This window comes from Podarcis gaigeae (assembly GCF_964106915.1).
Source record: "Podarcis gaigeae genome assembly, chromosome: 6".
Lineage (NCBI taxonomy): Eukaryota > Metazoa > Chordata > Lepidosauria > Squamata > Lacertidae > Podarcis > Podarcis gaigeae.
Genome location: NC_139682.1, coordinates 1,973,269 through 2,109,582, shown reverse-complemented (window position 1 = coordinate 2,109,582; position 136,314 = coordinate 1,973,269). Strand labels below are relative to the sequence as shown.

Genomic DNA, 136,314 nt, shown 5'->3' with positions numbered 1-136,314 from the left:
GCCAGACAGGAGATAAACCACGACAGGAGATAAACAAGGCACTCAGATTTCTGTTGTAGACCGCCCCTTCTGTGATGTATGTATGATGTTTCTGGGGGTGGTCTTGGACTCCAGGGCGGGCAATTTAAAATGTCTATATAAGGGCGGACACACCTTTGTTTGGGGTCCTCCTCCTTTTCTGCGTGTGAAGGGGGCACCCCGTTGCAACTGTTCAATAAAGATCAGGCTTACTAGCTGCTTTGCATCTCAGTATTCTCTGGTTGGCCTCTGTTATTTTCTCCGACAGATGGAGAACCTGCAAAGGACTCTATAAGGGTTCTTGTGTCCCTCATAAGGGCAGATTTTCATTTATTACACAGGAGAAGGATTGGGGCTTCCTCAGCTGGGGAGTGGGAGCAGATTAACGGAGTCCCCACCCTGCCCATGGCTCTATGAGCTGGTGGCGGGTTGGGGGCTCCGTAAAACATCTTGGCTGGGGCAAGGGCAGCCATACGCTCCTCAGCTAAGCAGTTTAAAGAAAAGGAGGGAGGAACAAGCTGTATCGGCGACTGGCAAATGCAGCTTGATTCTCCCTCTGCCAGGGCAGAGTGCAATGGCGGTTTTGCCCAGTGGTATATCCCTGCTGAAACCACAGTGGCTCTGAGTCCCTCTGCCTCCTGCTTCGTTGTTCCTCACTGCACCAGGTACTGGAGGGACTCAGGAGCGGCAGAGGTTTCACCAGTGATATAGCGTTTTTTCGCTCCATAAGACGCACCTTTTTCCTCCTAAAAAGTAAGGGGAAATGTCTGTGCCTCTTATGGAGCGAAGGCGTGGTCCCTGGAGCTGAATTGCCCAGGGGTGAAAAGCAGATCGTGCTTTTTTTTTTGAGAAAGAGGGAAGGGGGTGTTGAAACAAAGCCGCTAAGCAGCTGCTTGGCAAGCGATCGGGAGGGAGATAAAGGACTCTAGCGATAAAGAAGGCTGCCTGGAAGGGGGGAGGTAAAAGCACATGGATCCTCAGGATTTTTGCATTGGGTCACCCCAAATTCACCATCAGATCACATAGCATGTCTGTGGCCACAGCATGAACCACAAAAATCATACATCCACTGTTTCATTCAGAATATTTTTTTTTACTTGTTTTCCTCCTCTTAAAACTAGGTGTGTCTTATGGAGCAAAAAATACTGTACCACTGGGCGAAACCACCATTGCACTCTGCCCCGGCAGATATACCATTGAGTGAAAACAGCAACACGGTCTGCCCCTTGATATATCAATATATCGATATATCGCGCAGGCCTACCTAGCCCCTAAAAGGTTTGGCGCCCATAGGCTGTTGCCCACCCTGTCTATTTGGTGATCTGGCCTTGATTCTGAAGGACAGCTGCTGTGTCTCAGTCCATGTACTGTTTCATAAAGAGCAAATGTGGTCTGAATTTCTCCAGTGCCCGTCCCTGTGGTTTCGATGCCTTGGGTTTTACAGTGAATTATAATTGAGGTTTTGGAAGAAGCCCTCTGCTTCTCACACATGTCACAAGCTCCCCGTTCCCAGCCTCTGCATCAATATTAGCTGCACATCAGAGGGTGGTGCGCATCAGCCAGCAGCGATTGTGCACACAGAATTGTCTGCGAGCCCAGATGTCCCCGTGTTTACGTACAGAGTGTGTGGGTGGGTGTTTGTGTCACTGCAAAGCCCCCCACCCGGGGATTCCCACGCTAGCTCAAAGCTGCTCTCAGCTCTGGGAGAGCTTCCAAAATCTCCCTGGGTTTGCACCACGGATTTCAATCATAAATGATTATTTAACAGTTCGTCGACAGCTCTGAAAAGGCTTGGCTTCCATAGATGGCAATGGCAACTGCAGACGGGACTCTGGGAGTGCAGCCACCTCTTGGAGGAAGGAGGAGGAATCATGGGATCATAGAGCTGGAAGGGATCCCGAGGGTCATCTAGACCAACCCCCTGCAATGGAGGAGATGAAAGAGAAAGCAACAACCCCAGGCAACAGAAGTAAGGTGACAGGAGAAATGGGGGCGAGGGGTGATCCCAAGAGCATCTGGGCCATATTGCACCAAACTCTTGGAGCTGTAAAAGGGATTTACTGAGAACCAGTGTGGTATAGAAGTTAGAGTGCTGGACTAGCACCTGGGAGAGACCAGGGTTCAAATCCCCACTCGGACATGAATCATAGAATCGTAGAATTATAGAGTTGGGAGGGATCCCAAGGGTCATTTAGTCCAACCCGCTGAAGTTCCCCGGGTGTCCTTGCCTCACAGCATAACCTACATCACAGGGTTGTTGTAGGGATTAAATGAGAGGGGGTGGGGAGAACCATTTTTGCCACCTTTTGCTTTGAGGGTGGGGGACGAAAGATGGGATACCGGTGCAAGAAATATATAATTAAATTGCAATAAGTTTTGAAAGACTGCTTTTAGATGCATTGGGCACCAGACAGCTGTAGAGTCCTTTTCTGTTTTTGGACTCTGGTTAAACAGAACCCCTGCTTCTCTCAGCCTGGGGCAAGCTGACCTGCGTGAAGGACCCTCTGTTGTTGTTTTTTGTTCTGATGTCTCAGTATTAGCCCAGTGGGATCCCGGAGAATTTCCCCTCCATCCCAGGGCCGCAGGGAGTTGGCTCCGAAGAGTGCATGAATGCAGAAGCAGCCAGATCGTTTCATCAGGCAAGCATAAACGCTTGTGAGGATGGAGCAGTCTGGTTGGCACTACATGGAAGCCCTCCCTGTGAGTTTGTGGGAGCAACAAGGCTCCAATTAGCCACGATCCCTGCATTGCAGAGGGCTGGACTAGATGACATTTTCTGCAGGGCCTACAAGACAGAACCTTTGGTTTGGACTCAGTCGGACCCTTATGTTTCCCTCCCCTTACAGTTTTGATCTAAGGGCTACTTTTAAAATGAGGCTGCATTTTAAATTGCATTTTAACCTGTATTTTAAATTGGGTCCCGTCCCCCCCGTCCCCCGTTATGTTTTTATTTTAATTTTACTGGTGTTAGCCACCCTGAGCCCAGTTCTCTATATAAAATTTATTATTATTCTCCTGCGACTCTTGCCTCCCTAATATTCATCTTCAGAACACCCACCCCCCACCTTGTTAATCTCTGGTGAGCTAATGAGAAGCAGAAGACCGCTGGGGGGCGGGACATGCTTGTCAGGAATGTTCCCTGTTCCTTTTCCCCACAGATCATTTCCCTTCCAGACAACCCAGAGTTCCCAGAAGTCTGACTCCCACCAGGACACATGCTTCATCTTTGTCCCATGTTCTGGGCTGTCGGTTGCCAACTCCTCTCCGTGATGAATGAGGAAGACGCTATCCTCATCCAAACACTGCCCCCCGGGGGCTCTTTCTCTCTCTCTGCCTGCTCATTCCGCATCTGCCTTCCCACCTCCTTCCTAGTAAGCACCAGTTCCTGCCACAACTTCTCCCAATCCAGGCTGGATTTTCTCCTTCCTCCTCTTGGCCATGCAGCTTGCGGGCAGAGGAGGACACTGCCTGTTTTATGTGTAATGTGTGCCTGAATCTGATTTTAGATTATGGCTCAGTTTATCTTTTGTATTGCTACAGAAAATCCTGGGGTGCGGATTTGCTCTGCTGCCCAGCTCGTTGGGGTGCTACTCCCCACAGGTCCCTTCGGTCAGCAGAAGAAAGGAGTCTACAGCCAAGAAAAGAAGCAAATCAGCGGTCAGTAGACCTGATTCTTTTTGTTGCAACAAGGTTCACACACACAAAGAGTAAGAACTCCCAGCATGGGTTTGCACCTGCCTTTAAGTCCTCTCTTCCCTTTCCCATGATGCATTTCCAACAGCATCAGCATCACATCACAAATATGTCACAAAGAGGGAGCGGTCCTCAGGAGGTCACCTGAATCAACCACTGACCACTGTTAATATAATAATAATAATAATAAATTTTATTTATACCCCACCCTCCCCTGCCAGAGCTGGGCTCAGGGCGGCTAACACCAATAAAATCACAGTAGAAACATAATAGGGGGGAAAGAGGGGGGGGGACACAATTTAAAATACAGGTCAAAATGCAATTTAAAAAACCATAAGGGGAGGGAAACCTAAGGGTCAGACCGAGTCCAGACCAAAGGCCAGGCAGAACAGCTCTGTCTTGCAGGCCCTGTGGAAAGATGTCAAGTCCCGCAGGGCCCTGGTCTCTTGGGACAGTGTTCCACCAAGTCGGGGCCAGTGCTGAAAAGGCCCTGGCCCTAGTTGAGACCAATCTAACCTCCTTGAGGCTCGGGACCTCCAAAGTGTTGTCATTTGTGGACCTTAAGGTCCTCTGCAGGGCATACCAGGAGAGGCAGTCCCGTAGGTACGAGGGTCCTGCATAGGGCTCTGAAGGTCAAATCCAGCACCTTAACCTTACCCTGTACTCCACTGGGAGCCAGTGCAGCTGGTAAAGCACTGGATGAATGTGATCCCGCTGCAAGGGCCCCGTAAGGAGCCTCGCCGCGGCATTCTGCACCCACTGGAGTATTTGGGTCAGCCTCAAGGGCAGCCCCGTGTAGAGCGAGCTACAATAATCAAGCCTGGAGGTGACCGTCGCATGGATCACGGTGGCCAGATCAGGGCGAGAAAGGTTATCTACCGTGCTTCCTGTCACCTCCCAAGTACCTGCTTCTCAAAGCACAAAGGAAACTATAGTTTAAAGTGCTGTCTCTACGGACAATTTTACCATTTCATTCTCTATGTAAACCACTCTGAAGTTTATTTTGCAATCAAGCGCTGCATAAATTAGACCAATTCAGGGGTGTGGGGGCTCTCGGTGGCTCCTGGCCAGGACGGTTCTTCCCTGTCTCCATGGTCAAGGCAGGGATGCTTCTGAATACCAGAACACTGCAGGAGGGGAGAGGGCTCCCATTGTTTGCTTGCAGGCTCCCCTTTGGGCCACTGTGAGAACAGGATACTGGACTGGACGGGCCATTGGCCTCATCCAGGAGACTTATGTTCTGCCCCTTCTCTCTGCAGGGTTTTAAATATCCACTAGATGTTGGAAAAAGAACATTTCTGTGGGAGAACAGAGAAACAAAAAGGAGGAGAAGGATTGACAAGAACAAGGAAACAACAAGAACTGGACAGAACTGGGAGAGGGAACATTTGGGATATCCAGGTTTGACAAGCTTATGGAAACAAAATTGGAGTTTTTACTCCTGGATATAAAAACCTGGATAGAAGAAATGGGCCCCTTTTTTGATAGACTCCTTCTATGATTGGACACTCATAATTAAAGACTGGCAAAGAACCTGAGGGACATAGTGTAATGTGGGAACTCCAGGAAGATATTAGAAGTAGAGGGATAGGTGAAACGCAAAGGGGAAAGAGGGGAGGGAAAGTTGGAATCCAAAGGCTGTAAAATTACTACTCATATTTATTTTATTTCCATCTGTACTATGTTTGAAAGGGGGGAACTCGTGGAAGGGAATAGATCGATCTTAGGGGATGGGAATTTGGATAAATTGGGTTATTGATGATGAGTGTAAATTTGGGGATAAGAACTTGTTGAATTTAATTGCTTATTTGGAAGATTTGGAACACAAGAGGGGGTAGGGAGGGGAAGTCCTGGTTATTGGCAAAAAGTTTATAAATTGGATTTAATTTGTTTTAATTTGTTTTAATTTGGAAAACCTTAATAAAAATTATTATAAAAAAAAAAAATTTAAATATCCACTAGATGGTGCCACAGGCACGCTGGTGGCGCTGTGGGTTAAACCACAGAGCCTAGGACTTGACGATCAGAGGGTTGGCGGTTCAAATCCCCAGTGAGCTCCCGTTGCTCGGTCCCAGCTCCTGCCAACCTAGCAGTTCGAAAGCACACCAGTAAAAGTAGATAAATAGGTACCGCTCCGGCGAGAAGGTAAACGGCGTTTCCGTGCGCTGCTCTGGTTCGCCAGAAGCGGCTTAGTCCTGCTGTACGCCGGCTCCCTTGGCCAATAAAGCGAGATGAGTCCGCAACCCCAGAGTCAGTCACGACTGGACCTAATGGTCAGGGGTCCCTTTACCTTTACCTTTACATTGAAACCATGCTGTTGGAAATGGGCTGCTGACTGAAGCCTGAATGTTTTCTGTCTTGATGAAGAAGGAAAGCAGCAACACTTCACAGATAAAGACAAAAAATCAGTGAAATAAAGAATCACCTAGACAATCTGAATTATTTTAACTCAGCAGAGTTAAGACAGCATTTTATCCAAGGAATTCCAGAGGCAGAGGATTCTACACCCATTAAGGGTTGCAGACTCATCTCTGTTATAAGGAGCAACCTATGGGGAAGCTATCCTGTACAAGCCCTACTGAAATGAAATATTAGGTTGTATCCAATTAAGCTATACCAAGAGCAGACTCAGGGATGCGGGTGGCCCTGTGGGTTAAACCACAGAGCCTAGGACTTGCCGATCCCTGCGACAGAGTGAGCTCGGTCCCTGCTCCTGCCAACCTAGAAGTTTGAAAGCACGTCAAAGTGCAAGTAGATAAATAGGTACCGCTCCGGCAGGAAGGTAAACGGCATTTCCGTGCGCTGCTCTGGTTCGCCAGAAGCGGCTTAGTCCTGCTGGCCAAGTGACCCCGAAGCTGTACGCCGGCTCCCTCAGCCAGTAAAGCGAGATGAGCGCCGCAACCTCAGAGTCGGTCACGACTGGACTAACTGTCAGGGGTCCCTTTACCTTTACCTAGATGGTGCCACACATAGTACTCAAACAGGTGTGTGTTTAACACACCTTGTACAGGACTCCCTGCCTTGCTGCACACTCCGAGAGAGAAGCCACTGCCAGAAGGTAACCAGGACTGCTAAGAGCTTGTCTGCTGCATGTCTTGGTAACTGGCTTTCCTTTTTAAATAAATAAATAAATAATCTTTATTAATTTAGATTACACACTTATACAAAAAAATTGCAATCTCATAATACAAAAAGAAAATTAAAGAAAAAAGAATTAAGAAAAAAAAGAAAAGAAAATGCAGAAAAAAGAAAGAAGAAAAAGCAAATTTACGTACATAAAATAACAATCTTCCTAATTAATACTTAATTAAACACTTAAATAAAAAAGGCTTCTGACAAAACGAGTCTTCCAATCATTCTCATTGTACTGTTTATACTGTCGTTTTTTTTGCACAGTTTTATATTCTTTAATATTGTTCCCATCTACTCCACAAACGTTATTTGTTGTGTTTACAAGTATCATATAATAATAATAATAATAATAATAATAATAATAATAATAATAATAATAATTTATTATTTATACCCCGCCCATCTGGCTGAGTTTCCCCAGCCACTCTGGGCGGCTCGCAATCAGTGTTAAAAACAGTACAGCATTACATATTAAAAACTTCCCTATCAGTCAAGTTCTGCTAATATGGTGTGATTGGAGATCTCCATTCTCCAAATATTTTCTGGTTCAATCCTCCTCTAACTCTTCCCATCAGTTTTGCTAGTTGTAAATATTCTCACCTGAGTACCTGGCTTTCCATGTGCTTTTCTTATGTTTGCACCTGCTACCTTCTATCGCATCCCTTCCCAGGCAGGCCTGGAGGAGACCCTGATATCTTGGAGGGAGCATCTGCCAGGAAGTGTAGACGATGCGAGTTGCACTCCATACAAGGCAGCTTCCCGTGTTCCTATTCAAATCCTCATATCCCCAGAAAAAATGTTTCAAATGCACATTTCAGTACGTTTCAAAGCTGCCAAAAACATTGTCACAGCCTTTATAGAAGTGCAATCGAGACTGAAATATACTCGGAGTCGAGAGTGGATTTCATGTTTTTTATTCAGCTCATAGTGGTGAGGAGGAATGGAAGTTCCCCCAGAATGTCTGCTTTATATACATTTACACAATGGGCCCCACGTGATTGGCTAATTCTGGGATTCTCCTGTAGGCCAATCAGGTTGCGGATTCACTTCCACCGGAGCTGGATTGGGTGGCTCCTGGGGACCAATCATACTGCTGCATTCTGGATCCTATTGTTCTAGGACCAATCATACTGCTGCATTCTGGATCCTATTGTTCTAGGACCAATCAGACTGCTGCATTCTGGATCCTATTGTTCTAGGACCAATCAGACTGCTCCATTCTGAATCCTATTGTTCTAGGACCAATCAGACTGCTGCCTTTTGGATCCAATTCAACTCAGTACATAACAAGGACGTTCCTCCAAAAGTTCTGAATTTAGATTATTTCGTATCTTCATTCTCAAAAAGGGAATAATAATAATAATAATAATAATAATAATAATAATAATTTATTTGTACAACGCCCATCTGGCTGGGTTTCCCCAGCCACTCTGGGCGGCTTCCATAAAAACCAAAAATACATTAAAATCCCTGGAGGATCCTCACTTTTACTTTCCGTGTTGTGTTAATAACTTTCAGGAGTGACTTGTCAGAAGAGACAAAAATGTTTTCTTCACCCCCATTTCCACAATGACATAAAACTGCATTTGGCTGCCTAACGAGAGTTGTGCAAATTGAAATAAATGAGGAAGGAGACAGTTTCTGGAAAGTCAGGATAGCTGTTGCAGCTGCCCAGATTAGGAGGGGGGGGGACATATAGGATAACCTCCTTTCTCCCCAGAAGTGATGGATTGTCCTGTGCTTGATTTAGGGTTCCTCCTTATGTGAAACTGCCAGGCATAGATTTGCTTCGTCCAGAGGAGATGGGATGTCAAAGGCAGAGCATAATAATTGTGGCTGTGGGGGCAGCGGGGGTCCCATTACCCAAATGACTTTCCTAAACGGCTGCTTCCTCCTCTTTCAAAGCCTTCACATTAGTGACCAATTACCTGTGACTTGTAAATGGATTTGTTCCTTGCTGGGATAATATGGAGGAACATAATTCAAGAAGGCAGAAATGGATCCAAATCGAGGACACACCAGTCAGTCCCTCAGTTTTATTGCACATGGCCAAAGGCTGCCGCAATGTATAGTACACAGAACCATCCAGCAATTAAAAGAAAATATACTGGATTGATACAAAAAACTTAAAACATTTATATTATCAAGACATTACCTACTCTAAACAGACCTATAAAAGTACCTTAATATACAAGTTAAGACATTCAACAATAAAATTTATAAGCTAAAATTATCACATGGCCACTAATATATTAAAAAAATAATGTTAATTAATACAATGTGCAATTATATTCAGAGTTTGATGATAAAGATAGAATATAGCTTGCTGTAATGTAACGGTAAAGAAGAAGAAGAGTTTGGATTTAATATCCTGCCTTTCACTCCCCTTAAGGAGTCTCAAAGCGGCTCACACTCTCCTTCCCCTTCCTCCCCCACAACAAACACTCTGTGAGGCGAGTGGGGCTGAGAGACTTCAGAGAAGTGGGACTGGCCCAAGGTCACCCAGCAGCTGCATGTGGAGGAGCGGAGACGCGAACCCGGTTCCTCAGATTACGAGTCCACCGCTCTTAACCACTACACCACACTGGGACCCGTGACCATTTGGTCCAGTTGTGACCGACTCTGGGGTTGCGGCGCTCATCTCGCTTAACTGGCTGAGGGAGCCGGCGTACAGCTTCCGGGTCATGTGGCCAGCATGACTAAGCCGCTGGCAAGAGCTGGGACCGAGCAACGGGAGCTCACCCTGTCACAGGGATTCGAACCACTGACCTTCTGATTGGCAAGCCCTTGAGGAGATTTCACCCCTCCCATATCCAAGAATCTGCTGATGTTCTCTGCTGATTCTCCAGAGAGGAGGGGCGGTTTTCTGCTCTCTACTTATTTCACTCCAGCCTCACATCAAAGAGAGAGAGACTGAGTGTTAGAGAGAGATCGTGTATATAGATAAGGTTGCTGCTAAGAGCAGCTGCAGACACTCAGTGCAGTTCAGCATTTTCGTTTAGACCTCATTTAGCTCTGTATATAGTTGTGTATTATAGTTACAGATAGGTAGCTGTGTTGGTCTGCCATAGTCAAAACAAAAAAAATTCCTTCCAGTAGCACCTTAAAGACCAACTAAGTTAATTCTTGGTATGAGCTTTCGTGTGCATGCACACTTCTTCAGTTGTGTATTATAGTTGTAGATAGAATAAAAGAACATATTCTACAGAGCTGCTCTCCGAGTCGTTTATGCTCTGCTATACTCTGCTGTGTGACGACTGTCTTCTTGTTGGAGTGAATCCGGTACTCAGAACTCTAAGCTGTGAGTCCACGGCACTTTGACCTGTTCCTGTGCAGAAGGTGGTCTCTGGAAGTGCTACCCAGCTCGCCTAGCCCAGTCGGGGCTGAAGTGTATGAGTCCAGTTGGTGGCACTGGCTCAAGGGCGATGCTGGCAGCCCTAGGTTCTGTGGTTTAACCCACAGCGCCACCCGCTTCCCACTTTGGCTATATAATTTGCTCTAATTTTCCTAGCACCATTTGCAAAGAGTGCTGGGTGCCAGGTCACATACTTATCTGTGTCTGCGAGGAGATATAAAATCATGTCAGAGGAGTTCTGGCCAGAGAGTTTGCAGAGTAGCTTTTCCTTAGCATTAAGTAACCACAATTCACCCCCCTCCCTCTGGGATTAGGGACTGTGGATTGTAGGCCAAAGGATGTGGCTCAAATCTCTCCCAAAAAGAATTGTGGAGTCCTAGAGCTGGAAGGGGCTTCAATTGGGGCTTCTAGTGCAGCTCCCTGCAATGCATGACCCCATAATGCAGTGTGCCTGTACAAGGAAGTCTGCAGACAGACAATGGCTTTGTTTTCAGAAAGATTTCATTTGCCTCGGAAGAGGGATTTGCACAGCTTGGGTTGTGCCCACTCTACGCTTCACCTCTCAGAAACAGGCTTTTACACGCTGGAGGCATTTCTCTTTCTGCTTCTCAGCTGGGGCAGCAGAACCAAGTGGACCACAGATCTTCCTTTCCATGGAGAGGGGGGCCTTTCTGCAGTTCACCTCAGCCCCCGTCCTCCACCCCAGGCAACCTTCAGCATTCTAATGAAATATGAAATAAAACATTTTGAAATGGTAGACTGCCTTGAGTGACTTGGCAGAAGGGTGGCTACACGTGGAATAATAATAATAATAATAATAATAATAATAATAATAATAATAATAATAATAATTATATTATTATTATTATTATTATTATTATTATTATTATTTATTATTTATACTCCACCCATCTGGCTGGGTTTCCCCAGCCACTCTGGGCGGCTTCCAACAAAGTATCAAAATTCAGTGGTCTGTTAAACATTAAAAGCTTCCCTGAGCAGGGCTGCCTTCAGACGTCTTCTAAAAGTCTGGTAGTTGTTCTTCTCTTTGACATCTGGTGGAAGGGTGTTCCACAGGGCGGGTGCCACTACCAAGAAGGCCCTTGTCTGGTTCCCTGTAACTTGGCTTCTCGCAGCAAGGGAACCGACAGGAGGCCCTCGGAACTGGACCTCAGTGTCCGGGCTGGACGATGGAGGTGGAGACGCTCCTTCAGGTATACTGGGCCGAGGCCGTTTAGGGCTTTAAAGGTCAGCACCAACACTTTGAATTGTGCTCAGAAACATACTCCGAGCCAGTGTAGATCTTTCGATACCCACTGAAAATGTATTTTTACACACTAGCCCCATCTTCAAGCCATGAGAGACTCCAGATGTTCCAGGCAGTTACCCAGGTTCTGTTTCCTTGGGCTGAAGAGCAGAGTAGACTGTAGTGTATATATACACATATATTCTTATTAGATACTTTTTTCCATTTCAGATCCCAACCATTCTGAGCACAGTTGGCTCACAGCACCAACACCCCGGCAAATCTTGCTTCTCGGTTAATCGCAGCTTTGGATCCAGTACAGAGCAAGCTGGCCTCTGTCTCTCCAGCTTCCAGCTCAGCTCCAACAAAGTGTCTCCTACCTAGCAGCCAGGAGAGGGTCGGTGGGTGGAAGAAGGCAGCCCCCCACTAGCCTGCAGGGCCCAATCCCTTAGCTGTAGCTCTTGCAACCTGACACATTGTGATGGCCTGGGAATTGGATTCAGATGCTGAACCTGAGGGATCCCAGCCTGCACAGGATTCCCCACCTCCAGAACCAGCTGAGCCAGGGCTGGGGCTTGAGCCTGAAGGGTCCTCACCTGTGCTGGATCCTCAGGTGCTGGCACCCGCTGAGCCTGCTCTGGCTCCTGAGGTGATGGAGGACCCATTGCCTGCAGGTGCTCCACTCTCAGCCCCGTCAGAGGAAGGTGAGGTTGCCTCTGGGTCCGGTAACCCTCCAGCCTCTCCTGAGCTGCAGAGGCTCAGGGCAAAGAGGCAGAGGGAACTGAGTTCCTGCAGGAGGAGTGCTCGCCTCCAGGCCAGGAGAGGTGAGTCACCAGAGGATCGGGGCCGCCCTAGGCCTCAGAGGAGATAAAGGCCAGTCAGCCCAGTCCCAGGTTGAGGGAGCAACATTGTTGGTTGCTAGTTCCTGCCTGAACCATGTCCTGCCCTTCTGCCAGAGTTCCTGACCTCTCCCGACTCCCTGCCTTGGACTCCGCTTCAGCTTTGATGGACAGCCTCCATACCACACCCTCAACCTCAGACTGGACTTGGAACATGCCGCACAGTAACCCCCTGGGACCAGCACACTCATTCTTTTGGGATGCTGATCAGGACACTTAAGTGGGCGGCTAAGGTTTAACCACAGAGCCTAGGACTTGCCGATCAGAAGGTCGGCAGTTCGAATCCCCACGACGGGGTGAGCTCCTGTTGCTCGGTCCCTGCTCCTGCCAACCTAGCAGTTCGAAAGCATGTCAAAGTGCAAGTAGATAAATAGGTACCACTCCGGCAAGAAGGTAAATGGCATTTCCGTGCGCTGCTCTGGTTAGCCAGAAGCAGCTTAGTCCTGCTGTACGCCGGCTCCCTCGGCCAGTAAAGCGAGATGAGCGCCGCAACCCCAGAGTCGGCCACGACTGGACCTAATGGTCAGGGGTCCCTTTACCTTTAAGGTCTTACAAAAAAGCGACAACACCCTTATCTGTCCAGTTCAGCAAATTCCTGTTGGATTCTCACCCTGCCTATGTGCAGGACCCCAAGAATTGGAAAAGACTTGGGGCATCATCTGGATTGAACCCCCCACACTTGGAAAAATATGCACACACAAACACACTTCAGTGGCATCTGCCAAGGTGAACAGGACCAGACTGGAACTCTCACCATCGCCGCACTAAGGACCAGTTTACCTTCTCATTCCATCTTCCTGGGTGGAATAGCATCCCTCCTGCAGATGTTGCGAAGGGACCTATCCCTGCCTTGCGTTGACCTCGCGTCTTGGGGCAGAGCCCATCTCTATTGACAGAAGTGGGGCTTTGCCAAAAGCGTCCAGGAGCAGCTTTTCTGCTGCTTCCAAAAACTGCCTGGAAAGTGGAAGGAATGAGAAGACGGATCATCTTTTTAAGAAGCGCTTGTTTCTTCTTCGGGGGAAGAGGCCGGAAGTTGGGGGGAGAGGGAGAGCAGGATCAGAGGGTTCCTTGCTCCATCCAGCAAGCCTCCAGAGAGCCCCTGTCCACCCCAAAGCCCTGGCCTGGGCTGCGTGGGAAGAGAACAAACGGATCCATTGCTCAAGAGCTGAGCCGCCGTTGTTTATAGCAGAAGGGTCAGCCATGACACAGGAGACGTCTCCTCTGAGCCATAAATTGCAAATGTGATCTGGGTGGGTGGGAATCATTCTCTGTTTGCAATCCCTGATTTAAAACAAATAATCCACTGAAAACTCTTGCAAAATGTGCATTTTGCACACCTCCCATGTCGTCCACAAATTCTCTGTATTGCAGTAGGAGGGGCACCTTCTTGCCATCACTCCAGAAAGTTTTTAATTTGTGGGGTTTTAATTTTTGGTTCCTCTGTTGTTGTTTTTTATTGGGTTGGGGTTGGTTAAATGTTTAGTTGGGGTTGGCAGTTTTTAAAATTTGGGTATAACTGTAAACTGGTTGTTGTGGCTGTTTTCTATTGATTTATTGCTTTATTTATAGTCTGTATAAGATATTCTGTTCTTTAATGTTCAGTGTTTTATTACGTTTTTAACACTGTAAGCTACCCAGAGTAGCTGGGGAAACCCAGCCAGATGGGCGGGATGTAAAGAATAAAATTATCATCATCATCATGGAACAATCACTCCCCACACATCATCATCATCATCATTTTATTTGCACCCCACCCATCTGACTGGTTTGCCCCAGCCACATAGCTAAGGAGACAGGGTTTTTTTCCCCTATGCAACATTGATTTTCTCTAGCTAAACTTCCCTTCGGTTTGCTCTGCAAAAATATGACAGACTGTTGGAGGCTGGACGTTTGGTGTATGGGAATCTATGTGAATCCCTTTCAGCTCTTGGGATCCTGTACCCTGGGACCCTACATTTCCCATGCCAATTAACTTGGGGGAAAAGGTGGCATGTTGGGCCGCTCTAGGACAAAATATGGTCTCTTTGAAGAAGCCCCTGCGCATGGCTGCCATACAGAGCCCCAAGGAGAGCAAGGCCTCAGTGGGGGGGGGGGGGAGAGAACAGCCCCCTTCCCTCATTTATGCCAAGGTCCGATGGACCCCCAGCTGTGCCCAGCTGCTGCCAGCTGTCCTTCTGCTGTCTGTATGAAAACACCAGGCCATGGACTATGCAGAATTGGATAAATTAACAGTAAGGATTCGAAACCTGCGGGATCAGAGATCAGAGAGCCAGTGTGGAGTAGTGGTTAAGAGCGGTAGTCTCGTAATCTGGTGAACCAGGTTTGATTCCCCGCTCCTCCCCATGCAGCTGCTGGGTGACCTTGGGCCAGTGACACTTCTTTGAAGTCTCTCAGCCCCGCTCACCTCACAGAGTGTTTCTTGTGGGTGAAGAAGGAAAAAGGAGATTGTTAGCCGCTTTGAGACTCCTTCAGGTAGTGATAAAGCGGGATATCAAATCCAAACTCTTCTTCTTATTCTTCTTAGAAGACTGGAGTAAATATACGAACTATTTGAAAAGCAATTGTAATGAACAGATTACGTTAGTAGGACTGCAAGAGGTTTTGTAAGGTGGATTATTTGAAATATTGCAAGAAAGACTATGAGGAGAACTATTAGTTAATGATAATTAAGAGTAATAGAGAAATTAAGAAATGCAGAGTAAGGGATAAAGAACGGAAAATCGTCAGAGGCGTTGATGGAAGACTAAAATATTGTATAAGATGAGAAGATATGTTATATGATTGTTGGAGATGATATGTTTAAAAAAACTAATAAAAATGTATATGCATAAAAAAGAAGACACAGCAGGCCAAGTGGAGGCCAAGGATGGTTTGGGAGGAGGTCAGCAGCACCTGCCTTGTTTCTGTTTTCCCAGCTGCAGCTTTGGGCTCTCCTCCCGCCAAGGCCAGCCTGACCCCAGAGCTCCGAGGGATGCCTGGGATGGCGTCCATGTGTCTGAAGGCGGAGCAAGCGTCAGCAGGCAGCTGGAACACGGAGAACAGGAAGCCCAAGCTGGACGGAGGGGGAAACATGCCCAAATGAAGGCAGAGAGTGCAGGAGGGCAAGGAGAAGACCATCCTTTGCAGAGCAGCCTTCATCCAGACTTGCTGCTGGACCACAGTGTCAGGTTTGCGTGCAGGAGCCAGGCCCTGTGACCAATAGGACTTTGCAGGACTGGGGCCTTCCTGAGTTTGTTCTGAAGAGGCAAGGTGTGGCTTCACAGGTGAGGCCGCTTGATAACTCACAGCACCTGATGGTAAGAGCTGGGAAGGGATAGAAGGTCAGCATTTCCCTTTGGCTCTTTGCCACAGCAACATGTCTCCTGCCTTGCTGCGTTTGGCTTCTTGCTTCCTGATCCTTGAACCTCGGCTTCTTGACTCCTTGCTTCTTGATCCTTAGACCCTTGACTTCATGACTCCCATATCTCTGACCCTCGGACTCTTGGCTTCCTGACTCCTGGACCCCTGTTCCTGCTCCCACCCCGCCATCTTGCCCCCGGTCCCAACGTCCCCAGCTGGGACTTCGATCGCCCGTGAACCAGACCATGGCACACAGAGACAGAATCAGGGAGTTGGATGGGGCCCAGGGGTCATCTAGTCCAACCCCCTGCACTTGAGGCATGAGAAGAAGAGCTTGCTGGATCGGGCCAAGGGCCCATTTAGTCCAGCATCCTATCCTCACAGTCATGGGAAGCCCACAATCAGGATTCAAACACAAGACCCCTCTCGCCTCTTGCGGTTTCCAGCAACTGGGATTCAGAAGCCATCAATAGCCCTCTCTTCCATGAATTTTCCTAATCCTCTTTCAAAACCATTTGGGGTGGTGTCCATTGCTGCCTCTTATAGGAGGAGTTCCATAGATTAATTATGGCATGTATTCAGCGTCCTATAGAATTTGCACAATGAAGGCACAAGATGAAGAACCTCTCCCGCTGGGCGCCCACCCCTGAGCCTCTGGAGGTGGAGGAACAACCAAGAGCGTCCCTTCTGCCCATCTCGGCACCCAAGAGGGTCTACAACAGGGATGTGTACTGGTCGATCCTGGTCAATCGTGTGACCCTGATTGATCCTCCTAAAAAACGACAGCTCAACAACTCTGATCAATGCTCTGATCGATAACTATGATCAATACAATGGTAGATTCCTGGTCTATAGGGAAAGAAGTGGTATTCTGGGTATTTGAGACCTGAGTCATTTAGGGCTTTAAAAATGGTAGGGTTAAGTAATGCATGAAGGGGTTAAGGCCATAGAGTAAGCTGTCTTGCCGGGCTTAGCTGTGTCCCCTTCAAATTGCAGGGAACTAGGTAATCAAGCCTATTGTTGTATCCCTAGTCTACCAGAGAAGCTCAGCATGTGAGGAGCTCTGAGCTACTCCTTCCAGCCTCTTTTGTGTTCCTATACCAATAGTTCTAGGAATGTTTGTCATTTTGTAACTAAGCTATGTTACTGCCCATGCAGCTTTTCTGACTGATGTATGGAAAAGCATATGAATCTGACCTTTGGAGAGTTTGTAAGTAAACCAAATCTGCCCTCTTTTCCTATGCTGTGGGAAGAGGGAAACTTTGGAAGGAACTTTTAAAGGGGGCGATTTTGGAACTCACTTGAAAGGGCACTTCTTAAAGGTTTTACAGCCTAGATTTTCACGCTTCATTTTGCTGGTTTTAAATCTCTGCTGGGGTTCTGTCACCAAAGAGTACTTGCCCCAGACTTGGATCTTGGCATCTGCAGAAATTCTCCTTTCATGGATCTTTCTCCTTGAACCAACACAAATACCGATGTGAGTACCTTGAATTGGTCCCAGAAACAAACTGGCTACCAATGCAGCTCCTTTTAAAAAGGGATATATCATACTGCTCAGCCGTCCTGATTTAAGTGGGACATCCCAGAATTACAGAAGTCATTCCTGGCTTCCCAGTGGATCTTGGAACGTCCTGTTCTTTTGGTCTGGTGCTCTGGAGCAAGTCAGTTGGCTCCTGAGAGAGCTCGGGACCCAAAAAACGAGTGTCCCGATTTGGACCACCCAGATGTTGGAGGGTATGGTTATATGCGATCTAAATGGAACCCCATCTGGTAATTTGGCTGGTGCATTTTGGAACAACAAAAGTTTCCTGGTCATCTTCAAGGGCAGCTCCATGTAGACCATATTGCGGTAAACCAGTTTGGAAGCTACCAGAGCATGGAGTTCAGCGCCCAAGTCATGCCTGCAGTGGGATTCAGCAAGGCTCAGCTTATGTGCTTAGTAAGGTAAAGGTAAAGGGACCCCTGACCATTAGGTCCAGTCGTGGCCGACTCTGGGGTTGCGGTGCTCATCTCGCTGTACTGGCCGAGGGAGCCGGCGTACAGCTTCCGGGTCATGAGACCAGCATGACTAAGCCGCTTCTGGCGAACCAGAGCAGTGCATGGAAACGCCGTTTACCTTCCCGCCAGAGTGGTACCTATTTATCTACTTGCACTTTGACGTGCTTTTGAACAGCTAGGTGGGCAGGGGCAGGGACCGAGTAACAGGGGCTCACCCCATCGCGGAGATTCGAACTGCTAACCTTCTGATCGGCAAGCCCTAGGCTCTGTGGTTTAACCCACAGTGCCACCCGCGTCCCACATGTGCTTAGTAGTATGAGGTAAATCACTATTTTCAACAGAATGCAAGGTCCAAATCATCTCAGAACAGAGGGCACAGCTTAGGAACCCCCCACCTGTGTTTCAGAAATATCTTCCCCACTGAAAGGCATATTCAGAGGCTCTCCCCTTTCTCCGCGTCACACGCCCTGATGTCAGCCTCTCCCATAAAAACCTCCCTGTTCCCTCCTTGCTCACCAGCTCATCCCGAGACCCTCCTCTCCCCCTTGACCCCACCCAGCGCTTCCGCTCAGTGACATGATGTCTGGAGAGGCAACCTGAGATACAATGGATGCCCAGAGCACAGGGGCAGGGGCGACTGGCAAAAAAATAAGTAGAATAAGATATAAGAAAGGGGGTTGGTGACTTCTGAGGAGGCTCTCGGGACGGGGCCTCACAAGCTCCTCTGCATCTGTGAATGGGGACTCTGTGCCTCTCCAAAGAAGCTGAAAAGCCATGCAGAGGGTTGCCCTAGGCAGCTGTGCGGAGCAGCAGGGGTGGGGGATGAGCAGAGTGAGTGGGAGATGAGGGAGGGGTGGGCAGCAGAGACCCTCATCTCAACTCTGGGTGTTGGTGGCTCAAGATTTGGCTTGCAAGCCAGGCACCAGCTCTGGAGACTGTGGGGTTCCTGCACATGCACAGAGTGGGAATGTATCCCATGCACTAATAATTAGAATGACAAGGAGTGTGGAATAGTGGCAAGAGTGCTGGAATATGGCCTGGTAGACCAGGGTTCGATTCTCTACTCAGCCACGAAGCTCGCTGAGTTGGGCCAGTTGCTGATGCTTTCAGCCTGACCTGCCCTCTAGGATTATTGTGGGGACAAAACAAGGAGCGGAGAATAATATAAAGCATCTTGCAATTGAATTGAAATTGAAATACTTTATTGTCACTTGTACAACTTGTATACAGTGAGATTACACAGTGAGATTACATTATCTTGAGTTCCTTGGAAGTAAAGGTGGTATGTAAATGCAATCAACAAACAAATAATTATGCTTGAGGGTCTTATTCTGGCCACACTTTCTAGGTAACAAACTTAACCTGCACCTTCTGAAGTAATAAGTACTGAAATATACATGAGCAGCTTCCAACATATATAAAAACATAATAAAACATTAAACAAAAAACCCTTCCCTATACAAGATTGCCTTCAGACAGCTCCATGGTCAGATAACTCCACACTCTCCAACGTTTCTCCAGTGAAAACTGGGATATTCTAAGGAAAAGCGGGACATTCCGGGATCAGATCAGAAACCGGGATGCTTCTCTAAATCAGGGACGTCCCTGGGAAATAGGGGCACTTGGAGGGTCTGATGAAGTTAGGAATGAACATAAGAAGGACTTGCTGGATGAGGCCAATGGCTTGTCTGGTCCAGCATCCTGTTCTCACAGAGGCCAGCCAGATGCGTGTCGGAAACCTGCAAACAGGATCCGAGAGCAAGAGCCTCTCCCCGACTCCAGAAGTTTCCAGCAATTGGGACTTGTTCCCTCTGACTGCGGAGTCCTGGCTAGGAGCCACCGACAGCCTCTCCTCCATGAATTCTACACAAGCCCAGTCTTAGAGGCGCAGAAACACCTCTGAGTGGGAAATGTGCATTTGGAAGCAGAAAAATAAAATAATTGGGGTGTTGCGTACGGACCGGTGGAGATCTGCATCCTCCTCGATTCCCCATTTCCCACCCAGCTTATTTTGCTCCCCTGAGTTCTTCTGCATCCAAGAGCTGGGGGAAGGGAATGCCGTCACCTCCTTAGAAAGGAAACGGGGGGGGGGGCCCTTAAGCTTAGCTGCCCCATTGACAGGCCTCTGCGGCTGGCAGGCCCCTTTCAGAGCACAAGGAGAGAAAAGAAAGCGCTGCGAGGATTTGGTGAGTGCGTGCGCGCAAAAGGACGGCTGGACAGAAACGAGCCTGGAAGGAGGGCGATAGTTTCGCTGGCCCGTTGACCTGGAGCCTTTGATCCCAGGTGCAAAGGGCCCGTGTGACATCATGGCTGGATCCTGCAACCCCGAAGCCTTCCTGGGCACCCTGCAGCTGGTTCCAGGCCTGTCTGGCCACGGGGCAGGGCCTCTGCCGCTGGGCACAAAGAGGACCGCTGTTCGCTGGCTCTGGCATTGCTCTGCGAGAGCCTCTCCAGCAACGCCAGCCAGGGAAAGAGAGAGAGAGAGAGGCAGCTTTTTAAAGCTCAGACAGCCTCCCCCCCCCCCCCGTCTTTTCTCCTCCTTTCCACTCCTCCATCCCTCCCCCTCGCAGCTAGAGAGAGCGGGTTCCTTTTTCTTTTGCAAGACGCGAAGGATGGGAGAAGTTTGGAGAGGAGCAACCAGTAGCGCTGGACTCTGGCGGGGTTGAGGCTGGAGGGTTTGCAAGCTGGCCTGAGGCCTCCCCGCTGTCTCCTTGGGGGGTGTGGGGCACACCTGGGGTCCGTCGTGGTGCCCCCACCGCAGAAGACAAGCCCAGATGGCTGGGAAGGAGCTTGACGGGAGACCCAGACGCAGCAGCAAGGAGTTTGCCAACAAGTGATCCAGGAGGGTTCTTCTGGAGGGGGCGGCGGCGGCGCTGGGACTTGGTGCCCCCCTCGTTTCTCTGCCCCCTCCAGCGTCGCTTCCGAGGGAACCATGGTAATCCGAAGGGCTTCGTTTGTGGCTGTTTAGTTTCTCCCTGGCTCGGCCACAACGCGAGACCACCCTCTTTCGGCTCTCTGTCGACCTTGTGGGCCAGCTAAGATGGGGCAGCAGGGAGGGAGGAGGGGGCTTCTGTTCCAGTCTCTGGGTTTGCTTCTTTAAATAAGTGGGAGGGAGGAGGAATTGGGATCAGTGTAGGATACAGATTGTCCTTGTGGCTGTTCGGCCATGGAATGGGCTTCCTGGGAAAGTCTCTCCTTCAGAAAAGGTAAAGGTAAAGGGACCCCTGACCATTAGGTCCAGTCGTGACCGACTCTGGGGTTGTGGCACTCATTTCACTTTACTGGCCGAGGGAGCCAGCGTACAGCTTCTGGGTCATGTGGCCAGCAGGACTAAGCCACTTCTGGCGAACCAGAGCAGCGCACGGAAATGCCGTTTACCTTCCCACCAGAGTGGTATCTATTTATCTATTTGCACTTGGATGTGCTTTCGAACTGCTAGGTTGGCAGGAACAGGGACTGAGCAATGGGAGCTCACCCCGTCGTGGGGATTCGAACCACCACCCTTCTGATCGGCAAGTCCTAGGCTCTGTGGTTTAACCCACAGCGCCACCTGCATCCCTTTTCTCTCCTTCACAGGAGGTGTTTAAACTGGGGTTGGAGGGCCACCTGTCAGGGACTTTTTAGCTGTGATTCCTATATTCCAGGGGGTTGGGCTAGCTGACTCTTGGGACCCCTCCTGTGATTATATGACTCGGCATTTGGAATGATCAAGAGGTCCGCTTTCTCTTGATGACCTTTGACTAGATGACCCTTGGGGTCCCCTCCAACTCTACAGTTCTCCGATTCTATGATTCTCTTCTTGTTCTGAGAGCTTTCCAAAGCTGCAGGTGCCTGTCCTATGGAACGAGGCTGCTCTAAATAAGGTCCCTGCAACCACCTGCTCCTTCAAAAGACAGCCGGTCTGGAGGGGTTGGAGAACCTTCTTAGTCAGACGGGGCATTTCATTGGTTTCCCAGCAGCTGTTGGGTATAGACTTTGCACAGCCTCCGGACCTTCCATGGGAATTGACGGAGATGGGAAGCTGATGGTGAGGGAGTTTTTAAGTGGTTGTGTTCATGCCAGGAATGCCCCTGGTGGTTTGGGTCAAGAGGTGAGGCCAGTAAGGTCACCTCTGCTCTGCTTCAGCAAAGTGGCATCTGAGATGGGACCACAGTCAGCAGGTCTTTGGATCCAACACAATTCCTCATGGTTGCTGGGCTGAGTCAAAGCATCATTCCTGAAGCCGTTGGACATCTTTGGGCTTGGGGAGGGGCTCAGTGGCAGGAGCCCCAGGCTCGCTCCTCACCAGCATCTCTGGAAAAGGTTGGGAGATTTCACTGCCTGAAACCCCGGACAGCTGCTGCCAGTCAGGGTAGACAATACTGAACTGGGTGGAGCAATGGCCTGACTCAGGATAAGGCAGCCACCTGTCTTCCCTTGTACCTGTCAGGGGTGAAGTGTCAGGAATTCAATCAGTGCAGGAGAAAGTGTGTGATTCCTTGGAGAACCTCTAGTTGCTAAGAATGTCACCCTGGGCAAAGGGTTGGAGGTGCAGGGGCTTCTCACGATGTGCAAACTTTTGGGTGCTTTTGGCGGAGGATTGCCTGACCTCACTTGGCCAGGTAAAGAGACACCTTTGCCTGTTGCAGATATTTATGTATTGGTTCAAAAATGTTGATTTGGACCGGGATCTTGCGGACGGAGGGCGTCGGGTATGTTTAGCCTGGACAAGACATGAGAGGTAATGTGACACCCGTCTTCAAATATCTGAAGGTCAGATGGAAGATGGAGCAAGCTTGCTTTCTGCTGCTCCGGGGGGGGGGGGGGCTCCAGCTAATGGATTCAAATGACAAGGAAGGAGATTCTGACTCAACAATTGGAAGAACTTTCTGTTGGTGGGAACAGTTTGAGAGTGAAAAGGACCACCTTGGAAGGGGGTGGAGTTTCCTCCATTGAAGGCTCTTAAAGAGAGGTGGCAGGGCCACTAGGTCAGGGATTCTGTGCCTGTGATCCTTGCATTGCAGGGGGTTGGTCTAGATGGCCCTTGGTGTCCCCTTCCAGCTCTACAATTCTATGATTCTCCTGCCCTCCACACATATTGTCCGGCCTCGGTTTGTACCAGAGGAGGTGCTGATGTAGCATTCCTTTGCTGGAGGTTTTTAAACAGAGTTTTGGTGGTGGCCATGTGTCTGGGATTCCTGCTTTGAAAGGGGTTTGACTAAATGAGGTTCCTTCTAACTACCGTTCTATGAGTCTATGGGCTTATCCACACCTACCTTTCCTCTGTGCTTCCCAGGCAGGTCAGTGCTTCAAAGTTCTCTATCCTAGCTCTCATTTTTTGGAGCTTTCACTTCGAAACCCACTCTTTACCACGGAATCGGAGCAAACGGCAATCCGTGGAGAAATGGAATCATCTTGAGTTGTGCTTCAGCTTTAAAGAGCAGATTTTTGCCCGGGGGTGGGGGAGGCGTGAAGAGCACTCAGACACAGAGCTTTAAAGCACAGGACCTTTGCCTAGAAAGCACGGGGCAAAATATAAGTGTGGATATTGATTTTATGAGTGCTCCAACCCAACTCTGTGGTACTGCATCCTTGCAGACCCTCCAAGTGCCCCTGTTTTCCAGGGTCAGCCCTGGAGTTATAGAAGCTGTCCCAGTTTCTCATTTGATGCTGGAATGTCCCTCTTTCCCTTAAAGGTAAAGGTAAAAGGACCCCTGACCATTACGTCCAGTCGTTGCTGACTCTGGGGTTGCGGTGCTCATCTTGCTTTATTGGCCGAGGGAGCCGGCGTACAGCTTCCGGGTCATGTGGCCAGCATGACTAAGCCACTCCTGGCGAACCAGAGCAGCACAAGGAAATGCCGTTTACCTTCCCACCAGAGTGGTATCTATTTATCTATTTGCACTTGGATGTGCTTTCGAACTGCTAGGTTGGCAGGAGCAGGGCCTGAGCAACGGGAGCTCACCCCGTCACGGGGATTTGAACCGCCGACCTTCTGATCGGCAAGTCTTAGGCTCTGTGGTTTAACCCACAGCGCCACCCGTGTCCCATCTCTTTTCCTTAGGATGTCCCTATTTTCATCAGAGAAATGCTGAAGGGTAGGGAGTTATGCAACCCCCGAGCCAAGGAGATAAATACAAGCTTTAGAAGACATCTGAAGGCAGACCTGTATGGGGAAGTTTTTAAATGTTGGATGTTCTTCTGTATGTTGGAGGCTCCCTATTTTTACTGGAGAAATGCTGGAGGATATGGCATTGTGGGCTGTTTCTTCTTTAACAGTTGCTCAGCTCAGTCACTAAGCACAAAGCTGTAGCCATTGGAGTTGCTGGAATCTGCTGGAGGGAAAGCTGGTTTTGTGCTCCGGTCTTGCTTGTGGGCACTTACAGGAAGTAAGGGGCACTTGGTTGGCCCCTGTGAAAACAGGATTGTGGACTAGATGGGCCATGGGCCTGATCCAGCAGCCCCCTCTCCTTATGTTCTTAGGCCTGCCAGCCAGGGCTCCTGCTTCTCAGTTTGCAAAATGAAGCAGGTTCCCTCTTCCTCCTCCTCCTCCTCCTCCTCCTTCTCTCCCTGCCTGGGAAGAGGATCCCCTTTCTCACGCACAGCTTGCCGCTCGCTCGGAACAAAAGTTTGGCACCGAGAGAGCGACTGAGGGATGCAGAGATCATTAGCAGCTGTTTGGAAAGGGAGTGTGTGGGGCTGGGAAGCCGATGCGGTTAGGAAAACCGCCTGGCTCTGCCTCGTTGCAGACAGAAGGGATCAGGTCCAGAAAACAGAGGAATTAATAGCTCTGCTCCCCCTCGGCGCACCCACCCACCCAGCCAGCCCTTTCCCCTTTCCCCTTTCAGCTCCATTGGCACAAGGCTGCCTCTGAGTGACAGTCTGAACGCTTGGCTCGATCTTTGCAGCTGGAACCCCTCAGGCAGCCTTGCTCCCTCCCTCAGATGTAGAGGATTCTCTCCCCCCCCCCCTTGCAGAAGAGAAGGAGAGAGATTGGTTTTGATAAGTGGCTTCAGAGGCAGAGCGCAAAGAGAGATGAACTGTGATGACCACCAACCTAGATGGCTCTGAAAGAAGTTTGAGACAAATTCATGCAGGAGGGGGCTTTCAAAGGCTCCTAGCCAGGATGGCTCTGCGCTGCCTCCACACTGGAGACAGTAAGTCTTCTGAACCCCAGTTTCTGGAAACCACAGGAGGAGAGAGGACTCTGCCCAGACACTGAGGTCCAGTTCCGAGGGCCTTCTGGCAGTTCCCTCATTGCAAGAAGCCAAGTTACAGGGAACCAGGCAGAAGGCCTTCTCGGTGGTGGCACCCGCCCTGTGGAACGCCCTCCCTTCAGATGTCAAAGTGATAAACAACTACCTGAGATTCAGAAGACATCTTAAGGCAGCCCTGTTCAGGGAAGTTTTTAATGTGTGACATTTTAACGTATTTTTAATCTTTGTTGGAAGCCGCCCAGAGTGCCTGGGAAACCCAGCCGGATGAGCGGGGTACATATAATAATAATAATAATAATAATAATAATAATAATATGCTCAGATCCTGCTTGCAGGCTTCCCTAAGGGGCACCTGGTGGGGCACTGTGAGAACAGGAGGCTGGACTAGATGGGCCCTTGGCCTCATCCAGCAAACTCTTTTTATGCAGAATAAATTTGGGGGAGAAGCAGGAAGGTTACAGGAGGCTTGCGGGGCCCACAAGTCTTTCTGAGGCAGTGGGAAGCCAAAGAAGAGGCAAAGCCTCAAATCTCTGTGAAATCACAACAGTAATCCTCACCAAGCCATAAAATGCCTCAAACCGTGTGTTTGAAGTGATGGGGTGGGATCCGGAGCAGTGTTCTTCTCTGCCCCCCATGTCCCACTGCACCAGAAGGTTCTGGGGTTTTAATGGGAAAGGGAAGAGCTTTCAGGGAAGCCCACCTACCCCCAACCCAAGGTCAAAAGTGAGGAAGCAAAGTCCTCTTCTCAAAGATCTTTTAAAATACCTTGTGAGGAGAGAGCAGAATTTTCATTCCGTGAAATGCATGATTCACATTTTGCTTCAAGCGCAAACCTGATTTGCGAAAATCAGCGAGATTTAGCCATTGAATTCAGTGGGACTCTCTGATTTTTCAGCTGTGGATTTAACGAGACAAAATAATGTCTCTAGGTTTAATTGTGGCCCCAAACTACTCGTCAAGTGTCTAAAATCTGAAACAGTTCTCACAGCAGAGATATATTTCTTCCACTCTCTGGCCCCCGCTCCGTCACCTTCTGAATCACATTCCGTTTACAGGTTTAACAATTTAAACACAATGACCATAATTATAACACATCGCAATGTAACACAACCACAGGGGTTTGGACAGAATGACACTTCGGGTCTCTTCCAGCTCTACAGATTTCTGGGTCCATGAACCTGACCAACTCCACTGAAACCTCTGGTGTTTAGATGAGCGCAAAGCATTCCAGCAGGTCAGCTAACGATATCCAGCCCCGGCAATACTATCCACCGGCACGAAGCATTCCTTCAGCTGCGCAAACGCTTCCCAGAACTTTTCCATAAACAGAACGGGACGGAGAGGAGGTGCCAGTTCCTTCCAATTTAAATCCAGCTCCTCGGCGCAGCTGGGATTTCCATTTGGCCGCCTGATTCCCGAAGCCAGGGCTTTTGGCAGGGAGCGCAGCAAGAGAGCATCACGAGGAGGGTGATAAAATTTCCAGGGCTGGCTGGCAGCGCTGCAGCTTTTGTGGGAGGCAGAGATGTTTTTGGGGAGAGCAACAGGCCCTCTCGCAAGATCTTCCTCTCATCACCCAGGAGCAGCTTCTCCTACTCCTCCTTCTCCTCCTCGGCCATCTGCCAGGAACGCCGAGTCTGGAAAGAGGTCTGGCTTGCAGGATAAATGGGGTGGTCCCTCCAGAGCGTGGGCTGCAGGAACAGAGCTCCGCAAACATCTTTCATGTCGGGCTGAGCGAGAGCAGCTCCCCAGAGGCCACCCCGGGAGCAAGAGGGAGGAGGGAGGGTGCTCTTTGGGACTCAGGTCCCCCAGGCCAGGGGCGTCAGGGCGGGCCAGCGCTCGACTTGCTTACATTGGACGGGTGATCGAGGCACCGCCAAGAGCCCTCTGTGCAAACACAGAGGCCAGGGAGAGATTTCCTGGTCAGAGGTTTCCATCTCAACACAAACAGAGGCTTGCCAGAGGTTGAGATCCAGAAGGGTTGATCTCACGCTGGAGCCAGATGAGAGCTTTTCAGAGTCTTGTGATTGGAGCCCTTGTTACCCAAGCTGTATACAGTGGTACCTCGGGTTACAGACGCTTCAGGTTACGGATGCTTCAGGTTACAGACTCTGCTAACCCAGAAATAGTACTTAGGGTTAAGAACTTTGCTTCAGGATGAGAACAGAAATTGTGCTCCCAAAGCGTGGCGGCAGCGGGAGGCCCATTAGCTAAAGTGGTGCTTCAGGTAAAGAACAGTTTCAGGTGAAGAAAGGACATCTGGAACGAATTAAGTACGTAACCCGAGGTACCACTCTATTGTTGTTGTTGTTTAGTTGTTTAGTCATTTAGTCGTGTCCACCTCTTCATGACCCAATGGACCAGAGCTCACCAGGCCCTCTTGTCTTCCACTGCCTCCCGCAGTTTGGTCAAAGTCATGCTGGTAGCTTCGAGAACACTGTTCAACCATCTCGTCCTCCGTCGTCCCCTTCTCCTTGTGCCCTCCATCTTTCCCAGCATCAGGGCCTTTTCCAGGGAGTCTTCTCTTCTCATGAGGTGGCCAAAGTACTGGAGCCTCAGCTTCAGGATCTGTCCTTCCAGTGAGCACTCAGGGCTGATTTCCTTCAGAATGGAGAGGTTGGATCTTCTTCTCTCAAGAGTCTCCTCCAGCACCAGAATTCAAAAGCATCCATTCTTTGGCGATCAGCCTTCTTTATGGTCCAGCTCTCACTTCCATACATCACTACTGGGAAAACCATAGCTTTAACTATATGGACCTTTGTTGGCAAGGTGATGTCTCTGCTTTTTAAGATGCTGTCTAGGTTTGTCATTGCTCTTCTCCCAATAAGCAGGCATCTTTTAATTTCGTGACTGCTGTCACCATCTGCAGTGATCATGGAGCCCAAGAAAGTAAAATCTCCCACTGCCTCCATTTCTTCCCCTTCTATTTGCCGGGAGGTGATGCTGTATATAGGTCTACTCATTTTGTCTCCCTTGCTATCACAGAATCATAGAGTTGGGACACCCCAGGGTCATCTAATCCAACCCCGTGAAATGCAGGTGGTTAAACAAGTGTAGAGAGCCAGTGGCAGAGCAGTGGTTGCTAGTTAGAGGGTTGGACAAAGATCTGGGAGAGACCAGGGTTCAAATCCTGCCACTCAGCCATGAAGCTCACTGGGTGGCCTTGGGGGCTGGCCACTGCCTTTCAGCCTCACCTACCTCATAGGGCTGTTGTTGCAAGAATAAAACAATGAGGAGAATTATGTACGCCACCCCGAGCTCCATGGAGGAAAAGTGGATATAAAGGTAGTAAATAAGGAAATAAATAGGTGCTGCAGTTTTTTGGAACACAGCAAAATCCTGCTAACCTGTTTGACCAGTGATGATAGTTGGAAATGTGTGTATTAACTGGTTTTTAAAAAAAGTTTTGAAAGCTGTCCAGAGAGTTCCAAGACTCAAGGCCTCTAGGCCAAAATATTTGTCCCATCTTTATATAATATTTATTCCAGATTTTAAAAGTTACCAAAAAAAGCAAGAGCAATACCAAATACAAAGAAGGAAAAAAAATACAACAACAACAACAACAGATGAACAAGAAAGAATAAAGATACATTCTCTTAAAAAAAAAATATTAAACCTTTATATGACTTTTTCCCTTTACTTCTTTCCTTGACCTCCTCACACCTCCCAATTTTGTATTCTAGTTCAAATCATTGTTTCAGCACATCCTTCCAACCTACTTTTCATTTAAGTAATTTAATTTAATATATTAAATTTTAACGTCCTCTCTTTCGTCAATTTCATCAACTCATTTTACTTAATCCATTATATCATTTCTACCAAAACCACCTAACTTTCTTTTTCCAACATCTTCCTAACATTCCTTAATTTTACAATATTTTTGCAGATATACTTTAAATTTTTTCCAATCTTCTTCCACCGACTCTTCCCCTTGGTCCCGGATTCTGCCAGTCATCTCAGCCAATTCCATATAGTCCATCACTTTCGTCTGCCATTCTTCTCAAGTGGGTAATTCTTGTGTCTTCCAATACCTTGCGATAAGTATTCTTGCTGCTGTTGTAGCGTACATAAAAAAAGTTCTATCCTCCCTTCGCACCAATTGGCCGACCATGCTCAGGAGGAAGGCCTCTGGTTTCTTCCGGAAGGTATATTTAAATACCTTTTTCATTTCATTATAAATCATCTCCCAGAAGGCCTTAATCCTTGGGCATGTCCACCAAAGGTGAAAAAATGCACCCTCAATCTCTTTACATTTCCAACATTTATTATCGGGCAAATGGTAGATTTTTGCAAGCTTGACTGGAGTTAAGTACCACCTGTACATCATTTTCATTATATTCTCTCTTAAGGCATTACATGCCGTAAACTTAATACCTGTGGTCCATAACTTTTCCCAGTCAGCCATCATAATGTTGTGTCCAAAGTCTTGTGCCCATTTAATCATAACAGATTTAACCGTTTCATCTTGTGTATTCCATTTCAACAGCAAGTTATACATTCTTGACAAATTCTTAGTTTTAGGATCTAACAGTTCTGTTTCCAATTTTGATTTTTCCACCTGAAAACCAATTTTCTTATCCAAATTGTAAACCTCCCTTATTTGATAATAGTGTAACCAGTCTCGTACTTTAGTTTTTAATCTGTCAAAGCTCTGCAACTTCAATTTATCTCCATCTTGTTCCAAAATTTCCCAATATTTTGTCCAATTTGTCTCCATATTAAGTTTTTTCAGAGCCTTAGCCTCCATTGGTGACAGCCACCTTGGTGTTTTACTTTCAAGCAAGTCCTTATATCTCATCCAAACATTAAACAATGCTTTCCTGACAATATGGTTTTTAAAGGCCTTATGTGCCAGGCCAAAATATTTGTTGACCAGCACCATTGTCCTTCATTGTCGTGGGATGTTGGTGGCCACAAGAGAAGCCTACTGAGACAGCCACCGGTGGCACTGGCTCCTAAGCCAGCCTTCGTCTTTGCTGAGGCCTCTGGCCCCCATCCCTGCCCGTCCGCGTCAAGGAGAGCTAAATACAGACTGTGACCTATGAGGCAAATTGCGTCTGCTGTAGGTCGAAGCTGGCAAGGGCAGAGATAAAGCTCTCTGGCCTGTTTGTGCCCTGAAAGCCTAAAGAGGAGTGAGAAACTCAGAGAACCACAGAACTGGAGGGTAGAAAGGGCCACCCAGAAATCATCCAGTCCAACCCTCTGCAATGCAGGAACCAGCACGCAAATGGTGAGATCTGAACTTGAGACTAGGGGGAAATCAAAACGGAGAGAAACCACAATGGACGAGATCTGGTTCTGAGCCAGATGACCCCAGGGTCTGACTCAAAACAAGGTGAATTCATATGTGTGTGTGTGTATATGCAATTGATTGTGAACTGCTCTGACTGTTTCCTGTCCCCCTTCCCTTAAAGGACCCCCAATCCCTGGATGTTGCTGTGCAGAACACACTCTCGGGTCTCTACCCCCCGTTTGACATCACGGCCCCCACTGTCCTCAGCCAGCTTTTCCGCGTCCTGGAGGCCAAATACCACAGCGATGGGCTGTGCTGCTTGCTGGACTTCCTCATCCCTTCCAAGCGCCTTCTGGAGCACGTGCGGCAGGCGGCCTGCGTAAGTGCAAGAGGAATTGCCCGGGCTTTGGGTAGCTGCCCTTTAGAGCATCCTTCCCCAACCTGGTGCTCCCTCCAGGGGTCTTGGACTGCAGCTGCCATCAGTCTCTGCCATGGGGGCTACAGTCTTAGAATTACAGAGGTGGAAGGGACCCCACGGGTCATCTAGTCCAACCCTTGGCAATCCACCACCGTCCAGTCTTCTGTCAAAGAGCTCTTACTCTCAGAAAGTTCTTCCTAATGTCGAGTCAGAGCCTCCTTCCTTGTCATGTGAACCCACTGGTTCTGAAGCACCAGAAAACAAGCCTGCTCCATCTTCCTTTTTTAAAAAAAGGTTTTTATTTATACTTTTCAAATTTATACATTTCATTCATTTCACAATCATTTTAACCTTTCAGGGTTTGACTTCCTTCCCCCTTTTTCTGCGGTTGTTAATATCTTCTGCATATTCAATTCATTTAATTTGCTACTTTAATTATCTTAAAGTATAATTTAATCTTAAATTAAATTATCATTTAATTTAATTATCTACTTTAAATATAAACTCTTATGAAGCTGCAGGTTATTACAATAATCCTGCAAATGTTTTTATCTGTTTGAAACTTATCTGTAAATATTCACTAAACCATTTCCATTATTTTATAAAAAGTTTGTTATCTTGATTTTTTTATTGAAGCTTGCTCCATCTTCCCTGGGACCCAGACAGCCCTTCTGAAATTTGAAGGTGGTCATTATGTCACCTCTCAGCCTCTTCCTCTCCACAAAAGTCCAAAACATCCGTAGGGCACCAGGTTAGAATGGGAAGGGACCCCCTAAGTCAATCTAGTCCAACCCCCTTCAAATGCAGGAATCTCCATTAAAGCATGCATGGCAGATGGAGGTTGGTTGCATTAGAGACAGCGCAGAGAGGACCACATCCTCCCATCATGATCTTGTCTAATGCAGGCCAATGGAATAATAATAATAATAATAATAATAATAATAATAATAATAATTTCTTATTTATACCCCACCCATCTGGCTGGGTTTCTCCAGCCACTCTGCGTGGCTTCCAACACAATATTAAAATACAATAGCCTATTAAACATTAAAAGCTTCCCTAAAGAGGGCTGCCTTCAGATGCCTCCTAAAAGTCTGGTAGTTGTTGTTCTCTTTGAGATCTGGTGGGAGGGCGTTCCACAGGGCAGGGGCCACTACCGAGAAGGCCCTCCGCCTGGTTCCCTGTAACCTCACTTCTCACAGCGAGGGAAACGCCAGAAGGCCCTCGGAGCTGGACATCAGGTTCTGGGCAGAATGATGGGAGTGGAGATGCTCCTTCAGGTATACTGGACAGCCTGAGGAAGCAAGGAGATGTTGCATCCCATAATTTTAAATAAATAAATATATCCTTTATTAGGCATAGCAAACCACACATTATCAAATAGACACCGTATACAAATTGTGCAAAATATGAGCTCAACCTAACAAGGTTTGTCCCAGTCAGATCTTTAACTCCAGAGAAAATCAATTCGCATAAATAATCCAATACAACATTACCACATCACCAATCAATTAAGAACCACTAAATCTCTTTATAATGGCCCAGCTTTTCTACATGGACAGCACTCAAAAATTCAGCCACTATTAAAGTAATATGATCATTCCTGTCCGAAAGCAGATCCTGAACCGTTGATAGCATAGAATTGAGCCTATTGTGTTGTGAGGCCTCTAATAATTGTCTTCTGGCATAAATGCCAAAATCACAAGAAAAGAAAACATGAAAAGAATATAATATATTCTCCTCCTCTCCCCCTTTTTTGTGCCCATCTGCAGGCTCCTTACTCCGGCTGCGTCTTCCTCCACGAAGGGTGGCCCCTGTGCCTCCGCGAGAAAGTGGTTGTCCACCTCGGACCGCTCAACCCCCTCCTTCTTCGCCCGGGGGACTTCTACCTGCAAGCGGAGCCCTGTGGGGAGCAGTCGGCTTGCCTGGTGGTCAAGTGCCTCTCCAGGGATCTCACCACTGTGGAGAAGATCTCCGTCCCTGAAGCCTCCTGCTCCTTGCTGTTCACCAAAGAGTGGCTGGAGGAGGTCAACCGAGACCTGGACCGGCCAACGCTCCACACCTGCCTGGTGGCCACGGGGAATGGGATCGTCCCCCTCCCGTGGAATAAAATAGCCGTCCCAGAATTTGTTGGGGTGCCCAAAATGGAAGGTTTGGTGGAGCAAGAGTCCTCAACCCACCTAGCAAATCTCCTGCGTCCGGACTGCAGTCCCGACTCAGGGAGCTTGCAGTCCTCTCCAGTTAAGTATCCTGGGCTCATCAAAGTTGTAGAAGGAACCTGGAAGAAATCTGCTCTCTTTGCTTTGCCGAGTCTGTGCGACATCATCGGCGACAACCTGGAAGGCGAATACGTGAATCTCCTGGGGTTTTCCGAAGAAGGGAAGCAGGATAATTCTCCTCCTGTCAAGGCAACAGGGTCAGCCCTTGGGGAGCAGCTGCAGAGAGATGCAGCGTCACCCAAGGTGGAGAAGGACCTCCTTTTGGTGAACGGGGACGATGGGGAGATGGCGGGGGGCTGGAGCTGTGGGAAGGGGCAAAACTCAGAGGAAGGGCCCTGCACGCCTTGCCTGAGGCGGCGGCTGGGCCAAGACGCCAAGGTCCATGAGCCGAGGTGCAGGTACCGCGAGTCGTACGTGGCGGCCCTCAAGAACCCGGTCAGCTTCAGCTCTGGGTTGATGGCAGCTATTTTGGAAGAGATAGATACGTCAAAGCAGGTCTCCTCTTCTGCATCAGAAGGCACAGGCGTGTGGCCTCTGGAGGGATCGGGCCCGGGGGCTCCCCAAATCCTCTCTGAGCAGCCAAACAAGACTGAGAAAGCAGAGGACGACTCTTCCAAGCCAGGCCACTCGAGACTCCTGAAGCCTCCGGCCGCCTGTCCCACTGCCAGCAATAAATTCTCATTCCTGAAAGGCCACCGTCAGCTGGGCTCCTCGGCGGGTGGCCTGCCAGGGGCGGAGAAGGCCGGGAAGGGCCAGGAGGGGCACCGGAAAAGGACGTCGGCCGTGTGCTCTCCTCGCACGGCCAGAGCAAAGGCGGCAGCTGGGAAAGGTGAGAGTGGGAATAAAGGGAAGGGTTGGGAGGAAGCAGAGCAGAAGCGTTCTCAGAGGCCTGCGGGGGAAGGCACACTGAAGTCCGCATGATGTGCTGGCATCGCGGGCTCAGGGTTATGTGCAAAAGCTTGCAGCTTTGGCGGGTTTTCTGCCTGGAGAAAAGGAGAGAAAGAGGGAGCATGACACAGTTATGCACGGCTTGGAGAAAGTGGATGAAGGAAAGTTTTTCTCCTTTCATAAGACTGGTACTTGTGGGCATCCACTGCAGCCACCAATTTGGAATACACACACACACACACACACACACACACACCTGTATATATGCGCACTGCTAATCTGACTGGGTTTCCCAAGCCACTCTGGGAGGCTTTCAACATATTAAAACACAATATGAACAGACTGCTTTCCTCTTCAAATGGTTATTATTATTATTATTACTATTATTTCATTATTTCTGGCTGAGTTTCCCCAGCCACTCTGAGCAGTTTACAACATATCTAAAAACATTTTTTTAAATCAATCCTTTAAAATTTCCTTAAAATGGGCTGCATTCACAAATCTTCTAAAAGTCAGATAGTTGTTTATTTCTTGAATATGATGGGAGGGTGTTCCACAGGGCAGGCGCCACTACCGAGAAGGCCCTCTGCCTGGTTCCCTGTAGCTTTGCTTCTCGCAGCGAGGGAACCGCCAGAAGGCCCTCGGAGCTGGACCTTAGTGTCCGGGCTGAACAATGGGGGAGGAGACACTCCTTCAGGCAGTGGCGTAGCGTGGGTTGTCAGCACCCGGGGCAAGGCAAGTAATTTGCACCCCCTAACCCGTGGATTTGTGCCCCCTAACCCATGGATTTGCGCCCCCTAACCCTAACCCCCAGATGTTGCGCCCGGTGCGGCCGGCCCCCCCTGCACCCCCCACGCTACGCCACTGCCTTCAGGTATACTGGACCGAGGCCATTCAGGGCTTTAAAGGTCAGCACCAACACTTTGAATTGTGCTTGGAAACGTACTGGGAGCCAATGCAGATCCCTCAGAACCAGTGTTATGTGGTCCTGGCGGCCGCTCCCAGTCACCAGTCTAGCTGCTGCATTCTGGATTAATTGCAGTTTCCGGGTCACCTTCAAAGGTAGCCCCACGTAGAGCGCATTGCAGTAGCCCAAGCGGGAGATAACTAGAGCATGCACCACTCTGGCGAGAAAGTCTGCGGGCAGGGAGGGTCTCATTCTGCGTTCCAGCTGGAGCTGGTAGACAGCCGCCCTGGACACGGAATGGACCTGCGCCTCCATGGACAGCTCTGAGTCCAAAATGACTCCCAGGCTGTGCACCTGGTCCTTCAGGGGCACAGTTACCCCATTCAGGACCAGGGAGTCCCCCACACCCACCCACACCCTGTCCCCCCAAAACAGTACTGCTGTCTTGTCAGAATTCAACCTCAATCTATTAGCTGCCATCCATCCTCCAACTGCCTCCAGACACTCATACAGGACCTTCACTGGTTCTGATTTGAAAGAGAGGTAGAGCTGGGTGTCATCCGCATACTGATGAACACCCAGCCCAAACCCCCGATGATCCCCTTAAAAGAGGATCAAACAAATTCATGAAGGAGGAGAGGGCTATTGATGGCTCTTCTCTGCTTACACAGCTGGAGGCAGCGATGCTTCTGAATGCCCGAGAGCCCTCTCCCCAGCCCTCTCCCAGCAGCTGGGATTCAGGAGCACTGCTGCCTCCGACTGCGGACTAGACGGGCCTTTGGTCTGATCCAATATATGTCTCTCCCCTGCTCTGCCTATGGGACAGCTCCTCTCTGCAATTCTCCGGCTCCAGATGGTAGGACTTGAACCAATGGCTTCAAGTTACAAGAAAGGAGATTCCGACTAAACATTTGAAAAAACTTTCTGACAGTTTGACAGTTGAACAGACTCCTTTGGGAAGTGCTGGACTCTCCTTCCTTGGAGGTTTTTAAGCAGAGGTTGGATGGCCATCTGTCTATGGATGCTTTAACTGAGATTCCTGCATTGTAGGGGGTTGGACTAGATGACCCTTAGATCCCTTTCCAGTCTAGATTCTCTGATTTCAGGGCACACTGTGACCTGATTTGTGGGGTCTTCTTAGGTAGTCCTGATTTGTGATGGGTGTGTGGGTGTCAGCATAGATTACAGCGTTTGGGGACAACTCATCTCTGCCACTCTCTAACTTTCACGTCTTTCTCCTGGCCAGGTGATGTTGTGCTTTCAGAACTTCCAGCTTCCAAGAACGCGGAGAGTGTCGCCATTCCTACGTCCCCCACAGATGTCCTGCTCAGAGAATCGCCTCCTCCGGGATCTGGCCCACAGGATCTGGCCCAGTGGGAGACGCTCAGTCCGGAGCTTTTATCTTCTGGGATTGTATGTCTGCCAGGTACTGCAATAGTGCCATCACCGTCTTCGCACGCAGCTGACCTCTTGCATAGCTCCCATTTGCACCAAAGACTGCAATGTGCCACTTTAAAAACTAACACATCTCATGGTGATCTGGGCTTTGGGGGAACCACAGCACACTTTGTGCTGCAGCAGACTAATGCACCCCCCTTCAGGAAACTGTTGCATTGGTCTGGAAAGCCTTGCACCTGAGAACTTTCTGGCGGCTCCTGCCCCGAGGCTGCAACCTTTCTAGCTATCCCAAAAGAAAGCGGACCATAATGAATAAATCCACTTTTATGTTTTTCTTCTGTTGAATAAAATAATGGGTGCCATTAGACCGGGAGGGTTTTGAAAAGCAGGTGTGGAAATGCGAGAGCCAGTGGGGGTTGCAGTGTTGGGAGAGTCCTGGGTTCAAATCCTCCCACTCAGCAACGAAGCTCACTGGGTTTGACCTTGGGGGCAGCCACTGCCTCTCAGCCTGACCCACCTCGCAGGGTTCTTGTGAGGATAAAATGGGGGAGAACCAAGGACACCACATTGAACTCCTTGGAGGAAAAGGTGGGGTATCAATGAACTAAGTCTCTCTCTCTCTCTCTCTCTCTCTCTCTCTCTCTCTTGGCATCTTGTCACATTTATGGTTGCACTGACTTTCCTTTGGCTCCAGGAAACGTGGATAAGCTTGGCAGACCCATCGTCCAGATCTGCAGCGGTGGCCCAGCGTGGCAAGCCCCGTGGTGTTCGGCCAGAGAAGTGGCACGCCTTCTCCTCTTCCTTTGCACCATGTCTAGGTCAGTTCCCCTCCTTCAGCGGCCGTTCCTGTGATGGTCAGGTCTCTTTCCTGCATTCGTAGACAAATAACATCATGTTGGAAGGAGCCCCCAGGCTCACCTGCTCTGGTTGTCAGATACAGTGGCGTAGCGTGGGGGTGCAGGGGGGGCCGGCCGCACCGGGCGCAACATCTGGGGGTTAGGGTTAGGGGGCGCAAATCCACGGGCTAGGGGGCGCAAATTACTTGCCTTGCCCCGGGTGCTGACAACCCACGCTATGCCACTGGTCAGATACGATCGAAGGCATGAGGGCATGGAGGCAGATGTGAATGGTTTGGTGGCGAGTGTCGCTGTGCTGGTCCTGTGGGTCACCCGAGAGGCGAGGTCCAAATCCGGTCCGTGGTCAAAGGTGCAATGTGGAGGCAGTCCGTAGTAGCTGAAGCTGGGTGCAGGGCAGGGAGTCGGGTGAAGTCAGGAGCTCAGGCAGGAAATAATAATAATAATAATAATAATAATAATAATAATAATAATAATAATAATAATAATAATATATTTATACCCTGCCCAATTGTCACTGTTTTTGGTGTTGAATATATGCTATATGGTAATTTAAGGACCTAATATGATATCTTGACCAGCTTCGACCCATCTGAAGCTGATACAGGCTCGTCTTATTTTGAGCCCAAGCAGAGTAGTCCAGCAACGAAAGGATAAGTAGGTAAATGTGCTACATTGCTAACTTTTATTTCCACTCTATGCTGAGAGAATGCAAACATGCATCTTGCCTCTGTGAGAGCAGAGAAGCAACTGTCTCTCTAACAAAGAACACCGAGAGAACAGTGAAAAACAGGAAACCAGTGAATGTCACATCCAGTCTCCCATTCCGGTGGGAATCCAACAGTAACGCTGACTGTGGAATGTAAGCAACTGTCTTGTGACAAACATTTTGCTGCACAGTGAAGGAAGCAGAAACCAACACCTAATAGGTACCTAAAGCCATCTGCGCATAACAAAATAGGTATCTTATCAAAGTAATTGTTGAACTGAAATACAATTAAGAAGAAGTATATTAATAGTGAAATAATTATTAAGCTCTAACTTAAAACGATATTTATTCATAACAAACTTAATAATGCAAACACATTGGCATTTGGCAATAGCAAAAGTTCCATTAGAAACACAATTTACAAAGACTCATCATCTTGTCTCTAGAAACTTGCTATAACATGAAATAATAATAGGTGTAAATATATGATGCAAACGACTAATAATGATAAATAGCAGAATGTAGGCACCTTTTATATAGAAAGGAGCAAACCAGTGATCTTTTAGGGAGCTGGCTAGCAGGCAGGGCCCATTATTTACATCATAGGAGCCTACACAACACAAAACACGGTTGCTGTATGTAAGTTTTATTTTATTGGTTTTTTATCTTATATTTTAGAAATGTACATCCAGTTGTTTTTTCCTTTAATTTTTTGGGGGCCCCCAAGAGAGTGGGGCCCTAAGCTAGAGCTTGTTGAACTTATATGTAAATCCGGCACTGCGCAGGCCGCAAAATAGAGGGGGGGTCTGGCCCACTCCATGAAAAAAATTATTTTTGGGGGGTGGCCCCCTTGGCTCCCCCTCCATAGAGCCAGAATGTGCAACAATGTCTATCCTCCCGCAGCATCTCATGCAAGGACTCAAACTTGTCTTTGAGTCTGCCTCTCCCACCATGGAGTAAAAACCATCCTTTCCTCCAGACTCAGTTTTTCTGCATCTCTTTCCATCCTGCAGGAAGCAGTCGAAGGACGCGGGGCTAGCGCTTCTCATCGATGCCAGAAAGGAGATGCCCCCGCCCGCCCTCTCTGCCGCCCTCGGATCCGTCCAGGTAATCTCAGGTGGGTGGGAAAAATCCGGGGGGGGGGGGAGTTTGCAGGGAGCAGCTGGCTTTTTTCACCCTAAGTCACCCTAATGTCACAAACCCCAAGGAACGGCTCCTCAAGGCCCTCATGTGGTGAAACAGAGGTACAGCAGATAGTTTTTAAAATACTATAATGTTAATAATAATGATTAAATGTATTTATATCCTGCCTATCCCCCCAGACTCAAGGCAGCTTACACAAATTAAAACAGCACAAATAAAATGGAAAAAAGCTAAAAACAGATGAAGGATGATCATTAAAAAGTAATTAAATGGATAGAATTTAAGTAATATAAAAAAGGCATCCTACACAATTTAAAGCAGCACAAATAAAATGGAAAAAGCTAAAAAAAACATGAAGGACGATTGTTAAAAAGTTAATAAAAGGATATAATTAAAATAATATAAAAACAGATCTGTTAAGTACAGATAATACAAGCATAACTTTCATGGGATGAGACCTGGGACTGAGTTTCTTCTTCCCTCTGTGAAGGATAATCATTCTGAATCACTTTTTACGATGAGCAATTTCTATAAAACCAGAATGCAAATGCTTGTCTTCCTTCTCCCACACACAAACTATAGGCAAATTGCAGGAGACTGAGGAAGACAACGCAAACCTAATTTTATTTTGGTTTTATTTATCACATTTATACCCCAGCTTTTCCTCCAAAGAGCTGAGTGTGGCCTACAGGGCTCTCTTCCTCCTCATTTAACCCCCACAACAACCCTGGGAGGTAGGCTGGGCTGAGAGGCTGAGCTGGGATTGGAACCCTGGTCTCTCCCAAGTCCTAGCCCAGCTCTCTAACCACTGTGCCGCCCTGCCTCTAGAGAAACCAGGGACCGTATTCTGTGGGGATAACCGATAAAGGGCTGAATCAAGGTGGCTGGGAAACCCGGTTTGGGAAGCCAGCGAAAGGGAGGCTGGTGTTTGGTGAAATTTCATCCTGGATTCCCGTTTTCCTTGCAGAAGACCCTGCCTGGCTCCATCCATGCTGTTTTCCTGCTGGCAGAGAAGGAGGCAGCCTCACATTTGGAGAAGCTACCTGGCGTGCAGGTGAGTCCCAGAGCATCGTGTTATTTCAATGCTGAAATATACTCAGAGTCGAGTGTGAATTTCATGCTCTTTTTTCAGCTCCTAGAACAATGAATGAAACTTTCCCCAAAACGTCTAGTTATATATACATCATTTACACAATGGACCCTGTGTCATTGGCTAATTCCAGGCTGCTCCTGTAGACCAATCAGGTTGCAGATTCACCTCCTCCAGAAGCCTGATTGGCTTCTCCTGCAGGCCAATCAGGTCGCTCATTCACTTCCACCTGGAGCTGGATTGGGTGGCTTCTGCAGACCAATCAGACTGCTGCATTCTGGATCCTATTGTTCTAGGATTCAGCTGAGTACATAACAGATGTGCTCTCATCTCTCCCTCATCCAGCACTGCTAACATCATTTCCCCCAAGAGATCTGATCTCCTGGGTTGCTCATTCTGCTTTCTCAGCTCTCCCCTCCCACTTTCATGCAGTCAGCCTCATTCACAGCCTGTTGTAAGTGCAAGAAATCAAGAAATCAAGCAAAAGAAATCAACAGGTGCAGCTTCCCCCATCTGCTGCAAAACACTTCACCTGTTGAACTTCTGCCCATCCAAGACTTTGCTAAGTGCACTCCGAGGTCCGTGTAGCCTGGCGTTCTGTCAGGCCCCCAAGGAACCAGATGCAGCCTATGCCTTAAATATTGACTTGTTTCCCAGGCTGTAAACATACTATTGCTGCTTGTGCAATGGGACTCCCCCATGGCACCCCATTTCCCCCCACCCTGAATCCGTCCAGTCTGTGCCCTCCGTTCCGCTCCTGCCCTCTCCCAGCCCAGATAATGACTCCCATTCTGCTTTGCCCTAATGAGTTCCCGCGGCAAATCCATCTCTCTCTCCCAATTATAGCTCCGCAGGCCAGACTTGGGCATTCAGATAATAATTCAGCCCTGGGAGGGTTTCGCTGCTCTTTTATGAATGCTGCTTGGTTTAATTAATGGAATGGGAAATCTCAATGAGCTTGATAAACGGCCTCTGCTGCTAGTGATTAAAATACCCTCGGCTCCCCGTGTGTGTCTAGAAAGGACCCCAGACAGGCTCTCATTTCCAGAGTGGCACGGCGATGGATGGCAGGGGCCCCCTCTGCTCCCTCCCCACCTCCCAGACTCTCACCTGTTTCATGCTAACTAACTGCACAGGCTTTGCCAACCGGCTGGGAATAATGGAAATCCCTTTTTAACGCAGCACATTGTTAAACTGTGGAACTCCCTCCCACCAGAGGCTGCCATGGCCAACAACTGGAGGGCTTTAAAGGAGGATTAGACAAATTCGTGGTGCAGAGGGCTACCAATGGCTACTAGCCAGAAGGGCTATGCTTTGCACATGGAGATGCAGGGCTCTCCTCATGTGCTTTGGGGCCCTCCAGATGTTTTTGAACCACAGCTCCCATCAGCCCATGCTCACTGTGGCTGGTAGGGGTTGTAGTAAATACATCTGGAGGGCGTCAGGTTGGTGAAGACTGAACTGGACCTAAAATGGGCTGGGGGGGGGGGAATGAGCCGAGTATAAACACTGAAAATCTTGATTTTACACCAGCCCTCTCCTCCTCCAATTTTTATACTGCTGGGCCTCTTACTATTGTGCCTGAAAATAATTGATGTTGTTATTTTAAAAAATATTTTATTGGCAATTTCAGCATAACATAATACTGTACCAAAACATATCATATTCATTATTCCCCCCTTTCCCCCCACCCCATCAAACCCTCCCCCCGAGACTTCCCTCAGCTCCTCTCTCTAATTTCTCAGCACATATTATTCTCTGCATGTTATAAAATTATACATATCCTTACGTTATCTATCTATATCTATCTATCTATCTATCTATCTATCTATCTATCTATCATCTATCTATCTATCTATCATCTATCATCATCTATCTATCTATCATGTATCTATCTATCTATCTATCTATCTATCTATCTATCTAATCTATCTATCTATCATCTATCATCTATCTATCTATCTATCTATCTATCTATATCTATCTATCATCTCTATCTATCTATCATCTATCATCTATTATATTATCAACCAATAAGTTTGTGTATGTTTACTCAAACCCTGCCAAGGAGTCCAGTTCATTTTGTTGTCTTGTTAGATAATTTGCAAAAAGCTCCCATTCTTCCTTAAAGTCCCAGTTGTCCTTGTTCTGCAGTTTGTATGTCAATTTAGCCAGTTCTGCATAACTCATCAATTTTTCTTGTCACTGTTCTTTCGTTGGGATTTCCTCATTCTTCCATCCTTGTGCTAGCTGTTGTTCTTTTTAAAACAACTCTGCCCAGTCTTTAAAAAAATGTGTATTTTATATACCGTATTTTTCGCTCTATAGGACGCACTTTTTCCCTCCAAAAATTAAGGGGAAATGTGTGCGCATCCTATGGAGCGAATGCAGGCTCCTTGGCTTCAGCGATAGCAACGCGAAGCCTCCAAAGCTCAGAGGGAGCGCTCCCTCCGCGCTCCAGAGCCTTCGCGTTGCTTTCGCTGAAGCCTGGATAGCGAGAGGGGTCGGGAGAGCAAGACTCTCCTGGCTTCAGCAGAGAGGGAGAGCTGCACAGCGCCCCTTCAGTGAAGCGGGAGGAGAAATGGAAGGGGCTCCATTTCTCCTGCTGCTTCGCTGAAGGGGCGCTGAGCAGAGAGGGGGAGATTTTTTTTTTCTTGTTCTCCCCCTCTAAAACAAGGTGCGTCCTATAGAGTGAAAAATACGGTGCTTTGCTGTTTTGAAATTTGTGTTAGCTGACTTGGTCTGTTAAACTGGATTCATAAAATAAAGAAATGCTGGGGGATATTGACGCCGTGGTCTTGCCCCTGCAGATGGAGGTGCTGAGCTCTCTGAAGGCCCTGGGGCGGCACGTCGACAGCAGCCAGCTGACCCCGGCCCTGGAGGGCCACTTTCCCTATTGCCACGGCGAGTGGGTCCAATACTTCCAGGTGCCTATTGTTGCAGTGGACGTTGCTGCCTTCCTCTCCCCCCTTTCTCCATCTTCTCCTTTTGCATCGCTCAGGATTTCAGGGCTGCTTCTGCAGCTAGCAGGGAAACGCCCCACCTTTTAAGTATCTGGAACAGTGGGAAAGGCTCTGGTGGATAGATATTAGGTTCACCACTTGCTACACCATAAAAGAGAATTTCAAGAAAATGTTTTTCAGGTGGTACCTAACACCATCAAAGCTTGCCAATATGTATAAACAGAAGTCTAATTTATGTTGGAAATACAGTGGTACCTCAGGATGCGAACGGGATCCGTTCCGGAGTCCCGTTCACATCCTGAAGCGAACGCAACCCGCGACTGCGCATTTGCATGTGCACGGGTTGCGATTCGCCGCTTCTGCGCATGATGTCATTTTGAGCATCTGCACATGCGCGAGTGGTGAAACCCAGAAGTAACGCGCTCCGTTACTTCCGGGTTGCCTTGGAGCGTAACCTGAAAATGCTCAACCTGAAGCACATTTAACTCGAGATATGACTGTATGGAAAAATGGAAGGAACATTGTTCGATATCTGGTGGAGCTGCGACAAAAGCCAAGACCTACTGGGGTATGATTCATGAAGAACTCAAAAAAATGTTTAAAACATCTTTACAAAAGAAACCAGAAACATATTTATTAGGCTTATTGGGAAAAGATATACCACAGAAAAAGAAAGGAATTTTCTTATATGCTACAGCAGCTGGCAGGATAGTATCTGCCAGCAAATGGAAGAGCAAACCAACACCCACAAAAGAAGACTGGCTACACAAACTGAGTCAATTTATAGAAATGGCAAAGCTAACTGCATACATGAGAAGACAGACAAACCAAAAACTCAGATCAGAATGGCAATGTTTTGAAGAATACATGGACAAACACTGTTCAAGAAAGAGTAGGTTGATATGCTTAGATTAAAGGAGTAAAGTAGAAAATATTAGTTAGGAATGTCATAATGAGATCAAAATTTACAAGTTAAAAATTGCAACAATAGCATCGAACCTATAAGATAAGGAGGTTGAGCTGTTGGGGGTGTGTGTCAAAGGGTGTGGTGCTGGGAAGATATGAGTATGGGAAGTATTTATGTGTTTATGTATATAAATAGTAGCCTTATTTTTGTATGTCATTTCTTTTTCTGTATTACTAAAATTTAATTTAAAAATTAACGGGGGGGGGGGGGAGAATACCCATCCTCTAGCCTGCAGGCCTCTGCTGCATCATCAGAGTCGACTGTGAGTCCGCTCAGCTTCTTAGGCGATGGGCACCATCTTGTTCTTTTCTGCGGGCGCAAAGCCAGCTTTGGCCTCACTGATCCCACCCTCCTCTATCTCCCTGCCTCAGTTTCCTGCTTCTTGCCCTCTTCTAACCATGTGTCACAACTTGTTATTTGGGGTTATTTTATCTGAACGGCTGCCTGCCTGTGCCTCCTCCCCCTAGAAGATGCACCAGTTTGTGAGCGACCTCAAAAAAGCCTCCGAATTGCTGCAGAACACCACCCAAGAACTGGAAAAGGGGGGCAGACTGGAGACCCTGCAGGTAAACCTCCTCCCCCAGACCTCAAGGAAGCATTGGGCGTGATTTTTTTACACAAGAAATGCAGCACAATGATTTTTCCTTGCACAACGGATCGTTTCCCCTCCCTGCTGAGTGCTTCCGAAATCTGCTCCGGAGTTGAGTTTGGGAGACAGTGCAGGGGGGAGGGAAAAGGGAGACATTCCCATAGCATTAGCACTGACCCTTTTACTAGTGCAATAGGGAGACCCAATGGTATGATACAGTCCTTTGCCATGAGAAAAGGACTGTGTTTTCTTCCAGGTGAGAGCTGTGATGGCTTCATTTGTGGTCTGTCCCGAAGGGGAGCTGCCTGTCACACAGAGCTTACAATGGTGTGGAACATAGCTGTCAACCGTCCCTTATTTGCTGGGAAACTCCCTTATCCCAGCGCCGTGTCCCACTGCTGTCCCTTATTGATGATGCCCCTTAAATTTCCCGGGTTTCAAAGGAAGCAGCTCCTCTCCCTCCCTCCCTGCCGGCCAGGGAGGAGGGAGGCACCAACTGTGTTGCTTGGCTGCGTTGCTCACCCAATAAGAAGTCTAAGAACGACTGGGGGGTGGAGCTTGAATGCTTTGTGCCGATCAAATCGGCTGCGTTGCCTGGGGACTCGCCTTTGCTCAGCGCTTCCCAGCGGAGAGGTGTGGTGGTTTTCCTTGCTGCATCCCCTTTGCCGGGTTGCTGCGCTGTGGGAACCACCGCTTGAGGCTTCATTTGGCTGCTGGCTGAGCTTTCTGCCTTTGGCTCGGAGGGGCTCAGATGTTGAACATACCTGTGCTTGGAAAATCCCTTATTTGGCTGCTGATCCCTTATTTTCGAGGCTGCTGGTCCCTTATTTTCAAATCTGTAAGTTGACAGCTATGGTGTGGGATAATTACATCAATGCCGTTTTATTTCATTCAGAATAATCTAAGAAGTGATCGGCCTAGTTCAAGAATCGCCAACCCTTTTGCAGGCTGGCAGGGGCTGATGGGAGATGCAAGCCAGAGGGCAAGCCAGGTTGGCAAAGGGTCCCCCCAGTTCATTTCCATTTTGTTCTCAACAGCAGTAAACCAAAAGCTTCTGGGAAATTTACAAGGACAGCTTCTCCCCAGCCCCAATTTGTCTCCAGAATCTAGTATTCCAAGGTAGACTGCCTCTGCCCATGGAGGTTCTCTTGAGCTTTCAGGGCTAACGGCCATTGACAGACCTGAATGTGGCTAATATGGGTCATTGTTCCGCAGGAAGTTGAGCATCAAATGGAGAGGCACCAGCTGCTGATGCAGAAGGTCTTGCGCAATGTGCAGCTGGTGAGCTTGCAGAGGGAAGGTGGGGCCACGCTGGCGAAACTGAGGAAGGAGGCAGCCCGGCTCAGCTTCTCCCCCAACGTCCGGTATGAAAGCAAGGGGGGAGCTCTGGCTTCCTCAAGGCCGTTTCTGGGTCTGGGGAGAAAAGTCACCTCCTTGCAACCCGATTCGGGTTACTGCAGTTCCTTTCGCTTCCACATTTTTCCAATCTCAAATTCAATTTCTCCACATTTCCTTTATTTAAAAGTTCTTGTTGAATTATTTTTTTAAAATCACAATTTTTATTAAGTTTTCCATATTTCATCACATTTTCATTACATAAATCCATTTTCACATTACCAAAGATTTCAGCTCAGACCTACAAACGTTTTCAAATGTTTAGAGTTTTCTTTCATATAAAATATAAATTTGTTGCAATCCTTTTGAAACAGTTCGTCACGCCGATTCCGGATCTTCCCCGTCAGCTTTGCCAACTCCACATATTCAACCATCTTTATCTGCCAATCTTCCAGTGTAGGAAGTTCCTGCTGCTTCCATTTCTGAGCCAGAAGTATTCTTGCGGCCGTTGTGGCATACATGAACAAATTTACATCTTTTTTTGAATTTCCTCACCAATTAACCCAGTTCTTGTTGAAATTCTTCAGCGCTTTTGTACAAATTGCACCTCTTTTTTAAAGCACCTTCCCTAACGTGCCCCTCTCTTCGCTAGGAGCAGCATCGGCCGGGCTCTGACCCTCTACAACCTGGTGGAGGAGAAAGTCCACATGCTGGTCACCAAATCCAACGGCCGCCTGGAGCACCTGGAATTTCTGCTGAAGATCCGACAGCTGGAGGCGGAGTTTGGCAAGGTCAGCAAGGACCCCCCGCCCCTGCCAAGTGGTACCCACCCAAGGTTGGCCAAACACGGCTGTGCCTGCCCGACCCAAATGGCTGGGAACGGTCAGCAGTCGTTGGACTGGAAGGGGCCCAAAGAATCATTTACCCAACCCCCTGCAAGAGAATACCGTATTTTGCACTCCATAAGACGTACCTAGTTTTTAGAGGGGAAAGCAAGGGGGGGAAATTCTGCACAGAGCGTGTAAGCAGCTCTCGCTTTTCTTGCTTTAAGGCAAGCAAAGCCAGAGCCGCTTACATGGCTTCTCTCTCACTTGCTGTAAAGCGCGGCGACGCCGGAGCAAGAAGAGGGGGAGGAGACCCCGGAGCAGGTGCTCTGCTTGCTTTGCAGTGAGGCAGGAGGAGGGATTGGGCAAGCAAGGTGAGAGCCGTGCAAAGCGGGACAGAAGCCACAGAAGCGGCTCTTGCTTTGGTTGCTCCTGTCTGTCCCTCCTCCCGCCTCGCTGTGAAACCAGCAGAGCAAGAGCCACTGACAGGCTCTGCGCAGCTCTCCCTTGCGCAGAGCGTGTCAGCAGCTCTTGCTCTGTTGGCTTCACAGTGAGTAACAGACGGGAGCCATGGATCCGGTTGCGGAGGCATCCCTCAGCTCACGACTGCAGCGGCAGCTGAGGGATCCCTCTGCCATCCAGTGCATTCGCTCCATAAGAGACACAGATATTTCCCCTTACTTTTCAGGAGGAGAAAAGTGCATCTTATGGAGCGAAAAATACGGTATTTGGCAGGATTTGATTCTGCCTTCTGTCACCTCTGCCGGGATGGTTGAGGGTGGAAGGATGAAGAGAAGCTCAGGATTGTGAGACCGTTCCACCGTCAAACGGCTCTTACTGTCAGAAAGATCTTCCTTGCGTTCAGGGATCAATTCCTGGCATCTCCCCTGCCTGAACCCCTGGAGAGCGGCTGCCAGTCCAAGCTGACAGCACACAGCTAGGTTGTCTCAAGCGAGTATTCCTCTGTTCCTAAGATCTGGGCTCCTTGATTGGGGAGTCACAAGTTTTCCTTGGAGGAGGTTCCTTCCAAGAAGCCGCCTCTTGTGTCCCGCCGCTAAAACCTTGGCTTCTTCACACAGCTCAGTTTGTGGTTCGATGAAGAAGGCGAGTCGGCGCTGCACGAGGCGGGGTCTGCAGCAGAGGGCAGCCCGGAGGAGGCCCAAGAGTCCCACCAGCGGTTCAAGGAATTCTTCAAAGAAGCCTCGGTACGTTGGCCGAATCTCCCTGCTGCCTGTTTTGCACCAGAAACGCACACTGGGAAAACTGGGCTTCACCCAAGTAATGTGCAGAAAATGCAGGTATTAGTGGAAATGATGCATAAACACGCATATAATAATGAAAATAAGGTGCAAAAATATGAACATAAGAATGTAAAAGGGGCTGGGCATTTTGGTGCGAAATTATTCAAATATGCACTGGTTTATATGCAATTTCTCCTTACATGCACATTTCCCCCCCCAATTTTTTTTTTTATTGATTTTCCATATTTATCACAAAATGACATAACAAAACACACAACAAAGAAAAACACACTACAATACAATAAAATTAAACACACAGAAAATTTATTCCTTCAAATACTTAATTCTCATAACATTGATAACTGACTTCCTCAAATCCCCTCTATCTGAATTTCATTATATCACCTTTATAACAGTTCTCCAAGTTCATATTTCTAATAACATTAACTCCTTTTTTTAAAAAAATATTTTTTATTAACAGACCAATCAAATCAAATCACATTAATTCCAAATTACAAAGCCAAATTTTAAATTTTTGTTGGGGGTACCCATATTTCAAGTTCCGAAAGGGATCCAATCATCTTGTTGCTGCTGCTTTGATGTCCACAAATCTGTCCAAATGATGTTCACAATTCTATCCAATCCTTCCTTGTTGTTTTCCACATCTCTTCTTGTTGTTTTCATATATTTTTCCTTTTTCTTTGTGACCTCTGATAGTCTCCACAAGCGAATTGAAACCAATTGTAGTCCTGTGTGGGTTTTTCCATCACTGCCGCTTTTCATCACTTCCATACATAAACACACTATTGCCGTCTACTCGTTAATCTTCACAGGTCTGTCACTCCCTTTCTCAGTCTTCTGAGGAGGTTCTGCCAGAAATCCCATATAAAAACAGATCCATAGCTTCCTCCTCCTCAGTCATCAGTCTTTCGACAGAACCTGCCAACATGGCGACTCCCTTTTTATTGCTGCGCCATTCCAAAAGCCCTTATTCTTTTCCGGATCTCCATACGCCAAACTTTTGGTTGATAATTCATTTCTACACAGTTTTTAATCGTCCCGCTTAGGTCAGTTATGCGATGGTTCTTTTTGGGGAGGGGTTCTTGGGTAATCACATAACATTAACTCTTTTCATTTACTAACCTCTTCTCCTTTATTAATATTCTAATCCTTAATATTTACTGCCACGTATCCTTATTCTACCCCTAAGCCTATTTGTTACTTCCAATGACATGCACATTTTTTGCAGACCATTCCCCCCCCCCCCCCGTTAGAATGCCTCTGCAGTTGGAGGCAGCGATGCTTCTGAATCCCAGTTGCTGGAAACTGCAGGAGGGATGAGATCCTGCACTCAGATGCTGCTTGCAGGTTGCGCCTAATGGGCACCTCGTCGGCCACTGTGAGAACAGGAGGTGGGACCAGATGGGCCACTAGCCTCATCCAGCACACTCTCCTTATGTTCTGTCCTTCCTTCCCCTGTTAGGTCCACTACAACCGGGGTCTGTCTCTGTCGAAGGAAGCCAGCAAGGTCCAGGGGTCCAGGTTCCCAGAGATGGAGGCCTTTGAGGCAGCGAAAAGCGCTTTCCAGGCCAAGCTGACCATGTTCTACATGGAGATGGAGATGAAAGGGGCGGAGCTGGAGACACTCCTGGACCTCTACAAGTTCTGCGACAAGGTGAATGTCCCAAAAGCTGAAGGAAATGATGGAGGGAGGCTGGGTGTGTGAAGGGGACTGGAACAAGGAAGTGCGAACCTTTAAGGCAGATGGGGCCTTTGACATGGGGCGTATCTGCTACCACCACATCCCTGGTGAGAAATTATAGCAAGGATGAGAAAATGGGCCAGGATGAAGCCCTGGAAGGAGCAAGTAAGAATGGTTGTCCTGTGTTTTTGCCCCCCAGGTCACACAGTTTAACCTGGACTGCCAGCGCCACCCGGCCACTTGGATCTACAGAGAGGAGGAGCCCAGGAGCATCCAAGCCCAGCGAGATATGGAGGATGCCCTCCAGAAGCTCTCCAGGGAGTTCTCCACTGAGACCTTCCAGCAGATGAAGGTGCAGGCCTCCAGTGTGCGCAGCAAGAGGGGTCTAGCCGTGTGGAATGAAGCCTTGGAGAGGTGCCAGGAAGCCAGGCAGCTCCTCCAAGATGCCCTTGCCAGGTCCAAGGAGGCTCGGGAAGGAGGTGCAGAAGATTCGGATCCCGTCCCAGCTACCAAACTCTCAGGGGAAGATGTCTGCTTAGATGGAGCATCAACAGAAGCCGAGAAAACAGAGCACGATAGAAGGACCCAAGATGTGGGTGGAACTGGCGTCCATGACAAGGCTTCCCGAGAGGTCCCCTCATGTGGTGGTGGGATGCTGAAGGGTGTGAAGGCCAGCGAAGAGGCCTACCTTGCTTCGTTGGACGTTATTCTGGAATGTGGGGGCCCCGAGGCTCAGGCAGACTCAGGCGAAGAAGCCCCCGGAAGTGCCCACGTGACAAGACAGGACTGCCCTCCACTGACCCTTCCCTGTGCCTCTTCCCCCAACACCAAGAAGGTGCCGGCCCCCTACGAGAGCCTCCCTTCCACCAAGCAGCCTGGCCTCTCCATGCCCATGAGAGGCCAACGCAGCAGGAAGAGAGAGGTGGCCCAGTACTTCCAGCTCTCCAGGCACGGGAGTTTTTCCTCCGAAGATGCAGATTCCCAAAGCTCCACTGAGGATGCTCTGAGCTCAAGTTTGCCCATGGAATCGTCCAAAGGAGCCTGGACTCAGGAGAAGGCACCAGGGATTCTCTATCTGGAGAATCACAGCACAGGCAGCCTGACGGACGCAATGGCCACCCAGTGAGACCGGGGGACCATCCTGGGTGCTGCCACGCTGGGCCTTCTGCACCCATTTTTTTTGATGCTGGATACATTCCTGGGTGCTCCACTGCCCCATGTCTCAAAGGGAAAGCCTTTATTGTTGCCGTTTGTTGTTGGACATCACTAAGAGTTTTTCCTGTTGCTGGTGTGTAGCTCTGTTTGGGCAGGAGGCTACCCACCCCCAAAGCCAGCCATCATTTCCTATTGTGGTTTGCATGGAGCAGATGCGATGGAAGACGGTCGTTTTCAGGGCGGAGAGAGTCTGTCCTGTTCCTATCCCAGTCCACCAATCCCATTAGGAACCTGGTTAGTAACTGGCTAGCAAACCCTCCCCTGCCCCGGGCAGGAGGCCACACTTCTGCATGGCAATACAATCCTACTGATGCTGCATGTCCCAAAGCCATTGTGCATTTGAACCCTCAAGTATCTGAGGGCTCTGTCTTTGCATCCAAAGGGTGAGGGTTCAAGCCCCTGCAATGACTATCGCTGAGAGTCGCACAGTGGCATTCAGGGTTGATGTTTAATACCTTGGTCCTCTGCAGAAACAGAGAGCAGAATGGAAGTTCGTACCTGGAAACATCCACCCTGAAAATATTTCCCCTCCAGCTGATTCAGGAACTGACAGCTGTGCAAATGACTCTGCCCCTGGGACTCAGCAGCTCTCCCCAAATGTTTATTTTCGCCATTGTTAATCAAAGGACCCAAACACCCGTTCTGCAATGGTTCCCCAGACGCCCGTTCAGAGTGAAAATGAGACAGTGCTTGGGCTGGTTTCTGTGCCTCACAGAAATCCAGAGGCTGCAGAAGACCTGACAAGAAACTCCTCCTTCTCCCCCTCCCCTCCTCCCCCCTTCTTCTTCTTCTTCCTCCTCCTCCTCTATCATCTCCATCTTCTAGTGGAAAGTCCCATATTTTTCACTCTACAAGACGCACCAGACTACAAGACGCACCTAGTTTTTGGAGCAGGAAAACAAGAAAAAAACAATTCTGAATCTCAGAAGCCACAGCAGCAAGAGGGATCGCTGTGCAGTGAAAGCAGTGATCCCTCTTGCTGTTCTGGCTTCTGGGATAGCTGCGCAGCCTGCATTCGCCCCATAAGACGCACACACATTCCCCCTTACTTTTTAGGAGGGGAAAATTGAGTCTTATAGAGCGAAAAATACGGTAGCTCTAAAACCTGCAGCCAGGAACAGAAAAGTAGCCAGGGTGAAGGACCTCATCATTTGCCCTGTGGCCTATTAGCCCCTCCACAAAATGCACCCCCACAAAGCTCCTTTTCTGTTCCCACATCTTCTTCCATGCAGGTAAAGAAACAAGAAACCAGGAGCTTGAGATGGGGAGGGGGGAATAGCCATCAGAACCAGAGCAAAGGAGGGGAGGACCTCCCTGCCCCCCCCCCCCCGGCCTTCTCCTGATTCCCCCCTGCAGACCGATTTCTGTGGGCCGGGCACACCTGGGCACCCCATGCTCACCAAGGTCTCCTAGAAGGGAGTGGCTCCCAACATTGGAATCACGGACTCAAGTTCATCCGTTTTGTTGAATTGATTAAACTGAATACTTATAATGGGATTTTGAATAAATGTGCAATTAACAGTTTTGAATTTTATTGTGTTCTTATCTTCCTTAGTGAGTCATGCAAACCGCTGTTCTGAACAATGCTTTCTGTAGTGTTGGGGGCTGGGGAGAGGCTTATAGAACTGAAGGGGCAGAGGCTCAGAAAGGTTTGGGAACCCTGTCCAAATAAACATTCTTGCTTTTGGGGGGATTTATCTCCCCTCCTTGATCTTTCAGAGAGCCTGCTTATTTTTTTGAAGGGAGAGTCTAGATGACATTGAGCCAAGCAAATGCTATTGGATACTGCCCAGGGGTTTCCTCATCACTTCCCTTATCAGAGAGGAAAAAAATGCAAGCTTTTGGAGAAACGGGCTTGTGCAAAACCACCAGATTAACTTTGATTGTGCAACCTGGGTTTGCCGGAATGTGACTGAATCTCTCCCCCCCCCCCCTCGTCCCAAAGAGGAACTGCAAATACCCAAAAGCTTTAGACAGCAGCCTGCAGCTGGGCTGTCAGGGTAAAGAGGGATGGAAGGTGGGTGGCATTTTGCAGAAAAGGACGGGGAGCAGATCTATTAGATAATCTGGGTTTTTTTGGGATCTGATCCCTTCTGTCTGCAATGAGGCAGAGCTGGGCAGTTTTTCTAAGCATGGGACCTTCCCACACCCTCGCTTTCCAAACAGCTGCAAGTGATCTCTGCATCCCTCAGCCGCTCTTGGTGCCAAAATTTCCTTCCCACTTCTGGAGACAAGCAGGGCTCTTCGTGAGAAAGGAGATCCAGGCAGGGAAAGGCGCAGGAGACTTGATTTGCCCTTCAAGCTGAGAAGCAGGAGCCCAGGCAGGCAGGCTACAGCTCTGCTGCTCTGCGACATCTTACGGGATCCAGACTGGGCCCAGGACCTCTGTACGCATGTAGCTGTGCAAAAAGGGAAACTGCAGAGTGTGGGGGAAAGAGCAGAAAGGACAAAAGTAGGGATGCTGTCTAGAAAACTCACGCTCTCTCTTAGGATTTCTTGTTGTTGAGTCGTTTAGTCATGTCCGCCTCTTTGTGACCCCCTGGACCAGAGCACGCCAGGCACTCCTGTCTTCCACTGCCTCCTGCAGTTTGGTCAAACTCATGCTGGTAGCTTCGAGAACACTGTCCCACCATCTCGTCCTCTGCCGTCCCCTTCTCCTTGTGCCCTCCATCTTTCCCAACATCAGGGTCTTTTCCAGGGAGTCTTCTCTTCTTATGAGGTGGCCAAAGTCTTGGAGCCTCAGCTTCAGGATCTGTCCCTCCAGTGAGCACTCAGGGCTGATTTCCTTCAGAATGGATAGGTTTGATCTTCTTGCAGTCCATGGGACTCTCCAGAGTCTCCTCCAGCACCAGAATTCAAAAGCATCCATTCTTCGGCTATCAGCCTTCTTTATGGTCCAGCTCTCACTTCCATACATCACTACTGGGAAAACCAGAGCTTTAACTCTACGGACCTTTGTTGGCAAGGTGATGTCTCTGCTTCTTAAGATGCTGTCTAGGTTTGTCATTGCTTTTTTCCCAAGAAGCAGGCATTTTAAGTGCATTATACAAATGTGACACTAGATGGCAATGGGAAGCTCATGGGAAATTCAATATATTTTCCAAAACTCTTTTAAAAAAGCATTTTCACAGGTGTTTATATATATATATATATGTATCTAGATTCCACCTTAGAGCAATAAGTCCATCCCCCTGCATAGCCGTCTACTCCAAGGGGCCCAGGTCCCTTCAGCCCCACAATGAAATATTTGGGGGGCTGCCCCCTGAATGTTGGGAACAATCAGTTGTGGAGGAGGCCAGACGTGGTTGATGCCCCTCCTCCCATGAAGGGGAAAGTGGTGGTGGGGGGGGAAAGCAGCTCTGGGCTAGTGGCAGTGAAGTTTGCATTGCAAAGGATAGCTGTTTTGTTTTGCATGTTGTTATATATTGAAATAAAAAAATTAAGGTTATATATATATATATATATGCAGGTTTTGGTGTCCTCGGGTGTCTTCCCGTGTAAAAGTTGGGGTGTCTAGGCGACGTTTCGACGAGGTCTCACTCGTCATCTTCAGGCTGGTGCTTTCGGCTTCTTGTTACTGGAACAGAGCGGGATCTCAATGTTTGAGTTCCTATAAATACTGTAGAGGGGGTGTGGTGTCTAGCCTCCAATGTTCTGGGCAGAGAGGAAGTTCCCAGGCTAGTGTGCCTTTTCTTCTTTTGTTCCTTAATTACTTGAGAGATACCTTGAGTGATTTCTTGAGTGATATCCTGAGTACCACTTAGGTGGGTCATTAGGTGTGGATTAGATATATATATATATTCATAAATGTATCAAGCAAACATGTATGTAAATTTATAAACCACATGTCTGAAGCAGCACAGGAAAGCAGTCCTGGAACCATTTTGACTCCCAAACTGAACCAATGTTTTCTCTGCAAGGAGGGAGGGGGTGAGGGAACCTTCCCATTGTCTCAGGAACTGGGAAATCACCAGACTACCAAAAAAGGCAATCAGATAAGGCATTATCAGATAACCTGGCAGACAGGAAAAACAACAGCATTCAAATTTCTGTTGTAGACTACCTTTTCTGTGATGTAGGTATATGGAGGGGTGGTGTTGAGCTCCAGGGAAGGCAATTTAAAATGTCTATATAAGGGCAGGCACACCTGGGTTCGGGGTCCTCCTCCTTTCCTGCGTGAGAGGGGAACACCCTGTTGCAACAGTTCAACAAAGATCAGGCTTACTAGCTGCTTTTCTTCTCAATATTCTCTGGTTGGCCTCTGTTCTTTTCTCCGACCGATGGAGAACCTGCAAAGGACTCTCTAAGGGCTCTTGTGTCCCCCATAAGGGAATAAGGGCAGATTTTCATTTATTACCGTACTGAGCTTGGATCCTAGAACAATAGGCAGGTAGGATCCCTGAATGCAACAACCTGATTGGCCAGTAGGAGGGAAGCTGAATTAGCCAATCAGAGAGAACCCATTGTGTAAATAATGTACATAAAGCCTGAGGTATGTGGGGGGCGGGGATTCGACTCTCTCCCTGTTTTACAAACTGCAATAAAGAGCATGAAATCACTACGTGACTCTGAGTCTATTTCACATATTGATTTTTTAAAATGTGAATTGGGTGGTTTTTCTCATTAAACTACAAACAAAATTGAACACCCCCCCCATCCCTTGTGGGGTGGGGGTGTGGAAGGTGCACTTTCCACAATGTTGCTGCTATTTGTACTAAATTGCAAACGTGAGAGTGGACTTGCAAGTGTTTGAAAGAGAAACACATTGTAAAATCTGCAGCCTTTGTGTTGCTCTGGTGTGGGGCAACGTCCGCATTCTTATGCTGGGGGGGGGGGATGCATATCAGGAAGGTGTGCCAGCTAGCATAGGCAAACTCCGACCCTCCAGATGTTTTGGAACTGCAATTCCCATCATCCTTTGCTAACAGGGTCAGTGGCCAGGGATGATGAGAATTGTAGTCTCAGAACATCTGGAGGGCCGAAGTTTGCCTATGCCTGAGCTAGACTGTTGCTTTCCTGTCCATGGAATGCAGTAGAGGCTTTGCTTCCCCATCAAGTTCTGGCCTCCCACCCCCCCCCCCCAAAGAAGAATTCAAAGTACTGTAAAAGGTGAAAGTTCTTCCCATTTTATTTTTTTATTTAGAGGAAAGGTGGTTTTGCAATCCCTTCCCACATGACGTAAAGCAGAAGCTGCGGAGTGGCTTTCGGAAGGCAGCAGTGACCGAGGTGAAAGGTGTTCAGAAATAGGTGTCTTTGAAACAGCAGCTGAAATCTGAGGAAGGGGGTTCCTCCAGTTCTCAGGGGGAAATCGACCCATGCCAGGGCCTTCTCGGTTGTGGCCCCCTCTCTATGGAATGCATCAACTTCAGTGCTGAAGGTTGCTAAAAGACCCACCTTTTCACCCCGGCTTTGGGGTGTTTGTGAAGGTGTGAACCATTTGTTTTGGGGAAGTATTTTCTGCTTACGGCTTAGCTTTATTTGTTAGGACATTTTTAATTTCCAATGCAAATGTATTAAGGAAAAAACAACAGGAAAAAGCCACATTTGACAGCACATTTAACTACACAAGAAAAACCACCTGAGCTTCCATTGAAGGTCAATAGACGCCAGCCAAATATCCAAATACATATCTGGATGAAGCTGGTGTTTATATAATGTTTGCCCAAACGTAGCAAGGGCATTCAGGTCTTCAGAACATTGTATAATAGGCTCCAAGTTACTTATGTGACCCTAAGGACTCAAAGAGGCTGGTGGCGGCTGCTCACAACCTTGGGATGCCCTCCCCAGATGATGATGATAATAATAATAATAATAATAATAATAATAATAATAATAATTTATTTATTCCCCAGCCACTCTGGGCGGCTTCCAACAGAACACTAGACTGGCTCCTTCTTTGTTGTCCTTCCGCCCAGCAGGCATTGTGAACTGATTGGGGTGTCGTTTTTTTAAAGGAAGGGGCTTTTAAACAACGCCGTGCTGTTTTTATTACCTGTATTTTAATAGATTTGTTTTTTTAATATTGTTTTATTTCTGCTAAAGTTTGATCACCCTTTAACGATGATCTTTTACCCGTTTTTATTATTTTATTTGAGGCTGCTTTAATTTGTGTAAGCTGCCTTGTGTCCTGATCTGGGGGAAAAGGTAGGATATTAATGATAATTGTAAACATGCTACGTAAATGGATCATCTGAATGAGGAGCCCTTGTAAGGGTTGGGGGGGGGGCAGTGATCACCTCCAACTTGGATGGATTTAAAAGATCCATGGAGGAGCTGAGAGCTATTGATGCCTATTAGCCACTTCTTCTTCTTCTTCTTCTTCTTCTTCTTCTTCTTCTTCTTCTTCTTCTTCTTCTTCTTCTGCGATCACTCATAGCTGAGTAAGATTGTCTTCCATGAACACAGTTTTAACAATGAGTCCATAAGTGACTGTGGAGGCCGATTCTGGATCCACACGTCCTTCCACAGTGGTCACATTGGTTTCCAGGCAGGAGTTGATCACGGTGTGGATTTGCCAATCGTGCCTTCCTCCTGGCACGTTTCTCCCTTGCATCCTGAGTTCGAGTGTCTTCAAAGCCCAGGACACCTTTGATAAAGGCTGTTCTCCAATTGGAGTTACATTCTGCCCGCCATAGCTGAAGGGAGGCAAAAGTGATTGCAAACACCAGTTGATGGAAACCATAGTTTCTGCTTGCAGGTTTCCCATACTGGGCACCTAGTTGGCCACTGTGAGAACAGGATGCTGGACTAGATGGGCCTGATCCTGCAGACCCTCTTCTTACGTTCTTGAGGTCCAAGAGCAGCTTTGCTTTTGAAGCCAAACCCTGGAGCCTGGCCTGCCCGTCACAAGCCGAACAGCTAGAGCATCCACATGATGCAGGATCCGTCCCATGCTGCGTGAGTCACAGAGCATGCAGCCCTGAGTCTCAGCTCCCGTGTCTGGTCCGGTCCCTGGCAGAGAAAGCCTCCATGCACACCCAGCCCACAAAATCCACAAACCCCACCCGGAACCTTGGCTGCAGATTGTGCAAGAGGGGAAAAACCTTTTTGAGGAAATACAAATATAGCTTTCTGGTCCCTCTGCTTCTGTCTGCTCACTCTCACTTCCGTTTTCCTCTCAGCTAAATGCAAAGGGGTTCGTAGCTGCAGAGTCCCTGGGCAGAAGGATCTGAGGGGGTTCAGGATTGCAGCAAGGATGTCCAAGGCGAGAAACCTCCTCCTGGCTTCTCTGCTGCTCTGTCTTCACTACAGTCCTCTCTCCGGGGCCACAGGACCGGGCTTTGTGGGCAGAATCACGGAAAAAGGCCTGGACTATGGTGGGTGCCTTTTATTCCCCATTCTGACTCCCCCTCCCCAGCCTGCAGGGTCATGTCATGGTTGAAGAGCTAGGAGGTCTGGAGTCTCTCAGCCTAACCGGCCTCTCAGGGTTGTTGTTGAGGATAAAACGGGGGGGAGGAGGCCCTCCTGCCCCCCACTCTGAGTGCCTGGAAGGAAAAGCGGGATCAAAACATCATCAATAAAATAAATAGCGTGTGCAGTTCTGGTTGCCTCGTGTCAAAATGGATATTGTAGGTTTGGAAAAGCTTCAGGAAAGGGCCCCCAAAATGACCAGGGGAAGGGAGGAAAGGCTGCAGTCGCTTGGGACTTTTCTCTAAACCGAAGGCAAGGAAGAGTTGACTTGATAGAAGTTTATACAACGATGCCTGGCGCAGAGAAAGTTGGAAATATTCTCTCTGTGTGTGTCTCTCTCATAACTCTAGAACCTGTGGACATCCCATGGAGCTGAAATGTTGGAAGATTCAGGACAGACAAATGAAAGCAATTCCATAGTTAACCTACGGAACTCCCTCCCACAGGACGGCTTTAAAAGAGGATTAAGCAAATTCCTGCAGCGGGGGTTAATTGCGGGCTGCTGCCCCGGCACCTCTGCTCTGCTTCCACACTCAGGGGGATGAATGCTCCTGCAGGAGGGAGTTCCATAGTTTAACTCTGTGCCGTGAGCTGCGGTCGAAAACATCAAGAGGGCACCTGGTTGGCGAAAGGTGGCAAGTTAGGTGGGTTTGAAACAATAAATCTGTTGCTTTCTCTATTTTGGGGGGCAGACCTACAGAAGTTGGAAGGGGCTGCTTTGCACCATCGTGGTCCCTGCCAGTTCTGCTCTCCCAGACAGCAAAAGGGCGTGGGCTGTCCGCCTGCAAGATATTTGCCTGCAGGAATGAGAGTTTTCTGCTGACGTTGTGGGGCTCTGTTTGACTGCTGGCTGAGTGGATACAGCTGGGGGGGGGGGTCCAGGGTCCACCTTAAGGCCTGCCACACTTTCTTTCTTGGGTCCCTGCCCATCTGACTGCTTTGATCTGTGGAACTCATGCAGTTAAACAGGCCACATCGCCCCCATCCCACATTTAATTTGTATTTAACCTTGTTTTTAAGTTGTATTTCAATCAACCGCCCTGAGCCTGGCCTTGGCTGGGGAGGGCGGGGTAAAAATAAATTATTATTGTTGTTATTATTATTATTATTATTATTACTTGTAATCAGGCAATCTTTCTGTGTAGCAGCACCTAACCTTTGGAACTCCCTGCTTCGTGACACCAGGCAGGCGCTTTCACTGTACTCTTTTTGGTACTTTTTTACTGTATTCTTTTGGTACTGTACTCTTTTATCACTCTTTTTGGTGTGTGATAAAAATGTTTTGGTTTAGATAAGCCTGTCCAGGGATGTAGAATTTCTGATGTATGTTTTAATCTGTTTTTAGTTTAGTGCTGATTTCCTTTTTCCAATGTTTGAAAGAGCTGTTTTCAATGATAACGGTATTGTTTTATTGTCACTCACTCCGAGATGTTTGGCCTTTTTACACTAAATAAAGCCATTGCTTTTGGCTTTGATTTTTTTTTTCTTTCTAAGTAGGGAGAGAGGGCCCAAAAAAGGCAAATCGGTTCCTTCAAGAGGGATGCAAAGAGTCTGACGCCAACCTTTTCTCTCCTTTGCTTCAGCTCGCCAGGAGGGGGTGGCAGCCTTGCAGCAGAAACTGGCACAGCTGACTCTGCCCGACTTCTCTGGATCCTTCAGAGTTAAAGTTATTGGAAGAGTGGACTACAAACTCTACAGGTGAGGCCACCACAGATTGGAAGAGACTACAATAATAGGTTCTGGAGAACATGGTTTCTGCCCCGGGCAAGGTGCAGTTGGGGTGTCTTGTGGAGACAACTCAAAGGAAGTTGGGAGGGATAAAATTTCTTTGGGGGGGGGGCAGGCAGAGACTTAAATAAGTAGATCAATCATTTGAGAATGAGCAGGGGGGCTCATTTCTAAGATGGTTTTAGTCCTTTCCACTCCAAAAAGCTCAAGGTCCACCACAGCTCCTCCTGCACAGCCTCTTTCAACAGCACATCACCCAGCTACGTAGATGCCAACTCCCTGGGGCCCTGGGTGCCCATGAAGGGACTGGGCGCCCACAAATTTGGGTGCCAGGGTCATGCATATTCCATGGCACCCATGGCGCTGGGCACCCACGGTTGCAGGGCCAAGCTGGCACTCCTGCCCAGCCAGGGCCAAACTCATCTTATGTGACTCACAGGCCTGAACGTTCTGGAGGCCTCTTTGCTTTGGATAAAGGGTTGTTTCGGTGCTCACATTAAGATCTAGAGTTCCAAAGAAAAGGCCACTGAATCACAGTACTGTAGAGTTGGAGGGAACCCCAAAGGTCATCTAGGCCAACCCCCTGCAAGACAGGAATCTCAACTAAAGCATCCATGGCAGGTGGTCATCCAACCTCCAAGGAAGGAGAGTCTACTGTCAGGAGCTCGGCCTACACTCGAGTAGGACCCTGGCAGAGACACATGCCCAACTGGCATGTTCTCTCCCTCCTGGTCAATCATTCAGGAGCTTTGAAAGCTTTCTTCAGCCCAAACATCACAGCGAATGATGCCAAGAGACATTGGCACACTTAGGGATCCGCAAAGTCTTCGCAGTTTGTGTAACAGACCTCAGCACCTCAGCCTTTTGGCTAATCTACTTTATTTACATATAAACACACACGGAGCACTGCAACATGGCTCCCTCTCTCTCTAGCATCAGACAGCAAAGAGAAAAAGATCAAAGGTGGTGCCAGAGAAGGATAGAACTTTCTTTATGTACGCCACAACAGCAGCAAGAATACTTATTGCAAAGTACAAGATCTACCCACCCGGGAAGAATGGCAGATGAAAGTAATAGACTACATGGAATTGGCGGAAATGACTGGCAGAATCCGAGACCAAGGTGAAGAGTCGGTGGAAGAAGATTGGAGGAAATTTAAAGTTTATCTACAGAAACATTGTAAAATTAAGGAATGTTAGAAGGATGTTGGAATGAAGTAATGTGGTTTTAGCAGAAATGATATAAAGGATTAAGTAAAAATAGATTGTTAATTGGTGTCAGGGGTTCAGAAGGAGAGACACAGGAGGGGGAGCAAATGGAGAGTGAGGAGGAGGAGTACGAGGGGGGGCGCAGGCAGTGACAGTGGCCAGAGTTATTCCACAAGCCTCTCTAGCGAATCGGAGGACTCACAGAAGGGAGCGCCGGTGGCCAGAGCGAGGGGGGCTCCAGGGGGGAAGCCCCAGGAGGAAGGGGCCAGCTAACTACACAGAGGCTACCGGCCACCAGACTAGAAGGGATTGGGCTGGGGAACAGAGGAGGGAGCCTTGTGTCTCACTTCAATGGGGACCTGCAGGAGTATCCTAACTTCAGAGCAGATGTACTATATGCACTGCAGCTGCTTGACAAGGACTTTAAAAATGAGGAAGAAAGAGTGGGATTTATTGTTTCGCATTTACGGGGAGAGGCGAAAACGTGGCTGCGCAATCTCTGGAGAGATAAGGATCCAGCCCTCCAAAATGCGGGTGCCTTCCTTAAAGTGATGGATGCGTGTTTTTTGTCTGAGATTGATGTGGATATCGCTAGGAAACAGATTCACGGACTAAGACAAGGTAGAGCCACTGTAAGGCAATATCACTCACGCTTTTTTGCATTGGTGAACGCACTGGGGTGGGAGAGAGATTCGCCTGCCGTCAGAGATCTGTTCTGGGAGGGGCTGAACGGAGCTGTGAAAGACGAAATTGCAAGGGGGGAGAGACCCCAAACCACCAAAGACATTGTGGAGAGGGCACTCACCATTGGGGTTAGGCTGGAAGGACGCTCTTGGGACAAAGAGGAAGTGCATTGGGGCCGCACGCCAACGAAAGCACCACCCCCCTTTCCCAAGGAAGCGGCGCGCGCTCGATCCATGCCTCCGCTGGGAGGAGGAGAGGAGCCGATGGAGATAGGTGGTGCTAAGGCTCAGTCCACAGCCGGAGCCCTAACGCCGGGAGCAGTCAAAATGAAGCCTCCTAGAGGGACCAGGAAGTGCTACATCTGCGACAGTGCTCAGCACATGGCGAAAGAGTGTCCCCAGCGGTTTCACAAGCACACTGCAGCCGCAGCGACAGTAACAGAAGCAGTTCAGCAGAGTGAATCACAGCAGGAAAACTCCACTGTCTGGCTGGAAATGGCGTCTCTGGGGACCAGCCAGACAAGTCAGTGAAGCAATCCCCAGTAATGTTACAGCCCACAGACCCCCTCCCACCCAAACCAGTAGTGCAGCTCACCGCATCCCTTCAACTTCCCAATGGGCTCACTGTGGAAATCCCCATTACGATTGACTCTGGGAGCAATGCAGATTTTATAGGCATGGACTTCATCCAGCAACATGGCATAGCCCTTCTGCCAGCGACGGTACCTCTGAACGTCGTCACGGTGGACGGCAGGGAGCTACTGGGAGGGCAAGTGCTGCAGCAGACGCCGCCAATGGTGATGCGCATTGGTAATCACCGCGAAGTCATCAGCTTCAACGTCACCCGCCTGTCAGACACGCCCATTGTGTTGGGCATGAGTTGGCTGGACAGGCACAGCCCGGCATTGGCATGGTACCAGCGTCAACTGACCTTCTGCTCCTCCTACTGCGCAGAACACTGCATCCTCGCTAACCAAGAAGATGAGGGGCACGAAGACGGACCACAGCTGCACTTAGGCATGTTGCAAGCGGTACCCAACAAGTACAAAGAGTTTTTGGAGGTCTTCTGCGAGAAGGAAGCGGACAAGCTGCCTCCCCACAGACCCTACAACTGCAAGATTGACCTCCTGCCGGGGGCGACGCTGCCGACTGGGAAACTGTATTCCATGTCTGAGGATGAACTGCAGGAACTCAGGGAGTTCATAGATCACAACTTGAAGCGGGGGTTCATCCGAGAATCCAAAGCAGTGGGGGGCAGTCCCGTGTTTTTTGTGAAGAAGCGGGACACGCCCCAAAAGAGGCTTGTAGTTGATTTTAGAATTTTGAATTCAAAAACCAAGCCCACAGCCTTCCCCATGCCCAAGATCGATGACCTGCTGGCGACGGTGCGGAAGGGGCGCATCTTTACCAAGTTGGATCTACGCGGAGCGTACAATCTCATACGCGTGAGGGAGGGTGACGAGTGGAAGACGGCCATGTTTACGCCGCTGGGCACCTATGAATATAGAGTTATGCCTTTTGGATTACAAAATGGCTCCCACTGTTTTCAAGCATTCATGCATCATGTCTTGGCGGGTCTTCTCTACAAGAAGTGCGTCTGCTTCCTGGACGACATCCTCATCTTCTCGGAGTCGCCGGAGGCTCACGAGAGAGATGTCAGGGAAGTACTGCAGCGGCTGCGGGAGCACCGGCTTTACGCCAAGCTGGAGAAGTGCCAGTTCGACAAGACGGAGGTGGACTTCCTGGGCTACAAACTGTCTGACAAGGGACTCGCCATGGACAGTACCAAGGTACGGGCAGTGCTGGACTGGAAGAGCCCACGCAATCGAAAGGAAGTCCAGAGGTTTGTCGGCTTTGCTAACTTTTATCGCAAGTTCATCAAAGGTTTCGCCATGCAGACAGCGGCCATCACTGACACCCTCAGTTCCAAGAAGAAGAAGTTCATCTGGACGGAGCAGGCAGAGCAGTCCTTTCAGAAGCTCAAGCACCTCTTCGCGTCCGAGGAACACCTGCTACACGTGAACCCCAGCAGGCCCATGAGAGTGGAGACGGACGCGTCAGACAGGGCCGTGGGGGCCGTCCTGTTGCAGCAAGACCACCAGGGGGACTGGAGGCCGTGCGCTTTCTACTCCAGGAAACTCAGCAAGTCGGAGCAGAACTACACCATCTGGGACAGGGAGTTACTGGCCATACATGCAGCCTTCAAGGCGTGGCGGCATTTCCTCGTCGGGGCCAAACACACGGTGCAGGTCCGTACAGACCATAAGAACTTGGAGTACTGGCGCACGGCGAGGTTCCTGAACCAGAGACACATCCGCTGGGCGGAGTTCTTTGCAGATTTCGACTTCAGAATAGAATACATCCCTGGAAACATCAACATCATGGCGGACGCGCTGTCCAGGAAACCGCAGTATCTCGAAGAAGAGGCGCCGGCGGCGGCCAAGCATATTTTCGCACCAAAGGCGTGGGCATGCGCGTCAGCCACGGTGGACCTGGACGCGGTGCGTCGCGCGCTGCAGACGGACTCCTTCGGGCGAGCCAAGATGGAGGAGGTGCGTAGCGGCAAGGCAAGGGACGACGACTTCCAAATACGCGACGGCCTGCTCATCCGCAAAGGAGCCCTCTACGTGCCGGGAGACAACCTCCGCGCGAGGGTCCTGCAACAGCTGCACGACGCGCCCAGCGCGGGACACTAAGGCAAGGAGAAGACGGTGGACCTAGTAGCCAGAGACTTTTGGTGGCCCAAGATGAGGGGGGATGTTGCGGAATACGTCAGGAGGTGCGACACCTGCCAAAGGGCCAAACCAGTACACCAGCCGCCGGCGGGCCTCTTGGAACCGCTACAGACACCGTTCGAACCGTGGGAGAGGCAAGACGGCAGTACTCGTGGTAGTAGACTTGTTCACCAAGATGGCCCACTTCATTCCTTGCGCGAAGGTGGCCACAGCCGAGCAGACCGCCAAGCTGTTTATAGACCACGTGTTCAAGGTGCACGGCCTACCACGGTCCATCCTGTCCGACAGGGGGCGCCAGTTCAGATCCAACTTCTGGCAAAAGCTGATGGGTTTCCTGAACGTCAAGGTCAGCCTGGCGTCGGCGCGACACCCGCAGACTAACGGACAGGCGGAGAGAGTCAACGCCATCATGCAGCAGTACCTGAGATGCTACGCGAACCAGCAGCCCTCGACCTGGGTGGACTACCTACCGCTAGCCGAGTTTGCCTACAACAACACGAAACACGTGTCCACGGGGGTGACACCGTTTTTCGCCAACAATGGGCGGCATCCCAGAACCTTCCCGGGTTTGGAGAAAGTGAGGGAGGGGGAGCCGCAGGGAGCAGAGGCTGTGGCAGCAGAGTTGCAGGAGATCCACGAGCAGCTCAGGAGGCAGTTAGAGATGGCGAAACAGGCTTACAAAGTGCAGGCAGACCGACACAGGAGGGTTGGGGAAGACATCCGGGTAGGAGACTGGGTCTGGTTAGCAGCCCAGGCAGTTCCGGCCAGATCGTTGGCCAAGAAGAAGCTCGGACACAAGCAGCTAGGGCCTTACCAAGTAGAGGCGCAGATCAACCCAGTGGCCTTCCGGTTAACACTCCCGGAGGGGTCCAGAATGCACCCGGTCTTTCATAGATCAGTGCTCACACCCTACAAAGAGCCCCACAGGTTTCAGGCACCAGGGACAGCGCCAGACCCGCTCAGGGAAGCGCCCAAAAAGGGGGGGTCGCCGAGAAGGGGGCCACTCAACGAAGCCACAGAGATTTTAGACTCAAGGTGGGGGGAGGACGGGATTGAATATCTTCTCGCCACAGAGGACACCCCGGCCAGCGCCAACAGGTGGGTGCCGGATTACGCATTGGAGGAGCAGTTGCTCAAGGAAGAATTCCATACACTTTTCCCGCACAAGCCTATGCCGGCGGGCTTTTTCGATGATTGTCTGTTCACACCCACACTCTCGGCCAGCACTTTCCGGGGTTTCAAGTCAGCGGAGGACTTGGCTCCGGGAGGCAGCTCCCCAGAGGGCTCGCTCTCAGGTTTTGGCACGGGGGGATCTTATTGGTGGGAGGACCAACCCGAAGTGGGATGGCACAGAGACGTGCCGGAGGGACCCTGCGAAGTGGCGTCACCTCAGGCGACAGGGGGAGAAGGGGTTGTGAGTGATTTGGGGGCGGCCTCAGATTTCGAACACACCGCCCAGGAGATGGAAGCGGAGGGAATCGCAGTCGACGAGCCCATGGAGGACTTTCCGGACTTATCACGATGGCTGCACGCCTCGGGGGACGAACTGTATCCTGAACTCACCCCGACAACTCTAGAGCACCCGGAACCCGCACCTGAAGAGGGGGAGGGGGGAAGGGGGGGCTTCGAGGGGGGGATGGATGTCAGGGGTTCAGAAGGAGAGACACAGGAGGGGGAGCAAATGGAGAGTGAGGAGGAGGAGTACGAGGGGGGCGCAGGCAGTGACAGTGGCCAGAGTTATTCCACAAGCCTCTCTAGCGAATCGGAGGACTCACAGAAGGGAGCGCCGGTGGCCAGAGCGAGGGGGGCTCCAGGGGGGAAGCCCCAGGAGGAAGGGGCCAGTGGGGAGTCCCTGAGCAGCAGTTGGAGATCAGGACCAGCGTCTCCACCAGAGCGCAGTGGGGAGGGGGAGTCCCAGGAGTCGGGACCAGTGTCCTCACCACCAGAGGGAGGAGAGGAGTCAGGTTTGGCAACGCCCACATCAGGAAGCGGGGAAACGGTCAGAAGGAAAGTCACCGGCTGGGCGCGCGCGCCAAGTTCAAATGTACAGGAGCGCGGCACAGCAGGGAGCCCGGGAAGGGAGCCAGGTCCTAAAGCCCGCCGGAGGGAGGGGCAAGACTCAGGAGGCTCAGCGTCAGAGGAGTCCAGGAAGGAGGGAACCCCAGAGGGCAGAAGGACCCAGCGCAGGAAAGAGCAGCGCAAGAGGTGGAGCCGGGCTAGAATCTTAAACTGGTGTGGGTGGAGCAGTGAGTCAGAGGGGACTTAGCCGGTCTAGCGTCGAGACGTGGGTCTGCGCGCCCAGAGCTTGGAAATGGAAACTAAACTTTAATAAAGACTTTTGTATATAACATCCACTGGGCGTTGGTCCTCTGTGAGCTGGGACCTAGCGGCAGTCCTGACAATTGGTGAAAGATGAGAATGTAAAATTACAGTATACTAAGATAAACTATTAGGATAAAAACAAAGCTGGAAAGGATTTGCTGAAATATCTAATTGAACTAGAATACAAAAAAAGGGAGGTGTGAGGAGGTCAAGGAAATAAGCAAAGGAAAGAAAGTTATGTAAAGGTTTGATCTGGTTTTTTTTAATTGTTTGTATTTTTTCTGTATTTTTTCTTTTTCTTGTTTTTTCTTTTTTCTCTTTGTAATCTTTAAAACTTGAATAAATATTATATATATAAAAAAGAGAGAGAAAAAGGACAATAGTCCCACTTCATGGAACACAGGAACACAAACATCCTGTGTCCGTCACTTCCCACTCTGTGGAGTCAAAACATACACCGTCATGTGATAGACAACAGTCCCATGACTGCAGTCACCGAGCAGGAATTCTAACATCTACAACCTCCTGAGGGAGATCATTCCACTGTCCAACTGCTCTTACTGCCAGAAAGCTTTTCCGAATGTTTAGTCGGAATCTCCCTTATGGTAACTTGAAGACCTTGGTTCGGGTCCTACCCTCCAGAGCAGGAGAAAACCAGCTTGCTCCATCTTCCATGGGACAGCCCTTCAAATATTTAAAGATATCTCCACTCAGTATCCTCTTTTCCAGGCTAATATATCCAACTCCCTCAGGCATTCCTCATAAGGCTTGGTTTCCAGACCCTTGGTTTTATGATTATTACTGTATTTTTCGCTCTATAAGACACACCAGACCACATGACGCACCTAGTTTTTGGAGGAGGAAAACAAGAAAAAGTATATTCTGAATCTCAGAAGCCAGAACAACAAGAGGGATCGCTGCGCAGTGAAAGCAGCAATCCCTCTTGCTGTTCTGGCTTCTGGGATAGCTGCGCAGCCTGCATTCGCTCCATAAGACGCACACACATTTCCCCTTACTTTTTAGGAGGGAAAAAGGGAGTCTTATAGAGCAAAAAATACGGTATTTATTAAGTTTGTATACCAACCTTCATCCATAGCTCTCAGGGTGGTTCACTACATAAAAATACAAGAACCCCCCCCCAAAAAAATATATAATAAAAACAAGAACAAAGGCAAACTAATAACCCCACTCTCCCCCATCTGCCACCCCCATCTTTGTTGCCCTCCTCTGCACACCTTCCAGCTTGTCAACATTTTGGGGCCCACAACTGGACACAGTATTCCAGGTGTGGTCTGAGCAGGGCAGAATGGAGAGGGACTATGACTTCTTCCCATGATCTGGACTCTAGACTTCTGTTGGTGCAGCCTAGAATTGCATTCACGTTTTTTGCTACTGCATCCAGCACACTGTTGACTCATGTGAAACTTGTAGTCTACTAAGACCCCTAGATCCTTTTCACACGTACTGCTGTCAAGAGCAAGCCCCTTATTCGAATCAGGCGAATCCACCCTCTCCATCGCATTGCTGATTTCCCCAAACCAATGACCTTCTCCTCCCTTTTGCTCCTGCAGTTTGAACATTCACAGTTTCCAGTTGCCAAGCTCCGCTATAGCACCAGTCCCAGGCATGGGCCTCAAGGTCTCCATCACCAATGCCTTTGCCGAAGTGACGGGCGACTGGTCGGTGAAGAAGCGCTGGTTGTGAGTCCATCGTTGCCTCTTACCTTTGGGTCACTTAGAGGCAGTGGGGAGGAATTCGATTCAGTTCACGGGGAAGGCAAATTCACCAAATCTCGCTTTCTGAAACAATACGCAGAGCGAAACAGAGCCGCCCCTCAAAATTCTCCCTTTCCTGAATTGGTTATCCTGCTCCTCATTTAATCCCCACAAGAACCCCATAAGGTAGGCTAGACTGAGAGAAACAGTGAAAGGCAGCTCAAGGTTACCGGGTGAGGATTTGAACCCTGGTCTCCTGGGTTCAAATACTCTAACCACTGCACCAACCTGGTTGTGCTTGTCCAGGGGGGGAGGTTACCGTGGGGCGAGGTCCAGGACCTGAGTTGAGGGTCGGCAGACAGTCCTCCATGGGTGAAGCAGGGTCCACAGCGAGAAGCCGGGCAAGGACAGGAACTCTGGGGGGAACAGGACTGGGTGCGGGCTGAAACAGATCTTCGACGACGTTGCTCCCACAACCTGGGACCGGGCTGACTGGCCTTTATCTTCTCTGTGGCCAGGGGCGGTCCCGGCCCCCAGGAGACCCGCCTCTCCTGGCCTTAAGGCGAGCACTCCTCCTGGGAGAAACCAGTTCCCTTCGCCTCTCTGCCCTGCGCCTCTGCAGTTCAGGAGAGGCTGAAGGGTGACTGGGTCCAGGGGGAGACTCACCTGTAGGCACTGAGTCCTCAACCACCTCCGGAGCCAGAGTGGATTCACCTGGTGCCTGCTCCTGAGGATCCGGCACAGGTGCAGGCGCTTCAGAATCAAGGCCCTGCCCCAGTTCAGCCGGCCCTGGAGGCGGGGACTCCTGTGCAGGCTGGGATTCCTCCGGTTCAGCCTCTGAATCGGATTCCCAGGCCATCACACTGGTTCTCCACGACACTGGTTATACCTTCTCCCCACCCAAGCACCTTTTTTTGTAAAATAGAAAGGGCAGGGTTTGTTGTTGCTCCTGCTGCTGAAAATCCTTTGTTCTGTTGTCTTCCCAAATAGCAAGGACCACGGCTCATTTGACCTGAAGGTTGAGGGCATCTCCATCTCCGTAGGCTTGAAGCTGGGGGCAGATGCTGCTGGGAGGCCAATGGTGGGCACAGCAGATTGTGCCGCTCACATCTCTGACGTCAAAGTGCACTTTTCAGGCAGGTTGAGGTAGGTGGTTGTCTGTTGCCCTGCAGCTTGACCTGGAAGGCTGCCCTGCTTGCTCTCGGCACAAGCCTCCCCTTTGCTACCAATAATAATAATAATAATAATAATAATAATAATAATAATAATAATTTATTATTTATACCCCGGCCACCTGCTTGGGCTTCCCTAGCCACTCTCGGTGGCTTCCAACAATATATTAAAATACAGTAATGCATCAAACATTAAAAGCTTCCCTAAACAGGGCTGCCTTCTTCTAATAGTCTGGTAGTAGTTGTTCTCTTTGACATCTGGTGGGAGGCTGTTCCACAGGGCGGGTGCCACTACCGAGAAGGCCCTGTGCCAGGTTCCCTGTAACGTGGCTTCTTGCAGTGAGGGAACCACCAGAAGGCCCTCGGAGCTGGACCACGTAGAACAATGGGGGTGACCAGGTAGAACAATGGGGGTGGAGACACTCCTTCAGGTATACTGGAGCAAGGCTGTTTAGGGCTTTAAAGGTCAGCACCAACACTTTGAATTGTACCCAGAAGTGTACTCGGAAATGATGCCCAAACAAAGTGTCCCTGTGCTGAGGGCAAGCTCCCCTTTTCCATCTGTCATTTTGCATTCATCCATCTCGAAAAGGAACCAGCCCCTAACTTAACATCAGCATAGTATCTCTCATTGCATTGTGTGGTCTTTCATATCTGTTTAGCACCCCTGCAAACTGTTAGTTTCTGTTTCCCTCACTGAGCAGCTGCTGGTAGTCACAGGACTATGTTTTCATTCCACAGTCCAGATACTGTTGGATTCCCACGGGAAAGGGAGACGGGATGTGACGTACACTGGTTTTCTGTTTCCTTTGTACTGTCGTTTCTTAGTGGGAGTTGCTCTCTGCTTCTCACAGAGACAAGATGTATATTTGTATGCTCTCAGCATGGCTTAGGAATAAAGCGTAGCAATGTAGCCATACCTGCCTCATCCTTTCCTTGCGGGCTCTGGGTGTTTTATACTCTGCTGGGCTCAAGCGAAGATGAGCCGTATCAGCTCGGAGGACCGGAGCTGAATTTATTTAACACGAACCCCATCGGCAAGATCGCTGGGCATTCAACAGCCACAACCTTTGCAACCTTCAGTCAAGCATAGAATTATAGAACTGAAAGGGACCCGCTAAAATCATCTAGTCCAGCCCCCTGCATTGCAGGAAGCACTTCCTCCCCTCTTGCTTCTTCAGAACACCTAAAGCTGCTCTTAGTTTCTGGGATCTTCAAGGGGGAAAGTAGTGCAAGCACTTTAGGAAATAAAAGCTTTTTACCTTATTGACATTGATCCTCCCATTCTTCTCTCCCCGTCGCAGCTGGCTGTACAACCTCTTCCACAAAAACATCGAGTCGTCATTCAGAAATGCAATGGAAGGCAAGGTAAAGCCTTCACAGGATTTCCAAGGGCTCCTTCCCAGTTCCCTTCTCACTTTCCGCAGTTTCTCAAATGAGTGGGACCCCTGCATGGGTGCACCTTTAAACCCTGCCTTCTGGACCAGAAGTTGCTCCCTCTAAAAAGCCCAGTTTTGCAGGAGCTAGCTGCTGCTCTGCAAGAGGGAATGGAACTCTGCACATGCTCAGAAGCAGGAGTTCACCCAGCAGTGCTCAGATTGGCATCCTAGGAGACCAACAGCAATAGCCAAAGCAAGCTTTTGGAAGTACATTGCTGTTGTTAGGAAACACACGGTGCCTCTCCTGCTCTTGGGCCCTCAGCCCATGTTCTGGCTTGTTCCTAGCCTGGTTCTCTAGCCCTGCTCCTGTTTCTGACTCAACGGCTTGCATGTGCCCTGGGGATGGTGGAGTGGGGGGCCAAATACTTGGAAGGAAAGGCTGAGCGTGCAGAATCCGCTGCGGTGGCTCCCAAGCACGCTCCGTGTTCGCTGCAAAATTCACACAAGGCATTGCAAGCCTCCTGTGACATCACTTGGACTTGAAGGAACCGCTTCCCCTTAAGGAAGGTTTTGTTTGCTTCTGAATTTAGTAGCCCCATAAACAGACCTAGGACTTCAGCATTCAAATGCGCTTTGAGCAGAAAAGACGTGGGGGTTTTTGGTGCCTTGGGTGTTAGGAATTAGCTTCCTTTGATTTCACAGGCCTTTGCGAGCTTAATTTAGCCAAGCGTGCCCTCGGGAACAACGGGCTCTCCTGTTCTCCACAAAAGGCAGCAGGAGGGGAGCCCTGCGCCAAGCCTTGTAGACAAGCCGCTTTCAGTAATTGCTAAATGACTGCCTGGCACCATCTGCTGTGTCCAAGGGTGGAGAAAGGAAGGACCGAGTCTCCATGGAAAGTCCAACCCCATTGCAGACACCTGAGTTTAGTTCAGAGTCCTGCATTGCAGAGGGTTGGGCTAGGTGACTCTTGCGGTCCCTTCTATGATTCTGTGTCTAAGGCCTATGGAGCAGAGCCTTTGTGGAATCATAGAATGGTAGAGCTGGTAGCAAAGTGTTTTCTTCTTCTCATGGGAACATAAGCAGAGCCTTCTGTACCCATTCACCCAGTGCTTTTCAAGCTGCACTGGCTCCCGGTGGAGTACAGGGTCAGATTTAAGGTGCTGCTTTTGACCTTTAAAGCCCTTCACGGCCTAGGACCCTCGTGCCTACGAGACCGCCTCTCCCGGTCTGCCCCATAGGTCCATAAATAGCAACACCCTAGAGGTCCCAGGCCCTAAGGAAGTTAGATTGGCTTCAACCAGAGCCAGGGCCTTTTCAACTCTGGCCCCGGCCTGGTGGAACGCTCTGTCTCCTGAGACCAGGGCCCTGCAGGATCTGATTTCTTTCCGCAGGGCCTGTAAGACAGAGTTGTTCCGCCTGGCCTTTGGCTTGGAGCCAATTTGATTCCCTCCCTCTCTCTCTCTTTTTTTTCTTTTCTCCTCTTTCTTTCTTTTCCTTCTCCTGCGATGAGGCTACATTTTAATATTTTAATGTTCCATTATTTTAATGTATTTTATTTTTGTTTTTAAGTTGTAATCATTCATCTTGTTTTTATTATTGCTTGTAAGCCGCTCTGAGCCCGGCCTTGGCTGGGGAGGGCGGGGTATAAATAAAAAATTATTATTATTATTATTATTATTATTACCCATCCCAAAAGGCCCAGCAATTCCTAGAACCATGGAAGTTTTGAGTCAGAAGGGGTTCCCCAAAGGTCCTCAAGCCCAACTCTCTGCAGTGCAGAAGACAACCATGCCCACAATATGCCTCTGGTGTGCATGGTCCAAAACTGCATTGATAAACCGCTGGGCCAGATGTGGGTAAACAATGGTAGGAGGAGACCACCATTCACAGTTGTTTGTGCCCCACATCTAGCACCAGTACTTCAACACAGACCACACCTGGGAATGGAGGTTCTGCTAGGTTCAGAGCCAAGCAACGAGCCCATGGACACATGGGGCTCCTGCCAAGGAGTAAGTCGTCCTTATGGCCTTTCTTCTCTTCCCCCCAGGTCTGTGAAGAAGTGAGCAGTTCCATTGGCTCCAAACTGCAGCCTTTCCTGCAGACCCTGCCAGGTAAGAGCAATGATGGTGGAAGCTGGTGACAAGCTGGACCCCATCAGGGGGAAAGAGCTCCTTCTAAGCAATGCCTAGGGACACAGGTGGCGCTGTGGGTTAAAACACTGAGCCTAGGGCTTGCCGATTGGAAGGTCGGTGGTTCGAATCCCCGCGACGGAGTGAGCTCCCGTTGCTCTGCCCCACCTCCTGCCAACCTGGCAGTTCCAAAGCACCACTTTTGCATCACTCAAGATTTCAGGGCTGCTTCTGCAGCTAGCAGGGAAACGCCCCACCCTTTAAATATTTGGAACAGTGGGAAAGGCTCTGGTGTATAGATAGTAGGTTCGCCGCTTGCTATACCATAAAAGAGAATTTCAAGAAAATGTTTTTCAGGTGGTACCTAACACTATCAAAATAGGGACGTGGATGGCGATGTGGCTTAAACCACAGAGCCTAGGACTTGCTGATCAGAAGGTCAGCGGTTTGAATCCCTGCGATGGGGTGAGCTCCCGTTGTTCAGTCCCTGCTCGTGCCAACCTAGCAGTTTGAAAACACCTCAAAGTGCAAGTAGAATAGGTAGGTACCACTGTGGCAGGAAGGTAAACGGTACCACTGTGGCAGGAAGGTAAACGGTGTTTCGTGTGCTGCTCTGGTTCGCCAGAAGCGGCTTAGTCATGCTGGCCACATGACCTGGAAGCTGTACGCCGGCTCCCTTGGCCAGTAAAGCGAGATGAGCGCCACAACCCCAGAGTCGGCCACGACTGGACCTAACGGTCAGGGGTCCCTTTACCTTTAAGCAATGCCTGCTTTATTCCTGCTTTGCAGGAGGTCGGACTAAATTCCCCTCGTGGCCCCTTCCAACTCTACTATTTTATGATTCTATGAAGTGAGCCCCTGACTTTGGCCCAGCCAGCGTCTCTGGCCTTAAACAGAACCCACAATCTGGAGGATTTGGGAGACCAAAATGCTTTCAGCTAATATTTGGCTAATATTCATTCTGTAACACAAGTTGTCAGTAAGGCAATGGGAGATTTCTTTCTAAGCCAAAGTAGAGGATAGAGGAGGAGGAGGAGGAGAACTTACATAAACCTCACATCTTTTATATGTACAGATGCAGATTAAATTTTCTAGAGATAATTACTCTAAACATAGCTGTCAACTTTTCCCTTTTCTTGTGAGGAATCCTATTCGGAATAAGGGAATTTCCCTTTAAAAAAGGGAAATGTTGACAGCTATGATCTAAATGTAAATAGATATACAATCCAGCTCAGTCTAGTAGGGAAGTCTGTGACCAGCTGATCCGTAGATTTGCTCAGTCTGCAGTCTAAAATGCTTCTGGGCCCCTGCATACCTTGGCATAATGTGGGCTTATTCATTAATACACTGTTTGATTGTCAAAAAGCAAACAAACCTCAAAGTGGTTTGCAAAAAGAAAGATTTTTGAAAAATAGCAGCAATGATTTAAAATGGTTAAAAGTTAAAAATAGCAATAGGCTCAAACCAGTTTAAAACTCACATCCACTTTCTAAACATCCAGGTGGGCTTGTCTAAGTAAACGTGTTTTTAGCAGGTGCCAAAAAGAGTAGAGGTGCCTGCCGGATGTCAAGTGGCAGGGAGTTCCGCATTCTTTAGACAAATGCATGCAGGAGGAGATGGCAGCCATGCTTCTGAAAAGCAGTTGCTGTTATGCTCACTTTCTGCTTGCTGGTTTCCTGTGGAGGAATCTAGTGGATCCCTCGAAGAACAGGATGCTGGACTAGACGGGCCATTGGCCTGATTGTCCCGATCCACCAGCCCAAAGGTGGGCTCATGGCAGTGGTTTGATGAAGGTATACCCATGAAGGATTTCAAAGACACCTGAGTGATCAGTTCTAGTGATTTATTACATATGAAAAAAGAATAAGTTTATGGTAAGTCAGCCTGCTGGGCCTTGCTGCCATTACGGACATGGGACAGACCCCCCAGTGGTGAGAGGTTGCCATGGCTTGTCTGCACCCAAGCAAACATTTAGGCATCCTTTATGCACAAAGCAGCAGAGCCCAGTTTCCTTCTGCCCTCTCTGGGCCCAGAGCCCAGCATCCCAAGGCCCTCAGATAAGCACAACCCATTAGCATAGATCAAAGCAAGGAAACATATCTGAGCTCATCCTCGCAACAACTACCAATTCTTTTTTGGGTTACCTTGACTACCAAGATGGAGCTTGCTTTATGCTTCTTTTTTTAAAAAATAATAATATTTTATTAAGTTTTATCAAAGAAAAAAGTTACATAAAGAAAAACACAAATTAATATAAGCATACAAAAAACATCAGAATACATTAAAAACGAGCAGTTGACATATAAGAATAAAAAGAAAAAAGAAAAAATCAAAAATAAAAGAAAAAAGTTAAAACACTAAAAGAAAATTCAAAAAGTTAAAAAAAAGAAAATCCCTCTCTTTACTTTCTTACCATTCATAAACCTATTTTCTTGACTTCCTCACACCCCCTTTCTTGTATTCCAATTTGAAATTAATTAGCAAATTCCTTCTTATTAATTTTATCCTTAATTATCTTTCTTCACATATTGTTTGTTCCTAATTTTCATCTAATATCTATCCTTTCTTTCATATTCTTATTTTACCTTTTTTACTAGAACCCATTCATTTCATTTCAATGTGATCAACATTCAAAAATTTTACAATTTTTGTAAATAGATTTTAAATTTCTTCCAGTCTTCTTCCAACAACTCTTCTCCCTGATCTGGAATTCTGCCCGTCATTTCTGCCTTTTCCATATAGTCCATGGAGCTTGCTTTATGCTTCAACACACCAATCCAACAGGGTTCTGATTATGAGTACAGTGGTACCTCGGGTTACAGACGGTTCAGGTTACAGACTCTGCTAACCCAGAAATAGTACCTCGGGTTAAGAACTTTGCTTCAGGATGAGAACAGAAATTGCACGGCAGCAGCGGGAGGCCCCATTAGCTAAAGTGGTACTTCAGGTTAAAAACAGTTTCAGGTTAAGAACGGACCTCCAGAATGAATTAAGTACTAAACCCAAGGTACCACTGTACTGTATTATAGAAATTGGCACGAAAATGCTGATGGCTTTTCTTTCTTTCTGGGGGTACAACAAACAAAAACAAAAGCATAATCTGATGTGCAAATGCAGAGAACTGGATTCAAGATTGGGAAAATGAGAGACTGAAATGGACACCTTTGTCCAACGCTGCTTTGTTGTCATCTCGCCCCAGCTCCTCCATTTGTCCTGTTTTTTTCCTAGTCACGGCTAGAATTGACAAGGTGTCTGGGATCGATTACTCTCTGGTTGCTCCTCCTGTGGCTTCACAGAATTCCCTAGACTTGGACCTGAAGGTAGGGAAAAGGAGGGAGGGAGGGACGGAGGGAGGGGAGGTGGCCAGCTTTCCCTCCCGGAGGCCTCCTGTGCTGCGGGCAGCTTCCTGGTGGGAAGATGCTTGCCTTTTGCTTCCCTTCGTCTCTTCCTAAAACACTTACCTGAGATTCCTGCATTGCAGCGGGTTGGACCAGAAGAAGCGAAGAAGCGAAGAGCTCCATCCAACCCTACAGTTCTGTGATTCTAGGAAGGAGAAAAGAAACAGGCTGAGTCCCCTTCATTAGCATTCTTTCCTAGGAATGACTTTCCATTTTTTGCATTTCCTCTCCCATCAGGGTGAATTCTTCTCCCTCGCCCATCGCTCTCCTCCTCCTTTTACACCACCAGCCTTCGCTTTCCCGGTGGATCACGACCGCATGCTTTATTTCGGAGTCTCCACTTACTTCTTCAACACTGCAGGCCTTGTATACTACGGAGCAGGGGAGATGAACTTCTTCATCACAGACGACATGGTAAGGAGGGCTGGGGAGCCCAAGTCTGCAGAGCTGGCTTTACCAGGGGGTAGATCACGATGCAGTCCTCTACAGCGGCTCTTGAGTAGCTCCCTTTGATAGTGAGATCAGGATGTGGAACTAGATGGGCCATTGGCTTGGTGCAGCAGGCTTTTCTCATCTCTTCAATGCTGCCGACATGTTTTTCTAGCAATAAGACGATAGGAGCCTGTCGATGGCCCACAATGGAAGCCTGGCTTTGATGGGAGGTTCTGGGCTGAGTTTCCAGCTAAAAGCCAGCAGGAGAACAAGACGAAGGTTTAAAGGTGCTGTTCTTTCTAACCTCTGCTTTTCCAAGTTGTTAAGTTGTGGGTGAACATATCAGACGACACAGCGATTCTTCAAACAGCTCTTCTTTATTCAGAGGCCAGAACAGAACTGAACTGAAGGGCTCAGTCAGCCTGCTTATATAGAGCTCCAGTACAACGTTACTCTAGCAACTTTCTAAAACTATCCAATCACTGAACGTCACTTTTGATCCTTCATTTGCATAACTATCTACAGTATCCCCCTGCTGGCCCAGGGTGAGAACTTCAGTACATAACACCCCTCCCCACCGAGATAAGGCGTTAGTTACAATAGTAATGGTCTCCTTATATACAGCACTACACGTAATGGTTCAATTAGGCACAAAAGCATATCGGTTACATTTCACATGCTTCCACATACTTAGACCAACAGTGTTACATGTCCAACAACATAGTCCTTTAAATAGGTTGGGAGCTTGGAAACTCTGCCAGACTGCCTGGGAGCGGTACCCAGGTCCGGTGGGCTGCCCGATTTTTGCTGAGGCTGCGGCGCGACCCTAGGTGGCATTGAAACCAAGTCCCCTGGATCCGCTGCTGTGGGTGGAACCTCTGCGAGTGGAGTTGGCGGAATGTCAGGCCCGGCAGTGGTCTGAGTCCGTGGGAAGTCCGGCAGACCCTCTGAAGTGGCATGGTTCAGCTCCACGCTGACAGTTTGCGAGAGAGGTGTAGGTGGAGTCTCACCATCTGTAAGTGTCTGTTCCGGAGCCACGAGCGCAGTTGGGGGCACCACGGTAGTGTCCAAGTCCCCAGCCCTGCGCCTAAGCTGGTCTATGTGCCGGCGCCACAAGCGACCGTCTTCGAGTGCCACCTGGTACTAGCGAGGTCCAGTGACTCCCACTACTGTGGCTGGCACCCAAGGAATGTCCCCCATAGCTAAAAGCCAGCAGGAGAACAAGAGGAAGGTTTAAAGGGGCTGTTCTTTCTAACCTCTGCTTTTCCAAGTCATAGTATATCGTCCTATCTCTCCATCCCCAACTCGCCTCTTCTCCCCTGCTGCAGATTCCGAAGGAGTTTAAAGTCCGGCTCAACACCACATGCTTCAAGGCCTTTGTTCCACAGGTGAGCAGCTGGGGCATCTGTTTGGTTACGGGAGAAGATGGGTCCACTTGGACCTGATCCAGCAGCCAGGTTCTACTGAGATTCTCATGCCACCTTTGCTCTCCACACCCAGTTGGCAAAGCTGTACCCCAACATGCTCATGAAGCTCCAAGTCTCACCTTCTTCTGCCCCGTCTCTGACCATCACACCTGACGTCATTTCGCTGTCCCCGGCGGTCGACATCAGAGCATTTGCCATCCTCCCCAACGCTTCCTTGGCCTCGCTCTTTGTGATTGGTGCGGTAAGTTCAGGACACACCTTGAGCCTTGGTGCTGCCCATGATCAGGAGGGTATTTTGTGCCCCTTCCAGTCTGCCCATTGCCCTAAACCTCCTCTTCCACCTTCATCAGAGCTTTTGTCGATTGTGGGTGCTCATTTCTGCCTCTTCCCTTCCTTAGTTCCTGATATTTTTCTTTCTGAATGTTATATATTCCCCTCAATTTTGCTAACAGATGCATTTTCTCCTTCCTTCCATCCCAGTGTGGTGTTGTGGTAGTCTCGTAATCTGGGGAACCAGGTTCGCTTCCCCGCTCCTCCACATTCATCTGCTGAGTGACCTTGGGCCAGTCACACTTCTCTGAAGTCTCTCAGCCCCACTCACCTCACAGAGTGTTTGTTGTGGGGAAGGAAGGGAAAGGGGAATGTTAGCTGCTTTGAGACTCCTTCAGGTAGTGATAAAGCAGGATATCAAATCCAAAACTCTTTCCTTCTCTTTTTGTTGTTGCAAATTTCCCCAATGATTAAAAGAATTCCAAATCTTCATATGTATAGACTTCACACGATGTAAACTTTTTCTGATCTGTTTGCAAAGCACATTCAACCTGCTTCTCTTTGATTTCAGTCAACCACCATTTCAGCCAAAGTTGCTGTTAACTCCACCAAGATCTTTGGGTCCCTGAAGCTTGGCAAGTAAGAAACAACAAATGTGCTTTACCATTTTAATACCCCCCCAAAAAAGTTTTTTGCTTGATTATAAGCTCCCACAAAAAGGCCTAGAAGAGATAATTCAGCAGTCAGTCTGTGAGCACTTAGAAAGGGATGTTGTGATTACTAAGACCCAGCATGGTGTTCTCAAACACAAGTCATGCCAGATGAATCTCATTTCCCTTTTTGATATAGTTACAAGCTTGACGGATCAGGGGAATGCTGTGGATGTAGCATATCTTTGTTTCAGTAATGGGGTTGGACTAGATGACCCTGGGATCCCTTCCAACTCTACGATTCTATAATTCAAATATCATTGTTTGGCTATTATCCAGGAAAAAAACCATATTGACTTATTTCGTAGAATCATAGAATTGCAGAGTTGCAAGGGACCCTGAGGGTCATCCCCTGCAATGCATATTTATTTATTTCATAAAATTTATACAGTATACCACTTGATTGTAGGGAGGGAAACCCTCAAAGCAGTTTGTTGTTGTTGTTTAGTCGTTTAGTCGTGTCCGACTCTTCGTGACCCCATGGACCAGAGAACGCCAGGCACCTCTGTCCTCCACTGCCTCCCTCAGTTTGCTCAAACTCATGCTGGTAACCTCGAAAACACTATCCAACCATCTCGTCCTCTGCCGTCCCCTTCTCCTTGTGCCCTCCATCTTTCCCAACATCAGGGTCTTCTCCAGGGAGTCTTCTCTTCTCATGAGGTGGCCAAAGTACTGGAGCCTCAGCTTCACAATCTGTCCTGCCAGTGAGCACTCAGGGTTGATTTCCTTCAGTATGGAGAGGTTTGATCTTCTTGCAGTCCATGGGACTCTCAAGAGTCTCCTCCAGCACCATAATTCAAAAGCATCAATTCTTCGGCGATCAGCCTTCTTTATGGTCCAGCTCTCACTTCCATACATCACTACTGGGAAAACCATAGCTTTAACTATACGAACCTTTGTTGGCAAGGTGATGTCTCTACTTCTCAAGATGCTGTCTAGGCCTGTCATTGCCCTTCTCCCAAGAAGCAGGCGTCTTTTAATTTCGTGGCTGCTGTCACCATCTGCAGTGATCATTGAGCCCAAGAAAGTAAAATCTCTCACTACCTCCATTTCTTCCCCTTCTATTTGCCAGGAGGTGATGGGACCAGTGGCCATGATCTTCGTTTTTTTGATGTTGAGCTTCAGGCCATATTTTGCGCTCTCCTCTTTCACCCTCATTAAAAGGTTCTTTAATTCCTCCTCACTTTCTGCCATCAAGGTTGTGTCATCTGCATATCTGAGGTTGTTGATATTTCTTCCGGCAATCTTAATTCCGGCTAGGGATTCATCCAGCCCAGCCTTTCGCATGATGAATTCTGCATATAAGTTAAATAAGCAGGGAGACAAAATACAGCCTTGTCGTACTCCTTTCCCAATTTTGAACCAATCAGTTGTTCCATATCCAGTTCTAACTGTAGCTTCTTGTCCCACATAGAGATTTCTCAGGAGACAGATGAGGTGATCTGGCACTCCCATTTCTTTAAGAACTTGCCATAGTTTGCCGTGGTCGACACAGTCAAAAGCTTTTGCATAGTCAATGAAGCAGAAGTAGATGTCTTTCTGGAACTCTCTAGCTTTCTCCATAATCCAGCGCATGTTTGCAATTTGGTCTCTGGTTCCTCTGCCTCTTCTAAATCCACCTTGCACTTCTGGGAGTTCTCGGTCCACATACTGCTTGAGCCTTCCTTGTAGAATTTTAAGCATAACCTTGCTAGCGTGTGAAATGAGTGCAATTGTGCGGTAGTTGGAGCATTCTTTGGCACTGCCCTTCTTTGGGATTGGGATGTAGACTGATCTTCTCCAATCCTCTGGCCACTGCTGAGTTTTCCAAACTTGCTGGCATATTGAGTGTAGCACCTTAACAGCATCATCTTTTAAAATTTTAAATAGTTCAGCTGGAATGCCATCACTTCCACTGGCCTTGTTATTTGCAGTGCTTTCTAAGGCCCATTTGACTTCACTTTCCAGGATGTCTGGCTCAAGGTCAGCAACCACACTACCTGGGGTATACGAGACATCCATTTCTTTCTGGTATAATTCCTCTGTGTATTCTTGCCACCTCTTCTTGATGTCTTCTGCTTCTGTTAGGTCCTTTCCACTTTTGTCCTTTATTGTGGAAATCTTTGTACGAAATGTTCCTTTCATATCTCCAATTTTCTTGAACAGATCTCTGGTTCTTCCCATTCTATTGCTTTCTTCTATTTCTTTGCATTGCTCGTTTAAGAAGGTCTTCTTGTCTCTCCTTGCTATTCTTTGGAAATCTGCATTCAATTTCCTGTATCTTTCACCATCTCCCTCGCATTTTGCTTGCCTTCTCTCCCCCGCTATTTGTAAGGCCTCATTGGACAGCCACTTTGCTTTCTTGCATTTCCTTTTCATTGGGATGGTTTTCGTTGCTGCCTCCTGTATAATGTTACGAGCCTCCATCCATAGTTCTTCAGGCATTCTGTCCACCAAATCTAAATCCTTAAACCTGTTCCTCACTTCCACTGTGTATTCATAAGGGATTTGACTTAGATTGTATCTTACCGGCCCAGTGGTTTTTCCTACTTTCTTCAGTTTAAGCTTGAATTTTGCTATAAGAAGCTGATGATCTGAGCCACAGTCAGCTCCAGGTCTTGTTTTTGCTGACTGTATAGAGCTTCTCCATCTTTGGCTGCAGAGAATATAATCAATCTGATTTCGATGCTGCCCATCTGGTGATGTCCATGTGTAGAGTCGTCTCTTGTGTTGCTGGAAAAGCGTGTTTGTGATGACCAGCTTGTTCTCTTGACAGAACTCTATTAGCCTTTGCCCTGCTTCGTTTTGATCTCCAAGGCCAAACTTGCCAGTTGTTCCTTTTATCTCTTGACTCCCTACTTTAGCATTCCAATCCCCTATAATGAGAAGAACATCCTTCTTTGGTGTCACTTCTATAAGGTCTTGTAAGTCTTCATAGAATTGGTCAATTTCAGTTTCTTCAGCACAAGTAGTTGGTGCATAAACTTGGATTACTGTGATGTTAAAAGGTCTGCCTTGGATTCGTATCGAGATCATTCTATCATTTTTGAGATTGCATCCCAGTACAGCTTTCACCACTCTTTTGTTGACTATGAGGGCCACTCCATTTCTTTTATGGGTTTCTTGCCCACAGTAGTAGATATGATGGTCATCCGAACTGAATTCACCCATTCCCGTCCATTTTAGTTCACTGATGCCCAGGATGTCAATATTTATTCTTGCCATCTCATTTTTGACCACCTCCAACTTACCCAGGTTCATGGTTCTTACATTCCAGGTTCCTATGCATATTTTTCTTTACAGCATTGGACTTTCCTTTCGCTTCCAGGCATATCCGCAACTGAGCGTCCTTTCGGCTTTGGCCCAGCCGCTTCATCAGCTCTGGATCTACTTGTACTTGCCCTCCGCTCTTCCCCAGTAGCATGTTGGACGCCTTCCGACCTGAGGGGCTCATCTTCCAGCGTCATATCTTTTATATGCCTGTTGTCTTTGTCCATGGAGTTTTCTTGGCAGGGATACTGGAGTGGCTTGCCGGTTCCTCCTCCAGGTGGATCACGTTTGGTCAAAACTCTCCACTATGACCTGTTCATCTTGGGTGCCCTGCTCGGCATAGTTCATAGCTTCTCTGAGTTCTTCAAGCCCCTTCGCCACGGCAAGGCAGTGATCCATGAAGGGGCAAAGCAGTTTACAGAGAAGTTAAAACAATAAAAATATTTTTTAAAAACCCAACAACACTTTAAAATATACAGAAAGTTAAAACCACAGTATAGATTTAAACCCATTCAAACTTTCTAAGCCCCTTGGAAGGCTTGTCTACACAAGAATTTTTTTAGCAGGCACTTCAAGTGGCAGGGAGTTCCAAAGGGCCAGTGCTGTCACACCGAATGCTTGCTTACCTTGCCCTGCAAACTGTGGGAGACGAGATCTGGGTTCTACTACACTTTCAAATTTATTTCTATCGGACCTTTCAGCCGAAAAGGTGCTCCCCTGCACCAAGGCAGCCACAAAGGGCGTGCAGAAAGATGAGTGCAGAAAAGAGTTATCAGCCATGACCCTGTGGCTTGGTTCCACTGGCTTCCTGTAGCTCAGCAAGTCAATAAGGTACATTGTCGTCATAAGGCATAAAACCCCCATTACTCTCTTTCCCCCCTGTATCCTCATATAGGTTGCAGCTGTCTCTGAAGCACTCGGACGTTGGGCCTTTCTCAGTAAGTTCTTTTTCGTTCCCTAAATTGCTTGATCCCGTGACCTTAAGTGACAGGATTCCATGGTCACAGCTCTCAACCTGCGCACTCAGTGGGCCAGAGGCCCTCTTGCCTTCTTCTCAAAGCCCATTCTTGCCAATACCCTCTCTGAAAGATTTGGTGCCACTCTCCGTGGGCAAACCTATCAATCTCAGCTCCTCACTCCTGCAGTCTTAAGTTTAGTTCTCCCCTTTTACACATCAGTTTTTGGCGTTTATTTTATTTGTCCTCGTGAAGATTTACCAACTTCTCCTTGCATGTAACTCCTAATATACATATTATTGGCATTCAATTTTCTCAAATGTAATGCATTTTTTTCTATTTTATTTCTACTCAAGTACATGCAAACCTCTAAGCATGTGGTTTCTTTGTAGACATTACTTGCCTGGAGAACACCGCTGCAAAATTTGGAATAGTCCGAATGTTGAAGGCCAGCTGAGCTTCGTTTTGTTTATTATTTCAGGAGGGGTGAATAAAGTTTGCACTAAAATGTGAACCGACCCAAATTTCACCCCCATCCTCAGGTGTCACAGACACACACCTGCTTTGTCATTCCCCTCGGTGGTTCTGCCAAGTGTGCAGCAGCTGTGAAAAAGGCAGATTCCATGCTAGAGATCGTTAGGAAAGAGATTGAAGACTGCCAATAGCATAATGCCATTTTGCACATCTATGGTGCAACCATATTTGGAGTCCTGCATACGCTTCTGGTCGCCTCACCTCACAAAGTTGTTTTGGGTTGCCCTGGGCAAGACAAAATTACAGTGGTACCTCGGGTTAAGTACTTAATTCGTTCCGGAAGTCTGTTCTTAACCTGAAACTGTTCTTAACCTGAAGCACTACTTTACCTAATGGGGCCTCCTGCTGCTGCCACGCCGCTGGAGCACAATTTCTGTTCTCATCCTTGAAATATACTCGGAGTCGCAAAGTGATTTCATGCTCTTTATTCAGCTCATAGTGGTGAGGAGGAATGAATGAATGTCCCCTCAAAGTATCTGCTTTATATACATTATTTACACAATGGGCTGCACATGATTGGCTAATTCCGGAATTCTACTGTAAGCCAATCAGGTTGTGGATTCACTTCTATCTGGAGCATGATTGGGTGGTTCCTGCTAACCAATCATACTGCTGCATTGTTCTAGGACCAATCAGACTGCTGCATTCTGAATCCTATTGTTCTAGGACCAATCAGACTGCTGCAGTTTGGATCCTATTCAGCTCAGTACATAACAATCCTGAAGCAAAGTTCTTAACCCGAAGTACTATTTCTGGGTTAGCGGAGTCTGTAACCTGGAGCGTCCGTAACCTGAAGCGTCCGTAACCCAAGGTACCACTGTACTAGCAAACCGAATAAATGGGAAAGATTCAGAAAAGGGTCATCAGAATGATTGAGGGGAATCCCCTGTGAGGGAAGCATGCAAGCGCTGAGGTCTTTCTAGTTTAGAAAAAAGACAAGAAAGAGTTGACACAATAGACGTTTATTAAATTATGCCTTGCATGGAGAAAGTGAACAGAGAAAAGGTTCTACCTCCTTCTCATGACACTAGAACTTGTTGATATTCAATTAAGCTGGTTGTTTGAAGGTTCAAGACAGATCACAGAATCATAGAATTGTAGAGCTGGAAGAGACCCTGAGATTCATCCAGTGGCGTAGCGGGGGTTGTCAGCACCCAGGGCAAGGGAAGTAATTTGCGCCCCCTAACCCGTGGATTTGCGCCCGGCCCCCCCCTGCACCCCCCACGCTACACCACTGGATTCATCTAACCCAACCCCCTGAAATGCAAGAATCTTTTGCCCAACGTGCAAATCTCAAACCCACAACCCTGAGATTCATGGAAACAACAACAACAACCTGCCCATCTGGCTGGCTTTCACCAGCCACTCTGGGCTGCTCCCAACAGAGTATTAAAAACACGATAAAACATCAAACATTAAAAACTTCCCCAAACAGGGTTGCCTTCAGATGTCTTCTAAAAGTCAGGTAGTTGTTTAGTTCCTTGTCATCTGAAGGTAGGGTGTTCCACAGGGCGGGTGCCACCACCGAGAAGGCCCTCTGCCTGGTTCTCTGTAACCTTACTTCTCGCAGTGAGGGAACCGCCAGAAGGCCCTCGGCACTGGATCTCAGTGTCCGGGCAGAACGATGGGGGTGGAGACGCTCCTTCAGATATACTGGACTGAGTAGGAGAGGGCTATTAATGGCCACTAGGGATGATGGCTCTGCTCTGCTTCCATAGTTGGAGGTCTTAATGCTTTCAAATACAAGTTGCTGGAAACCAAAGAAAGGGAGAGAGCTCTTGTGCTCAGGTCTTGCTTGAGCTCCTCTGGTTGGCCATGGAGATGGACCAGATGGACCACGGGCTTAATGTTCTTTCCAATTGTCTGGGTGTTGTTTGATTCACACACCCATTTATGTAACGGCCAAGGCAGATGTAGGACAACCAGGATGAAGCCAAAAGTCAGGGAGGGGAATTAGAGGACACCTTGACCCTCCTCCCCACTGCCCCATGCAGCAATAAAACTGCTAGTGCATTTGTAAAGCTAAGCACGGTCCAGTATGATTTCAAATTGGATGAATGACTGTGAGTTGAGATTCCTGCATTGCAGGAGGTTGGACTAGATGACCCTTGGACCCTTGACTCCTTTCCAACTTTACAGTTCTGTGATTCCATGAGCCCTTTCATCTTGATTTCCCTTTTATGGTCTCTGTCTCTCTCTTTCCAGGTACAATTAATGCAATCCATCATGAACTACCTTGCTTCAAGCACCCTCCTACCTGCAATGAATGGTAAATATCAGTCTAATTGTTGCACCATGTGCTTCCTTATAGCCTTGTTTCTCATTCACCATCCCAACAGAACCAGGCCTCTGATATGGACTCCCAGGACAGAGCGAAGACCCCTCCACTTGCATCTCCGAGGAGGAGAGGAGACTGGCAGGTGGTTCCTGGGAGGGCATTTGGCTGTGCCGTTTTGAGAAAACGCCAGGCCTGCAACCCCATGGAAAGTTACTAGGGGAGGAATGTCTAGCATCTCGCGTACAACATTGGGGAGCTCACAGAGCACTTCAGAGTGAGGAGACAACCAGGAGCAGCGGTGAAAACTGCAGGGCAAATGCACACTTCCCCTGTTGCAGGCAAGAGGCCAGTATGAGGCGCAGTGGTGGTGTAGTGGTTAGAGCACCTGGGAGAGACCAGGGTTCAGATCCCCAATGGGCCCTGAAACTCACTGGATGGTGACCTTGGGCCAGTCAGTCCCTTTTGGCTTAACCTACCCTGAAGGGTTGTTGAGGAGATGAAATTAAGAGCAGAATAACCTTGAGGTCCTTGGAGAAAAAGATGCACAGAAATGCAATAAACGAATAAATAAGAGGCTGTGCAAATGGTCCACCTCCACTACTGAGTGGAGGCCAGGTTTCTTTTTCATAGTTTAAAGCAAGTTTCTAGTTTTTATGGCTGCACGCCTGAATAAGTTCAGATGGCAGAGCAGGACTCTCTAAGAGGTGAGTAGCTGCCGGTGGCTCATCAGGTATGGCAGAGGGGGGCAGGCGAAAACTCTTATATATCGTTTTGCAATTTGCAGAACCTTTTTAGACTCTCTTCATAATTGGGAGGGATTCATATAGCTCTGGTGTGGGAAAGCACATAATACAAATCCAAAATGGAGGCTGTGTTCGCCCAATGCGCCACTCTGCTGCCATCTGTTTGGTGGTTGAACGGATCCCTTGGAAGGTGCTGGACTTCCATTCGTTGGAGGTATTTAAGCAGAGGTTGGATGGCCATCTGCCATGGATCCTTTAGTTGCATTGCAGGGGGTTGGACTAGATGACCCTTGGGTCCCTTCCAACTCTACAATTCTGTGATTCTATGACCTTGCTTAATTTTATCTCCCTTTTTTAGAAAAATAGTTTTTATTGATTTTTACAATTTTATATTCAACACAATCATTATTATCACAAGGAAAATCTATAAATCCCAATCCCCCCCCCAATGACTTCTCTCAACTTCCTCTTCTGGTTCTTTAAATATTTGCTTCTCCTGCCCATCTTATTCTACCTTAATTTCACAATTTTTAAATTAAATATTGTTGTATTCTTTTTGTACCCTTTCCCCCCAAATTACATTTCCCCCTTTATTCATTCCCCATTATTACATCTTAACTTTTATACTTGTTTCCTTAATTGTAAATATTTGATCAAACCCTGCCAGTGAGTCTACTTCTTTACAATATTTTTGTAAATGCAAGATAAATTTTACCTTCCAGCACGACTGGCTGAGGGGTTCCCCCTCCCTCTCCCGGACCACGTGGAGCTCTCCAGTGCCTTTCTGCAGCTTCGCCAGGTGGGTGATGCATTAGCCCCGTTGCAAAAGAAGCTCTGGGTACTCAGGGAAGCTTCCTGCATTTTGAGGCTAAAAATGAATTGTGGGGAAAGCTCCTTCAGGAAGCAGGTGAAGCCCACATTGAGGCGGCCCTCACTTGGCCCAGCAGGCATCCCATAATACCCCTTCCACATTTGCAAGAACTCAGTTATTTCACTTTGGAATTCCCTGCCTCTTGACACCAGCCATGCTCCGTTACTTTGCTCTTTCTTGCGCCTGATTAAAACATTCTTGCTTAGACAAGGCTACCCAGATGTTTAAGAAATCTGAGGTGAGCTCAGATCTGTTTTTAGTCTACTGTTCTTTTAACTTTTTAAAACTCTTGAATCGTGGTTGTGATAATTTTATTGCTTTATCTTATTTTGCAAACTGCTTGGAAGGTTGTTGTTGTTTTACACTCAAGCAGTGTATAAATTTTTAGGAAATATTAAATGAAACAAACAGCCCTGCTTGCAGAGCACACGTCCCAGGAGGTAGGCATCCTGGACTGTTTGTGTTTGGATGCCAGGATTTTGTTGTCCTGCTGTTGGCCAGAGAAAGACTCAGCTGCAAGGGCCATAGCTCAGGGGCAGGGTGACAACAAGCGGAAGGTTGCAGGTTCAATCCTCGCTGGCGTCTCCAGGCGGTTCTGGGAGAGACTCCTGCCTGAAATCATGGAGAGCCATTGCTAGAGAGACACTGCTAAGCTAGAGGCAGGCAGGCCAATTCTAGGCGGCAGAGCTGTCTTCCAACCCCTCAATATTTCTTTGAAAGGGTTCCAGCCCTCCCAAAATTGAGGCGGCCCAGAGCAACGTCACAGGAGGCTTCACCGGCCTGCTTGGTGTCAGGGAAACGGGTGTGACGTCACATGATGTGCACATGACATCACACATGCTGCAGCCCCTGTTCTTGGGGGCAATCCATGTTGGAGGGGCATTTCCAGCCGGGGGCAGAGGACAGAGTGACTCCAGGAGACATAGGTGTAAAATCCCAAACTAAAAGGAAGACTTTATTACAAAAACAATAAACAAACTCTGGTGGGGGTTATTCCTGCAGGCAGGCTACAAAACTCAGCTTTTCCCTTTTATAGCAACGGCCAGCTGCAGCCAATTAATCCCAGAAACTTCTTAAAGGTGTACACACATGTTTCTGTGCCGAATGTCCCCTAACAATCCGGCGGCCCTGGCTAGGAGGACCAATGGCCTGACTCTGTATAAGGCAGCTTCCTCCGTTCCTAATTCTGCCTTCTGATCTCTCCCCAGGATTTCTTGCTCTTTGGAGCAGACGTTCGCTACGGTTAATGGCGATACAGAAAGAGGAGAGCCCAGACGCAATGCAGAATGTCGCCCTCTCTTCTGCTGGTCTTCCAGGCAGCAGGGTGGGGGTCCTCCCTGGAAAAGAGCCCCTCCCTGTTTTTGAATAATTTCCACACTGGTAAACACTAATGACTGTTCAGATAAACAGCAGTTCAATTTATGCTGAATTTCCACTGAGATGGGACTATAGATGCGATTGAGATTAAATCTGGGTTCAGCAATGGATTCAGAAATAGTCATGGTGGACAATGGAGGTTGTTTTACACTGGTGCAGATCCTAGAGCCAGTAGGCGCATCAGAACGATGGCATAGGCAGAGATAAATTGTGATAAACTGGTAGCCTGAGAAGTAACATTGCCTCACCCCAGAAATCGGTGTCCGGAAACTGCCCTCCTCAGATAGGGCACCGCTGAGAGTCCCACATGCCCCAGAGACATGCTTTGCTTGGACTTGAAACTGGGCTTTTAGTGTTGCAGTCCCTGCCTTCTGGAACCACTATAAGGAGAGACTGGACAGGCTTCTGCCATCTTGATGTTTGAGCACTTATTAAATACTTTTTTTTTAAGGAGGCTTCCCTAATCCTTTTGTATAATCTTAACTGCACAATTGGAGGTATGATCAAATTGGCTTTTAGAGTCTACATTTTCTCCTCTGTTTTGTTTCTACTTCATTTTCTCTTTCATTGTACACAGCTTCAATAACTCTACATTGTGAAGTGGTTTATAAATCCGTTGAATATAAATAAATAAGTATGCAGAGGAAGCAAAAGGCTTATTAACGCAGAAAGAGGACTTTATTGCAGAAAACCTTCATGAGGGGGAAATAGCAATGCTGACATTTTGGGTAGGAAGAAAGTGAGGGGGAGACAAGATAGTCAGACAAACAGTATATTTTGCTGGACACGATCCACAGGCTGATGCTTGGAATACAGGAGGAATGAGAGAGGTAAACCCATCAAAGGAGCCCTGTGCTCAGTTCATCCATCAACAGAGACATCAGAAGAATGTCAAAGAGAAAGCTGGATTAGGCCAATGGCCCATTTAGTCCAGCATCCTGCTCCCCCAGTGGCCAAACAGTTTCCTGTGGGAGACCAGGGAGCAGGATTGGAGCACGAGACCCCTCTTCCCTCCCGCTGTGAAGGCAGAGCATTGCCATCCTGGCTAGAAGCCATGCAGAGCCCTTGAAAGACAAGACTGGAAAGACACAAACCACTTGCAAGCTCTCTCAAGCCAGCTTCCTTGAAATGAATGGGAGCTGTGCAAAGCCTCTTCAGGAATCCTGGTGTGGCTCCCATCTGCTCCAAAGGGGTTTGCAAACACACACAAACACAAGTCCCACACATGGGTTGCACACATTGCCTTTTGCCAGGACTCAGAAGTTTAAAGCAATTTTATTTCTGGCATGCTACTTGACTATGGGAATACTAGTCATTCCAAGGCTGGGAAAAGCATTTTCTGCCCCCCCCCCCCCGGTGCATGGTTGGTGCAACAGAAGGAGCTGGATCCAAATTTAGAGGAAATAGTAAGACTCAATTCCAGCCACTTGGTTTTTCATGCAGGGCTCCAGAGGGCATCATTGCTTGGGGATGAGAGACATGAAAAGGTATTCCTAGGTTGAAGAAAAAGGAAGAGTTCAAAACGTGCCTCCCAGTTCCTGAAGTGGGACCATTAAACTTTTTCTAATTCTGCTTTTTGACCCCTCCAAGCTGCTGCTCCCCCTCCGTCTCCCCAACCCAGTGCTAAGGGATTTCTCTGCAGCCTTCAGCACAGTTGATCCTCCTTGCTACCTTCACTCCTTTTACGTTGCTGGATTCCGTGACCTGACATTGGCTGGCTCTTTTCTGAACTGCTGGATATCTTTTAGCCCCTTCACAGGGGAAACACTTCCATGGTTTCCTTCGGAGTCCCTCATAAACGTGTCCCTTGCTGTTCTGTCTCTGCCCGTTGGCCACAGGCAACATCCCTGAACCCCATGTGGACTTGGGTGCCACATTTCCCATTCCTGACTCTGAGTCAGTCGCCCCTCCTTCAGGGAATGAGTGGGAGAGGGAGTTTGTCCAGTTGTCCATATGAAACCAGGAGCACAGGCTTCCCACTTCTCTGCAAACAACAGCTCTTCAAGCCAGCCAGGCTCCTTTCAATGCAGACACTCATCTCCGCGCAGGTGGAGCCAACAGCTACAGCGGAACTGCACCTCCCAACTTAAGGCTCAGTCTGAGGATGGCTGCCTCTGAAACAGCACCTGAGCCCTCTCTTACGGGGGTTTCCAGCCTGAGCTTGCCATTGCTTTTGATAGAGCACTACCTCTGTACCCCAGAACTCCCTTTCACTCTCTCCAGTAGCTCATCCGCCTCACTCTGAGTAGATGATATAAAGACATGTTTCTCCTCTGGGTATCCCTTTCCATACCTGCCAGTGCGGGCTTTTAGATTGTCCCCTATGCTGAGTTTTAGATTGTAAGGTCCTTGGGGCACGAAGCTATCCTCTGAAAAACTGGCTCCACTTTTGAGCTTTGCCCCCTACACCCCAAGGCTACGTATTACTGCTTCTATGATATATGTATTTTATACCCCGCCTTTTCACCTGAGAGGACTCAAGTCAGCATACAGATAAAAATACGAACCACTAAAAACACAGAAAAAACATCGTTAAATAACAATTAAACATTGATAAAATTGAAACTATGTTTATACATAAGAAATCTATTAAAAACATACAGATCATTATCATAAAAACTGCACTGCACCCGCCCTTTCATTAAAAGGAGTCAGTTCCCAACAGCCTTTTGGAACAAGAAAGGTTTCACCTGCCGGCAGAAGGAGAATAAGGAGGGAGCCAGGATGGCTTCTTCAGGGAGGCGTCTCCAGAGACTGGGAGCAGCCACCGAGAAGGCCCTGAGGAGCTCAAAACCTACATCCTGAAACATGGAAAACCCCAAAGGACTCACCTTTGTACAGCTGGTTTTCACTCTCACCACATCACCCACACCTGGAGCCAGTGGCAACAGGAACTCCTGCTCCAGATTGTCTGAAGAAAAGAAGCACAATCCGCATTTGGGCAGACCTGTCTGGACTGGCATGACCATCTAGAAACTCTGCAGCAGGGACCTTGTGTTGCTCTGTTGCCAACCCCTTCCTCTGTCTAATGTCATTTACTGTGCCTGCTGCCCCACAATTTCAGGTTTGTCCCTAATGAAATGACCCGTTGCATTTGGACTAACGCCAATGGAAGCTGCCCTCCTAGAATTGGCTGATCTTGAAACTGCTCAGCTACCGGTATATGCTGTTGCTCAGATATACGCTATGTCACAGACACACACACACACACACACACACACACACACACAGAACTGACATGACTAATTCAAATCGCCATTATAGATTACTTGAACAAGTTCTGTTCACAGTGAGTGCTACTTTTAACATTAATACTTTTAGCATATTCAGAGGTGAGTCAAACTCCTTTTCCCATCATTTAGGTTTTTATCATTTGTCTGTGTGACTTCTCTCTAGATATGCTTTTTAAAAACAGTGATATTAGATGCTGCCAAAATTGTTTTGCTTTAATTTATAGTTAATTGTATTGAATCAAAATTTCAATGCATGGGTTTGGGGCATATAATTTATCAAATATTTTCCTGAAGATGTCTAACCTTTCTAAATTATCTCCCTCAAATGAAAATTTTCTGAGCACATATTTGAAGTGGTAGGATAACTGTGCCTTTAACATGGCAGTTATAGAATGAACTTGGCTGAAAAAATTAGCTATTGGACTCAGTTTCTGCTACACAGAAATTAGACAATTAGATTTGTTCTTTGAACAGAGCAAAATCGTCACAACCCTAACAGATGTGGGACTGTCCCTAACACAACTGTACCCACCAACTGTCAAGGTTCCTCTGAAGCAAGTGCCGCCCCCCTCACAAAACTGGACAAATTCTTACCCAACAATGCAACAGGATCCTCAAATTCCAGTAGCCTTTCCAGCATGCCAACTACGTTGGATAGGTCCTGTTTTGGGATGAAGAAATGTCATTACCAAAGTCCAAGAAACAGCCCAGAAGCAAAAGCACCTGAAGCGAGGACCCTGCAGCAATGCAATCAGGGTGGTTTGCATGGGGAGTCAGCACAAAGACTGTCCTGAGGTGGACTGTCTAATGGTTGCTTATTCCACACGCCCAGAAATTTAAATTGGAATACTGTGCAAACCCCAGTGACTGGCGCAGTAGCATTCCAAGAAGATTGTGGAGAATTATTTCAGGTGAGTCGTGCCCCGCAGATCAGAAGCCTCTGTCTCCTACTCCAGGGAAGTTCCATGGAATGAGGGGAATGCAGGGGATCCTTCAAGGAATCCGCTGGAGGGGAGAGTGCTCTGCTGCTTGAATCCTGCTTGTGGGTTTCCCACAGGGATCTGGTTGGCCACTGTGAGAGCAGGACTCCAAGGCAAACTCTCTTGAATTACTGCATTAGCTTCTTTTGCTGCTGCACCACACTACTGGCTCATGTTATGCTTGTGGTCTATTAACAACCCAAGTATGCAAGCTTTCACACACTCCTCCTGTTGCCCCTGGTGGGGGGGGGGGCAGGAATGGCAAAATGCAAAGGGAGGGCAGGGGTGGCTGCGGGTGAGCTGTAAGGGGAAGGGGCTTGGGGGGTAAGGTGCAAAGAGAGAGGGGTTGCAAGCAGATGGAGGCGGGATATGTGGGGGTGACAAGCAATGCGAAGAGGGATGCAGCCTCTAGTATGATCACATAAATTGAAACATAAGGAAGAACTTACACCCCTCATATGTATTTGAAGAAATCCACTGAAAATAAAGAAAGCACATATTAGACTCGGCATACTGTAAGGTCCTGTGAACAACATCTGCCAGGAGCCCCCAAGAAGCTGTTTGCAGTGATATCAAGCTGAGATCCCAAGGCCTTAGGTAGTCCCTAAGGTGACTTGGAGCTAAGTTGTTCAGGGCTTTGCAAGTTAATACAAGGACCTTGAACCTGGCTCTGTAGTAGATGGGCAGCCAGTCAGTGGTGGAGGAAGAGGAGTGCGGGGGGGGCGCACTCCCCCCGGCAGCGCGATCCCGGTGGGGTGTCATCACGGCTGCCCACCCCCCGCCTGTGCTGGGCACCATGCCCTGCCCCCACCTGCTCTTCGCCCCCCCGGTGCCGGAGCATGAAGCTCCGCCACTGCAGCAGTGCAGATGTTTTAACCGTGACACCACATGTTGTTGCTCAGATGCCCCCACCAGCAATCTGGCCACAGCATTCTGCACCCTCCCAAGTCTACATTTCCTTGGTGCTATGGTTCTGTAGTCAACTGGCTAGCCCTGTTCAGGAACAAAGTACAGTGGTACCTCGGGTTACATACGCTTCAGGTTACAGACTCCGCTAACCCGGAAATAGTACCTCAGGTTAAGAACTTTGCTTCAGGATGAGAACAGAAATTGTGCAGCGCAGCGGCAGCAGGAGGCCCCATTAGCTAAAGTGGTGCTTCGGGTTAAGAACAGTTTAAGGTTAAGAACGGATCTCCAGAACGAATTAAGTACTAAACCTGAGGTACCACTATATTAGATCCACACTAACTGTAATAGTTAAAGCCATGGTTTTCCCAGTAGTGATGTATGGAAGTGAGAGCTGGACCATAAAGAAGGCTGATCGCCAAAGAATTGATGCTTTTGAATTCTGGTGCTGGAAGAGACTCTTGAGAGTCCCATGGACTGCAAGAAGATCAAACCCATCCATTCTGAAGGAAATCAGCCATGAGTGCTCACTGGAAGGACAGATCCTGAAGCTGAGGCTCCAAGACTTTGGCCAGCTCATGAGAAGAGAAGACTCCCTGGAAAAGACCTGATGTGGGGAAAGATGGAGGGCACAAGGAGAAGGGAAAGACAGAGGACGAGATGATCGGACAGTGTTCTCGAAGCTACAAACATGAATTTGACCAAACTGCGGGAGGCAGTGGAAGACAGGGGTGCCTGGCGTGCTCTGGTCCAGGGGGTCAAGAAGAGTCGGACAGGACTAAACGACTAAAGAACAACAACAAACTGTTGCCCTGCAGACTGTGCTGTATCTTACTTGTGAGCCATGTCTCTAGCTACATTTACACTTTACGGCAGATGACGAATAGAAAGAAAATATGAAACACAACATTAGACTATCTACTTAGCAAAAATGATGCATTGGCACTGCTAGCACCATCCTGCTTGTGACAGCAAGGCAAGTGGTCTGGTCTTACCTTTCTAGAGATAACGAGACCTTCAGCTTGTTGTCTGCAATCGAAGTATCAGCTGGTGCATAGTAAGTCTGCCATGAAAGGAAGCAAAAGAGGAGCCGTTCAGCAGAGAGAGAGATGGTGTTGATGGACACCATCCCCTGGGAAGTTCTCCTGCACAAGGCTCTGCAGAGAGAGCTGGGCTGAAACTTACTTCATCTAGTCTCCAGATGGAGATCCCCTCAGCATTAAACGTCTCCAGCTTCAATAGATGAATCACGTAAAGTATGCCAAAGTCGCTATAGAATCGAGGCGGTTCATGAGCGGTTAAGTTCATCACATAGTTTTCTAACTCCTGCACAGATTTGGTTTAAATACAGGAATGAGGGCACAAATGATGAGTGTGTAGATAATAATTTAAAATGCAAAGCAAAGGAAACAACCTCCCTAAAACATCCAGGATGATGTTGGCACAGCCTGAAATAATTCAGAAATGCCTTCCTCATATATCTGGGCACCTGTGTTTCCACAGGGAAATAGCAGAGCAGTTCCAACCATGTCTTCTGTGTAGAGGTATTGCTCTGCTTTGCGAAGGCAAACCTCGCACCAGACATGCAACAATATGTCACGGAGCGTTGAGGCTGCTTTCCCCGACCTTTTGCCTTCTTGGCTAGAAAACAGGGTTTTCCCCCCAACCTTTTGTCCTTTCACAATTTGTTTGCTAAACATATCGCTTGGCTGGAGCATGACGGGGGACGCAGACGTAATCAAGTATTGGGGGGAACATTTGAGGGAAACACCTGCTGACACGTGTATTTGCTAACGCTGGAAATGTGCTTAGATGGAAATACGTTAAAGTTCAGGGTGGTTTCACTACTGTTTCCAATTGTTGACTTCTGCTAATAAAAGGAGCCTCTGCAGAGCTAGCCGGCAGCTTGCTTGGAGCATCCTTGACAGCGTGCTTCTGCACAGCTCACCTGCATTACCAAGACCTGTCTCATGTCCATCACTTCACTCTGAGTAGGAAATCCCCTTGAATAAAATGGGATGTAACAACTCCAGATAAGGTACAAGGAGGGTTTTGAAAGGGAGCATGAAAATGGGCTGAGTAAAGGTGCATTTCAAGGACTGTAGTTGGATGAAGAGATGGTGAGGTCCTGAAAGGGCAGAAGCTAATTGGGTGAGAGGATGAGTAGCTAAGATGATGTACATTTCCCACACAGCAGGGGTGTCGAATAAAATATGGGGGGGCAGGTAAGCCCCACCCCACATAATCCATCATATGGCACGGCACACACACACTATTTCAATGGGAATTCCCCCCCAACTTTGAGGGGGTGGCCCTCAAATATTTTATCGGGGGGGGGGGGGGAGGGACCTCAGCCCCTAGGACTTGGCTCCTATGCCACACCGTGTGTGTTCTACTGGAGATGCTCTCACAGGCCCTTTGGACTCTGTCCTGTAATGCATTGCTGAATAAAGTCTGTCTGACTGGGAGTTTGGTGTGAGCCTCTATCCTTCAACTCCCAAGGGGGAATTTATTCCATGCTGACTTCTGAGTAGACGTACTTACTATTATGCAAGTAAGACCAGGCAAGAGGGAAAGGAGGGTTCAGAAGCCGAGCAGATAAAAAGCCACTCACCTCATCAGAAACTTGCCCTGGAAGCAGAGGCTGAACACTTTCCAACATGCAAAAGCCCTGGGAGGTATATGAAATGACAAGTAATTATTATTATGATGTTCATTATTATATTTAATTATACAGTGGTACATAGGGACCGCTTAATAGTGGAAAGGTAAACGGCGTTCCGTGTGCTGCGCTGGCTCGCCAGATGCAGCTTTGTCACGCTGGCCACGTGACCCGGAAGTGTCTCTGGACAGCGCTGGCCCCCGGCCTCTTGAGTGAGATGGGTGCACCAACCCCAGAGTCTGTCAAGACTGGCCCGTACGGGCAGGGGTACCTTTACCTTTACCTTTACCTCAGGTTAAAGGGACACAGGTGGCGCTGTGGGTTAAACCACAGAGCCTAGGACTTGCTGATCAGAAGGTTGTCAGTTCGAATCCCCGTGACGGGGTGAGCTCCCGTTGTGCGGTCCCTGCTCCTGCCAACCTAGCAGTTCGAAAGCACATCAAAGTGCAAGTAGATAAATAGGTACCGCTCTGGCAGGAAGGTAAATGGCATTTCCGTGCGCTGCTCTGGTTTGCCAGAAGTGGCTTAGTCATGCTGGCCACATGACCCGGAAGCTGTACGCCAGCTCCCTTGGCCAGTAAAGCGAGATGAGTGCCACAACCCCAGAGTCGTCCACGACTGGACCTAATGGTCAGGGGTCCCTTTACCTTTACTTTACCTCAGGTTAAGAATTTAATTCGTTCTGGAGGTTCATTCTTAACCTGAAACTGTTCCACTGTATCCCGCCTTCTTCCCAGGCAAGGACTCAAAGTGGCTAACAGATAAAATAGAAACAACTAAAAACAGAGAAAAAACACTAATCATTAAAAAGGAATTAAACACTGATTAGAATTATATATGTGTCTGCCTGTGTGATCTATTAAAACCTACAGATAATTGCAATAAAAACATCACAGCACCCGTTCTTTCCTTCAAAACAGTTAGTTCCCAAAGGCCAATGGGAGGACAGCAAGGAGGGAGCCAGTCTGGCTTCTCTCGGGAGGGAGCAGCCAGGCAATGGAAAATCCCAACAGACGGCATTGGACCAGCATCTCTTCACTCTTCTTCTCTCTGTCCCTGTCCTCCACACAGCTAGTCTCCATATGCCAGAGCCACACTCTGGCCTTGAGTCACAGCTCATTGGGGCTCCAAATCACATGTGCAGCTTGATGTGACTCAACATGTGACCTAATATGCCAACTAGCGCTCCATGCCTGCCACTGGGCACTGCCAACATGACATGAGAGAGGGCACAGGTCTGGGGTACAGGTGAAGCACCCCCTGCACAGTTTCCACTTGGGCCAGGGTTTGGCCCCACTCACCATTTTGTGGTTCTTATCCAGAATGATGGGCTTTATAGGTTGTAGGAGTTGGGCAAAGTTCCAGTCCAGCTGCTTCATCGCCATGGCAATGTCAGTGACAGCTTCCTTGTGCATTTTAGGAAGAGAGTCCAAGAGGCTGTCAAGCCTTTCTTTTGCTCCACCGCCTGCCTCTTCTGCTCTGCCGTCCGCCTTTCCTTCTTCTTCCGAGACCTGGAAGCAGCATCAAAAGAAGTACATAGTTGAACTATGGAACTCACTCCTACAGGACGCAGTGGGAGCCACCAATCTAGAAGACTTTAGAAGAGGACTGGACAAAATTCACAGAGGAGAGGGCCGTGAATGGCTATTAGCCACGATGGCTATGCCCTGCCTGCACAGCTGAAAGCAACCAATAATTCTGAATCCCAGTTGCAGGGAAACGCAGGAGGGGAGAGGAAGCTTATGTGCTTGAATCCTGCTTGCTGGTTTCCCACTGGGGCGTCTGGTCAGCCACTGCGCTGTATGATCTGTTCAACTCAACAGTTGGGCAGCCGCATTCTGCAGGAACTGAAGCTTCCCAAATCATTTCCAAAGGCTGCCCCATGTATGAAGTTTCTGAATGGTTTCCAAAGGCCACTCACATACAGCGCATTGCCACACGCCAACCTTGAGGTTACCAGAGCATAGATTACTGTAGCCAAGTTATTCCTGTCCAGAGAGGGTCATAGTTGAGCCACCACCATGGCCGTGGAGTACCATTGCAGGTCCCTAACTACTTTTCAGGTTGAGATGGTGTTCCTCCTGATTGGGAACAAAAACTTTTGAAGCCTGATGAATAGTTACCAGGGCAGAGAGTGTAGGCAAGCCCTTGGCCCCCTGAATCCCTTTTCAGAGGAGCAGGAGCGCATGGCGCTGGTTGCTACTTACACGCAGCTCAAGGATGAGAGTGTCATTTCTCAGAAGGAAGCTCTCGAGAAAGTACTGGATCCCAAGAGGTGACAAGTCAACTGCAGGGAAGACAATTTGTATCGCACCTTTTCACCAAGGAACTCAAGGTGTCATCCGTGACCCTTCCTCTCCTCATTTAATCGCCACAACAACCCTGTGAGGCTGGTTAATCTGAGAGGCAGTGCCTGGCACTCAAAGTCACTTAGTGAGAGCTTTGTGGCCGAGTTGGGATCTGAGCCATGGTCTCCCGGTTCCTCCTCTGACACTCTACCCACTACACCACACTGCCTCTCAATCAAGGAGACTCATTCAGTGTTGGTACTCTTTAACTAAGGAGCAAATGTCTTTACCCCTGTGGCCTCAGAGCTCCTGGAATATGCATTACCTGCACCAACCTCTCCTGTCTTTTAGGAAATCTTCCCAGTTGCCATTTCTTTTGAGAGAAGCCTTGCTATGGACTTCCCCATTCGTTTCAATGGGGAGACTCTTTCCTCCCGTGCAACGGCATGCACACAAAGATCAGCGCCTTCGGCTGAATGAGTGGCGAAGTCCACAGAACTTCAGTTACAGCATCAAAGGAACAGTATCGGAATTTTGAAGTTTTGCAATTCTGGTCTTCAAACATCATGTCTAATAAAAGCAGGGGGGGATTTTGAAGGCACCGTTTCTCTCCCAAACCTAATGGCATCCTAAGTCATTTAGCTCAAATTTGGGGAATGTGCATATTTCATTTACTCCCCCTCTGTGTGTTTAAAATATCAACTAAACCAGCATCAGAGGAATCTTCTTCAAGTAGCTTCTCCCTGATTTGCCTTAGCATTTCTTAAAGGAATGTGCAAAAGAAGGAAGCCGCTTACATAGACTCTGGCTCAGAAGGCAACCTCCAGGCCTGGACAGGGCAGACTGCAAGAGACCACAGCTCTGAAATATAAAGCCAGAAAAGCAAAGCTACCTTTGAAGGCGACTCGGAAACTACAACTAATTCAGAATGTGGCAGCTAGACTGGTGACTGGGAGCGGCCGCCGAGACCACATAACACTGGTCTTGAAAGACCTACATTGGCTCCCAGTACGTTTCCGAGCACAATTCAAAGTGTTGGTGCTGACCTTTAAAGCCTAAACGGCCTCAGCCCAGTATACCTGAAGGAGCGTCTCCTCCCCCATCGTTCAGCCCGGACACTGAGGTCCAGCTCCGAGGGCCTTCTGGTGGTTCCCGTATTGCGAGAAGCAAAGCTGCAGGGAACCAGGCAAAGGGCCTTCTCGGTAGTGGTGCCCGCCCTGTGGAACGCCCTCCCAGCAGATGTCAAAGAGAAAAACAACTACCAGACTTTTAGAAGACATCTGAAGGCAGCCCTGTTTAGGGAAGCTTTTAATGTTTGATGTATTACAGTATTTTAATATTTTTTTGGAAGCCGCCCAGAGTGGCTGGGGAGGCCCAGCCAGATGGGCGGGGTATAAATAATGAATTTATTATTATTATTATTATTATTATTATTATTATTATTATTATTATTATTATTAAAGTGAGAGTGGAAAACACAAGCCTTGAAACCAAGCCTTATGAGGAACAGCTGGGGAGTTGGGTCTGTTTGGCCTGGAGAAGACTGAGAGATGATATAGCAGACAAGCTTGCTCTGGCGGGAAGGACTCAAACCAATGGTTGAGATTGCAGCTAAACATCAGGAAGAACTTTCTGATGGGAAGAGTTGTTCAACAGTGGAACGGACTCCCTTGGGAGGTGGTGGATTCAGAGGTTTTTAAGCAAAGGATGCATTGCAAGGGGGTTGGATTAGATGACCTTTGAGATTCCCCCCACTCTACAATTCTATGAACACCAGTAGCACCAAGAACAGCATCAAAATCAATTCACTTAACATCAGCAGTCAGAGCCCTATGTACATTTCAACCTCAACTCCAGCAGGATAAGACCAACCTTTTCATCCAAAACAGGGATCAGTCTTTCTCCCAGAGCAATCTGTACCATTGGCGTGACACCCTCTATCGAAGTGCTGGAAGATCTGATGAGTGATAAAAATGGGAAAGAGATGCGAAAAGCTTGCAGAAGTTAGAGCAGCTGCCTGCAATTTAAATGAAAAGGTGCATCCTAGCAGTGCCTGTTAGGGCATTATCCTACTCTCAAGTAGGACCCTGGCAGAGACACATGCCCGACTGGCATGTTCACTCCCTCCTGGTCAATCATTCGGGAGCTTCAAAAGCTTTCTTCTGCCCAAACATCACAGCGACCGATGCCAACAGACATCAGCACACTTAGGGATCCACAGAGTCTTCGCAGCTTTGCGTAACAGACCTCAGCAACTCAGCATTTTGGCTAATCTACTTTATTTACATCTAAACACACACGGAGCACTGCAACATGGTTCCCTCACTCTCTCTAACATCAGAAGGAAAGAGAAAGAACAAAGGACAATAGCCCCACTTCACGGAACAGAGTAACGCAAACATCCTTCCCACTCTGTGGAGTCAAAACATACACCGTCATGTGAAAGACAACAATCCCATGACTGCAATCATGGAGCAGGAATTCTAACAGTGCCGTTCCAAGCCCTTGGAAAACAGTAAAACAAACAAACCAGTGCATACAAACGCACACACTGCCGTACCATTAAAAATATACCACAGCGATCCACAACAATATAGAAATGTAAAACTAGACAATGAAATCATAAAAAGTGAAAAACGAGTTAAAAGCAAATAGAAATTAAAAGCAAATATCAATAAACCCTTGGTTGGAGGTTTACCCTTAATTGCTTGCATAGGCTTGACAGAATAAAAAGATTTCCAGCAAGTCTTTAAAATCTGGCACAGAAGGCACCTGCTGAAAATCCAGTGGCAAAGAGTTCCAGAGGAACTATCAAAAAGACTATGGATTGTTATTTACAGTGCAATTCAATGAGGATGAGAGAGGGAGAGTATGTGCCAACAGAATGGCCAAAACCGAAGGCTGGCTTTTCTCATTCTGGTGAGGGCAGGAGGAGAAATACATTGGTGAGATCCAGGGCTGGCAGACATTCTCTCTCTCTCTCTCTCTCTCTCTCTCTCTCTCTCACACACACACACACACACCAATCATTGGAGCACATTGGCAGAGTGAAATGCTTCGGATCAAACAAAGAACCAGAAAACTCTGCTTTTAATTTGTTTTGATCAGGTAGGTTAAGCAGTAAACAAAACAAAACAAAAACCTGGTCAGATTGATGACTTGAAATCATTTGAAATCATTTGCCAACCATCAGGAATGCCGGAACACAACATTCATTTACATGGTTTAGCCTGCCATTCTTTGGCCTGAGTGAATTGCTTGGCTGGTTCTCTTCTTCCCCTGTCACCCACCCAAGGAAAATGTTCTGTCTGCTACTTACTTGTACCAGGTTTTGATATCTGACCAACCACCGCAGGAGTGGCAGCTCTTCATCTGAAACCCACTGCTGTTCATGGTCATGACAGTTGAGAAGTCCTTTGTGACTTGAATCTCCACCTCTTTGCCCAAAGGATCAAAGGAACTAGATGGAAGGAAAGGATATATTGCATTTGTATCACGCCCTGAAAACACAAAGTGCTGGTTTTAGCCTACCTAAGAACGTAAGAACAGCCTGCTGGATCAGGCCACTGGCCCCAGAATCCTGTTCTCACAGTGGCCAACCGGATGAGAAAGCCACAAGGAAGATCTGAACACAAGAGCTCTCTTGCCTCCTGGGGTTTCCAGCAACAGGTATTCTGAAGCATTGCTGCCTCCAACTGGGCAGGAGAGAATAGCCATCCTGGCTAGCTGTCATTGAGAGCTCTTTCCTCAATATATCTGTCTAATCTAATCTGTTTTTAAAGCCACCGAAGTTGGTGGTACTGTAATAAGAATAAGAATAAGAATAAGAATTTATTCTTAATAACATGCCCATCTGGATGGGTTTCCCCAGGCACTCTGGACAGCTCCCAACAGAGTATTAAAAACACGATAAAACATCAAAAACTTCCCTAAACAGGCTTGCCTCCAGATGTCTTCTAAAAGTCAGATAGTTGTTTCTTTCCTTGACATCTGATGGGAGGGCTTTCCACAGGGCGGGTGCCACTACCAAGAAGGCTCTCTGCCTGGCTCCCTGTAACCGCACTTCTCTCAGTGAGGAAACAGCCAGAAGGCCCTCAAAGCTGGACCAACACTTTGAATTGGGCCCAGAAACATACTGGGAGCCAATGTTGGTCTTTCAGGACTGGTATTATGTGGTCTCGGTGGCCGCTCCCAGTCAACAGTCTAGCTGCAGCATTCTGGATTAGTTGTAGTTTCCAGGTCACCTTCAAAGGTGGCCCCACATAGAGCGCATTGCAGTAGTCCAAGCAGGAGATAACTACAGCATGCACCACTCTAGTGAGACAGTCTGTAGGCAGGTAGGGTCTCAGCCTGTATACCAGATGGAACTGGTAGACACAGAATTGACCTGCACCTCCATGGACAGCTGTGAGTCCAAACTGACTCACAGGCTGTGCACCTGGTCTTTTAGGGGCACGGTTACCCCGTTCAGGACCAGGGAATCCTCCACACCTGCCCACCTCCTGTCCCCCCAAAACAGTTCTTCTGTCTTGTCAGAATTCAACCTCAATCTATTAGCCGCCATCCATCCTCCAACTGCCTCCAGACACTCACACAGGACCTTCACCACCTTCACTGGTTCATACTCATGAACACCTAGCCCAAACCCCCTGATGATCTCTCCCAGCGGCTTCATATAGATGTTAAAAAGCATGAGGGAGAGGATGGTACCCTGAGGCACCCCACAAGTGAGGGCCCAGGGGTCTGAACACCCCCCCCCACTTTCTGAACATGGCCCAGGCGGAAGGAGAGGAACCAGTGTATAACAGTGTCTCCTGTGGGAGCAATAGGTTCCATGCTACCGATGGAGTTTTCTATCCTAATGGCATAATACTTCATCTATTTGTTTATCTGAAAATTTCCACCACCCTTTCCAGCCACAAAGGCATCCAAACTGGCTTAAAACGATCGATAAGAAGACACTTTGGATGCTCACACAGATTTGACCTCTTTGGGGATCAACAGAGTTCATCTCTAACAGCAAGATTGCTTGGATGCTCCCAAGTATCACAAACTTACAGAACTGCAGAGTTTTCACTGCTGGTTTTCAAGGCTATTTCCTGAAAAGAAGATGCTGAAAAAGAACTTACTATTCTAAATAGACGCCAAATACCACTATCCAATGGAGGTTCAGTGAATCGTCTGATCGCATTGTTATATCAATAGCTGGGCGATACGGGGTCTCCACCGTTATTCTGCAAAGACAACAAAAGGCAACTCAACTAGTGGGGACTCTGAGTTAAATGGAGAGGTGCCTAAAACTGTGGGCTGGACATTTCTGGTACCCCACGAAGAAGGGTAAGGTAAAGGCAAAGGGACCCCTGACCATTAGGTTCAGTCGTGGCCGACTCTGGGGCCGCGGCGCTCATCTCGCTTTACTGGCCAAGGGAGCCAGCATACAGCTTCCAGGTCGTGTGGCCAGCAGGACTAAGCCGCTTCTGGCGAATCAGAGCAGCACACAGAAACACCATTTACCTTCCCGCTGGAGCGGTCCTATTTTTCTACTTGCACTTTGATGCGCTTTCGATCTGCTAGGTGGGCAGGAGCAGGGACCGAGCAACAGGAGCTCACCCTGTTGCGGGGATTCGAACCGCTGACCTTCTGATCAGCAAGTCCTAGGCTCTGTGGTTTAACCCACAACGTCACCCGCACCCCTCGCATGAAGAAGGGAATCCTCCATAAAAGAGATTCTCTTGAAAACACCCTATTAAATGGAATGGGACCTGCACATAAGCGTTACTGTGCTCTTCCAGAGTTCCTGTTTCAAAGGGGGCTCCCAATCTGCACAGATCCTACCTGGGTGGCAGATGTGGGATGTGTCCAAAGAAGGGCTTTCCAGAATCAGGGGGTGGTTGAGGGCTGAGTTCCCCTACCAAATGGGTTAACTCTTCTCCCATGTCAGAACTGACCAGGCATCTCCCAAGCTCTGAAAGAATTTGATCCATCAGTGACTGTGCTTTAGAGATAGTGAATAAAAAGTCAAACAGCTCAGGCATTTATTGACTGTGAAAAATGCTGAGATTTGGGACGATGTACTTCATTGCTTTTCTCATGCTACATTATTTTTTATTATTATTTAAAAATATATCAAGACAGTGATGTAATGGAGAGGCAAGCAAGGACCAGTTTTTAAAATATGCTAGTCCTGATTTGTATTTATTTATTTGAATCATAGAAGGGCCCCAAAGAGCCATCTAGTCCACCCCCTTCCCGTAATGCAGAAATCACAGCGAAGAGATGGATCACAGGCCAAAGAAGCTCAGCCTACCTAATTCAGGACATGCATGTATCTTGAGCAAAATGGGGAAGATGAGACCCCAGCACTTGCCTCACCCTGCTAACTGCAAGGATTGTGAGGTTACCTTCCTCCAGGTACTTCTTCCTGATCCTCAGAAAGGCCCCTTGGCCTTCATGTCCCCAAGTCAGGCTCAGGAGACTGCAGAAGAAGAGAAATCCCCAAGCCCGGATCATCTCCGCCTCGGATCGCAGCTACAGAAAAATTCCCAGCATTACATTAAACCTATTATAAAATAAAAAAAAATTCCTTCCAGTAGCACCTTAAAGACCAACTAAGTTAGTTCTTGGTATGAGCTTTCGTGTGCATGCACACTTCTTCAGATACACTTCTTCAGATACACTTCTTCAGATACACTGTGTGTATCTGAAGAAGTGTGCATGCACACGAAAGCTCCTACCAAGAACTGACTTAGTTGGTCTTTAAGGTGCTACTGGAAGGATTTTTTTTTGTTTTGACTATGGCAGACCAACACGGCTACCTATCTGTAACTGGAACTATTATAAAAAAAATGTTTATTATGGATGTGTGTGTGTGTGTGTGTGTGTGTGTATGTATATATATATATTTGCTTTCGTAGATTTTCACGGGTACAGGAATGCAGGTTTTGGTGTCCTCGGGTGTCTTCCCGTGTAAAAGTTGGGGTGTCTAGGCGACGTTTCGACGAGGTCTCACTCGTCATCTTCAGGCTGGTGCTTTCGGCTTCTTGTTACTGGAACAGAGCGGGATCTCAATGTTTGAGTTCCTATAAATACTGTAGAGGGGGTGTGGTGTCTAGCCTCCAATGTTCTGGGCAGAGAGGAAGTTCCCAGGCTAGTGTGCCTTTTCTTCTTTTGTTCCTTAATTACTTGAGAAATACCTTGAGTGATTTCTTGAGTGATATCCTGAGTACCACTTAGGTGGGTCATTAGGTGTGGATTAGTTGCTAAAGTCTTTGTGTCTTGACCTCTTGAACTTTGTGAAGAGTTTTCCTGAGAAGATGGCTGTATTGCACTTAGTTGTGCTTTGGCTTGGCTTCGTGTATAGGGGCGAGCTGTGGTTTTGTGGCTTGTGTCAGCCAGATCTGTGTAGGGATTGCAGGGGGGTGCAGCATCCGGAGGTGCCACCATGGATTGGCTACTGGATGGTGTCAGTAATTCATCTGTGGAGAGGGTCTGGGTTTGGGTCTGGTGTGGTTGATTGGTGTTGGCGTTCTGTGTGCCTCTGGATCTGGTGTCAGTTTTTGTGGGGAGGGCTAATTTCCAGATGTCTGGCAAGCGGGATGTGTCGTCACGCTTGTTCATGTTGTGAGGGTGTTTCTCTATCTCGATGGCTTCCATGATTATTCTCTTGTGGTGATGTTCCGTGTTAAAGAGCAATTTGGAATCTGCAAAATTAATTTCGTGTCCTGTTTCTTTCATGTGTTGGAAAAGAGAGGAAGTTTTTTCTTCTTTTTTGACGGCATTCTTGTGTTCTGCGATACGTGCATTTATTCGTCTGTTTGTTTGTCCAATGTACGTGGCTGGGCAGACTTTGCAGGGTATTTCATAGATCCCTTGGTTTTCCAACTGGATTTTATCCTTGGGGTTTCTGAGGATATTGGCTATTTTTTGGTTGGTGCAAAAGGCTGTTTTGATATTGTGTTTATGGAGGATTTTGCTAATTTTATCTGTAGTGCCCTTGATATAAGGAAGGAGGGCCATGCCATTGTTTTCTTCTGTGTCTTGGTTTTTGGGGGGTGTTTCCTTTTGGATTAGCTTCGTAATCCTGTTTTGCTGGTATCCATTGGCAATTAACACATTTGAGAGATTCTGTAACTCAGTTGTCAAGTGGTCTTTGTCAGCCAGGCGTTTGGTTCTGGAGATGAGAGTCTTGGCTACGGAGTTTATTTGTGCAGGGTGGTGGTGTGATTGTGCATGTAAGTAGCGGTTGGTGTGTGTTTTTTTCTGGTAGATAGTGTGTCCTAGGGAGCCATCAGGTTTTTTGTAGATTAGGACGTCAAGGAAGGGAAGTTGGTTGTTGGCTTCTATTTCCATAGTGAATTGTATTTTGGGGTGTAAGTTGTTGAGATGTGTGAGGAAGCTATCCAGTTTTTCCTTCCCGTGTGGCCAAATTACAAAGGTGTCGTCAACATATCTGAGCCAAAGTTTGGGTTTGTGTTCTGACTTGTCTAAAGCATTGGTTTCAAAGTGTTCCATGTACAGGTTTGCGATGACCGGTGAGAGGGGTGATCCCATAGGTGCTCCTTCTATCTGTTTGTATCTTTGTCCATTGTGGATGAAGTACGTGTTGGTTAGGCAGTGGTTGGTCAGGTCCAAGATGTATTCGGGGGGATTGTATTTGTTTTGAATAGCTGTCAAGGCTTCATTAATGGGCACTTGTGTGAAGAGAGATACAACATCGAAGCTCACAAGTAGGTCATTAGGATGTAGGTTTTGCTTCTTTATTGTTTCTATGAACTGGAAGGAGTTTGGTACGTGTGAAGAGATGGATTCTGCATAGGGCTGAAGTTGCTTGGCGAGAAATTTAGCGAGATTTTGTAGAGGTGAGCCTATGGAGCTGACTATTGGTCTGAGTGGTGTTCCTTCTTTGTGTATCTTGGGGAGGCCGTAGAGTTTGGGGCATCTGGATGATTTTTCTCTGGGGATGATTCTTAGCTGGATTTCTTCACTGATAGGAGAGGCTTTTATTTTGGATTTGGTGGTTTTTTCCAGATAGGTGGTGGGATCTGTTTTTATAGGTTTGTAGGCAGGATCTTGGAGTAGCTTTGATAGTTTTGCTTGGTAGTCCGATGTGTTCATCACCACTGTGGCATTACCTTTGTCTGCTGGGAGAATGATTATGTTGTTGTCTTTCCTCAGGTTGGTGAGTGCTTTCTGTTCTTCTTTGTGTAAATTGCTTCTGGGTGGTTTGCTGGAGCAGAGGATGTTGGTGACTTCAAGTCTGATTTTATTGGCTTCATCTGGGTTGAATTTGGTTAGGCTAGCTTCGACTCCGCATATGATGTTTTCCGTGGGGATGCGTCTCGGGGCGACTGCAAAGTTGAAACCTTTGGAGAGTACTTTGGTTTCAGTTGTGGTGAGGATCCTGTCTGATATGTTATGTACTGTTTGTTTCATGGGTTGCTGTGGAGGGTGGCCGGGCTTCTGGCGTTTCTCTAGTTTGTGGAGTTTGTTGGTGTGTGTGTCTGTCTTATGTGAGGTCTCCGTTTCAGCTCTAACCAACACGTGCCTAACCAACACGTACTTCATCCACAATGGACAAAGATACAAACAGATAGAAGGAGCACCTATGGGATCACCCCTCTCACCGGTCATCGCAAACCTGTACATGGAACACTTTGAAACCAATGCTTTAGACAAGTCAGAACACAAACCCAAACTTTGGCTCAGATATGTTGACGACACCTTTGTAATTTGGCCACACGGGAAGGAAAAACTGGATAGCTTCCTCACACATCTCAACAACTTACACCCCAAAATACAATTCACTATGGAAATAGAAGCCAACAACCAACTTCCCTTCCTTGACGTCCTAATCTACAAAAAACCTGATGGCTCCCTAGGACACACTATCTACCAGAAAAAAACACACACCAACCGCTACTTACATGCACAATCACACCACCACCCTGCACAAATAAACTCCGTAGCCAAGACTCTCATCTCCAGAACCAAACGCCTGGCTGACAAAGACCACTTGACAACTGAGTTACAGAATCTCTCAAATGTGTTAATTGCCAATGGATACCAGCAAAACAGGATTACGAAGCTAATCCAAAAGGAAACACCCCCCAAAAACCAAGACACAGAAGAAAACAATGGCATGGCCCTCCTTCCTTATATCAAGGGCACTACAGATAAAATTAGCAAAATCCTCCATAAACACAATATCAAAACAGCCTTTTGCACCAACCAAAAAATAGCCAATATCCTCAGAAACCCCAAGGATAAAATCCAGTTGGAAAACCAAGGGATCTATGAAATACCCTGCAAAGTCTGCCCAGCCACGTACATTGGACAAACAAACAGACGAATAAATGCACGTATCGCAGAACACAAGAATGCCGTCAAAAAAGAAGAAAAAACTTCCTCTCTTTTCCAACACATGAAAGAAACAGGACACGAAATTAATTTTGCAGATTCCAAATTGCTCTTTAACACGGAACATCACCACAAGAGAATAATCATGGAAGCCATCGAGATAGAGAAACACCCTCACAACATGAACAAGCGTGACGACACATCCCGCTTGCCAGACATCTGGAAATTAGCCCTCCCCACAAAAACTGACACCAGATCCAGAGGCACACAGAACGCCAACACCAATCAACCACACCAGACCCAAACCCAGACCCTCTCCACAGATGAATTACTGACACCATCCAGTAGCCAATCCATGGTGGCACCTCCGGATGCTGCACCCCCCTGCAATCCCTACACAGATCTGGCTGACACAAGCCACAAAACCACAGCTCGCCCCTATACACGAAGCCAAGCCAAAGCACAACTAAGTGCAATACAGCCATCTTCTCAGGAAAACTCTTCACAAAGTTCAAGAGGTCAAGACACAAAGACTTTAGCAACTAATCCACACCTAATGACCCACCTAAGTGGTACTCAGGATATCACTCAAGAAATCACTCAAGGTATCTCTCAAGTAATTAAGGAACAAAAGAAGAAAAGGCACACTAGCCTGGGAACTTCCTCTCTGCCCAGAACATTGGAGGCTAGACACCACACCCCCTCTACAGTATTTATAGGAACTCAAACATTGAGATCCCGCTCTGTTCCAGTAACAAGAAGCCGAAAGCACCAGCCTGAAGATGACGAGTGAGACCTCGTCGAAACGTCGCCTAGACACCCCAACTTTTACACGGGAAGACACCCGAGGACACCAAAACCTGCATATATATATATATATATATATATAATAAATAATTGTAAATCAACACACACACACACACACACACACACAATTTTCATTTTTTTTAAATAAACATTTCAACAACAAAACAAAAACAAAATTCTCACCTATCAATCCTCAACTTCCCTCCCCTCTTTCAGCAGTTCTATTAATTTACCCTCTTTTTTTCTTTTAGAAACTGGAATTTTTTACAATAGTCCTACTAATGTCTTAGTTTGTTTACAATTTGTTTGTAAATACTCAATGTGTGTGTGTGTGTGTGTGTATATACCTAAGCTGTAACAACTATACAATTAAGCTTAAGAAGCTGAAGTGAAATAACCGAAAAGAACCTAGTTTAGCAGCCTGTAACATCTACTAGGTTTAATAGATCTAAAAAAAGTTAACAGTTCCTTGAACGATTTCTATCTCCTGACACACCTTTTGATTTACCAACTTTGTTCTGTGAAATAAATTATTTCATCTGTTAAACATCTCCCTAAGTCTCCAATATCAGAGAGGTTTTCTTCCTAAAATTAAGCAGAGGTTAAGACTGGGCTCGCTGCAATTGGTGGAGCATTTTGATAGAAAATAAAACCCCCAAAGTAGAAGAAAGTGTGTTATACTTTGGTGAGGGAAAATTCCTGTCAGGAAATGGCAGCTTCTCATAAACCTCCAAGGCAAGAGGAGGCAGTCAGGGAGAAGCTCAGTCTGAAGGAGAGATTTCTGAGGGGAATTCTGGTCAGTAGGTAACATTTGAAATGGAAAACAGAATAGAAGCAGAAAAACAGACTCAGTTAACCAAAATACAAGGCAGAGGAGAAAGAAAGAGGTTAAAATACAAGCAGAACAAGAACAAGCCTATTCAGTTAGCGAAAACACAGGCAGGTGACAGAGAAAGGGAGCGAGAGAAAGAGGCGGAACGTGAAAAAGAAATGTATAATCTTAAAATGCAAAAAATACAGCTTAGAGCAGAATGACTGGTTCCACAGAGAAGTGGGGAAGTTACCTCAGTGGAACAAACAAAATTTCAAAAAGGAGATGGTATAGAAGCTTTTCTGTTTTGAGAGAACCAAATTCAGAGCTTCTGGATGAGGCCAGAATGAAGGATCTCCTGAGGGAGATTTGCTCAAAAATGAGGAATGAGGAAACCGCAGATTATGAGTGAATGAGGGAGAGTTTGGGGATCACGACTGAGCAGAGCAGGAAAACATTTTGGAGAAATTAAGAGGAAACCTGGGGAAACTCATGCCCAGTTATGTTACGGCCTCAAGAGCCTGGCTGAGGGAAGGAAGGGTCAGGCGCTGGAGGAACTGAAGCAACGGATAGTTTTGGAACAGCTCTTTCAACATGTCTCCTCACATCTGGGATAAAAATCTGAAAACGGTGGGGGAAGCCGCCAGTTCCCTGGACAAGATGGAAGGAGATTGGGGAGGTTGGTGGTCCCACCCGCCTTCCGGAAAAGCCAAGTTTGGGGCTGCTCAGAGAAGTCGGGAGGCAGCCAAAACCAGCCCTGCGAGGCGGGTCCCTGCCCTGCAGAACAGAATGGGGGGATCTGTTTCCCCTCAGACCTAGCTCAGAGGCTTCCTTCTCTGGCCAGAGGAGAGCTAGAAGGGATCCCAAGGCAGGAATCCTCTCAGAGAGTCCAGAGAGGAGGAGAGAGGCCAGGATCAGGCGCTGCCGGGAAAAGGAGTCCCTTGGCAGCCTGGCTTGAGCAATGTTGTCCCTGAGGAGAAGGGTGTGCATTTGCCCTCATCTCACACCTGAGCCCCAACCCCAGTTATGGCTGCTTAGAATCGCAGGACTCAGAGCCGGAAGGAGAGAACCTGCCGCCCATTTCTCTGTTTCTCATTTCCCTGCATTAGGGGTCGGGGGGGGGCAAGTCCCCAGGGAAATCCATCAACAGTTCAGTGTACGTTTCTCTGGATACGCACATGGTTGCGTGCAATTCTTCCTAACACGTACAGTTCGGCAAAGCAATTTCTCCTCCCATAATATGCTTTCGTACGTTATTTTCACTTTATCTTAGTGTATACTGTATATATCAACACTGTATATCTATTTGTACAAATGTCTTGCCCAGAGGACTGCACAACAAGAACAGGGGTGTTTGTGTAAATTCCAAAGGACGGTTGTCTATTAATGTTTGCATATTCAGCCCCCCCTTAATTCTAGTCCTCCCTTCCTTGAAAAGAGGACTCTCTCCACACCTGTTGACTAGACGACTCTTGGGGGTCCCAAGAAACCTTCAGGTGAGAAGGAGCCCTTGGCCAAGGGGGTCCCTCTGGCACAGGCAGAGCCCCCCCCCCATTTCATGGGCAGCCCCTTCATCCTGCCATTTGTAGGGAGTTCCTGAGAGATGCCCCCCATTTTGGTCTCCCCACAGCCAGCAGGTGGGAGGGCCCAAAGCCAAGGTGGAGATATTGGGCCAGACTAACTGCTGGGTGGCTTTTCAAGGGACAGCAAGCAAGCAACTTTCCTCAAAAAAGCAGCATTTGCAGATGCATTCGGCAAAGGAAGGAGCAACATAGCAAATGAAACGGCCTAGCTTTTCCCTTCCTGCTGCTGCCAAGGTCTGGGTGGCACCTTCTGGGCACCCTGTGCTGCAGTGCCTGATGCAATGAAGAAGGGTGCTGCCACTCACCTCTGAAGCTGGAAAGCCTTCTGCAAATCCTGCCTGTATTGTCCAGGGAGCCCTGCTCTCCTTCTCCCACGGGCTATGCAAGCCGGCCCTGCCCAGAAGCCCCCAGAGAAGACCCTTGCCCGAGATGCTGAGCTCTAGGCAAAGGGAGGCCAGGCAGCCTCTCACTCCTGTTGCTGACTCTCCAGGGGATCGGTGCCATCGCACAGCAACTGGGCACCTCCCTCTGGGCACCTTGGAGAAAAACTCTGCAGGGAATTTAATTGAGCAGTGGCATCAGGTGAGTTGCTAAGGCCCAGGGCGAGGAAAGTATTGCAGCCCAGTATTGAACCCCTTATGCCTCCGGCGGATGTATTTTAAGAAAGGACTGATGTTGGATAAGGCCCATCTAGCCCAGCATCCTGTTATTATGGGGGGGTGGGGGGCGGGGAGACACACACATAAGGACTCTACCTGTTGCATGCCTGCCTGTTGCAAAGCTTTTAAAGGGACAGAGAGCCTTCTTCTTAATAATAATAATAATAATAATAATAATAATAATATTTTTTATTTATACCCCGCCCTCCCCAGCCCAAGATCGGGCTCGGGGCGGCTAACACCAGGTATAAAAACAATATAATACAACTTAAAAACAAGATTAAAATACAACATTAACATTGGCAGAACATAAAGCCCAAGAAGTCATTGAAGGGCCCAGCCAAAGGGATGCCACCATAGGCAGGGCTGCTCTGCTTAATAGGCCTCATGGCTGCCCTCAGGGACACTGTCTGTCTGTCCTCCCTCCCTCAGGGCCTTTCCCCCTTTACCTGTTACCTGCATCTTTCACCTTTGCTATGGCATTGTTTAAATGAGGGGCTGCATGGCTGGGGGGCAGGGAGGTAATGAACGGAGTACAAATACCCTTCAACATTTGTCGGATGAAAATAAGGACCTTCTAATTTACATCAAGGGACGTGGGTGGCGCTGTGGGTTAAACCACAGAGCCTAGGACTTGCCGATCAGAAGGTCGGCGGTTTGAATCCCCACAAAAGGGTGAGCTCCCGTTGCTCAGTCCCAGCTCCTGCCAACCTAGCAGTTCGAAAGCTCATCAAAGTGCAAGTAGATAAATAGGTACCACTCCGGCGGGAAGGTAAATGGCGTTTCTGTGCACTGCTCTGGTTCGCCAGAAGCGGCTTAGTCATGCTGGCCACATGACCCGGATGCTGTACGCCGGCTCCCTCGGCCAGTAGAGCGAGATGAGCGCTGCAACTCCAGAGTCGGCCACGACTGGACCTAATGGTCAGGGGTCCCTTGACCTTTAATTTACATCAGTGTCATTTCTGCACCCCACATATATGCTCACCGCTGATGGAATAAAGGGTAAAGAGCCTGGCTGGCTGAGCTGCTCTAGTGGGACTTACTTTAAAACAAGCAAACATGGCTCAAACTGTGAGCTCCACCAATCTCAAATACAAGGGTGTTCAAGTCTGAAATCTTATACACATGCTGTCCCACTCAAGTCAGTGAGGGATTTGCCACCCTTGTTAAAAGTGGGAATTTAAAGGCTGGTTCTGTCCTGCTGAATTTCTGACCCGCCATACATCTGTTAAAGGGACACTAACTCTGTAAGCGGGGGGGGGGGGGGGGGGAGGTGCCAGTCTATATAGGATATAAAGTTTACCTTTGCATACCCAAACACACACCACACAAAACACACACGATGATGACACACATAAACACATGCAGTGCCATCATACTCAAAGGCTTGCAGTGCTTTAAAAGTCTAACAGAAAGACTTACTGGTATTTGCAATATCGAAAGGGGTTAATGAAAAAGCTTAACACACTTATTCACAACACCAGCCCAATGGAGTTCATGTAACTTTCAAAGACCCCCCAAAACAACAACAACCTCCAGTCCCCACAAAAATGGCAAATTTGCTTGCTTTGCCCAATACCTAAGCCTAGCAGAGGCAACAGCATGCACCTTTACTTCCAAGTAGACATGTTTGTGATTTTGCTGGGGAGGGAGGGAGGGGGGGGGGGACCGCTAGCTAATTTTGCAAAGCCTAGAAAAATCTGGAAAAGTGACTTGAAATTTACAGCATGTTATTCTTTGAAGGAGAACCAACTGAAAATGATTCACAGATGGTGAATAGACATATAAATGAGTAAAAGGGTATTGGGAAATGATCTATAATGGGTTGAAAAAAAATGTTTATAAGTACTTGCCCCCCAAAACCAGTCCTTTCTGTTGGGGATAATTCAGACTGAAATTCCCAGGTGTCAGAAACGATTATTTATGTATGCTACACCTGCAGCCGGTGTTTCGTTAGCGCCCAAATGGAAAACAAGTGAGGTCCCAACTAAAGAAGAATGGCAACTTAAATTGACAGAATATGCACAACTTGCAGACCTAACATATAGAATAAGAGAACAATAGGAACACACATTTAAAGAAGATTGGAAGACGTTTATTGAATATATGGGAAATAATTGTGCACAGCTGGGAACACTGGCTTCATTAAGATAAATTCAACAGTGTAAATTAATTTTGATGGATGCAGTAATGGAATACTGATTGCTATAGTTTTTGTAAAATATGCAGGGATGTATATGTAAAATGAACCATGGAAAGAGAAGGAAAGTCACTGAAATCTTAGGGATGCAAAATGAGTATTTTAAATTATAAAACAGAAAAATTAATAAAAAGCCTACCAGAAGCTGCATGCACCTTTACCTGGGAGTAAATCCAACTGACCTTAATGGGGCTTACGTCCAAGTAGCCATGCTTGGGATTGGGCACAAACGGATGGCGCGGGGTGGAGAAGAAAGGCTTGCAAAATGAACTTTTACTGGTGGAAGCCACAGGGGATTGCAAAAGGTGCAAAGAAGATGCACTCTAGCAAGCAGCTCCTTGCTAAAAATAAAAAAGCGCGCGGGGGGGGTGTGTGGAGCTTGAAGCATGCATATTGCGCGTGAACTTAAGTTAGAAAGTACTGCCAGGTGCCCCGGACTCTGCAATTGAGCAGAAAACAAATAATTTGGAAAGAGACGCTCTGCTGCCCCAGCTGCAAGCATTTCTTGTTTCGAGCCGTTTTGCAGCCCATCCAGGACCTTGAAGGGAGGGCAGATGATCCCTTGGATCCTTTCAAATCAATCCCGTTTCTTCCACCTGCCTCGCCTCTTCTACCCGCTTTTGCAAACCTGGTTTGAATTCTGGCCAATCCGGCCCGGCCAAGGGGGCGGGGCTTGGGAGCGGACCTGGAGGGAGCGGGCTTCACTCTGGTCCGCCCCTTTGCCATAAAAGGCCACGTGCCCCGCTCCTGGGAACTGCAGAGCGGCTTGAAGAGCGGCAGGGAAGGGTTGTTGTGGTCCTTCTTCCCACGGCGTCGGGCGGCGGCTACCCAGGTAATTTTTGCCTTCAGTTTTGGATTATGCAGGGCATTTGTGGGCGAGAGAGAGAGAAAAAGAGAGCTTACGTGGAGTTCATTTCCTTCTATTTTAAGGCGAAACGGCTGAAAAGCTGCACTTTATTTCCAAGATTCATTTTGTGGGGCAATAAATGAGCAACAACAACAAAAAACCACCATTCTAATGCATAATGAATGTATAATGAAAATTAATTAGGATAAATTCATTTATGAATGCGCCTATTGGCTGCTCTTCTGAATAAATTTACAGAGCAAGCAATCAAAATAGAATTGATATGTCTTTGAGCTGGGGGAGGGTGGATATTTAAAGTTATGAAATGGAGTGGGCTTGAGATGGCTGAGTGTAAAATAGGTGACTTTCCTTTAGGGCTTCCTGAAGGGCATAAAGGAAATTCTGGACTCTGACTGTATGATTAAAGAAAGTGAATAAATTGGTTGTTAAAAGGTGGAACTTGCATGTGCAAGCATTGCCTATCTGAGGTTGAGTTCTGACTTTGATTTATTTCGATTAAATGATCTTTAAAAGGTTTCCATCAGATCAGCCCAGACTGATTTGGTGACCTGCTTTGGAGCAGGGCGAACAAGGTTTAAATGTCTTTGAGGTTTGATTTTAAATGAGTTCAGTCTAGCCCTTTTAAGGTCTGGGCCGCTCTAGTGTAGGTTTTGAGGCTTTTTCTCAAAGGTTTTAGCTTTTCCACACCCTCCCTTCTCAATGGGTAAATTTACTCCTGAGCAAGCTTTCTTTAAAAAAGTTATTTTTCCTCTCATTTGACCAGTCAATCACTTCCAGGTGGTGCAGTTTGTTACTTTAGGTTCCATGTGAAGTGATTAGTTGCACTTTTGCAAGGCTTCATTTAGTTGCGGACCAAGTATAAAGTTGTGACTCCTGTTAGCATCAGGTGCTTCCCCCCCTTCTCCGTTTTTAGCCCTTAAGTTACTCCTGCTGTGAATTTGGTGAATCAGCCTTTGAGGTATTTGTCTTCTAATATAGGTTTAGGAAAAATGGCCTCTTCTTTCCATTCTTCTAAGTTGCCTCCCAAGAGAATTTCGGGTCAGGTATGTGTTATGGGCACTTCTTGGAGTATGAACAATGAGCAAAGTTGTGAAAGGAGTGAGATGCTGCTCTATCCAGGTTCTGTGAAGCCTGTAGTAAAGCTTAGAGTTTTGGAGTGTAGGTCCATGTATATGTCTGTGGTGGCATAGACTTTGGTTGACTTGCTGAAATGCAAAGCAAGAATAAGCCATGAGGGTTAGTGCTAGGGAAAATCAGAAGTGTGGCATGTGAGTTCAACCATGATTTTTAAAGAATGTGTGTTGTGAAGTGGCTGTCCAAGGATGCACAGTTTGCAGTTGTACAGTGATGAGCGGTTTAATCTTTTCCTAAACTAATTCTGAAGGTCCTGTGTGCACAAAGTTGTTATGAAGGCAGAGGAAGAGGTGCCCTTGTTCTGATGCCCCCAAGAGAAAATGCAAGCCATTTCTCTGGAAGCATCTAAAGTGGCAATGAGGACAAACATTAAATACTCAAACCATGGCATGGTTCTCAAATTTCTATCAAACTTTAGGACACGAATGCACTTGGAGGGGTCTGAGTGGATATTAGTCCTCACCTAGAAGAAATTAGATGGCCAGAACAGCCAATTTGGGGCACTGGGCAGTAATCGGTTCCGACCAGCATTTTCTGCTGTAGACGTTCTTTTGATGGGTTATCAGGGCTTTATATTCTTAAGGCATGTACAGAGAGATAGGCTTGCTGCCTGACAGTTATCAGATGTCAGGGCGGCTTTGTAGGCCTTTTGCAAAGCTTTCTTATCCTGAATACAAATGTGATCAAACCAAGGTTTATTTGCTGTTAATGGTTTAGTTGACCGTTTCAGAGATATTGGAGATGGGGTTTTATACGTTGTAACAAGCGCTCATTTTCCAAAAGTTGGGTCCTCTGGGTTGGAATTGTTCCCAGAACCATTTTTAAGTGTGAGTAGTTTTTCAGAAGCTAGAATCTCCTTCAATTTGGTGTCAAGCGCAGGGGTCCATTTGACCTGACACCCAGGGCGCTCTAAAGCGGTAATCTCTGCGGGATAAACTGCTTTGAGAAAAATTACTTTGTTTTTAAGGGACATCAGCAGATGTAGAGGGAAATCATTCCCCTCTACGTATGGGAGCACTTGCAACAGTTAGTTTTTGCTAGTAAATCACTGTCAGCCAACATGTGGTCAATTGTAGTGGTTTTTGACCCTGGCATGAACGTGTATTCCCCAGGAATATTGCCCCTAGCGCAGCTATTTAGTATGTACAAATTTAACTGCCGTGGAAATTTGAAGCAAGCACCAGCATAATTTGAGTGTTAGTCTTTTGATAGCTTTGGTTGCTGAAGAACTTCTGGGCCAGACCCCTCAGGGAACCCAATTTTATACCTGTATTTAACTGCTAAACTAGAGTCACCTGGCCCTAACCTTGCATTTAGGTCACCCACGAACAGGGCCTTTGCCCCCCAGGTAATCCAATAGGAGTGACCTAACATAGGTTTCCAGACTTTTCCACTTACTCTCGATATCAATATTTTTGCTAGTTGGAGGAATATAAACATTTATAATTAACAAACTACATATTGGAGGGGGATTTTCAACTGGTGGCAGAGAAGAGAAACTGTGACTCCATGCGACAGGTGTAAAACCAAACTTAAATAAAGGTTTTATTACAAAACAACAAACAGAAACGCTTGTGGGTGTTTTTTCCTGCAGGCAGAGTAAACTGCAGCTTTTCCCCTTTTGTAGCCATGGCCAGCTGCAACCAATTAACCCAGAGCTTACAGAAACTCCTTAAAGGTACACACATTTCTGTGCAGAATGTCTCCCAACACTACAGCTTCTGCATGATCTAAGGCCATTGCTAGTTGTTCTAAGGGGTGCAACTTCTTGCAAGTGGCATTTAGGCATAGTGAGATCAAAGTACATAACACTCCTTTGAGTCTGCCTGGGACAGCCTTAACTGCATATGAATAATACCCTTTCAATGTTGCATTTTCCGCCGCCCATGTCTCTTGGAGGGCAACAATATTGAAATTTTGGTGATAAAAAGGAATGTGGGGCAGTGGGCAACGGAATTTGATAGGCAACTGTTGTGGTTCGCAGGACACTATCCACCCCCCCTTACCAGTTCTCCAGAGGCCGACAGGACTTAGCAGGGAGACAGGTAGGACGCGAGGGGTTTTAAGGCACAAGCCAAACACCTCTTTTCCTGGGTCAACCCTGGTCAAGAGTCCAAGGAGGAAAATCCCCTTTCAATATTTACTGGGTTGCCCAACTCTGTGTCACTGTACCGTGATGCAGACAGAAATCCAACAGGTAAAACCAGTAGGTGTCCAAAGTGGCCAGACGCTGGTTTAGTTTCTCCGGGCAAAGGTACAGAATTCAAAAAGGCAAAGGTCCTTTTCCAAGTTTATTGAAAAGGTCACTCAGAAAATAAAAGCTTGCACATTTCTTAAAAGTTACAAACAAGAACTTAAAAAAGTTGCACAGTATAACTGACTAAAAACATGCTCACTAAATGACAGTAGGTCAAGCATAGCAAGACCGTAAGATTTATTAGCTGGTCAAGCGCCCTCAGGCACAAACACCAGGGCAAGGTGGTCTGCCTAGCAAGAGGATTTTCATGGCAAGTTGGTCTGCAATTTGCATCGGAATTCCCCAAACCTTTATTCCTGAGAATCCCATGTGGAGAAAGGGTTTAGGGACCAGGTCTTTAGATTAATTACCAATTTGGCAATGGCTGTATGCGGAGACAATAACTTGATTGTCCGGAGACTCAGAAAACTGAACTCTGTTTAGTCTCAGAGACCTTGAGAATCAAAGACTTCCCCCTTCATTCCCAGAGACATATCAGGCTCTTTGAGCTGCAAATCGCCTGATGGCCTTTTCACAACAATCCACATCCATGACTCTCAGCTGCCAGAATTTACAAATCAGATAATGGCTTCTTCCTGCCCAAAGACTGGAGGCAATTTGATTCACACCCTCAAAGAGAGTTCTACAATTATAGAAACCAGATATACACTCCCCAGGAGTCCACAGTTTTAACTCTCCCTCACAATGCTTCACTCCTGCATGAACCAAAGTTTGGACATGCTAGGATTTCCTAACTTCACTATAGGAGCAGTTTGGACTCTGATTTAGTTCATAGCTTTTAAATCCTTTTTGTCTCAGGTTGTTTCAAAAGGAGAAAAAATGTTCTTAAGATCCACCCCCCTCTTAGGACCTTGAATGATATTAGGTCACCAACCATAGCTGCTCCCCAAAGTGTCTATCAAAGGTTCCCTAGTGGCAGACGACAAGAACTGTAGTCACACTCGAATGCAGAGTCAAGAATTACTTTATGCAAGCATTTGGTTATACAAGCATTTTCTTTCTCTTTTCATATATGAGCCCTGAGCATATCCCACACCAGTAGACGACATTTTTGAATAAGTCCACCTGGTCGCCTGCTCCATACATCAAGCCATAGCTTTACCCCTTCTTCATCCATCCAGCCTTTTTCATTCACATGTACAAAATAACCAGCAGGGAACTTGAGTTCCGGCATTGTTTTTCTTTTAAAAAATGACCATTGGTCTCAGTTTAGCGCCATCAGCTGTGCATGTTAGAGGGGTTTTTTTCACTAGTGGCATATGACAGAGACGGTGACACCATGAGACAGGTGTAAAACCAAACTTAAATAAGAACTTTATTATAAAACAACAAACAGCAAAGCTTCTGGGCTTTTCTCTTTTTGTAGCCATGGCCAGCTGCAACCAATTAGCCCAGAGCTCACATAAACTGTTCTTAAAGGTACAAACATGTTTCTGTGCAGAATGATTCTTTCAACACCCCCTCTCATTCAAACAGAAACAGTACTTTAAACATATACAAAACATATTTATGCATCATGCACAACAATTCCTAATTTTGTCACTAGTTGTGCATGTTTCTCAAAAGTTAGTGCTTTCGTAAATATATCAGCCACATTTTGCATACTCTCACAGTATTTTAGCATGATCAGGTTTTGCGTCACATTTTCAGTCACATTTTGATACTTAATTTCTAAATGTTTGGATTTATTTTTAAACTGCTCAAACCCAGCCAAAGTTATCACAGCTTGATTGTCTTCCCATATTTGAACTGGATAATCACATTGTATATCTAAATCCTTGAGAATTTGAAGGTAAAATTTTATTTCATTGCACAGCTCTGATAAAGCACAGTATTCAGCCTCTGTTGAAGATGTGGCCACGATACCTTGCTTTTTGGACTTCCAACCTATCAAGTGCATCCTAGTGCCACTGTAAAACTGGACATCTCATGTCCTGTTGTTTTAGTTAAAATTGTTTTTTCACCTTTTTGATGGACAGTTTTATTTCCAACCATATCAAAATTCATTGGAGTTTCATCCATATTTCCAATACTACTTAATGCATAGCCATGTTTAGTGCGCTGTTGTATTACATATTGATAGAAACTATTTACTTTGCTATCAAGATGTTCAGGTAAATTTGGGGCAATTTTTGTCTTGCCTCAGTACCATATTATGCATTCCCATGAATCTAGTACACCAGGGTACAGTGGCCTTAAATCTGTTGCTGTGATCTGGGTTAGATTTGGCAAACAAACATATTTTATTTTGTGTCACCGTTTTGGCAATGCTCATTCACCATGTCTGCTACATGTTTTTCGAGTTCTGGCCAATGTGGGGTGCCTCTTCTAAATGCACACTTACCCCTTGGCACACTCTTTAATGCTTTTTCATTTGCTTTCCAGTCCTGAACCATCTTTTCTTTTACTCCATATTGTCTTGCAAAAGTGCAGTTACTATGTTCCGTGGCAAAGTTTACAACTTTAAGTTTGAAACTGGCTTCATATTTTTCTTCTTGCTGGTGGAGCCATGATGGGGCTTTGACTTTTGGACATTTGTATACTGTACCGTATGTACCTTACCGGCCATCAGCTGGTTGTTGCATACAAAGCCTGCTTGGATGGGTCAGCTCTCCCTGCCTGCCCAGCCCTCTCTGTCTCCAAGACCATCAGAGCGGTAGCGCAAACACGCCTTCTTCACCCATCTGGCCCTTGTATCCTATTACCTCCTCCTCTGCCTCTCAGATCTCGCACATGTGCGCCTGCGCCGCTTCACTGCAGTCCTCAGGAGCGAGATCTGAGGGGCAGAGAAGGAGGTACGGTAATAGGATACAAAGGTGGGCCAGACGGGTGAAAGAAGCGTGTTTTTCTGGGCACAGCGCCGCTCCATCTTTTTTTCCATATGCCTGGAGCTTGCACCGCCCTTCACTTACACCTTCCCAGTGAGGCGCCCCCTCAACTCGTCATTGGGACCACGTTAAGTCACTTCTTCCCACGAATCCTGGTGAGTGGATTTTCTTCTACTGTACTTGTACAGCACTGCCCTTGCTGCTTTCATGTGGTCGCCGCATACGGCGGGGATGCGGCCGCGGCCGTTTTTTAGCTCCCCCCACCATATGTGGCGACCGCAAATTCTCTGGTCCGGCTTGGAAGTTTCAGCACCTGCCCTATAAGACGACCCCTGGCGTATAAGAGGACCCCCGACTCGAGAAGATTTTCCTGGGTTAAAAAGTCGTCTTATATGCCGGAAAATATGGTAGATAGATACCACTCCGGCGGGAAGGTAAACGGCGTTTCTGTGCGCTGCTCTGGTTTGCCAGAAGCGGCTTAGTCCTGCTGGCCACATGACCCGGAAGCTGCCTTATATATCTCGGCCAATAAAGCGAGATGAGCGCCACAACCCCAGAGTCGGTCACGACTGGACCTAATGGTCAGGGGTCCCTTTAGCTGTACTATGAAATAAATAACAGTATCGTAGATGATAAAAATTAACATTTTTTCCCTTAAATGCACTGATGAAAGTCATTGTTTGGATGGAGGGCTTTTATCAATTTCTGCAGTCACACAGTCAATCAGTAGCTGAACTGGGTTCCACCCCCCAAAAAAAACAATGGCAGAAGGCCGAGTCCCCCAAAACAAAGGAAAAAGGCACAAGGCACACAAAAAATCACCATAAGGCAGAATCCCAAAATTTTCCACTCAACCACTCCCAGAGGATGGGTGGGCTTGCCCGGCTACAAGCTGGGGGTGGGGCGAGGGTCAGAAAATAGCTGATTCACTTTGGCCATGGTCACTTTCTCTTCTTGCCAGGCCAGGTTCGGGGCTGTAGGGCGCCCTGATGTGCCTCTTGCAGGCGGCCCCTCTTCTATGGCTTCGGGGGTGGGATGGGGTCGTTACTCGAAACGTACGTAAAAAGAGCGGTGTGTAAGTCGAGGTTCCACTGTACAAGAATTTTTTTAAAGACCTAAAGTAGACTTCCGAATCTTCTCAAAAAAAGCTAAATTACACCTGTTATATTTTAGTGTTGTATAATTACATTATTTTCATAAAGCTTTTTGATAAAGAAATAAAAAATAAATAAAATAGAAACATTAAATTTACATATATTACTTGTACATTGCAAGAATCATTAAAGATCTGCCAGGAGGTTTTTGCTATCACGGTAATTTTTCAGATAATCCTTGAATATAATCCGTTCTTGATTTACTTTTTGCATTGAATATCCTCTTACCCGCCCTGTCATTTTTGCCATTTGCAGATATTCTAATAGTTTAACTTGTCATTCTGATTTTGTGGGTGTAGTTTCATTTTTCCAGTACGTTGCAATTAAAATTCTGGCTGCGGATGTTGCATACATAAAGAGAGGTCTTTTTTATATTTCAGTTGACATTATCCCTAATAAGGTAGCTTCTCGTCGTTTTGTGAATGGGATTTTTAACATCCTTCTTAGTTCGTTCTATATAACGTCTCAAAACTTCCTAATTTTTCCACATTCCCATTCCATATGCATAAATGATCCTCTCCCCTCATTACACCTCCAACAATGCTCTGATCTGCTCTTATACATTTGGGCCAGTCTGGCCTGGGTGAGGTACCACCGATATACAATTTTCATATTTTCTCTTAAGCTATAGCAGGCTGTGAACCTGATACCTTTCCCCCAAAGAGAGTCTCTCCCATTGGTTTATATAGATATTAAGACCAAGATCTTGGGGCCAACATACCATTTCACTGCTTACAATTGGAAAGCAATTACTTCCGCTTTTACTGCAGCTGCAATGGGTGAGCTCCAATCGCAGTAAACAAGTAAACGACCCTTGAAAAGGCTTGGAAGGATGCACAAGCCAAAGGAACTTCGGCAGTGTCTCTTTGGAGTCCCGGCACCCCTCGCCGGAAAACCCCCCCGGCAGAGGTGGCAGCGGGAGGGGGGGAATCCAGGCACAGAGAAGAACATTGAACAGACCGGTGGAAAACTTCACATTACTGAAGCAATGACAAGACGGCAAAATCTCTATTTTCCTATCAAAATAAACGTAAAGTGGTAGCGGCAGTGACAAAATTCAAAAGGAAATAAGTCGAGAAAAAAGAATTTATGAGAAAAGAAACCTTCGCAGACTGAGTAAACCCAAAACGGCTCGTTTAAGGCCTCCAGAAAAACATTGGAACTAGTGGCTCATGCAAGGGGAGCTATGCTAGATACCTGAACACTGAGAACTCCTCCACATCTCCTGCAGAACTCCCTCGGTTCAAGCCTGGTCGTTTCCCACACAAGCCACAAAACTCGAAGATCAGTGGTACCTGCCTCTTTCTTTTTTAAAAATATTTTTATTGGCTTTAGACATTTCCAAATTTCACCATCATAATACATACCTTATTTCTTTGAACCTTAATACTTCAACTCTAAACGAATTTGTACTTCCTCCTTCTTCTGGTTTCTCTATATTTTCTTTATATTTACACATTTGTCATGCTTCTTTTAAATGATTGTGTCTCAATAAAAGAACAAAGTCAGTTCTGAGCACAATGTGTCAGCAATCCCTCCCCCCTCATTAATACATGATCAAACAACATTCCCATTGCTATGAAAAATATGAGTGGAGCAGATCATTTTAGAGCTGCATGCAGTCCATTTTGGGGCACCTAGCAACTGAATTTCCTGTTAGGAACCTCTAATAAAGAGTGCAGCAAGGAGTTGGACCCACCGAGGAGCGCATCATGCCAAAAAGAGGAGGTGCTCTTCTTGTGCTGATGTCCCCAGGGGAAAAAGTAAGCCATTTCCCTCTAAGTGTTGAATGTGGACCTGAGGACATAATCTGACCAGGACGTGGTTCCCTGGGTTTCCAAATCTTAAGGGATAGCGATAGTTAAACTAGTTGTATTCCAGGTGAAATATTTCATGACATCTATGGGTTGTCCCTTTTGGAGCGGGTTCTTGGGCATCACGCCTGTCAAAGATAAGGCACATAAGTGACGGGAATAGGAAACCGATAATGAATCCTGTGGCTTGAATGACCCACTAAGGAAGATAATAACACAACGAAATTCAAAGCAGTAACAATTAATTGCATATTCATTCAATATATAATTAAAACTATTCAGTTTAATTCAACAAAATGGATGGACGTGGTCCAGTGATGCCAACTTTTCAAAGTCTGATGGTTACATCTCCAGTGCCCCCTTGCCTATCGGCGCTCCCTCTCTCATCACAGAAGCGACTGTTGGTCACACGTCGCACCTTAGTGACTGCGCGCATAGCAAAAGAAGGCTGGAAAAGTAAATAAATACTATTTTTTCAATTCAAAATATGTATGTCCTGCCTTTCCAGCGCATTCGGCGTTGCTCAGAGCAACTTCACAGCAATTAAAATAGTGGGTTTTAAACAGGCATCATGCTCACCCGTGATATTTTATACACACGTTTGTCTGTGCTCACATCCCCCATTCCTGGTTTATTTAGTTTAATTCAACAAAATGGATGGACTTGGTCCAGTGATGCCAACTTTTCAAAGTCTGATTGTTACATCTCGAGTGCGCCCCTTGCCTATCATCACCCCCTTGGGGCACTGCTTTCTATTGCATTAGGTATCCTGGACCTACTCAGGTTGGCGCAACCCCAACACGCACTTTCCTTGGATTTGAAAGTTCATCTGGAGTTGGCTGGTGCCAGTGCAGAAGAAAAGATTTTAATGAATACAGTAGAACCTCTCGGAATGAACGTAATCCGTTCCGGAGGTCCGTCCCTACCTTGAAGCTGCTCGCGTGTAGAGGCGCCGCTTTTGCGCATGCGCAAACGGCAATTGCCACTCCTGTGCATGTGTGGACCGCAGCAAACCTGCCGGTTACTTCCAGGTTTGCTGTGGACGTTCGGCGAAATGGACGCAAGCGGAGGCTTGACTCTGCAAGTGGTTTTGTCTAGCTCTCGTAATAACCTGACATTCTCCTGCTCACATCTAAAATCCTGCATGCATGGATGGTACTTTATCAAATAGTGCAAAAGGGTCTTCCATGAAAGGTTCATCGTTTTGGCTTCTTACAGTCAGTTGCCCAGGGTCACCCCGTGGGCTTCATGCAGAGCGGTCTAACCACTGCACCACACTGCCAGAAGGGGCAGCAAGGGAGAAAGCCGATCTCGGGACCAGGGTCCCTTCTGAGGGCTGTGGCTGGAGAAGCAAAGATGGAGCTCACTCTCTAATTCTCTTTTTTTTACTAAAGTTTTAAAAGAAAACAAGAGAAGTAGAAAAGGAAATGCTGATGCATGACTTTTTAATTAACTCTACACCCTTATTTCACACAACAAAAGGTGATCTTTTCCACCTGGGAGCTTCCCCCAGCTTCCAACCCTGGGAGGTACGCGTAATTTCCCTGCTCAATCAAAACATACTTCTGTATTCCTGTTAAACTGTTTGGCAGGGCACCTGCAAAACACTGCCACTACCATTATATTAAATACCAAACTTTATTTGTTGCTTTGGGTTTTAGCATAAAAATGCCAACTGTTAAAATGACAATATTGCAGGTGAAGTTTTTCTTTGCTTTTTTTATTCAGTTTTTAAAATATACAAATAAAAAACAAATACATACATTGATAACTTCTAAATAAATCAAGTACCGTAACAATATGGACTCTAACACTATAGTAATCCAAAGAGGTGCAAACAGGAGACTGCTGCCTCCCTATTCATCATGGCCCTAGGACCTCTAGCAATCAAACTCGGGGCAGCCCCTAATATCAAGGGAGTGGAAATAAAAGGTAAAACATATAAACTAGGGCTCTTTGCAGGCCTAATGGTCACGACACCATACCCTATTAATACAGCTATCACCTAGCCAAAGAACTCAACACTTTTGCAGTGGTGTCAGGGCAACAAGTGAAGTTTGCTAAATCTGAGGCAATGTGTTTCAACACTCTCATATCCAAAAATATATAAAATAAAGATAAAACCCTGTTGTACCAAATTCAGATACCTAGGGGTTCAAATATCCAGAAACCTCAACAAATTATACCTCCATAATTAAAAATCCCTGTGGCGACAAATTAGCAAAGACCTGAGGTGATGGAGCAATACTAACTTCACTCTCAGATAAAACAGCCACGATCAAAATGATCACCCTTCCAAAATTAACCTACCCTTTCTCAACCCTTCCATTCCACCATCTACCAAACCATCTTAGTATGTGGCTGAACAAATTACAAACTCCCGTCTGATTTCTGTTTATAGTTTAAATTTTATTCTCTTTTTTACCTTGCCAGATGAATTTAGCCAGATCTTTTTTCCAATCTTTGAAGCATTTGACTCCACTAATTATTGGTAAGGTTTGGAATAAGAATAAGATCTTTGGTAGCACGGTCATTTTAACTATTGACATCCTACTCCACAATGACAGTTTCAACAGTTAAAATAACAATATTCCAGGTGAAATTTTTCATGCCATCTATGGGTTCTTTTGACTGTGTACCCCATCCATCCCCTAGTTATGCAGGCTGGTTGGGTTTCTTAACTTGGAACCTTATCACGTGTTCCTTGGGAAAGAACAGAAGAAAAGAAAGGCTCTCTCTCCCCTTCAGAATGGATGCCCCTGAAGTCTTCTTGAATCCGAGACCTGCCTCCGTCCTACCCAATGAGCCAAGATTCTCTCTGGTGGCAGAGCAATCCCACACGGAGAGTTAATATCTGCCACAAGTCCAAATGCTGCCACAGATAAGACGTTCGCTGTATCAGGAGGATTTCTCCAACTTGTGGGTGGCCAACATCACACCTAGCATTACGTAAAATACATTCAACAAACACAAAATGTAACCGGCTGTGCATTCACATAAACAATGCTCTTCTGTATTTATCACAGTATCAAATATTTCTCTTGCACATAATCAACACGTAAAGTACAACAAAGTAAACGGAAGTCCCAATAGATCAGTTCATTCATAGAGTCCAAATATTTGATAGTTTCTGTTCCACGTATGTCTTTGTATGTTCATAAAATCCAAATGGGAGCTTACTACAGTTCCACAGAATCTTGACAAGGATTTCCGGAATAATGCCTTGTTTCGCCCTCATGGTCTTCATCAGTCGTACATGTTCTAAATAATAGAAATAAATATAATATTGTATTTCAACATACTTTAACAAATAAGAATAATGTAAACAATTGCACCATAGGTGTACATACCATATGTAGTATATCAAGATAATGGAACTTATGACATGGTGGTTTCTGCAGTGAACAACAACTGTTGCAATGTAAGGTTATATAGACAGGCACAGTATTGATTTTAGTTAAAGGCAACTGATGAAGCCCAGGAAGGCGAAACAAGAATGAAAAGTTTTCACTGAAATCTAATAGAATAACGGCTGTGTGTGGTGGAAGGATTTCTTCTAATTTTTTAAGGAAGGAAGACTGACTTTGCTATGAAAGAATGAGAAATCAAATGTTCTATTTTGTCTGTTAGATCATCAATGAACTCACTTAGCGTTGAAATGGTTTTGGTCCCCTAAACTAAGGCCCGTGGACCAGATATGGCCCGAGGGACTCGTTTATCTGGCCCGTGGCGACCTCCGCTGCCACCACCCACTCTTAGTGGTGCTGCGCTGCACAGCTGCCCACTTCCGGGTCGGAGGAGCACCGGATATAGCTTGTGCGCATGCGTTATTTGCCAGACCCACAACTACCAGATCAGCGGTACCCTGACATTCTGGTTTCTCATCCATTTCCTAGCAGAGCGGTCTAACCCTTGCACCACACTGCCAGAAGAGGCAGCAAGGGTGGAAGAGCCGATTGAGGGTGTAGGGACTTTTCTTAGCAACATTTTATTAGCAGTATGTTGGGGTGGGAATAATGTGGGTGTTGGTACGCTCTGGTGCCACTATTGTGCTAATTGGGTGTTAGGTTTTAGCCTGTTTGTGTGTTGTTGTCAGGTCGTCCATCTGTGATGGGTTGGTTTGGTTGATCCTGGTCTGTTGCCTTGTGCTGTATGTTTGGCAGGATGATTCTGTGTGTGATGGTGGTTGGAAGTGTTGGCTTGCATTGTGTCGCTTCTGTCGCTTTTTCCTCTTTACTGTGACTGTCACTTGCTGGGTCTGTAGAGTAGAGGGTTGAATTCGAGGTTCTTCAGTAGTTGCATGGCTTCAGGTATGTTGGTAGCCGTGTGTTGTGTTGGTTGTTAATATAAGGCGGAAGGGGAAGCCCCGTCGGTACTTGATCCTTGCTTGTTGGAGGCGCTGGTTGCATGGGCGTAGGTTTTTCCTCCGATTTAGGGTGTCCTGAGATAAATCCTGTAAGGCCAATATGGGGTTGTCTCTGTATCGAAGGCTTGTTGTTGAGTTTGAGGTTGTTCCATACCTCTTCTTTTTGTAGCGTGTGAAGCATACAGTGATGTCTCGTGGGGGGGGGGGCGTTGGGTTTCAGTATAGGTTTTAGGGCTCTGTGAGCCCTCTCCAGGTCGTCTACCTCGAGTGTCAGGTTTGAGATTGTATTTTTCAGCCAGCCTTCCTCTTGCTTCCTCTGCCTGCTTTTTTACTGTATTTTTGGTTTTTATGGAAGCCGCCCAGAGTGGCTGGGGAGGCCCAGCCAGATGGGCGGGGTATAAATAATAAATTATTATTATTATTATTTGGCACGCTAGCCGTGGTTGGGGGGGGGAGGCTCAGGTCAGGCTCAGCCGCGTGTCTTTTCACGGCTTCCCTTGCCCTCCCAGTGCTCTTTCCTACATCTCCTCCTTTCCCGTCTCAGCAGCAGCAGCAGCATTGGCGATAGCGGCAGCTGCAAGGTCGGGGCTCCATGTTTTTTGTTGTGTTTCCCCCCCTCCTCTTTGCCGGCTTCGGTCTCAGGTCTTCCCTGGACAGTCGGCTGGGTGGCTGAGTGTTCTGGCTTTTGTTCCCGGCTCGGCCTGAGGGACGGGGTTGGTGGTTCCCTCAGTTGCTGGGCCGGGCTCACCTGGTTCCTTGTCGGTTCTGACGGCGGCAGCGGCAGTCCCAGTGGTCCGGCACCAGCCAGGTAGCCCAATTGGTTCTGGCTGGCTTCAGGAGCTGCTCGCTGCCATGGCTTCCGCTATGATGCCTCACTGGAATTCGTCCTTCTGCATTGAGAAAATTAATTCTTTAATTTCCACATTGGCCTCGTTCTCTACCACTGATGCCCTTCTTGCTTAATTTGTTGCTGAGGTTAGGCTGATCATTGTTTGTGTTCTCTTAGAGCCCATTTGTTTGTCTATCTGTCCTTAGGTTTAAGCTCTAATTTGGATTATATATTTAAATTATTGTTATTCTCAAGGAATAATTTACTAATCTAGGTTTGTCTTCAGGATCCGTTTCTTAATTTGTTGTCGCGGTTTAATCCTGTTTTTTCCCTGGGAATTCCCCTTAGAAATGGTAGTTTTAATTTACATAGGTTTCACACTAAATTACTCCTTCATCTTTAAAGATCATTTTGGGACTGAATTTCTCTTTAACATAAATCACAACACCTGTTTTTTTTTAACCTTATCTGAAGAAATAAATTCCTGGCCTAATTTTTTATTTTGCAGAATTTTCCTGTGGGTTCTTATTACATGAGTTTCTTGTAAAAATATCACATCTAAAGTCTGTTTGTCAACACATGTTGGATTTTACGTCTTTTAGGCTGTGAATTGAGTCCATTTACATTCCAAGATAAAATTCTTAATGCCATATTATCTCAGTCCAAATCTGGAGGTCCAATTCCTGCTCCAAGTCCGGGTCCTGATCCCGGATCTGCACCTGTGGCTAGTCCAACTCCTGCTCCTGTGTCAAATCCAAAATCACTAGCGTTCTTTTCCACAAATCTTCGTTTTTCTTCGATTGACCTAATTTGATACTTCCTTTGCTGGTATTAAAATGAAAGGCCTTGTGGAAATTCCCATCGAAAGAAGATGCTTTTTCTTCTCAAAGCACTTGTAAGGTCCAGATAATTATTTCTCTCAAAGATATGTCTCTTTCCTTAAGTTGTAAAAAAGCTATTGCTGTTTGAGTCTCTTCCTTTGATTTTTCCAAATCCGAAAGTTTAACTGTTTCAGTCGCTGATTCTTTTGTCTGTAAACCTGCAACTTCTGATTTAACCTCTTTGAGGTCTTTACGCAAAATTCCAAAATCCTTTTTAAATTCCTGGAGACAATTTGTATTAGCTCCGACCTCTGTTGCAAGACTCTGCAAACCCTGCTTATTATCTTTCAAAAACTACTGTATTTGCTCATGGAAAGCCTGGTCTTTAGAGTCTTTTCTTGTTTGTGCCTTTTCCCCAGACTCGCCCGCCATAACACCGCTAGCAACTCAGATTTCCAAGGTCAGAGATACTTTTATTTCAAAACAGGAATAATACGCTGGACGTCAGACAGCAACTCCAATTTGCAAGTCAAGGCAATTAAAATACAGTCCCAATTTTTCCAACCTGCCCTTATTTATTTTCCCCTTTCACTCCTCAAACAATTCATATAGAGATATGTTGCCAGTTTTTACTTTAAGGGTTAAAATGTCTCAGTTCAGACCTCTGCAGCAACTTCAAAGTATCCAAGTAGAAAACAAAAGTAACAAGCATTCTGTGCTGGTCCCGAGGGTTAACCGTGCGGCGAGGTCTAAGTCCAGTCCGAGGTCGAGGGTGCGGTATGGAGGCTGTCCGTCAAAGCTGAAGCGGGGTCCAAGGCAGGGAGTCTGGTGAGGTCAGGAACTCTGGCAGAAGAACAGGACAGGGTTCAGGCAGGAACTAGCAACCAACAATGTTGCTCCCGCAACTTGGGACCGGGGCCAGCTGGCTTTTATCTGCCCTGAGGCATAGGGCGGCCCTGATCCTCAGGTGACTCGCCTCTCCTGGCCTGGAGGTAAGCACTCCTGCGAGAACTTAGTTCTCTCTTCCCTGAGCCTGAGCTCAGGAGAGGCTGGAGGGTTACTGGACCCAGAGGCAACCTCATCTTGGGGCTGAGAGTGGAACACCTGCAGGCAATGGGTCCTCACTCAGCTGGCGCCTGCACCTGAGGATCCAGCACAGGGAGGGATCTTTCAGGCTCGAGCCCCAAAACCCTGGCTCAGCTGGTTCTGGAGGTGGGGACTCCTGTGCAGGTTGGGATTCCTCAGGTTCAGAATCCGAATCCCAGGCCATCACACATTCCTTCTATTGTTACATCACAATGGCTGCCCGCCGCTCTGACCGGGTCACCGCTTCCAAAGAGTCAAGCGGCTTTTAAAGAGCTTTTGCAAGTATTTCAGTAATGTTAAATTCTCTTCCCCCCTTGACCTGCTTTTGGGGGGGTGGTGTTAATAGATTCAGTCTTTGGAAGTTTAAAAGTCTCTGAATCTTTTCACTTGGCTTCGGCAACGTCGCTGCTCTCCCATTCTCTCAGCAGGTAGGGACTGACTTCCGTTTTTAAATTCCCTTACCTGTGTCCAGATTGTTTCAAATTTTAATCCAAATGTAAAAGGTACCCACGGTGCAGTACTTAAGTGATTTTAGCATTGGAAAAATTGACCGCTAATGCCTCAGTCTCGCAGCTTCGTACCATCAAAGGAAGCGTTCCATCCATTGCGCCGCAGCTCCAACCCCCTCACTCTCGGTGCTCAAACCAGAGCTTCCTGGGGAGGGGGGACTCCTCTTTTGATGCCCGCCGGATCTCATGTCCTCAAAATGCTCAATTTGAGGTTTTTCCTGGGGGTCCGCTACGCTGGAGCAGTTTTCCCTGCCTTTGATGTACCGAGGTCTCCAACGAAGAGACCCCGACTGTAATGGCATGCAATCAACCGGAAGCTGAAGTTATTGTTATTTTCAAGGAATAATTTACTAATCTAGGTTTGTCTTCGGTGTCCGTTTCTTAATTTGTTGTTGTCGTGGTTTAATACTGCTTTTTCCTTGGGAATTCCCCTTAGAAATGGTAGTTTTAATTTACATAAGTTTCACACCAAATTACTCCTCACAGTCCAATCTATTAATCCTTCGGTGGGTTGAACACTCTATTAACTGAAGTTTTCCTTTCTTAATTTCCTTCCTAACCATTTGCTGGCAGGATAAAAAAGTAAAAAGAAACAACTCTTCCGCCACCCTATGGTAGAGGGATTCTGCAACCTCACGCAGAGGCTTGCCTTCCTTTGCCAGTGAGATGCTGCTGCTGCTGTGACGAGGGCCTGCTCGTCATAAAATAATCAGTCTCACGCCAGGATGGATTGAAAGGGCCTAACCAGCCTCAAAGCTTAACTAACTGCTAAAAAGCTGCTGCAGCCCAACATTTATTATGAACAGTAAAAAACTTACAACATTGTATCAGCTCTGCAGATAAATACAATACCATACATGGGAATCACCCCATTATCAGGCTACACTATATGGACCAATCACTGGCCTAGCATGAGGTGTTCACGCGCTGATCATGCCCAGCACAGCCTGCCCTGCCAAAAGGTCAGGCTGCAGTAAATTTCCACCCATGCACCCATTTTACCACATAGGCATTAACAACCATTTTCCTACACTGCTGCTGCTGCAATTTCCTTGAGCACACTCTCTCCTTACAGAGGGCTGTCGAAATCAGTCGGGCAGGTCCAGTGACTGGGCTACTCTCCACTGCCTAGTTGGAAAGGCTGGTTTGGTTCCTTAACTTGGCTCAGTGAATGTTTCTCCTTCAGAATGGAAATCAATATGGCATTTCTCACTTGTTGAAACAGAGCTGGTGCCCTACATCCCTTGCTGTATGGTTTGCACACAACGATTATTGCCACCACCTCTTCCTTGTAGACAAGGGGATGGATTTTAGGTGTGTGGCAGCAACAAGAGGCCCGTGCAATGACTGGGTTAAAGGTTCAGATCATGCTAGCAGGAAAGACATTCCCAGTCCCATTATGCGACTATTACAAGTGGATATTGCAATTCGGATTTCAAACCTGCTTACAGCCCTTAAATGCATCCCTTATGCATACAGATTATCAGACTTTAGGGGCTGGTTCCCCTTCATCTTTGGGAATCTCTGTTTAATTTGATGCAATCTATGGATTCTTTTGACTATGAATCCCCTCCACCGCCTAGTTTGGAAGGCTGGTTTTGGCTCAATGAATGAAACCATGGGAAAGAACAGAAGGAAAGAAATGTGTCTCTCTCCTTCAGTGTGGATGCCCCTGAAGTCAGTCGGGCATTTCTCACTTTTTGATGTAGAGCTGTAATAAGTAAGGAATATGGACACAGGAGAAATAATACTTTATTATGAAAGAATTTGATAGGTTTAAGCAACAAGTTAGTTAATCCCAAATGAAGTATGGAGGTACGACGGGAGGTTAGATGTATTTTAAGATGTATTTATTGTCATGGCAGAGGGGCCATGCCATGCCCCTTCCAATCAGGCCAGAACTTACCTTAATCCGGTCGCCTGGACACACTCCTGATGATCCTGATCCTGGAAGGAAGAAAACCAAAAGAGGCTTGGACAAAGGGGTTGGGGTGATCACACAGGGCCCCCGGACATTTCACCGTCTACTGATCCCTGTGCCGCCACTTGGTTTCTCGCTGCCCCCACCCAGGCCCTACCTGGTACAATACTGAGTCAGGACAGCGCTAAATTGGAACATAAGCATCTTTTTATTTATTGCAGTTTAAGAAGCGTGCGGGTTCATAAACGGTATCGGTCATTTAAAATCATGGGGTGCCTATCGAGACCTACAACTTCCGCTACCTGCTCTCTCACTAAACCACCTGTGGTGATCACACAGGGCTCCTGGACGTTTGATGGTCTATTGACCCTGTGCCACCACTGTGATTGCTTTCCCGCTGCCACCAATCTGTTTCGGAGTCCAGACAGTTGTTAATATTAAATCAAATAAGCAAGTTTATTTTATAAGCCTTAACAAGTTTATGGTTTCAGATAATTTTTCTTGTCAGTTTCTTAATCTTAGTTTCTATACCGGCTTATGCTGAAGCCTGAACCTTGTCCTTGCCAGGGAATTCGTTTGCCCGCGTCCCCAGTGCCGAAGAGAGAGAGCTAAAAGCACCAGGAAAGTTTCTTCTTTGGAGAAAAGAGTTTATTGCAAACTGTGCACAGGACAGCCAGCAGGATCGCTCCTGCAAACTGGCTGTGTTTCAAGACACTTCAGCAGACTTTCTTATACTTTTCTGAGCACTCTTCCCCCCTCCCATACCCTCTCAAAACTTTCCCAATCAGCTGGCAAATGTTCAACTTCTTGCTAAACATTCCTATCATTCTGCTGGCTAAGCACTTCCCCATACGTATCTTTCTACTAGCTAAGCACTCCCCCTCCCCTCTTGCTTGTACGTGTCTTTTCTCATCTTTGCATTAGTAAGCATAAGGCAGGAAGGGGGGG

General features: G+C 47.4%; 3 protein-coding genes across 8 annotated transcripts; 2 read left to right on the top strand and 1 right to left on the bottom strand.

The window, feature by feature from the left end:
• The first annotated feature begins 20,207 nt into the window (after positions 1-20,207).
• KIAA1755 lies at positions 20,208-52,097 on the top strand. The gene is made up of 14 exons (XM_083744123.1): positions 20,208-20,615; positions 30,288-30,485; positions 32,297-33,572; positions 35,785-35,964; positions 36,631-36,754; positions 38,513-38,606; positions 39,610-39,696; positions 42,543-42,659; positions 44,130-44,228; positions 45,467-45,615; positions 46,239-46,377; positions 47,490-47,615; positions 49,135-49,326; positions 49,553-52,097. The coding sequence occupies exons 1-14, from the start codon at positions 20,613-20,615 to the stop codon at positions 50,477-50,479; spliced, it is 3,711 nt and encodes a 1,236-aa protein (XP_083600249.1). The 5' UTR covers positions 20,208-20,612; the 3' UTR covers positions 50,480-52,097.
• A 5,553-nt stretch (positions 52,098-57,650) lies between these two features.
• LOC310847049 (bactericidal permeability-increasing protein-like) lies at positions 57,651-89,742 on the top strand. Of its 2 annotated transcripts, none has more exons than XR_014565657.1 (15): positions 57,651-57,884; positions 59,562-59,676; positions 68,226-68,354; positions 69,360-69,515; positions 70,846-70,909; positions 72,968-73,031; positions 76,278-76,369; positions 76,685-76,861; positions 78,208-78,267; positions 78,380-78,547; positions 79,148-79,715; positions 82,950-83,473; positions 86,231-86,294; positions 87,769-87,845; positions 89,126-89,742. XR_014565657.1 is itself a non-coding variant. In XM_083744479.1 (15 exons), the coding sequence occupies exons 1-15, from the start codon at positions 57,764-57,766 to the stop codon at positions 89,162-89,164; spliced, it is 1,437 nt and encodes a 478-aa protein (XP_083600605.1). In that variant the 5' UTR covers positions 57,652-57,763; the 3' UTR covers positions 89,165-89,742. The 2 variants fall into 2 exon arrangements, 1 of the variants encoding a protein (XP_083600605.1); XM_083744479.1 differs by having other exon boundaries at positions 57,652-57,884; positions 79,148-79,215; positions 83,431-83,473.
• Positions 89,743-89,896: 154 nt separating this feature from the next.
• Positions 89,897-112,418, bottom strand: LOC310847001 (uncharacterized protein). 5 transcript variants are annotated; one of them, XM_083744347.1, is made up of 16 exons: positions 111,944-112,375; positions 105,765-105,891; positions 105,199-105,328; positions 104,493-104,597; positions 102,683-102,823; positions 101,236-101,320; positions 100,161-100,224; positions 99,283-99,362; positions 98,377-98,586; positions 97,028-97,084; positions 95,599-95,739; positions 95,409-95,476; positions 93,957-93,984; positions 93,122-93,188; positions 92,126-92,205; positions 89,897-90,787 (listed from the first exon to the last, which is right to left on the bottom strand). In XM_083744347.1, the coding sequence occupies exons 1-16, from the start codon at positions 112,325-112,327 to the stop codon at positions 90,752-90,754; spliced, it is 1,803 nt and encodes a 600-aa protein (XP_083600473.1). In that variant the 5' UTR covers positions 112,328-112,375; the 3' UTR covers positions 89,897-90,751. The 5 variants fall into 5 exon arrangements, 4 of the variants coding, with proteins under 4 accessions (XP_083600473.1, XP_083600472.1, XP_083600474.1 ...); XM_083744346.1 differs by lacking the exon at positions 89,897-90,787 and having other exon boundaries at positions 91,262-92,205; positions 111,944-112,418; XM_083744348.1 differs by lacking the exon at positions 89,897-90,787 and having other exon boundaries at positions 91,262-92,205; positions 111,591-112,045.
• Between the last annotated feature and the right edge of the window lie 23,896 nt (positions 112,419-136,314).

Coding starts and splice junctions, on each gene's coding strand:
- KIAA1755 (XM_083744123.1), top strand. Junction 35,965..36,630: donor TGGGATTGTATGTCTGCCAG/GTACTGCAATAG, acceptor CTTTGGCTCCAG/GAAACGTGGATAAGCTTGGC. Junction 39,697..42,542: donor AGAAGCTACCTGGCGTGCAG/GTGAGTCCCAGA, acceptor TTGCCCCTGCAG/ATGGAGGTGCTGAGCTCTCT.
- LOC310847001 (XM_083744346.1), bottom strand. CDS start 112,327: ATGCACACCCTTCTCCTCAGGGACAACATTGCTCAAGCCAGGCTGCCA. Junction 93,189..93,956: donor TTCAAATACATATGAGGGGT/GTAAGTTCTTCC, acceptor ATCCCAAAACAG/GACCTATCCAACGTAGTTGG. Junction 92,206..93,121: donor GGATCCTGTTGCATTGTTGG/GTAAGAATTTGT, acceptor TCTTTTCTTCAG/ACAATCTGGAGCAGGAGTTC.
- LOC310847049 (XM_083744479.1), top strand. CDS start 57,764: ATGTCCAAGGCGAGAAACCTCCTCCTGGCTTCTCTGCTGCTCTGTCTT. Junction 59,677..68,225: donor GTGGACTACAAACTCTACAG/GTGAGGCCACCA, acceptor TTGCTCCTGCAG/TTTGAACATTCACAGTTTCC. Junction 86,295..87,768: donor CCTCCTACCTGCAATGAATG/GTAAATATCAGT, acceptor TTTACCTTCCAG/CACGACTGGCTGAGGGGTTC.